Source organism: Oncorhynchus mykiss, chromosome 12 (assembly GCF_057628025.1).
Source record: "Oncorhynchus mykiss isolate SJ-2025 chromosome 12, ASM5762802v1, whole genome shotgun sequence".
Taxonomy (NCBI): domain Eukaryota; kingdom Metazoa; phylum Chordata; class Actinopteri; order Salmoniformes; family Salmonidae; genus Oncorhynchus; species Oncorhynchus mykiss.
The window spans coordinates 56,684,395-56,828,573 of NC_143033.1; the positions used below are offsets into that span (position 1 = coordinate 56,684,395).

The 144,179-nt window shown below is 43.5% G+C and overlaps 2 protein-coding genes across 2 annotated transcripts; one reads left to right on the forward strand and one right to left on the reverse strand.

The window, feature by feature from the left end:
• The first annotated feature begins 5,921 nt into the window (after window positions 1-5,921).
• LOC110537817 (cysteine-rich transmembrane module-containing protein 1) lies at window positions 5,922-16,971 on the forward strand. Its single transcript, XM_021624225.3, has 3 exons — window positions 5,922-6,147; window positions 6,821-7,172; window positions 16,370-16,971. The coding sequence occupies exons 2-3, from the start codon at window positions 6,845-6,847 to the stop codon at window positions 16,480-16,482; spliced, it is 441 nt and encodes a 146-aa protein (XP_021479900.2). The 5' UTR covers window positions 5,922-6,147; window positions 6,821-6,844; the 3' UTR covers window positions 16,483-16,971.
• A 2,092-nt stretch (window positions 16,972-19,063) lies between these two features.
• LOC110537818 (teneurin-2) lies at window positions 19,064-92,444 on the reverse strand. The gene is made up of 28 exons (XM_021624227.3): window positions 92,147-92,444; window positions 82,502-82,726; window positions 69,543-69,765; window positions 60,394-60,632; window positions 48,006-48,128; window positions 45,531-45,736; window positions 45,077-45,272; window positions 43,344-43,445; window positions 42,802-42,996; window positions 40,615-40,815; window positions 40,107-40,292; window positions 36,570-36,716; window positions 34,486-34,696; window positions 33,867-33,986; window positions 33,423-33,684; window positions 32,805-33,072; window positions 32,138-32,281; window positions 31,227-31,479; window positions 31,100-31,120; window positions 28,397-28,629; window positions 27,637-27,791; window positions 26,351-27,225; window positions 25,819-25,994; window positions 24,517-24,752; window positions 23,848-24,144; window positions 21,958-23,578; window positions 21,709-21,839; window positions 19,064-21,572 (listed from the first exon to the last, which is right to left on the reverse strand). Exons 1-28 carry the CDS (start codon window positions 92,160-92,162, stop codon window positions 20,835-20,837), a joined length of 7,800 nt encoding a protein of 2,599 aa, XP_021479902.2. The 5' UTR covers window positions 92,163-92,444; the 3' UTR covers window positions 19,064-20,834.
• Window positions 92,445-144,179: the final 51,735 nt, after the last annotated feature.

Here is a 144,179-nt window from a genome sequence, read left to right on the forward strand (position 1 = left end):
GTCATAAATAAGGGAGTAACGTTACTTTCTCTCGTAGTAGTCGATGTGTGTTTCTCTTTCAAACAATCCCCTTGTACACAGCTAATAGCTAGCTAGCTAACGTTAGCCAAAGCAAGCTAGCTAGCTACTGATAGTGCAACAGGCATAAGTAACAGTACATACGAAGTTGAAACATGATCAGGCCTACTGTAAATCTTACTGTAGAAATTAGGTTGGAGTCTAGGTTGGAACTGTTGCTGTTAAAATACAAGTAATGTTTTTTATTCTGAACTGGAATAAACCGAAGCAAGATGCTTTTTGAGGCAAACACAAAGTTATGGGTTTCTTATCTACAGCAGGAAGCAGTCTCCTGCCTGCCTGAGAAAGCACTAGATGTTCTGATCCAGTTTGTCGCCACATACACTACCAGTCAAAAGTTTTAGAACACCTACTTATTCAAGGGTTTTTCTTTATTTGTATTATGTTCTATATTGTAGAATAATAGTGGAGACATATGGAATCATGTAGTAACCAAAAAAAGTGTTAAACAAATCAAAATATAGTTTATATTTGAGATTCTTCAAATAGCCACCCTTTGCCTTGATGACAGCTTTGCACACTCTTGGCATTCTCTCAACCAGCTTCCAACCGCTGTGTCTTTGTGAGACGCGGTGTAGGTGAACGGATGATTGCCGCATGTGTATTACCGTAAAGCATGGAGGAGGAGGTGTGGGGGTGCTTTGCTGGTGACAATGTCTGATTTATTTAGAATTCAAGGCACACTTAACCAGCATGGCTACCACAACATTCTGCATCGATACGCCATCCCATCTGGGTTGGGCTTAGTGGGACTATCATTTGTTTTTCAACAGGACAATGACCCAACACACCTCCAGGTTGTGTAAGGGCTATTTGACCAAGAAGGAGAGTGATGGAGTGCTGCATCAGATGACCTGGCCTCCACAATCCCCTGACCTCAACCAAGTTGAAATGGTTTGGGATGAGTTGGACCGCAGAGTGAAGGAAAAGCAGTCAACAAGTGCTCAGAATATGTGGGAACTCTTTCAAGACTGTTGGAAAAGTATTCTAGGTGAAGCTGGTTAAGAGAATGCCAAGAGTGTTCAAAGCTGTCATTAAGGCAAAGGGTGGCTATTTAAAGAATCTCAAATATAAAATATATTTAGATTTGTTTAACACTTTTTTGGTTACTACATGATTCTAAATTTCATAGTTTTGATGTCTTCTACAATGTAGAAAATAGTAAAAATAAAGAAAAACCCTTGAATGAGTAGGTGTGTCCAAACTTTTGTCCGGTAGTGTACCTATGTGAGTTAGGGTTCTCAACAAGTATAGAAACAGACTCCATGCTGAGCATGACCTCAGGGTTGCACTGTCAAAAACTGAGCCCAGAATAGACCTGCTTGTTGAAAACTTCAACCAGTCAGTTACACACCTCTCATTAGGACTGTGTGTGTGTGTTTTGTGTGATGCCTCAAAAAGCATCTTGCTTAAATCAGTTTATTCCAGTTCCGAATTCAAATGATTTATTGTATTTTAACAGCAACTATTCCAACCTAGACAGATGTGTAAGAGGGATTTTAATGGGGAAAAATAAACATGAATAGCTATTTATATGGGTATTTAATTGAATTGTTATTTGTCTATATTGCATTTGTTTTAGGTATAAGGGCAATGAAATGTGCTGATATTTACATATAGTTGCATATTTTCATAAGCTTGGGTCCCAGGAAAACACAGAATTTATAATTTGGGTCCCAGGGTGAAAGTTTAAGAACCCCTGCTTTAATGATTACAACATGCCAAAGATTAGGCTACCATATCTCACATTCTCCCACATTTAAGGTTGGCAACACAGGAAACCCAAACATGAGCAAAAAGCGGTACTATTAATACAGAAGGTATTACCCTTTTTCACAGCAACGATTTTGTGACAGACAAACTAGGACCAACAATAGTAGCCTGCCTCTGACTATCAGAAACTATAACTATCAATATAATGCCAACCAACCTCTTTTGACCTTGCATTATACTGCATTATACTGCCATTGTACTATGGTAACTCACAATTAATAAAGATGGTACCACATGATCATTTTTAGTAGCATTTATCATAACCCTTACAAAAAATATAGCATTTTTGAAACTGCAGTAAAAGTGCACCATGGTACATTTTTGTAAGGGACCTGAGTCCAGGTTGCATAAATAGCCATTCAACCAGTTTTGAAAAGTGAAAAGAGAGCATTCTATTCCATTTAACTCCAATGTTAAGTGCAAGGCTGCCAAAATTTGACCACAACTGTACTGTAATATTACAGACCTACACATAGTAGGTTACTAGGGGGTAACAATGTCTAATTGCTGACACAAAAAAGCAATGTCTGGGAACAAAAATGGTATGTGGATGAAGGTCATGCTTAAGTGAATAAACTATAAAGGGAAATAAATGGCTACACTTTTTTTTAGTTATTTCATAAAATTTTGTTTTTATAAAAGGGGTGTTTTTTAAAAGTACCGGGGTAACTAAAAAAATATTAATTGGAATATAATATTGGAATGGAATAAAGTGCATTTGGAAAGTATTCAGACCCTTCCCTTTTTCCACATTTTGTTACGTTACAGCCTTATTCTAAAATTGATTCAATACATTGTTCCCCTCATCAATCTACACACAATACCTCATAATGACAAAGCGAAAACAGGTTTTGTAGAAATAAAAAATAGAAATACCTTTTTACACAAGTATTCAGACCTGAAATTGAGCTCAGGTGCATCCTGTTTCCATTGATCATCCTTGAGATGTGTCTACAACTTGATTGGAGTCCACCTGTGGTAAATGATTTGCAAAGGCACAAACATGTCTATATAAGGTCCCACAGTTGACAGTGTATGTCAGAGCAAAAACCAAGCCATGAGGTCGAAGGAATTGTCGTTAGAGTTCCGAGACAGGATTGTGTTGAGGCACAGATTTGAAGAAGGGTACAAAAAAAAATTCTGCAGCATTGAAGGTCCCCAAGAACACAGTCCAAGACTCTTCCTAGAGCTGGCCGTCCGGCCAAACTGAGCAATCGGGGCAGAAGGGCCTTGGTCACGGAGGTGACCAAGAACCTGTTGGTCACTCTGACAGAGTTCAAAAGTTTCGTGGTGGAGATGGGTGAACCTTCCAGAAGGACTACCATCTCTGCAACACTCCACCAATCAGGCCTTTATGGTAGAGTGGCCAGACAGAAGCCACTCTTCAGTAAAAGGCCCATGATTGCCCGCTTGGAGTTTGCCAAATGGCACCCAAAGAACTCTCAGACCATGAAAAACAAGATTCTCTGGTCTGCTGCAATCAAGATTGAACTCTTTGGCCTGAATCCCAAGCATCACGTCTGGAGGAAACCTGGCACTATCCCTACGGTGAAGTATGGTGGTGGCAGCATCATGCTGTGGGGATGTTTTTCAGCGGCAGGGACAGGAATACTAGTCAGGATCGTGGGAAAGATGAGCGGAGCAACATACAGAGAGATCCTTGATGAAAACCTGCTCCAGAGCTCTCAGGACCTCAGACTGGGACGAAGGTTCACCTTCCAACAGGACAATGACCCTAAGCACCCAGCAAAGACAACGCTGTAGTGGCTTTGGTACAAGTCTCTGAATGCCCTTGAATGGCACAGCCAGAGAGCCCGGACTTGAACCCGATCGAACATCTCTGGAGAGACCTGATAATAGCTGTTCAGTCGACACTGCCCATGCAACCTGACAGAGCTTGAGAGGATATGCAGAGGAGAATGGGAGAAATTCCCCAAATACAGGTGTGCCAAGCTTGTAGCGTCATACCCAAGATGACTCAAGGCTGTAATCGCTGCCAAAGGTGCTTCAACAAAGTACTGAGTAAAGAGGCTGAATACGAATCTAAATGTGATATTTCCATTTTTTTAAAACATGAAGCAAGAATTTCTAAAAAACTGTTTTTACCTTGTTTTACGGTGTATTGTGTGTAGATTTGATGAGTGGATTTATTTTTTATTTTTTTAATCAAGTTTAGAATAAGGCTGTAATGTAACAAAATATGGAAAAAGTCAATGGGTCTGAATATTTTATGAATGTATTGTATATCTAATAACACTAAAAAACATAGGAATATAACATTTAATAACAATAACTTAACTAATTAACTTCATATGGCAGCTCTCTTATGCTCTGCTATTGCACAATTCTAATTTGTACATAGGTCACAAATAAAGCTATCCCCAGTAAAATTGGAGCACAATAGCCCACCTCCTGCACTGCTCACACCACACCTGTGACTAAAAACATGAGAGATGCCAATTGAAAAGTTATCTCTTAGAAACGTAGCTATCTATCCAGCAATATAACATAAAATGCTGTGTAAAATAGCTAAAAGGCTATAAAGTGACATTAACTGTAAAAATATCAGTCACTAGTGGAAACAATTAAGTTACCATTTTAATGTGTTTTACCTCAGATGATCTGGTAGTAAGGTTGCTAGCAGCTTATGCTAGCCGGCAAGCATTTACTGCTAGTGAAGTTACTAGCTAGCAAGTTAGCATAAACTAGCGCTAACTGGGCTAGTCATTGTCTAAATGATAGGTAGAAACACATAACAACAAATTGGTAACTTAGCCCCCAGGGGCCAGCTACCCCTTAGTGTGGGGGCGAGTTGCCCCCAACACACTCATTCAACATATTACTGTTGACTAACCCCATTCCGTACAAATTTGCGCAACTGTGACATTCAAACAAGGCTGCAATGAAAACGAATGGGACTGTAGCGACTGTGTTGGCACGTGTGAACTACTTTTCTATTCAAGCGTTGGCACATGGTAATGGCCCAATAGTATTGGAGAAAAGTTTTAAAAAACTGACCCCTTTGACACTGTATGTTAAATTGTGATGTGTCATGACGGAACGTACAGCACACATAATGCAACTCATTCTGTGTCAGGTGTAGCACTTCTCTCACAGATTAAAAACAAGGAAGGGACAGGGTAAAGGGGGATACCTAGTCAATTGTAAAACTGAATGCATGACTCTCAGGACTCTCAAAATCCGCTACAGCCGCTGTTTACTTCTGAAGATGACTTTAGCGCCGCCCTAAAAACCCGATTCAAATTCGTCACAAACCTTCAAATAGGTATGTAATGACATATTATATAAACTCTTTATAGTGTTTTATTTATATTTTAGAGGTGATAAGTTGGACAGATCGAGTGAAAAAAACAGTTTCTCCACACGGCTTATCTCCCCCTTTCCCTATCACGCAGTAGGTTTCGCTTCTGACGTTTTTAAAAAGACCCGACGGAGATCATTGCCTTCTTCAATTATGCAGAGACGGGCAGCATGATGGCCTTGTCATTGATTTTGCTGGAAAGGGGAGAAATTGTGCTTTACAATGGTGTTCATATTACAGTTGACCTGGGAGTATTACGTTTTTTGGGTGCTAAAATAAGTTCAGTTGTACGTTACAGCGCAATGTACAAAAGAGCGTTAGTTAACTATACAACTTCACAAAAAAAGTATCTACATTTTTCTCTCTAAACAAGTGGATTATTTACTTGTATATTTTTAAAAAACAATTATAGATCTAACTTCATTGGAATATATCTACAACTTACCACAAAATCATTTTGTTGAAATATCTCCAAAAGTTGTGATGACACATTGGACATGTTTTGTTGAGCAGAGCAAATGCAGCTAGAAAAAGTGTTGGAAAAATAATTTGTTGACATCTTGTGGTCTTTATATGTATTACAGGGGGGAGGGGGTAGTTACCCCAGGGGGCTAGTTACCCCCTACTACCCTAGTAGTATTACAATGAAATGCCACCAATGTAAAGTTCAAATGTGAGTGTGATCAGCAGAGTGAAATTACTCATGGTTGTGACGTAAGGTTATAAGAGGTGGGGGGATAACGGAGTCAGATGATAGTAGGCCAAAATCGGCCGACCGGCTCAGCTGTCTCTAAGACATCAACGCACCCATCAGCTAGTTTTCCGTTGCTGCCAGTGAAAACGGAGGAGCGCGCCAGCAAGCAACACTCAATGGATTATACAACGTAATTCAAGAAAAAGGCTGTGTTGATGCCAATCCGAACCAAGAAGAGAGAAAGAAAGCACATTACAGATTACAGTTCATTCAACCCGAGGTAATACTGACATTATTCACTAAGACATACTATAGGTCGTTTTAACAAGGGAAGAGTAGAAATGGTCTGCATGATTTATTTATTCTTGAATGTCTAGAATCTGTCTAAGTAAACTAAGGAAAGATTGAATATAACATTGGTGCTGAAGCTGCCTACACTATAGTTGAACATTTTTTTAAACGTCAATAACTGTGAACAAATTACCCTAGAATAGTATTTTATGGATTGGAATAGCCAGCCACTGAATGGGCTCTTGGCCATATGATCCACATACTTCTTCTGATTAACTGTGTCTGTGGAAGTGGAAAGTATTGCCTATAATTAAATTCAGACCCTGGCTTGTTCACTCATTATCATTACACTGTTAGAATAGTTGTGCCTCCAGAGTGGAATGTCACCTCTCAGACTGAGTCAGTCTTTCACAGTCAGTCACAGGGCTGACATCACCCCACTCGATGCAGCAGCAGGGCAACAAAGCTCTCATTCACTAGGTTGGACTGTTTTCAGTTAAACTTAAGCAACATGCGCATTCTCCACTCCAATTACAAGACAAGGGATTCTGACAGTCAATTGTCGTGGCTTTCTCATTCTGTTTCTGACATTTGGTCAGAGACATTACTTGTCACATGCCATATTTATGCTTTTGTTGTTTTGTGATTTCCCACATTCCTAGGCGGATTCGTCTTGCTGTCCACAGATGAATTTTGATCAGCCGCCTCCTTATGGGGGCCCTGGCCCCTCTGCCCCAGGATACCCTGCCCCTACAGCACCTGGGTATCCAACCCCCATGGCCCCTGTGTACCAACCCCAAGGGTTCCCAGATCAGGGATACCCAGCCCAGGGATACCCTGCTCCGGGTTATCCACCCACAGATCCATCCTACTCTAACTTCCCCCCAGGACCCCCAGGTTTATACCAAGGGCAGCCAGGTTACCAGGGTTACCAGATTCCGCCTCAGCCACAGTTAGGATGGCAGGATACATCCCCTGGTGCACAAATGTATGGAGAAGCCCCTAAGAACACAGGTGAGAGCTTGGAATTATGAAGCAGCTATGGAAATTAATACATAGAATAACCCACTGACCCACTTTTGTTTGGCTGTGTATCTGAATAGATTATTGTATACAGGGGTTAAATGTGGAAGTCAGAGGTGGAGGAGCCCTATTTTTACCGGGTTAGGTTAAGCCAGGGTTGACTTTAAGACTAAGGGTTAGAGATAGATAATAGGCCAAAATTGGTGTTAGGGTTCTTTTTAGTCTTCGTAATGGATTGCCAAAGGACCTCTGAGAACTCCTTCCCCTTCACGCGATGTGATTGAGATACTTAATATCAAAGATGTTTGCAGTCACGCCACACCCTTACTGTACCAACGTGACCTGTCACTATAAAAGGCAGTGCGGTGTGACATTCTGTCTTTCTTCACTCACGTTTGTGTTTTACATTACGAGATTGCTATTAATCCCCTTCGGATTACTTCCTTACAGAATTACAATTCTTCAACAATTCGGAGGTGCTGTGAGTAGTTGATGTTAATCTAGTCAAATCAAAGAACATTTTATTTGTCACATGTGCCGAATACAACCTTACCATGAAATGCTTGACAAGCCCTTAACCAGCAATGCAGTTTGAAGAAAAATAAGAGTTAAGAAAATATTAACTAAATAAACGAAAGTAAAAAAATAAAGGAGCAACAAATAAAATAACAATAACGAGGATCTATATACAGGGGGTACCAGTACCGAGTCAATGTGCGGGGGTCCAGGTTAGTCGAGGCAATTGAGGTAATATGTACATGTAGGTAGGGGTAAAGTGACTATGCATAGATAATAAACTGCGAGTAGCAGCAGTGTAAAAAGGGGGGTGTCAATGCAAATAGTCTGGGTAGCCATTTGATTAGCTTTCCTCTAGGAGCTTATGGCTGCAGGGAAGTTCCATCTACATTGAAAGTGTGTACGGCAGCCATCTCTATGGATCATGACCAGAGTGCGGATGCATTACTACAGGCACACCCTCTAGTATCACAATTCATGAAAGTTGCTCTCAGGCTACGGCCACCCAAGGCTCCTTCAGTACCCTCATGGGAGTTAGATGTTGTCCTACGATCATTTATGACTCCACCATTTGAGCCCCTGTCTTCACTTGAGCTATGGGAGCTCTCAGTCAAGACTGCCATTCTATTGGCTATGGTTTCAGCCAAGCGAGTTAGAGAATTACAGTACATGCACTTTTCTACCCAACCTTCATGCCTCACTTTAGCTGAAGATGGATCTAAGGCAGTGCTTTGGCCAAATCCAGCATTCTTACCTAAGGTCCTTTCATCATCACATGTTAACCAGCCCTTAATCATAGCAGCATTTCACCTGCCTCCCTACTCCTCACAGGAGAGTCGTGAGTTGCATACACTTTGCCCGATTAGGGCATTGAGTGCCTATCTTGCTGCAACAAGAACTGTTAGTCAAACAGAACAGCTTTTTGTGTGTTATGGGGAAACACTCTCTCAACCCAGATACAGTAAGTGAGCATACCGTGAACCTTGTACATACCTATCAACCACCGTGAGATGGATGTTCGAAACAGAGGCCTTCCACTCTTGGTGCTTTTGCACCCAATTGAAGCCTCATGTTGTAAGTTCTAGCTTTCAGCTTGCTTGTGTATACAGTTGTATATCACAGTTGAAATGAATTTCTTATCCTGTTGGGTAATTATATTCTGTTGCATCCTGTGGTGGATACAAGGTTTAGTTTAACCCTAACCTTTAAAAATATATATTTTATTCTACATTTCTCTTTGGACGCGTAGGGTGCTGGAGCTTTTTTCTGAATCAAAATGGTGGTGGGTGTGACAGTGGGCGTGGCCAATGGCGTCACCGCCAACCAAAAATGTTTGAGGCCCTCCTTTTGGCCCCAGTGACAAAATATTGCTGTTGTAAAGCTAATTTCCTGCAATTCTATACATTTTATAATGGGGTCTGATATGTATATATATGTATATATATGTATATATATGTATGTGGACACTTCAAATTAGTGGATTCGGCTATTTCAGCCACACCCGTTGCTGACCGGTGTATAAAATCGACCACACAGCCATGCAATCTCAGTAGACAAACATTGGCAGTAGAATGGTCTTACTGAAGAGCTCAGAGACTTTTAATGTGACACCGTCATAGGATGCCACCTTTCCAACAAGTCAGTTTGTCAAATTTCTTCCCTGCTAGAGCTGCCCCGGTCAACTGTTATTGTGAAGTGAGCAACAATGACTCATCTGTGAAGTGGTAGGCCACACAAGCTCACAGAACGGGACCGGCAAGTGCTGAAGCGCTTAAAAATTGTCTGTCCTTGGTTGCAACACTCACTACCGACATCCAAACTGCCTCTGGAAGCAACGTCAGCACAAGAACAGTTTGTCAGGAGCTTCCTGAAGTGGGTTTCCATGGCCGAGCAGCTACACACAAGCCTAAGATCACCATGTGCAATGCCAAGCGTCGGCTGGAGTGGTGTAAAGGTCGCCACCATTGGACTCTGGAGCAGTTCTCTGGAGTGGTGAATCACGCTTCATCATCTGGCAGTCCGATAAACAAATCTGGGTTTGACGGATGCCAGGAAAACGCTATCTGGTCAAATGTAAATTGTAGTGGAGGAGTAACAATGGTCTGGGGCTGTTTTTCATGGTTCAGGCTCCTTAGTTCAAGTGAAGGCAAATCTTAATCACTACAGTATACAATGACATTCTAGACAATTCTGTGCTTTCAACTTTGTGGCAACAGTTTGGGGAAGGCTCTTTCCTGTTTCAGCAAGACAATGCCCCCATGCACAAAGCGAGGTCCATACAGAAATGGTTTGTCGAGATCAGTGTGGAAGAACTTGACTTGGCTGCAAAGAGACCTGACCTCAACTCCATCGAACACCTTTGGGATGATTTGGAAAGCTGACTGCGAGCTAAGCTTAATCGCTCAACATCAGTGCCCGACCTCACTAATGCTCTTGTGGCTGAATGGAAGCAAGTCCCCTCAGCAATGTTCCAATATCTAGTGGAAAGCCTTCCCAGAAGAGTGGAGGCTGTTGTAGCATCAATGGGGGGACCAACTATGTTAATGCCCATGATTTTGGAATGAGATGTTCGACGAGCAGGTGTCCACATACATTTGGTCATGTAGTGTAATTTCCTTACATTTTACACATTTTGCCATGATTTATGCTATCTGAGTGACTCAAACATGATAACAAAATCAATAAAGAGAAAGGGGATACCTCGTCAATTGCACAACTGAATGCATTCAACCAAATGTTTCTTCCGCATTTAACCCAACCCCTCTGAATCAGATTGGTGTGGGAGCTGACTTAATCGACGTCCAAGTCATCAGCTCCTGGGGCCCATACCATGACAAAAATAAGGGCCCCATACCATGACAAAAATTAACCTGAATGCATAATGTTTGGAAATGTTAGACTGTCTAGCTTTTATTTTGGTGATTGTTAGTAAATTTGGTGATTTTGGTCATAAAAAGGTAAATAGGCTCATAATCTTCTCTACATACTTTACACTGAGTGTACAAAACATTAGGAACACCTGGTCTTTCCATGACAGAGACAGACCAGGTGAATTCAGGTGAAAGCTATGCTCCCTTATTGATGTCACTTGTTAATCAGAAGGGGAGGAGCCAGGTTAAATAATTATTTTTAAGCCTTAAAAGACAATCGAGACATGGATTGTGTGTGTGTGTATGTACAGTCATGGCCAAAAGTTTTGAGAATGTTTCACAAAGTCTGCGGCCTCAGTTTGTATGATGGCAATTTGCATATACTCCAGAATGTTATGAAGAGTGATCAGATGAATTGCAATTAATTGCAAAGTCCCTCCTTGCCATGCAAATGAACTGAATCCCCAAAAAACATTTCCACTGCATTTCAGCCCTGCCACAAAAGGACCAGCTGACATCATGTCAGTGATTCTCTCGTTAACACAGGTGTGAGGAAGGCTGGAGATCAATCTGTCATGCCGATTGAGTTCGAATAACTGGAAGCTTCAAAAGGAGGGTGGTGCTTGGAATCATTGTTCTTCCTCTGTCAACCATGGTTACCTGCAAGGAAACACGTGCCGTCATCATTGCTTTGCACAAAAAGAGCTTCACAGGCAAGGATATTGCTGCCAGTAAGATTGCACCTAAATCAACCATTTATCGGATCATCAAGAACTTCAAGGAGAGCGGTTCAATTGTTGTGAAGAAGGCTTCAGGGCGCCCAAGAAAGTCCAGCAAGCGCCAAGACCATCTCCTAAAGTTGATTCAGCTGCGGGATTGGGGCACCACCAGTACATAGCTTGCTCAGGAATGGCAGCGGGCAGGTGTGAGTGCATCTGCACGCACAGTGAGGCGAAGACTTTTGGAGGATGGCCTGGTGTCAAGAAGGGCAGCAAAGAAGCCACTCCCTAAATTTGATCAGCATATCGATTGCGCAACCAGGGGTGGAAAGACCTTGGATCATTGTTACTCTAACTTCCGCGACGCATATAAGGCCCTGCCCCGCCCCCCTTTTGGAAAAGCTGACCACGACTCCATTTTGTTGATCCCTGCCTACAGACAGAAACTAAAACATGAGGCTCCCACGCTGAGGTCTGTCCAACGCTGGTCCGACCAAGCTGACTCCACACTCCAAGACTGCTTCCATCACGTGGACTGGGACATGTTTCGTATTGCGTCAGACAACAACATTGACAAATACGCTGATTCGGTGTGCGAGTTCATTAGAACGTGCGTTGAAGATGTCGTTCCCATAGCAACGATTAAAACATTCCCTAACCAGAAACCGTGGATTGATGGCAGCATTCGCGTGAAACTGAAAGCGCAAACCACTGCTTTTAATCAGGGCAAGGTGTCTGGTAACATGACCGAATACAAACAGTGCAGCTATTCCCTCCGCAAGGCTATCAAACAAGCTAAGCGTCAGTACAGAGACAAAGTAGAATCTCAATTCAACGGCTCAGACACAAGAGGCATGTGGCAGGGTCTACAGTCAATCACGGACTACAGGAAGAAATCCAGCCCAGTCACGGACCAGGATGTCCTGCTCCCAGGCAGACTAAATAACTTTTTTGCCCGCTATGAGGACAATACAGTGCCACTGACACGGCCTGCAACGAAAACATGCGGTCTCTCCTTCACTGCAGCCGAGGTGAGTAAGACATTTAAACGTGTTAACCCTCGCAAGGCTGCAGGCCCAGACGGAATCCCCAGCCGCGCCCTCAGAGCATGCGCAGACCAGCTGGCCGGTGTGTTTACGGACATATTCAATCAATCCCTATACCAGTCTGCTGTTCCCACATGCTTCAAGAGGGCCACCATTGTTCCTGTTCCCAAGAAAGCTAAGGTAACTGAGCTAAACGACTACCGCCCCGTAGCACTCACTTCCGTCATCATGAAGTGCTTTGAGAGACTAGTCAAGGACCATATCACCTCCACCCTACCTGACACCCTAGACCCACTCCAATTTGCTTACCGCCCAAATAGGTCCACAGACGATGCAATCTCAACCACACTGCACACTGCCCTAACCCATCTGGACAAGAGGAATACCTATGTGAGAATGCTGTTCATTGACTACAGCTCGGCATTCAACACCATAGTACCCTCCAAGCTCGTCATCAAGCTCGAGACCCTGGGTCTCGACCCCGCCCTGTGCAACTGGGTACTGGACTTCCTGACGGGCCGCCCCCAGGTGGTGAGGGTAGGCAACAACATCTCCTCCCCGCTGATCCTCAACACTGGGGCCCCACAAGGGTGCGTTCTGAGCCCTCTCCTGTACTCCCTGTTCACCCACGACTGCGTGGCCACGCACGCCTCCAACTCAATCATCAAGTTTGCGGACGACACAACAGTGGTAGGCTTGATTACCAACAACGACGAGACGGCCTACAGGGAGGAGGTGAGGGCCCTCGTAGTGTGGTGTCAGGAAAATAACCTCACACTCAACGTCAACAAAACTAAGGAGATGATTGTGGACTTCAGGAAACAGCAGAGGGAACACCCCCCTATCCACATCGATGGAACAGTAGTGGAGAGGGTAGCAAGTTTTAAGTTCCTCGGCATACACATCACAGACAAACTGAATTGGTCCACTCACACAGACAGCATTGTGAAGAAGGCGCAGCAGCGCCTCTTCAACCTCAGGAGGCTGAAGAAATTCGGCTTGTCACCAAAAGCACTCACAAACTTCTACAGATGCACAATCGAGAGCATCCTGGCGGGCTGTATCACCGCCTGGTACGGCAACTGCTCCGCCCTCAACCGTAAGGCTCTCCAGAGGGTAGTGAGGTCTGCACAACGCATCACCGGGGGCAAACTACCTGCCCTCCAGGACACCTACACCACCCGATGTCACAGGAAGGCCATAAAGATCATCAAGGACATCAACCACCCGAGCCGCTGCCTGTTCACCCCGCTATCATCCAGAAGGCGAGGTCAGTACAGGTGCATCAAAGCTGGGACCGAAAGACAAAAAAACAGCTTCTATCTCAAGGCCATCAGACTGTTAAACAGCCACCACTAACATTGAGTGGCTGCTGCCAACACACTGACACTGACTCAACTCCAGCCACTTTAATAATGGGAATTGATGGGAAATGATGTAAATATATCACTAGCCACTTTAAACAATGCTACCTTATATAATGTTACTTACCCTACATTATTCATCTCATATGCATATGTACATACTGTACTCTATATCATCGACTGTATCCTTATGTAATACATGTATCACTAGCCACTTTAACTATGCCACTTTGTTTACATACTCATCTCATATGTATATACTGTACTTGACACCATCTACTGTATCTTGCCTATGCTGCTCTGTACCTTCACTCATTCATATATCCTTATGTACATATTCTTTATCCCCTTACACTGTGTACAAGACAGTAGTTTTGGAATTGTTAGTTAGATTACTTGTTGGTTATTACTGCATTGTCGGAACTAGAAGCACAAGCATTTCGCTACACTCGCATTAACATCTGCTAACCATGTGTATGTGACAAATAAAATTTGATTTGATTTGATTCTCTCCAGGAAAAACATCAGGGACAGACTGATATTCTGCAAAAGGTACAGGGATTGGACTGCTGAGGACTGGGGGTAAAGTCATTTTCTCGGATGAATCCCCTTTCCGATTGTTTGGGGCATCCGGAAAAAGCTTGTCTGGAGAAGACAAGGTGAGGGCTACCATAGTCCTGTGTCATGCCAACAGTAAAGCATCCTGAGACCATTCAGCCAAGGGAGTGGGCTCACTCACAATTTTGCCTAAGAACACAGCCATGAATAAAGAATGGTACACTCACATCCTCCGAGAGCAACTTCTCCCAACCATCCAGGAACAGTTTGGTGACGGAACAATGCATTTTCCAGCATGATGGAGCACCTTGCCATAAGGCAAAAGGGATAACTAAGTGGCTCGGGGAACAAAACATCGATATTTTGGGTCCATGGCCAGGAAACTCCCCAGACCTTAATCCCATTGAGAACTTGAGGTAGGTGGACAATCAAAAACCAACTAATTCTGACAAACTCCAAGCATTGATTATGCAGGAATGGGCAGCCATCAGTGTGGCCCAGAAGGTAATTGTCAGCATGCCAGGGCGGATTGCAGAAGTCTTGATAAAGAAGCGTCAACACTGCAAATATTGACTCTTTGCATCAACTTCATGTAATTGTCAATAAAAGCCTTTGACACTTATGAAATGCTTGTAATTATACTTCAGTATTCCATAGTAACAGCTGACAAAAATATCTAAAGACACTGAAGCAGCAAACTTTGTGAAAATTAATATTTGTGTCATTCTCAAAACTTTTGCCCACGACTGTACTGTTCAGAGGATGAATTGTAAGAGCCTTTCAACATGATATGGTAGTAGGTGCCAGACGCACTGGTTTGTGCCAAGAACTGCAACGCTGCTGGGTTTTTCACTCTCAACAGTTTCCCCTGTGTATCAAGAATGGTTCACCACCCAAAGGACATGCAGCCAATTTGACACAACTGTTGGAAGCATTGGAGTCAACATGCTTTCGACACCTTGTAGAGTCCATGCCCCGATGAATTGAGCCTGTTCTGAGGGAAAAAGGGGGTGCATCTCAATATTAGGAAGGTGTTCCTAATGTTTGGTATGCTCCGTGTATATTTTTATTTTAGTTTAAGTTTACACTGAAAAGTTTTCCCATCCTGAAAAATATGAACTAATTTCTAGTCTTTTTTTGAATGTTTGGATTTTGGTGGCCCATAAAATAAATATTAGGCAGCCTGCCCAATACTTTTCCATGCAGAAAAACCCTGTCTTTAACCCAAGGTGCAGGAGCCAGGTTCTGTGAAGCTGAGGCACAACTTAACCACTGCCTGTATATACAGTATATGCATAAATCAACTATTTTACCATTTTATAGAAAGGATTCTTGATGAGTAGTTGAGGTGCAGAATTGTCAGTGATATTTGTAGAGTAGGCCAGTACAACTCAATGAACACTAATATATAATTTTCCCAGCATGGAGACAGTCTGGGCCAGGCAATCTCTGGCTCTGTGACGAGGCCAAAGTGATTAAATGGATTTGAACACTCATAGGAATGAAATTCAACTTAACCTCGCTACCCATTGAAGAGTCATGACACTAATAGCAGAACTGCTTGCTTGATCCACTTTCCTTCGGTCCCTGCTTCTGACAGTGGTCACCCCTAATCAATGGAGTTCCACTCAGTGAGAGTCTGATCAGACCCCAGGGGCATCCAATTCCAGCTCCCAGTCTAAACCCATCTTGCTCTTGCCGGAAGTGAGGTTTTGTGAATCTGCCCTCATTCCCTTAACACACATTGACATTACTAGTAAGGCGAATTAATGCCTGATAGCTAATGAGTGTCGTAACATGGAGTGGCCTAGCTCTGGCCAATTACTAGTATATGTGTCTAAATAATGGATACAAGCTTTTTGTTTTTCCAATATTATGAACATGCATGTGTGTCAGTGGAGGCTGCTGAGGGGAGGAAGGCTCATAATAATGGCTGGAATGGAATTAATGGAATGGGTTTGATGTATTTAATACCTTTCCACCGATTCCGCTCCAGTCATTACCACGAGCCCGTCCTCCCCAATTAAGGTGCCACCAACCTCCCGTGATGTGTGTAGATAAGAGGGACTGGGAATACAGCATTGAATAACTTCTCTTTGTCTTCGTCTCTATCAGTGTATGTGGTGGAGGACAGGAGTCGAGATGGCGGAGGCGGAGGGGAGCACGCCTGTCTCACGGCCTGTTGGACGGCCCTTTGCTGCTGCTGTTTGTGGGACATGATGACCTGATCCCTGAACCTGGCGAGACGAGACCTCACTGTTACCTCACCATGTCCTCCCCAGAGAAATCTTCCACGGTGTAAAACCGTCAGGAAGTTAACTGATCTTTTACTTCCTGTCTCTTTGTCTTATTTGTTGTAACTTTATTATGCTCGCTAAATTGTTGCATACGTGACTTTGTACATCATACGGCAACTAAAAACCTAGCCTGAACACTCAAAGTACTAAAGCTAACTTTAAAAATATATAAATATTGACACATCTTCGCCGAAAACAATGTTGATAATCGGTCTAAATAATTAACAGTTTATATTTAATTATATTTTTAGTTTTTTTCATATTAGAGATGTTGGAAACTTACTTTTATCTTTCATCCCCACCTTTAAATATTTGCTTTTCATGGTAAAGAAAACTAGACTGAACAAAAATATAAACGCAACATGTAAAGTTTTGGTCCCATGTTTCATGAGCTGAAATAAAATATCCCAGAAAAGCTTATTTCTCAAATTTTGTCCACAAATGTGTTTATATCCTGGCCAAGATAACACCACCTGACAGTTGTGGCATATCAAGAAGATGATTAAACAGCCTGATCATTACACAGCTGCACCTTGTGCTAGGGACAATAAAAGGCCACTCTAAAATGTACAGTTTTGTCACACAACACAATGCCACAGATGTCTCAAGTTTTGTCAACCAGAGCTGTTTAATTTCTCTACCGTAAACCGCCTCCCAACATTGTTTTAGAGAATTTGGCAGTATGTCCGACTGGCCTCACAACCACAGACCGACCACGTGTAATCACTGCAGCCCAGGACCTCCACATCTGGTTTCTTCACCTGCAGGATCATCTGAGACCAGCCACCCAGACAGCTGATGAAACTGAGTATTTCGGTCTGTAATAAAGCACTTTTGTGGGGAAAAACTCATTCTGATTGGCTGGGCCTGGATCCCCAGTGCGCCCCTGCCCAGTCATGTGACATCCATAGATTAAGGCCTAATGAATTTATTTCAATTGACTGATTTCCTTATTTGAACTGTAACTGAGTAAAATTGTTGAAATTGGTTTCCAAGTGTTTGATACCATTCCATTCATTCTTTTCCAGACATTATTAAGAGCCGTCCTCCCATCAGCAGCCTCCAATGGTTTACAGCTAGAGCTATTGACATTTAAATATGCGCATTTTAGCTGTGTGTCTTAGTCAGGTGACTATATTTGCACAACTTATTTTGGGCAGTGCTTCTCACCCCTCTGGCTTAAAGCTCTCATGTGGGTTGAGTGTGGGGCCAGGGAGGTCTCTGATTCTATTTCTGAAAGGTCAAGATTTAAGCCCTGTTTATACCTGGTGCTAACATGTGTACTGATCTTGTCCACATTCTGATCACCATCAGTTATTTTAATCATCTACACCTGTCTAAAAATGTGGGCCCAATGAAAATGTGAACAATATCAGGACACATTGCACCAGGGTATAAACAGGGTGCAGTGAGTTTGATCTGCATGTGTGAAAATAGCTGCAACTCGTTCAGAACAGTCCGGACTGCTGAGTATCTCTGCCTACCGCTGTTCTATAAAGGTAGATGATTCTACGGTCATGGACGGGGCTCAGTCCTACTGTATGTCAATGGAGATGTTAATGATTAAATCTGCTTGTTAGCTTGGAGTCCCAACCTCACACTTCACTGCAGTACTCCAGTCTTTCATATACGTTAGTGCCGGGGGTCAAAGATGCTTCTGGCAGGTGCTAATTAAAATGGTAAAAATAACCTGGGAGCCATGAGAACCGACTGCAGCTGACAGGAAGAGGTTTGCCTCCAATGATCTCAATTTGAACGATACAATACCTGCCTTTAATATACATTTACCTCAGTAGTGCAAAGGAAGCCAATTTGACCTGTCAATCAGTATTTGACAGATTAAATTGCTTTGATTTATTCACAATTTGCTAATTTTACGCTAATGACAAAAATACTGTAAGTGCTCAATGGAAGTTGAGGGTAGGTACTGCCAACACACTGACACTGACTCAACTCCAGCCACTTTAATAATGGGAATTGATGGGAAATGATGTAAATATATCACTAGCCACTTTAAACAATGCTACCTTATATAATGTTACTTACCCTACATTATTCATCTCATATGCATACGTATATACTGTACTCTATATCATCGACTGTATCCTTATGTAATACATGTATCACTAGCCACTTTAAACTATGCCACTTTGTTTACATACTCATCTCATTTGTACATACTGTACTCGATACCATCTACTGTATCTTGCCTATGCTGCTCTGTACCATCACTCATCATATATCCTTATGTACATATTCTTTATCCCCTTACACTGTGTACAAGACAGTAGTTTTGGAATTGTTAGTTAGATTACTTGTTGGTTATTACTGCATTGTCGGAACTAGAAGCACAAGCATTTCGCTACACTCGCATTAACATCTGCTAACCATGTGTATGTGACAAATAAAATTTGATTTGATTTGATTTGAAGGTAGTTAAGTCTCCCAAATTACCCTCAGGAAAGCACGTCGATCCACAGCTGCTTGCTGAAAGTGGAAAAAGAACTTCATGCAACATGAAAAAACACGTTTATTCTGATAAACCTTCCACATTATCCTCGTCTAGTGTAAAGAATGTTTCATGATACCTATTCATGTACATATTGACATCCGTACTGTGGTTCTTCACAGTGAAAAGATACTTTTTACAGATATGGTTGGTTACAGAGAAACCACTAGGTAAAAAATGAATTAAAATCTCCAGTTTAAAGGGGATGTTTGAGTTTTGGCAATCAAATCAGTCAAAGATCAGTATGTAAACCCCTTTTCTATGGATCTTCACAGAACTATAGTTAAACCACCTTTGAGAAATTTACAAATTAGACAGCTTTCAGGACATGGATCTCTGTTGCTGAATGAATGTGAATGTACACATTTAACTTGGTAATGTATAGGGAAACATGTTTCACAGTTGTAAAGACAAAAAAAAGTAAACAATATAAAAACACAACATACACCATAATTTAGGTAGACCTTTACTTGACACCCAGTGTCATAACACATTATGACACGGTCATAACAACTGACATAACTTGTCATAACCTGTCATAATATGGTCATAACACTGTCATGTGTCTTGTCCTGCTCCTGCATTCATCCCAGTCATCAGCAACAGAGCACTAGCGTAGGTGCATGTCTGACATCAACGTGTGTGCAATATATATATATATATATATATATATATATATATAACAAGCATACTGTTGACACATAGGCTATGGTGTAATGGAATGTTTTGCCTTGTGTGGTAGGTTTGGTGGGTTTTGACACTTATGTAGGTGTCATAACCAGCCATAAAATAATGCACCTTATGTCACAACAGGTCTAAATATATGTGTCATGACAGTGTTATGACCATATTATAACAGGTTATGACACGTTATGTCAGATGTTATGACATGGTTCTGACCGTGTAATAACGTGTTATGATGCTGGCTATCAAGTGTTACCATATTTTATCTGTAGCATGTCTTGGGCTGCAAATTCAAATATGTATTGAGAAAACTTTAATATATATATATATATTTTAAAAGACATGTATTTCATCCTCAATACAAATTCTTCATGATTGTCATATAGTGCAAACAAAAAGAGCAAGAAAAAAAACGACTATCCAGTGATTCCATTTGTATTTTTCTTGAAATTGTGAGAGAGTTATCCTGACTTATCTTGGATAAGTCAACAGGAGTGCCCAAGTGAATGTCTTGTTTCAAAGTCTACAGCACAGGAACATACAAATCTACATATATGTCATATCCTCAATCTCTGTTGTCGTTAAATTAAACCATATTTTACTATGTACTCTGAATGAAGAACAATTGAGCGTCCTTAAACATTGCTCATGGTTATGATGATGTTGGCAAGTGATGGCTCTATGTTCTTCAGATGGTGGCCTGAGACAGTTCAAGAGTTGTTTAGCCATTAGAAATAAAAGCCTCGACTGTGTTGTCATTGTCTGCGTTGGGTCGGATACGTCTGATATGCTGTTGGAATAGCAGTTAACCCTCACTGGCATCAATACCAATCCCTCAAAAAAGAGTGAAAAATAATTTCAATTTTTTTCCACATAAAAAAGTCTGTACAGTTCATATCATCAGTAGTTAAGGGTGCTTTTTTAATTCATAGTCTGAACTCATTCAGGCGTTGTTTTTTGCCTTCAGCAAGATATCTGTTTTGTGAGATTGTGTCCTCTCAGATGCCCCTGCAGCACTGCCAAGGGAAACCCCATGTATACTCTCCCTAGGAGATGAAGTGTCAGAGGGGCTGTGTTGTATTGTACTCTGTTACCTCTTGCCCATCTCCTTCTGTCTGAGGAACTGGATGTTGCTGCTGCTGTCTGCCAGTTCTGGGTACTGCTCCACAGGCAGCACATAGTACCCATCGTAACCTGGCACCTTCCCTGCTGCTAGGAGCTGCTGCCTCTCTCCCTCTGCCCACAGCCTCCCACCCTCTCTGCTTTCTCTCAGACACTGCTGCTCCCTCATCCAGGCCCCCGACAGGGCCCTCTGGTGGGCCTGCTCCAGCAGGCGACCCCGTTCCTTCTCCAGCACGTCAGCCGCCAGGCCGTAACGTACACTCAGGGACAACGCTACCGTGTGGATCTCCACGGTGACGCCCCGACGAGAGCGGCCGCTTACGGTCACGTTGACGCCATTCTCCAGGGCTTTCCTCCCGCTGCTCAGTCCTAGAGACAGCAGGTCGCTGTCAGCCAGGCCCAGCTTCACAAAGAAGTGGCAGTCCTTCCCGTCTACGGTGTAGTGGGTTCCCTCCAGATAGATGGCGTTGTTCAGGACTTGGGCCACCTTACGGCTGTCCTCGCTGGCCAGGCCGGACACTCCCGTCACCACATGGCCCTCCTTGATGGCTAGCATCATGCCTCGGCCCACAATGGGGATTTTGGTGCCGAACCAGTACCCAGGCTTGTCCCGTTTGGCCCGGTGCTCCTTGTTGAGCAACCTCCCCTCCAGGGCCATGAAGGCCTGGTTATAGCGCTCCGCTGCATGCTGCACCCCTGTGATCAGCTGGAGACAGAGCAGAGGGTCGGCCAGTCACTTGATTATTTTGTTTAAATTAATAAACATAAAAAACATGGAGATTTGCCTGTGTAGTCTCAGTAATCAGTAGCTCAAATATATATGTATTTGATACATAACTCACCTGAGCAGTCTCACAGTCCTGGCTTGCTAGTAGTTCATAAGGAGGCTCAACAAAATACATGGGGTGTCTGGGGAAGCCTGGTATGATGTTACTGAGCTGGAAACCGAACATCACCAGCCAGCTCTTCACATCTACAAAATAGGGCAAGAGTATTAATGAATTAGAACATGTCAAGATGTCATAACAACATACTTAGCTCACTTGATGGATCTTTTTGCATAAGAAAAAGCAAACTCAAATCATCCTCACCTGTCACATAGCTCTTGACGTCGATCATGTCACTGAGTGGGTTGTTGTTCTTGAACATGTACAGATTGAACGGGGATGGCTCCTTGCCAATCTTAGGTAGGAGTTTATGGTCTGGAGCAGTCCATCTGCCTGCCAGCACGTCGTAGTCTCTCTGGCCAAAGTGCACCAGCTTAGTGAGGGGGTCGTAGAGCCCTCCGTGGAAGCCCACCGCCATGTTGAAGTCAGGGTTGGAGTCGTGGTACACCTCCCCGTAGGCAGTGTACTGGAGCTGCTTGACCATCTGTCCGTTGCTGCTGAACACGGCGAGCGGCGTGCCCGTGTTGTCCGAGGCGATGTAATACTCCTCCCCGCCGGTCACCTCCATGGCAAACAGATGGCCCTGCAGGTCGTAGTAGAAAGAGGTGATCTCCCCTCCAGAGTGGTTGTACACGTGGGTTATCCTGCCGGGGTAGTTGAGATCTGCGTAGAAGAACTGCAGGTGCTCTCCCTCATTGGTCTTCCTGGAGATGCGGCGGCCCAGGCCATCGTAGCGGTAACGCACGCTCCACCCCCTGGGCGTACGGCTGTACGCCTGCTCCAGCAGCCCGTTGGAGTTGTAGAGGAAGACGTCAGCGCCGCGCTGGCCCAGGACGCCGTCCTCATCCACGCGGTACTGCATGTCGCCCAGGCGGGTGATGCGGTCGCGCAGGTCGTAGCGCAGCGGTAGCAGGCGCGCGCTGTTCCCAGGGTTCAGCAGGTGCAAGTTGCCGTTCAGGTCGTAGCTGTAACGCCAGGTGGACCAGTCGTTGACTTTGACCCCGACAAGCTGGCCGTCACCGTCATATTCATAGCGGTACTGTGTCGTGTTAGCATATGGCCCGATCTTCAGCTCTCTCTTGATGACCCGGCCCATGCTGTCATACTGTACCGTCATCCAGTACATGAGCGAGCGGAAGATCTCGTACTGCACCTCTTTGATGCGGCCGTGGGCGTCAAAGTGCTTGCTGAGGGTCATCACTGCCGTGGTGATTATCTGGTTGACGTCATAGTAGATAATGCCAAACTTGCCAAAGTGCTCCACCTTGCCTGAGATCTCATCGTAGCGGTAGAGGTCCACGGGCAGGGGCGTCTCGCCGATCACAGGCTTGATGCTGGCCACACGGAAGCTGTTGTCGTGGTAGGTGTAATCAAAACGGGCGTTAACCATGCCCTCCTCAGAGAAGCGGTACATCTGTTTGTCCACTAGGGGGCCAACTTTACGGTAGCGGATGGTGCAGGAGAATCCCCCACTCTGCAGGTTAACCATCTTCAACACTCCGGCTGTATCGTCGTAGCCGAACGTCACAGCTGTGCCGTCGTACAGAACCTCAGACAGCTTGGCCAGCTTGCCATACTTATAGATTACGCGTCGACCTGTGCCTAGGTAAAAGGTGGCGCGGGGTCGCCCGTCTTCGCTGAAGTCGTGGATGACTGTGGCGTTGCTCTCGGGAGGGTTGTAGATGTTGCGAATGTAGCCGATGGACACGTGGGTGGACATGGTGTGTCTGGCCATGCTGGGCATGGTGACAGAGATGATACGCCCCGAGGTGTCAAACTCAAACACATACTGCCTTTGACTCTGCTGGAGGTGCAGCACCATGGACTGGGGAAGGAAGATAGAGAAAACAAAAAAAGGTACATCCATTTGTATTCTCTACTGTACATCCACAATAACAGAGACCTTGAAAAACTTCTCACAAAAAAAAAACTCAGGGACAGGCAAGAGTAAAAACGCTGTTCCCTTGCAGCTTACAGCATGCACGCCAGGCAGACAGACAGACAGAGACAGACAGACAGGCAGGCAGACAGACAGGCAGACAGGCAGGCAGGCAGACAGACAGTCACATCCAGTAGTGTATCAGAATGACTCACCCTGTCCAGATAGCTGAAGCTCCACACCTTGCCGTCCACAAAGGTGCGTGAGAGGATGCGTCCGAAGGTGTCAAACTCGCTCCTCTGGCTCATGCTGCCTCTCTGCAGGCCCACTAGGCGTCCGGTGGGGGAGTAGGACACGTTGACCACAGCCAGGCTGCTGCTGGGAAGCCAGGTGGCTGGACGGCCCTGCTGGTCATACATGATCCTCAGTGTGAACTTACGGTGGTCGTCATAGATCTTCTCTGTGCGAGTGTTGCGGTCAAAATCAATGGAGAGGAGGTTCCTGCCATGGGCCTGTGCAGAGTGTGAGGGAGGACATTTTATTAGTCATAGGTATAGCTAGGTCAAAAATGATTGGCACCTGACTGTACATGAAACATGAGAGGAAGACATCCTAAGCCTGTATAATCATCTGCATTCTGATAAAATCAAATGTTTTTATGGGTGAAAAACTACATTTTCTCTCTTTTGCTCAGAGCTGGCTGTGTATCATATATAGTTAAACACAACATTACTCTACAAATCCTATATTGTAGCTCTATTTTCCTTCTCAGTGATAGAGAGGGACTTCAGTTTGACAGAGAGCAAGCTGCATTGATTAAAAAACCTCCAGAAATGGATTGACATTAGAGACTGAGCACTTTAAGTGCATTGTGTCCAGCTTACTCTCAGCTTCCTGCCATAGACGGTCACTTTGCTCTTGATGAGTTCCTTCCTCATCCTCCACTCGATAGAGTTCAGCCCGCTGTCAGTGGGAAGACTGATGTTGCGCTGACCAATGGTAGGGCTGACTGAGCCGGCTAGGATATGGGGCTCTGTGTGGAAGCTGAGGCCCATGCCATTGGCATACGATACTCTTAGAGTACCATTGTAACAGAACTGGTAGTTGTTCCGTACTTGGTCTGCAGGGGGAGCAACAGACACAGGCACACACACACAAACAGGCACACACACACACACAAACAGAGACACACACACAAACAGAGACACACACACACACACACACACACACAAACACACACAGGTTGGATTAGAAGTGAGAAACTGAGGGCACATTTTATTACAGAGAAGACATTACATTTGATCTGATTGAATGCTCTGCATTAGGGGAAATGCAGTCTCTGGGGCTGGATCTGTGTACTTTTCTACCAGACAATAACAAGTATCCTCTCTCATAATGACATGACCAAAGATAAGAGGGTTTTTAGTCTTTCAGCAAAATGCAGAACACGAGATTTTTATTCCATTTACATGCAGTAATGAGATCATGTACTACATTTGAGGAGGAAAGGTACCTGGAAGCAAAATAATCCATGGAGCTTAATGCGAAGGAAACTTCCCGAACACGTCTAACCAGACGAGAGTACTCAAAACCAGCTTTTAACAGCTTTCAAACTCAATTTATCTCCCTGAAACAGTAGAAGCAAACTTTGGAAGCCTTTATAGACAGATTTACTTTGTAGAGTCCATTTCAGTCAGAACTCTCGCATTAGATTGAAATAAAGTGTGCAGTTTAAGGTAGCCAAGTCGCTTTCCCTCTTTTATGAGCCCCCCAGGGCACACTTTCATATAAATCTCTTCAATTCTTATTCTCGCGGCTCCAGTAGTTTCCAGACGTACAGATGAGATTGCATTTATTTTCTGTCACACCCCCATGGGTCAGTAGGGAAATCTATACTCTCTCCTGCTCTTTCCTCCACACTGTTAAACAGCTGAAATAAGCTCTGGGATCAGGGGCCTTCTTGTTGGGCAGCAGCCACCTCCTATGGCGCCCACAGACACAGATGAAGATTTACTGTGTCCTAGGTAATGAATTTCCACCTTAATCGCATTTGTCATAGGACTGTAACAAGTGTCAGGTACCCTAGGGTGTTGGAGTTGGGGAGACAGAGAGAGCGAGCTGGGTAGGGGATTATAGTACTGTAGTTTAAATATGAGAAGGATGCTTTTAGGTGACATGTTTGCTACCTTGCACCACAGTGTAGGACGCCTCCGCAGAGGACAGGTTGGTGATGACGGTGACATCATCATCCCTGTTGGAGCTCTCCATGTCGATGTTGATTGACTGGTCTATCTCCCGGTGCAGGCTGGTCACCACTCCCGTGGGGTAGGTGACGTTAGTCAGACGCCCCTCACCGTCATACCTGCATGGGAAGAGTAGGATGGAGCTGAGTCGAGGGGCCATGGAGGAAAAATCCTACATGTGCTGGAATGTTTGTCAAACGTGAGACCAACAGATGTCATCTAGCACTCAGAGCAGTACCAGGGTCAGACACCAGACGGTGACAATGTGACATGACACATACTGTTGATTTGACTCCCGAGTGGCCTGACGGAATCCAGACTTCTTTTTCTCTCTGACTAATGCATTACTTCCACACCAATAAATGGCTATTGCTCCTTTTCTTCACCTAATATTAATACACTGCACTGTGAGCTATACCACTGAATACGTTAGGCTAATTTACAGTCACACATACACTAGTTAATTCCCACATACTCATAAAAGTTGGTCCATCCAGTCTCATCAGCCTTGGAGGACAGCAGGCCCGTGTTCGCAGCATAGCTCATCAGCGCCACCTCCTGGTTGAGGGCAGATACAGAGCGCAGGCCACCGGCAGGGTCCAACCCCAGGGTGACCACCTGGTTCTCAGGCAACAGCACCAGCCTCAGCTGGCCAGATCCGTCTCTCCTCACCCTCAGGGTGTTGTTACAGTTATCAGCAACAGCAGCCAGCTCCATGTCCGGCCCGTAGGTGAAGTTATAGAGAGGTTCCCCGGTGATCAGACTGACTGTCTGTCTGTGGAGCCCATCTCTACTGAACACATACAGCTCCTGCTCCCGGGGTGACCCCACCTCATATAGCCCCACTGGCGTGGCCACGGGCCTGTCGCGCCGCACTGCCCGCACACGGATGTTGTTGAGGTCAGCGATGAACAGCGTGCCGTCGGGAGACACGGCGAGCGAGGTGGGGGCGTTGAGCCCGGCGTCTGTGGCGTAGCCCTCGTCGCCAGAGAAGCACTGGCAGTTGACGTCGTTCTTGCAGTCGCACTCGGAGGTGGCGCCGGCCAGCAGAGAGGTCTCTCCGGAGGCGCTGACCTGCCGCACGCGGTTGATCTTCTTCTCGTCCGTCTCGGCGATGTAGAGCACACCGGTGTGGGAGATGGCGATGGCCGTGGCGCTCTCCAGGGCAGAGTGGATGGCCAGCTTGCTCAAGGAGTAGTCGATGCCCGGGACCTGGCAGTGCATGGGCCTCCCAGCGATGATGCTGACCTGGTGGTTCTCTGTGATCCGGAGGATCACGTTGTTCTCTAGCACGTACAGGGAGTTGTCTGTGGGGTTCACCGCCAGGTCTGTGGGCCACTCCAGGCGCACCTGGATGAACAGTTACACAACACATAAGTAATCACAAATCCACTGGAACTCCCCAGTGCTCTTTAGATCTCCAAGTCTTTACGCAAATTCCTCTCTTTCACACACTATTCAGAAGAGAGCACAGCTAGGATAGCTTGGATAGGTGGGTATAAATACTGTCAATTGATGACAGCAAAGAGGCAGCCCTCTTTGTTGGACAGTAGTAGATGTATCCCTTTAAAGAAAAGTCTCTCATGCTTAGTGTATTTGGCCATAAGGCAGAGGGGGGGGGGGAAATAGGACAGATGGGGATATCATTTAGACTGCAGACTCTCTTCCCACCTGGCTATTAAGAAAAACATATAGCCTCAGTACTACACAGGTTTCCTGCCCCAAAGGACAATTTTTTTGTCCCCCAGTTTTTCTCCCCACCTGACTGACGTCCATGCTGGAGTCACAGCTGAGTGGACGGACCGCTGTGAGGTCATTGGTCTTGATCACGGTAGAGATGATGCCGTTTTGGTCCACCCTACGGATCATGGTGGCGTCAACAAAGTACATTAGGCCGTTCTTATCCACCGCGATCCCTGACAGACAGAAAGATGGAGGCAGAGTTAGAAATCATAACATTCTGACATATCAAAACTAGTTCTACTTTACATCTGGGGCTGCTAACACAAACAGTCAAAACACTGTCAAAGTTGGGCTCATCAGGCATTCTGCAGCGTTGTAACCTCATCCTGACATCAGAATGTCTCTGTGTTAGAGTGTCACCTCTGCTGTGACACCAAGTGACAGTGTTAACACTCCGCCTGGCAGTTTGGTGTCAAGAAGACCCGCTGTTTCTGTTCCAGGTCACTGCTCTGAACAAACAGATTGCAAATCACTCGTTTACATACACCCTCCCTCCTGAGGACACCACTAGATAGATACTGAGTGACAGCTAAAGACCCCAAAAGAATAGCAGGTGAACATGTGTAAACTCACACAATATGAGTGTTTCCTACAAGGGGGTATAAGTGACAGACTGTAAGTAACAGTCAGATATAACTAAATAATCCTGATGGAAATGAGATGTGTGGATCTGATTTTATATGGAATGTGTGGAGCAGAGCATCCCTAAAATAAGGAAAGGCTTCAGTCACTGTCACCTTCACAGTAAGAGTTGATACACTAAGCCCCTGGAACTCACCCCTAGGGCTCATGAGTGTGGCCTCCGCGGCCTTGCCCCCGTCCCCACAGCGGGCCTCGTCGAAGGGGACACACTGCTCGCCGGTCCCAGCCACCACCTGGGCATTGTCCAACAACTGCCGCCCGCCGGTCAGTGAGCGCACGCGGTAGATCTGTCGAGAGTTGGTGTCCGAGAGAAAGACCGACCCAGACAGCGGGTCCACCGCTAGGTAGTACTTGTGTGTTGGGTTGTTCCTAGGTAGATAGGAAATTAGAGAATATTCTAGATAGATAATCCCTCAAAGGACTGAGCCAGAGAATATAGGAATACAAGAGAGATGACATACAGGTAACCATCACTTTTGCTAAAGCTGTATGTCAGGCAATGTTACCAAGCTGGAGGATGCCAAAAGTGCTTCAACAAAGTACTGAGTAAATGGTCTGAGTACTTACAGTACCAGGTTTGGACACACCTACTCATTCAAGGGTTTGTCTTTATTTTTTACTATTTTCTAGATTGTAGAATAATAGTGAAGACATCAACACTATGGATTAACACATATGGAATCATGTAGTAACCAAAAAAGTGTTAAACAAATAAAAATATATTATAGATTCTTCAAAGTAGCCACCCTTTGCCTTGATGACAGCTTTGCACATTCTTGGCATTCTCTCAACCAGCTTCATGAGGTAGTCACCTGGAATGCATTTCCAACAGTCTTGAAAAAGTTCCCACATGTGATGGTGTGGGGGTGCTTTGCTGGTGACACTTTGGTGGTGACACACATAAAAGGCACACACCCGACCTCAACCCAGTTGAGATGGTTTGGGATGAGTTGGACCGCAGAGTGAAGAAAAAGCAGCTAACAAGTGGAACAGAGCAACCAACAAGTGCTCAGCATATTATGCTGAGCACTTGTTGGCGGCTTTTTCTTCACTCTGCAGACGACGTCCGCGGCTCCAGAGTGGAAACTTTTAAAGTTCTTGAAATGTTGAAATTGTCCGGATTGACTGACCTTCATGTCTTAAAGTAATGATGGACTGTCGTTTCTCTTTGCTTATTTGAGCTGTTCTTTCCATAATATTTTATTTTACCAAATAGGGCTATCTTCTGTATACCACCCCTACCTTGTCACAACACAACTGATTGGCTCAAAAGCATCAAGAAGGAAAGAAATTCCACAAAATACCTTTTAACAAGGCACACCTGTTAATTGAAATGCATTCAAGGTGAATACCTCATGAAGATAGTTGAGAGTATGCAAAGAGTGTGCAAAGCTGTCATCAAGGCAAAGGGTGGCTACTTTGAAGAATCTCAAATATAAAATATATTTTGATTTGTTTAACACATGATTCCATATGTGTTATTTCATTGTTTTGATGTCTTCACTATTATTCTACATTGTAGAAAATAGTGAAAATAAAGAAAAACCCTGGAATGAGTAGGTGTCAACTTTTGTTGAAAAACATGTCATGTTTTTTTTTTTTACTTTGCAAAAAATGCAGCCTTATTCTAAAATTGATTAAATCGTTTTTTTTCACTCATCAATCTACACACAATACCCCATAATGACGAAGCAAAAACAGGTTGAGAAATGTTAAAAATTTAAAATTAAAAAATGAAATATCACATTTACATAAGTAAATTGGTCACCTCCCTGACCGAGGCCCTTCAATCCCAATTGCTCAGTTTGGCCAAGCAGCCAGCTCTAGGGAGAGTCTTGGTGGTTCCTAACTTCTTCCATTTAAGAATGATGGAGGCCACTGTATTTTTGGGGACCTTCAATGTTGCAGAAATTTGTTGGTAGCCTTCCCCAGTTCTGTGCCTCTACAATATTTTCTCTTGAGGTCTAAGGACAATTCCGTCGACCTCATGGCTTGGTTTTTGCTCTGACATGCATCACATTTCCAAATCATGTCCAGTCAATTGAATTCCCCACAGGTGGACTCCAATCAGGTTGTAGAAACATCTCAAGGATGATCAATGGAAACAGGATGCACCTGAGCTAAATTTTTAGACTGATGAGACTGATGTAGACTGATGTAGACTGGTGAGGAAATGTGTTTCTTCAATCAATTTTAGAATAAAGGCTGTAACGTAACTAAATGTGGAAAAGGTCAAGGGGTCTGAATACTTACCGAATTCACTGTAAAAATGTACAATATATTGATGATTTATAAAGCCAGGCACATTTAACAGTTACGCTATTGATTATAGACCTAATTAAGTTGGGGTTTCCTCTTGCCTTAGACAACTAAGTTTGTTTTCTCCTCTCCTAACTCCCCTGCTGTCTCCGCCCATTGTTCTCAACACCAATATGCTGGTTAACTTTGCTATTGTTCACATAGCAACATGGTCTAGGAAAAGGCACCAATTCAACAGCGCAGTGATGTATTTCAGAACCGCGGACAGCGACCGCTACCCAAGCCGGAGAATTGTTATAAAATAATATCATTTTTATTAGTGTTGCACCATTGTTCTTACTTAATACAACCATATATATTTTCAGCAGCACATGTCTTAGAGTGATGGACTGTGTCATCCCCGCGGCCTCCACAATAGATTAGTCCACTCAGACAGGTGTCTTGTACGACATAATTTAAAAAATGTTTGTTTGCTGCTGTTCGACTAAAGACATCTCGGTTGACCAACAGCCTTACGACCAAACAATCGACCAGTCGACTAAATGGGGTCAGCCCTAGAGGACACACAAACATAACTTACCCATGCCTCAAGTCTTTATTTCTGGAGAAAAACAAAAGAAAACAACCTTGTTAGTTTCCACCTATCATGTTACTCATCCCCTCCCCCAATGATAACCTCTGTTCATCCGTCATGCCTGCCAACCTACCTGAGCTCCAGCACGGCTGTGGTGTTCAGAGTGGGGTAGACCCGGCGGACGAAGTTGAGGTCTCCCACATACAGGCTGCCGTCCCCCCCACAGGCCAGCGCCATGGGGGCCAGCAGCTTGTTGCCTTCAGCCAGACCACTGCAGCTGGGGCAAGAGATACTGCGCCTGCGCCCGTTCCCCATGATGCTGTTGATGACTGGAGGCTGCTGCTCTGATACAAACACGTTCTCCCCACTGCCCTTATGCAGGATCCCTGAAACAGTAGAGGCATTCCGATCCAAAACAATATCCTTTTAGATCCTAAACTTTACATCTACGCCATGAAGAGAGCTAGGGAACAAAGACCCAGTGTCACTTTTTAATCAGCCTCTATCTTAATATTGACTTACTTATCATTTTAGACTTTAAATTCCCTGTGTACCTAAAAATAAAACAATAAAGTAATCCAATAATACTGTTCAAACTGTTGCTATAGAAACTGAGTGAGTGTGAAGGTGTGAGAGTCAGAGAGGTCTACTATTAGTGTTTTTCATCTTATTGACTCCCTGCTTGTCACTGCCTGGGCACAGGACTATTCCATTGGTTTTCAGTGGAAACCGGGTGCTGTCAAACATGGAGGCGAAAAACACTGTTTTAGGAGATCCACAGTGGCACTGCATTGATATACAGATGCGAGACAAGAAAAGACACGACTACTTGGATGTTGAACATTCATTCATGCATATTCCAAGACGTTGTCTGGTTTCAGTGACCATTTAATGTAGCTACACCATTATTTTTATTTTATTTTTTAAAATAAATTCTCAACACTGACAAAAGAAAACACACACGTGTAAATGATCTGTCCTGCTGTGAGTGTGAGGTTCGTTCTAAAATGTTCTAAGTGCGTTTTAAAAGGCTGTAGGTCGTACCACTGGCAATGTTGAGGGCGTGGTGTTTGTCCAAGGACCAGCCCCCCAGGTTGGACGGTAGCAGCTCGTAACCCTGCAGCACCGCTGTCCTCTTCTCCCATAGGATCAGACTGGGACACGTCTCATACTCAAACCCCACTGACACTGTAGGAAAAACAGAGAATAGAACCTTTTCCTTCCCCATCCACACTTTAGCACCACCTCAAAGTAACACAGGGCGTCATCACACTACATAGCACGTACAGTCATTTAATGAATTAAATGTACGGTACTCTCAATGACCACAGGAATCAAATGCAATACACATACGTGTGGACGAACGCAGCAGGTTTAGCCTGCTTCCACGAGAATGTTAATCAAGCGAGTGAGATTTAATGAGACGTGTGCATAGGGAGAAACGTATGCAGTGTGATCACACAGTGTTTCTGTCAATGCATGGTTCACACCTACACAGCACCACACAGTATCTTACTGTGTAGGTGTCAACTTAATTAAACGCTTGTGTTGTGGCTTTCTTTTGTCAGGAAGCCACAACAGAAGTTCTGCCAGCCTGTTGCGGTAATAGATGGCACGGTCCTGTGTCTTGACAGATAGAGCTACACAGTTACATCTAACATAACCGACAAAACATAATCCAAACACTACAGAATCTCACACTGCCACTCACCAGCAGCCTGGGTCAGCCCATAGACCCTCTGCCTGTAGGCGTCCGTCTTGTCCCAGATGTAGGAGTAGGCCAGGTTAGGAGAGGCGTGGAACCACTTCTGGAAGAGGTGTCCCTCCACGGCCACCATCAGGTGCACCTTGACCAGGGAGAGGGGCACCAGGGTCTGAGTCATGGTCACCTTCAGCAGGGCGTGGTACCCCGAAGCACGAGAGCTCAGGTAGCACAGCTTCAGACCTGTACCTGGGATCTCTAGCTGCTCATGAACCACCTAGGAGGAGGAGGGAGAGAGGGAGTTAGTGGAAGAGAGAGAGAGAAGAAAGTAACAGACAAAGACAGCTAGAGGGAGGGAGGGAGAGAGAGAGAGAGTATGCTAATATATATATATATTTTTTTTTTAAATTGTGGTTTGATACTTTATTCAGACAGTAATGACATGAGATAGGGAGACAGGCAAATACTAGAAACAGTGGCAAGGTTGGAAGCAGGGATTGATCCCTGTTCTCAGGTGGAAAGTTGTAAGCAGAGAGAGACAGAGAGAGAGAGACAGAGACAGAGAGAGGAAAGTAACAGACAAAGAGAGCCAGAGGGAGAGCTACTGAATGTATGTACAGTAAGTACCTGAGTCTCAGGGATGATGTGCCTCTCTGCAGGATGGGAGCTGAAGAAGGAGGAGAGGGGTGAGGCCACCACCACGGGGTCAGGGTGGACGTAGCCACTGAGGTCACAGGCTGGGATGGTGTTCTCCTCCGTCTTCAGTACCAGCGTGTCCATGGCATAGAACCGGTTCCAGGGCAGCCACACCGTGCGCTCTTGGCTCAAGAACGGCGCTCGCTCGAAATGCAGGGTCAGAGACGCACCCCCATTGGCCACCAGGTCAAATCTACAGAGGAACAAAGACAGGGTGTTATAAAGACATTGATCCACACGGTCCTCCATTCACTCTAAGATGTTTGTAATTCATGGGGGAACTAAGGGACATACAGTAAATCCATTAATAATAATTTTTAAAAAAGAACAAAAATGGTAGTCAGTGTCATATTCAAAACCCAAACGGTCACTTACGTGCCGTCCTGTCGAGTCAGGGTGTAACCATAGTGAGGGTACTTGACAAACGTCACGTTGACCCCTACCAGGGGAGTCCCGTCCGTGGTCAGGACCTGGCCTCTGATCAACGATGCCAGGCTGCAAGAGGAGGTGAAAGAAGATACAGTTGCTTCCTAACTGACTGCCAAGGCATGAAGATGATGTAACAGCAAGTGATCCTAAAATCTCCATGTCAAAGTCAGTGGTAATTACTTAGTGACAGAAAAATACACTTTTGGATATATTTGAAACTCTCATATATATTTAAGCAATAAGACCCGGGGGGGTGTGGTATATGGTCAATATACCATGGCTAAGGGCTGTTCTTACAGCTGTTCTTACAGCCCTTAGCCGTGGTATATTGGCCATATACCACAAACCCCCAAGGTGCCTTATTGCAATTATAAACTGGTTAAGAACGTAATTAGAGCAGTTAAAATAAATGTTTCGTCATACCCGTGGTACACGGTCTGATATACTACGGCTGTCAGCCAATTAGAATTCAGGGCTCGAACCACCCAGTTTACAAATGCTGATATCTATGGCATAGCTAGTTGATTCCATCCAAGGAAGTGAAATGGACAGATGGGTACACTACCTTGAGTTGAAGGGGTTGTTTCCAGGGATGATGTGGGTGCCATCCCTCCCCACCAGTAGCTTGACCCGGTCATAGAATGACCGGACTTTCAGGGATGGTGATTGACTTTGCTGGATGATCTGCAGTGGATCCCTTGCTCCCAGACACAGTGGATTGGTCAGGCACAAACTCTGAGTGCAGCAGTCGGGATCCATGCAGTCCGTCAGTCCGTCTGCACGGGGAAACACACAGAAATATCATCTGGACAGAGAGACGGCGCCGCAGCTAAATAAGGATTCAACGGCATTCTTCATGTCAAATTGTTCCTCTTGTAGTTGGGCAGAACAGAACAAGGTGATTGCTCACGCAGGAGCAGAGCTGATAAAACAGTGCCACGAAGAAACGACAGTCGAAATGGAATTTAACATTCAAAGACATGGCACGCATGTTTAGCATTCGGGGTGGCGTCTACACTGTGTCCATGTGAACCACAACGTGTGCATGATTCAAAATGTATAATCCCTTTCCATTCTTCTCCTGATTGTTTCATGAGACAGTTATAATTGAGCTCTTCATCTATAACGCTCTATTTTCATTAGAACGGATGTGTGGTGTGGTATTTTCTCCAGGTTCTCCTTTAGAAGTGGTGCTCTGCAGCCTGCTCCCCGGCACAGTGCCTGCATGTCCTCCTTTTAATCAAACCCAATAACACTGGCATCAAAGTCAAACGGGACATAACGCACAACCCTGTGGGGGGGTCTCCTCTTTTTCATCTCTCTTTACACGCCCGACACAAGCACGCGCGTGCACTCACCCACCTCTATTTTCCTTCCCTCCCTTTTACACCTCCCATCCGCTTCAGACCTGCCAAAACAAACACTGCCAGCTACTTTCAGAGACTTTGTACACATTTTCCGTTTGATCTTTCAGGTATTATTTGGTGAAATAAAACCCAGACAGAGACAAATAGAGAGGGAGGGAGACTGAAACACACAGACAGACATACATACACAGCGAGAGTGTTAAGGATTAAGGACGCGACTTGGAAGTATGACACAACATCTCCACGGAAGAAGGAAGACGATTGGATTAACCACATCAGCCAGCCAGTTAGGCAGCCAGGCAGCCAGCCAGTCACACATTGAAACATGCACTGAGCCAGTCTGGTAATGGAGGGCTGTTCAAGTGAGCCATGTTTAAAAACCCATTGTCCTCGGAGCCCATGACCTTATTGCTCAGACGCAGACGGGGGAGATGAAAGATTAAAGGCTTCCAGGGGCTGCATTAAGACACCTGTTCAATCACCACCCGTTTCCTTGGCGACAGGCATCCTCAATTGCATGACATGCCACAGAGAAAGCGCTCTTTAAAATTGACACAGCTCTGGCCTCTGCAAACTACTTAGCCGTTAATCAAGGAAAAATACACCTGGGTATCATTTTCATGTTAGATAACCCTGCCCTGACATGCTGACTGAGGCTGACTGGCTGACTGCTCAGAGCTGCTGCTTGCCCTGTGAAAAGCATCTATTGCCGAGGCCTCTTTGATCCTCTCACAAATGGTCACAGGAGGGGGTCACTCCATCTCCCACCAGGGAGGGAGGGAGAGGAAATAATATGGGCATCCATCTCAGCAAACTCTAGGTCACTGATCCCCACATGCTCTTAGGAGGAGGAGGAGGAGGCATTGATTCAACCAGCCTCTCCTCTCTCCCCAGCCCTCTCAGTACTCGCTCACACCGACAGAAGGATGCCATAATGGGGCCATTCAGACCTGATAGCACTAGCCCCGCAATCACACCTCTTTGATCCGCTAAAAACACTCACTGGCAGGAAACCTCTCAGAGAGACCTGGGCAGGCGTCTGGCTGTCTGGCTGACTGCTGCTCATCAGGGAGAATCAAGTAATTGTCACGCCTGAGAGACACTGCTATTATTAGGAAATAATCTGACTCAAAATCTAGACCAAATCAACAGTACAGTTGCACAAATACTGTAACTCCGCCACAGCTGGTTCAAAATCAGGGTATAATTTTTCATAGGCAAATCTACAAAGTGTCAGCCTGCCTTCCTGTGCTGCGATCCTTCACCTCTTCAACACACTCACCTCCTTCGTTGTCCTTGTTGTCAGCACAGGAGATCTCCATGGCAACGCTGCAGCCAGGTCCTCTCCAGCCAGTGTGGCATTCACAGTGCCAGTTGTTCTGTCCCAGGGTGCATTGGCCATTCCCGTTACAGAGGCCCGGGCACCCGTCTGAGAGAGAGGGAGGAGGGAAATAGAGGAGGAGTGGACAGGGACCAGAGGAGAGGACCGATCAATAATAGTGACATAGTAACTTGTGCCAGCAAAGGGAGAGCAGCACACCAACTTGATATATTTAGTCTCTGTCTACCATTGCATCACACAACAAAGGCATAAAAAAAAAAAACGATTGATTACATGGCAAGAAGATTGCATCTCATCACAACAATTCTCTTCTTGTGGATGTGGATTTCATACAGCTACAATATATACCCTAGAGGCAAAAGGGAGGGTTTTGGCATGCGGTAAATTGTTTTGTTCAATATCCATTCATAGCTAAAAGTATTCAATAAAAGAAAGTACACAAGTTCACAGCCAATTCATTTGCAGTGGTTGATTTGCCTCTGGAGGCTGGCTGGGTTGTAATGCTGCCTCATGAGAGAATTTGATTAGGCAAAACTGATGAGATTACAAGCCACCTAGACTTTGAAAACAGGGAGGGAGAACAACAGGAGAGATGCTACACATCATTGATGACTGCAGTCCCCCTCAGCAGATGTGTAATATTCTCCCAGGCTAGGTTAATGAAGAGGACATGATGAATGCTGCTGGGACATCTGTCTCAGTGGTGTAGTACAGTCTGTACAGGAGACCAGACGTATGGGACCAGGCAGTCGGAGGTATTGGACTGTAAACTCGCCGATGGTGTAACCACGAATTACCATCACCAAAAGGTCAAAAGAGCAAACCTCACTGAAAAAAAATATATATATGAAGAAGTGATAAATATGAATCCATAAACTGCATTTACAAAAATCAGACACTTTCGTCAAATTAGGAAACGTCAAGATTAGCATTAAGACCCCCCCCCCCCGAACAGACTAAAATCTCATTAAACTGTATTAACCTTTAATGTAAGCCAGCCTCCTAACAACATGTCCGCCGTCCTGTCCCGATGTGGAGCAGTACAGTCATTAGTATTCTCCCAGCAGGGATGAGCATGCAGCTTCACTGGTCCAACTCATCTATTAGTATTCTACCTACTGCTGGCAGATGCAGCTAGAAGGCCAAGGCCATTAATATTGCCATGGAGGGAGCAGACTGCTGCAGCAGAAATAGCTGCCGATCGGTCTCCATTGAGCCCACTTAACATGGAGTAGCAACGCTAACGTACACTTCCAGCTAACTGTGTGTCTACAACAAGACGTTGATAGACAGATAGACGGACTGACAGGCCAGCAGTCGCAAACGAACACAGGAGGAACACACTGACACACAATAGTCCTATGCTTAACAAAGCACAAGAGAGAAATCAAGGCAATGGATCCAAATGTTAAGTCTATGAGGAAGGGGTTCATCTGTAGTGGACAGACTAGTTAAACATATAAATGGTACCATCTGGGTTAACCAATATTAGGAAGTGGTAGAAAGGGTGCACTAGCTGAATATCCCAATATGAGGGACCAATAGGGATTGGGGATACTAGCAAATGGGAGTTTGCATCACTCTACTGGAACTCCAAAACACCAGCTACCACTAAGACATTGAGTACAAACACTACTCAACACTTCACAATACTAAAGGAACCCTCTATACATCCCTCTTCTACACAAGAGAGTGGTCTGTTTGAGGCGTGGGGAACTAACGCACACATCAGATCACCTCTTGTCCAAATACAATACCTTGTTCCAAGCTTTCCCAAAAGTCTGCAAGAAACCAAAATAGGCAGGTTTGATACGTTACTCGTGTGTGGAGGACAAAGTGGGATTCTTAACATGGCGTGGTTCATCACAGGTAAATAGGAGAGATACATCTCCTTCAAACTCAACTGTCCAACACTAAGAGAGAGACACATAATGAACAGAGAATGGGAGCTAGCACAGCTCTAACAACACAGCCCACAGTGGAGCCCCAGGGAGGTGTTTTTCTCATCAGATGGGAGGAAGATAAAGAGAGGAAAATAGGAAAATAAAGCCCTCTGGCACTCAAGAGCACTCTGGGGGAGAATGAGGGGGCAGAGTGGCTGTCCCTCTCTGTTGGCTCCCAGGGAGGCTGAGTGGGTCTTAAGGCTTCCACATGCTTCGGTTCGGCTGGCACCTAGCCGAACTAGGCTAGGCAAATCAAATGAGTGTGCTGGCATACTCCCTTAAAAGACGTTCGCTTGAAAAACAAGAAAAAAACTGCAATAGTACTGTTTGTCCATCTTGAGAAGCCGTAGCCAGTATCCACGTCCTCAAAATAGTCCGAATTAATCTAAGATATCTCAAGAAATCTGTCATTCATTTTGATGTTCTTGTTTGAACTCTTAGTCCCGGCATTTAACATCTAACTAAGATGTCTGGTGCAGTATTTCTCAAGTGAAAAAATGTGTATGAAAAATAATAAATCTATCGTAGAATGACAATAAACCCTTCATTGAAGAATCCCTACTGTTGACCAATGACCGACGAAGGGGCATAGACTTCAGCTACCAAAATTGGGCTTGCCTTGAGCCAAAAAAAAGTGTGCACGAAGCAGGAAAAACCCTTGACGAAGACCAAAAAGACCAAAAACGTCACAAAAATGCACAATCTGTTCTGAACTGTTTTGGATGGAAAGCATGCAGACGCCTTAAGGGAGCACCAAGAGGCCTGCTGCCCAGCCTTCTCCACCGGAGAGTGGGTGACTAGGCTGGAGGGGCGAGGCTGCAAATAGATGTGGCTGAGTACTTTGGTCATGGATGAAACATTTGCACTGTAGTGGAGAAACCATTCCAAATGAATGGGAGAGCTTCTTAATGACATGAAGGAGCAGAGCAGGAAAGGAGGGCACTCATCAGCATTGGTGGAAGTATCTGCTGCTGAGTGCTATGCTTCAGCAATAAGGCCAGAGGGGGGTGTGGTATACGGCCAATATACCACTGCTAAGGGCTGTTCTCAAGCACGAAACAACGTAGCATTCAGGGCTCGAACCACCCAGTTTAGAATGCTCTTTATATAGTCATAGAAAGAGACACATTGGACATGGCTACGGGAAGATGTTTTGTGTTAGGGGTGCTGTCGAGGGGGTAGGGTTTGGTGCTGAGGAGTATTTTTCTCCGCTCTGCTGACAAGTATTTTTCCCCGCTCATACAGAATTAATAAAGGCCGAGTTCACTAATAAAAAAATTATAACAGAAAAAAAGTATATATATATATGCTTTTATTTCCCGTGGCTATGGACTGCCGGTACCTCCTCATAATCCAACCAGGGTATATGGTTAAGACAGCATAAAGGATGCTTCGTTTAAACATGTGGGGGTAGTGACAGTTCCACTCCTTGGCTGAGAGTTAGTATGGTGGGAAGATAGAAGCATGATACCGCTGTGTGTGTTAGCGTGCCAGGGTGTTGGCTGATTGGCTGGCTGGCTGGCCGGATGCATACCGATGGTGCAGTGCTCTCCGTTCCAGCCCTGTTGGCACTGACACTTCCCATCCCGGCATGTCCCGTGCTTCACACACAGCGGGTTGCAGAGACGCTGGTCACACCCGGCGCCTGTCCAGCCCTCCTCACAGCGACACACACCGCCAACACACAGGCCGTGGGCGCCACAGTCCGACGAGCACACCTCTGTGGAGAAACACACATGTAGGCACATGAGCACAGTAACAGGAGAGGAAAGCAGTACAGTCGACGGACACAGGGAAATTGATGGGTTTCACAGAGGTGGTCGTCACAAAGAGATGTGGCCATGGCGTGTGTTGAGTGTCTTTCTGAGTTGTAGAGACTAGTGAGAGAAGTAGTATAATATATGCCATTTAGCAGACGTTCTATCCAAAGCAACAGACATGCATGCGTGGTCCCGGGTATTGAACCCACCATCTTGGCATTGTAAGCACCATGCGCTACCAACTGAGCTTACAGAGGGGAAGGTGTGTGTGGTATTACCTACCCATGGAGCAGTCTGGTCCCATCCAGTTTGGGTCGCAGCTACAGACGCCTGTGTCGGGTATGAAGGCACCGTGTCCGTGGCACTGGTCTGGGCACTGGGCCCTGGGATGCTCACAGAGCGGGCCGGCCCAGCCTGGCTTACAGTGGCACTGCCCACTCACACAGGTACCATGGTCAGAGCAGCCTGGGTCAAGACAGTCCACTGATACACAGATAGAGAGAAACAGAGGCATGACGTCAATGCACCTAACAAAAACGTAGTAGCAGTAGTAGTGAATAGTGAATATACTTAAAGTAGGGAATATTCTGAAAGAGAGGAGGCAAAATGGCCATTTCTGATGTATTCTCAGTCCCTCTGTATAACAAGAACTCTCTCTACTCTGCCATCACACATCTCGCTTCTCTACTTACCCTACTTTTGGCTCCAACTCCACTTCATCCCAGATGAGCAGAAAACCCATCAGAACATAAGTGAATGAATCAGCTCCAGGGCAATTATTTAAAAGCGGGATCAATGGAAGAGATTCCATTCCCGTAATAACGTTTCTGATGTACAGTGGGGGTCTGAAATGATTGACGACCGTGACAAAGTTGAGCAAAGAATGACCGTGTAAAATAAATCATTTAAATACTGAGCTATATTGTATGCAAAGGATATGATATTATTTTTTTATACGAACAGAACTGCTCAGAGAACAACTCATTTAAAAACAATTCTCAAGAAGGTAGGGGGTCAAAATGACACCCCTGTTTTCAACACTTCAGGTGGTGAGGATAAAAGAGTATTTTTCCAAAATGTTTCATGAGATTGGAGAACACACTGGGAGGGACCCATGACCGTTCCTCCATACAGAATCCTTCTAGATCACCGATATCCTTCGAACTGCCCTGTTCAATTCAAACAGCAGGTTTTTAAATGGGTTTCAAGTCCGCCAATTAACCATTTCTTTTTTTGAAGGTTTTTGGCTAAAATATCCTGGTACATGAAGTTCATGATGCCGTTGACCTTAATAAGAGCCCCCAAAGACCAGCGGCAGCAAAATAGCCCCATAACATCAAATATTATTTTCTGATCATGCGTTCTCGTTTTGACGCCAAACCCACCTCTGGTGTGCATGGCCAAAGAGCTCTATTTTCATGTCATCTAACAAATGGAAAAGCCGAACAGCATTGGCTCTTGGATTGGAACTGGAGCTTTGGTCTGATGACATGATACAAAAAGCTATTGTATTGTATTTGAACTATTTATTTTATACAGACAATACTTGCTCATCATTATCAAGGGTGTCAATCATTTCAGACCCCACAAAACATTAGGAACACCTTCCTAATCTTGAGTTCCATCCCCTTTGCACTCAGAACAGCCTCAATTTGTCAGAGCATGTACTCTACAAGGTGTCAAAAGTGTTCCACAGGGATGCTGGCCCATTTTGACCCAAATGCTTCCCACAGTTGGGTCAAGTTGGCTGGATGTCCTTTGGATGGTGGACCATTATTGATACACACAGGAAACTGTTGAGCGTGAAAAACCCAGTAGTGTTGCCGTTCTTGACACACTCAAACAGGTGCGCCAGGAACCTAGTGATACCCCGTTCAAAGGCACTTAAATATTTAGTCTTGTCCATTCACCCTCTGAATGGCACACATACACAATCCATGTCTCAATTTTTTATTTTTTTATTTTACCTTTATTTAACTAGGCAAGTGAGTTAAGAACAAATTCTTATTTTCAATGATGGCCTAGGAACAGTGGGTTAACTGCCTGTTCAGGGGCAGAACGACAGATTTGTAACTTGTCAGCTCGGGGATTTGAACTTGCAACCTTCCGGTTGCACCGCTCTAACCACTAGACTACCCTGCCACCCCAATTGTCTCAAAGCTTAAAAATCCTTCTTCAACCCGTCTCCTCCCCTTCATCTACATGGATTGAAGTGGATTTAACAAGTGACATCATTAAGGGATCATATCTTTCACCTGGATTCTCCTGGTCAGTCTATGTCACGGAATGAGCAAGTGTTCCTAATGTTTTGTCCACTCAGTGTATATCACTGCAGTCTCATACTTTTTGAAACGTAATATGACACTACATTGTGAATCTCCCTGAAGGCAGGTGTGTGTGTGTGCGTGTGTTTGTCTGAGAGTGGGCGTGAACAAGTGTGCGCGTGATCTACAGCGCTGCACACCCTACCTTCCTCGCAGGTGTCGCCGCGGTAACCTGCAGAGCACGTGCAGGAGCCCTCGGAGCAGGTGCCACGGCCGTTACAAACTGGGTCAATACACTGGCCCACTGGGACGTCACACTCTGAACCCTTCCATCCGCTGTAGCAGATACACGAGCCCTTGTCATACTGGCCATTGCCACTGCACAGGACCGGGCAGGCAGCTAGACAACGTGGGAGGAATGAGATACAGCAGGGGAGACAAGGTGAAAGACATGGGCGTTAGGTCCTATTTGAGTCATGCTCCATTTTATTTCAGTAGATAATCACTTATGTTGAGATTGGACTCAAACTAGTCATGGTGGCTCTTGTTACGAGGATCAAGGTAGGGGTAAAATATTCCACAATATACATTTGAGTGATGCTTCATTTAAATATATCAGTAGTCACTTAGGTTGAGACGATCCTATTGGACATGTCTCAAAACGATGATGATTTTCAAGATAGGGGTGAAATATACCTACAGAATACACAACTTGACAGCCGAGCGCAGTGATACCAAAGTACGTACCTTTGGCACAATCCATGCCATGGAATCCTGGAAAGCAGTGGCACACGCCCGACATGCACTCTCCGTTTCCATGGCAATTCTGCGGGCATTCTTGCACTGAATCTACGATCGAACAGAAATCATTGAAAACAGACAAGTAATTACAACCAAAATATGAGATCTGATATGATACAGGATGCGATTGTTCCCACTCCTCTCACCTCCCTCTGTTTGATCCCTCTCCTGTTTTGATTAGGCAGACCTCCTCCCTCACCACCTCTTCCCTCCTTACCGTTCATAATTAGATGCGTCTAAATAATTAACAGTCGTTAACGTTTCACCGGAGGCCGAACCTGCGACTCTTTCTACAGCTAATAGAATAGTCTGTGCCAATAAGAGTTGAATGCAGAGAACGTCACGTGTTTGATGGAAGAACTACAATGAAGCGGCAGAATGGTGTGAACACATTGACATTACTCGAAAAGGGGGGGGCAGCTCCTGGGGGGGCATGTCAACATATACTCTATACAGCTTTATGCAAAGACTACAGCTCAGTAATTAAGAGGACAGGTGAAGACCGATGAGCTTTTGCGATTCGGGTCATTTTTATTAAAAGAATTCTCTGTAAATATCCATTAGCAGATCATTCAAAAATGCCTTAGCACATTATTCAAACGATTCAGCGTACCAATACTCTTTTATAGCACACCCCAAATGTCCTCAAACAACCCCCCCCCCCCCCCCCCCCCCGCCACAAGTGAAAACCTCCCCCCATTACAACATTACTCATCCCCACTGCTCAGTTAAGTACAATTACTGTAATATAATTGCCTCAATCACTCAGTGTCCCTACGGCAGTAGGCCAGTGGCAGAGGCTACTCCACCACTGTATGTTGCTGCCACTGTTGCATGTCCTGTGTGCCTCCCCACGGAGGATTAGAGGTTCATGGAAGCATATAAGGCAAAGGAATAATGAGCAGATGTGTATTCATGTACTAAGAGAGTCTACTGTTGAAGACAAAAGCGCCACTTTGACCTTGTGCATATCAATGTAGCCAGTAGGTCAAGCCAACCCATTCGTCTCAGCTCCCGTTCCCCTCTCTTTTAGACAAGTTTAAGCCCACGCCCTGTTCTGTTGCCCTTTGTTCTCCTTTTCAGTAGCATCGTCCTTCAGACCAGTCTTCCTCATCACTGGTTATCATTTCAACTCATCTCTAAATCAAAATATGTTGTTTCATGCCTTTACTGCAGCAGAGCCTGCCTGTGTGCTGTGTAGAGATAGTGTTTTTCTTCGGGGGAGCTCCTGACAGTCATGAAAACTTCAAAACCAAAGCAAGTGCAAATATTAATGGTGTTTTTTTTCTTTTCTTGTTTTGTTCTCAGCTGTTGCAGAAATGTGTCATTCTCCCCCTGAACAAGGCAGTTAACCCACTGTTCCTTGGTAGGCCGTCATTGTAAATAAGAATTTGTTCTTAACTGACTTGATTATAGATTTTTTAAATGCAGCTTACAGACAGAGAGGACATACATCTTTTACAATTCAATCTCTCCCACTCAACCTTGCCAACACATTCAGAGTTCACTACTAATATCAGTCTAACCCAAACTGGCCAACAGGGCTGCAAACCTGGAATGGTGCATTTGTAGAACTCACTCAGAGGTGTTACTCGCTACCAGAATCCAAAAATGGTTTCCCTGCCTTTACGAAGAGAAAACAGAGATATAGAGCAGGGAAATACAATAACAGCACCCACCTAGAGCCACGGTGCTGAAGGAGACAGACTCCTTGTCCTTGCCGTCGTTGTAGAAGGCCAGATGCCAGGTGCCAGGGTCCAGGTATTGAACAAAGATGGCCTCGTTCAGAACCACCGTGTGGATGCTGCGGCGCTCCCGAGGAGACTCCACCACACTCCACTTCTCCTTCCCGTCCAGACGCTCCATGTAGTCATACTGAACAGAGAGAACAGGGTTAGTCAGGAAGGAAGGGGCACGGCAGGTAGTCAACTCTGCTTAATAAACCCGGTTTATTAAATTCAGGTGGAATTAATGTCAAGGTCTATAACATATCTGTGACATATGTAATATACTTCTATGATAGCTATATCCAGGTCTAAAACATGACCTATCCAGGTCTAAAACATGACCTATCCAGGTCTAAAACATGACCTATCTAGGTCTAAAACAATATAGACGGCCATTGCTGGGTACCTGTGCATGGGAGGGGGGCAGACCCTTGCGGATGTACACCCCAAAGAGTGCATCTTTGCCCAGGGAGATGTTGAACTTGAGGAACAGGGGCTGGCGGAGGTGTAGTAAGGAGCGCCAAAACACTCCTGGGGGGATGTCCTGGCTCACCCGCCGACCTACCTCCAGCTCACCTGTACTTATACTACTGTTCCTGTACACCCATGGTCCTGAAAGAGAGACGGAGGAGGGAATGGGGATGGGAGAGAGAGAGAGAGAGAGAGAGAAAGAGAGGGGGTGAGTGAAAGAGAGAAGAGAGAAAGAGTAGGTTAGACATACCAAATCCAAGGTAAAGGCCCCTGTGAGTTTACCTCAGATCTCTGTCGAAATAACCCCTCTGCTGTGATAAAACCCAGAGGAAAGTCAATGTCTCCAGCTCATGGAGAGGCAATGCAAATATTTGTGTTTCATTGCGGGGGAAAGAAACCAACATACAGATGCTGTTTTACTAAGGTGTGCATTTTACAACACTATTAATCATCTCACACTGTAAAAGGGTTTTAGATTCATGTTTACATTGTAGTGCTGTAGGATGCGGCATCACACAGTTCCTGTAGCTCCTTTTCCCTATGGGGACTGGTGAGGAACTAAAGGTCTGCTACCATTCTCCTCCTCCCTCTGAGGGGGATTACCGTATTCCCAGACCTGTTTATCATGCAGCTCTCATGGGACTGAGGGGGTCGACAATAGTGAGGACTTTGCTAAATCATCGTAGTCCACCATCATCTGTGGTGCAACATACTGCATCTCCCCTTAAAAACAAAAAACGCTTGAGAAATTGATGCAGGAACAGGAAGTTCCTAGTATTAACTATAACTGCAAAGGTTGCTATCCCTCTCTGGTTTTGAGCAGTTAACCCCAAATAGTTTATTTTCCTAGCTGAGAAACCTCTGGCTGTATTAATATTGGATGAGGGAGAGAGATAAAGAAAGAATGGGGTGAAGAGAGAGAGAGAGAGAGAGTGAAGAGATGAGGTCCTAGGTAGCGATCTATTCCTCACACAGTATTAAAGCAGGGGTGTTATTCCTCCTGAACACATCAGGCAGATCTGCAAATGTCCTCCTGACAGTGAGGATCACAGACACACAGCGAGAGAGTCACACTAACCACAATGCTCTGGCTCGCCTCCAGCACAGTCTCACAGCTCCCTCTCTATGTCTTTACTGCAGAGTGACCTCAACTCATCTAGACACCAGGATCCAAGCCCTGGAGGTTAGGGAGGCATCGACCGTTTAGTCTGGAGGTCTGCCTCACAACACAGTCTTATGAAAAACTATTCCCAGTCCTGCCAAACCCCGGAGAACCCAACGCGACTGCTGTATCTCTCAGTAGAGAGCCGTTTGATGCCATTCCCAACAGATGACAGATGTGCTCTCACTCATATCTTGTCCTTTCCACAACCTTCTCTAATTACATGAAGCCCAGCAAATTCAAACGCTCAATTTCAGCGTCTGGCTTAAACAAACTAGCTTGGCCCAGACATGCAGTGTGTGTGTGTGCGTTTATGTGTGTGTGTGTGTGTGTGTGCGGGTGTGTCGGCTCATCAGACAGCCCATGCTTGGCGGCTCCTCAGAGCCACTCCAGAGGCCCTCCATCAAAGCCAACGTCACGCTGTTGGAAAAACACTTCAGAGGACGAGTTCACAGCTCGAGTCTCCGAGAGCGATTTCACAGCTCCTTCCGCCCACACTACGCCTCCTCTAGTTGGATTAGATGGAATGTGTCGTTACAGTCCTCCTAAATTAAGACGTGCCTCTGACGCGGCCAGCAAATTCTACAGACCGAAGGGCGTGATATGGTGTTTTAACAGCAATCAAACAAATGTGCATTGGTATGTGTGAGGAATTACTAAATATTTATCTGAGGGCTGAAGGCTTCCTTTCTAATGTGTTACTAATTCACAAGGGAAATGAGGCATTACATGCACTATGGCGGACGGATGGTCAGCCTTGTGCCATCCTTTGATTGCACTCCGACAGCAAACTTCAAAGCGCAAGGTAAATAACCTGAGTTCTAATGCAATTGGCAACGCTCCTTTAATAGAACCTGTGTAAGCTCTGTTGATGTGATTAGTATTCTATTAGGAGTTTTGCACCAGACGGGGTAAGCTTCACTATAATTCAAACACTCCAGACAGCAGAAAAGGGAGAACTCGTTATAATTTGTTCATTAACAAATGAAAGCCAGGGACTTCTTGTTCTTCGTTCTTGCACATTAGCAGGTTGTCGATTTCCACTACATCCTTCCCTCCATTCATAAACAAATCTAGCCCAAAGCTACCAGACCTCTAGCCCAGAGCTACCAGAACAGCCAGAGCCTCACTAGCTGTTAGAACCCCCAGTACAGTCTCCAGTCATCCATGCTGCCTCAGTGTAGTGTAGTGGAGGGTTTCAGCACCATGGCCAGGGGCGGTAGCTGTGTGGACTCTGGCTGTTCTTACCTCTGCCTCCGGAGGGCACTGTTGCCACGTCGCTCCTGCCCGGCAGGCCAGTGCTCAGTCCGTTGTTGATCAGGTGACCATCGGCCGGTTTCAGCTGCCAGTTGAGCCCCAGCAGATTCAGAACTGATCGAGACACAGAGAGAGAGAGAAAGAGAGAGAGAGAGCGAGAGCGATAGAGAGCACAATACCATAGTGTGAATATTGTAGTGTATATACCACTAATACACAGAGCTGGGCTGTTGAGCTGTGCTGGGTTGGGCTGGCCTCAATGGCCAGGCAGCTTGCCCACACAGGTGGACTGGAAGCCCACAGCCCAGGAGAACAGTTTAATAAGCCTCTCACTTCACTACTTAATCACAATGGCCTTTAGGTAAATCACTTCATCCCAATACTCAAGAGAAAACTCTTGAAACAGCCATGCTAGAGTTGGCTTTGTCTCATACCTTCCTGTATATTGGATTAAATGCTGGGACATCCTAAATCTTGATTAAAAAGAGACAAATAGGCTGAATCTGAATAATAATAAAACAAAAATATATATAAAATGCTTTGAATTTAGTGACAAAAGTGGCAAAGATAACTCTTCTTCTTGAGTTAATCAGCTCGTACATTCCATCGCTAGGAAAAGACCTTGGATTAATATCTCAGCAATTTTTCATCTACTCCCCAGAACTCCAATTACTGCTGCCAATGACCTTTTGCACAGAGCGAAACCCAGAGAGTAGAACATTCAGGTATATCAAAATTCCCAAAAATGTAGCTATTAGGTTGGGACAGGGATGGCATCTGCTTGAAGCACACGTCAACCTCACTATAACAAGTCAGACAGATCAACACTCTTATTTTATAATTGTTTTAATTGTACCTTTATTTAACGAGGCAAGTCAGTTAAGAACAAATTCTTATTTACAATGACGGCCTACCAGGGAACAGTGGCTTATCTGCCTCGTTCAGGGCCAGAACGACAGATTTTTACCTTGTCAGCTCGGGGATTCGAGCCCGCAACTTGTTGGCCCAATGCTCTAACCACTAGGCTACCTGCCGCTCTCTATGATAATATAAGGAACAGTGGTTTTGTCAGTCAGAGGTCCTAAGGTCATCTACATGACAACATGCAGAGTGGTCCAATGGCTGTTCATAACAGGGGTAGAAATGAAATCTACTCTACAAACGGCTACGTGGGGAGAGGCCGAGGGGGTCTTAATATTCTACCCAGTCCCTCTTACCCTAGTCCACATGGATGCACACCAGCACACACACACTGACATGGTATGTAGAGGCACAGCAGTATGCAAACAAGCATACGCACGCAAACATATACACGCATGCACACACACACGCGCGAAGATGCAGACGTATGCAGTATCAGTGTTAATGACTCACCTTCATCTGTGCCCTACTATCCCAGCTACCCCCCACCCCCCAGGGCTGAAGCAGACAGTAGGCTGAGGAGAATGAATGGAACAGGATGGGCCCCTCGGTATAGCTCCTGTCTGAACTGTTCAGCTTGACTTGTGGGCAGGCAGGCTATGCTCCTGTGCCACTCCACTGTCAACCTCTCTACCGTCACAGAGATGGAGCAGCCTTTCTTCACTATCTCCATTTACTCTCGCTTTCTCGCTCTTCTCTCCTCTATCTGCTTATCTGCCACAATCTCTCTCCTTCAATCTACCTCCATCTCCACATCTCCTTCATTCATCTCTCTCTGCAGCCTTTTTTTTCCTCCCACAGCAGTCACTAGGCCTCTGTCCCAGATACACTTTGCTATCCAGACATTGGGCTGCTGCTGCTGATCCTGGCACAGATCAGGGACAAAGAGGTCCAGGAACGTTATCAATAATAAGCTCTCTCCGAACGCTTTGTCTAACGGGACACAATTCACTGCATTTCTGTCGATGCCGGCAAGAAACCCATGTCTTTCTACTCCGCCTGTAGAGGGCACCCTTGCTATAAACCATTGCAGAGTTCAAAGGGGAATTTTTGATAAGGTCTATGCATGGGGAGCCAAACTGCATATCGACTCGGTCTTGCAGCGAGACACACCTCTATACAGCAATGGCGCCACCTTCCGCAATTCAGGATGGTGCCAAGAGCCACAGACAATCCATTGCTAATTGTATTAGATCATTTAACAACAATCAAACGATGCCATTCTAAAAATAGCACTTCTCAATGACTATTTTCAAACCATCTCCTCACGGCGTGCACACAGTCACCCTACATTTAAACACAAGAAACAACAATCAGGCTGGCTGTGCAGCTATAGTTATGCACACTATAAATGTGCCCATGGGGAGGAGTGTAGAAAAAGGATCAGAGAAACAGGCACTTTGCATACATTAGCTCAAAGACGAGAGCTGCAGCACTGCACTGCACTGCTTACTGCGGTCTGCATGCTGCCTGTACAACTCCCAAGGTTTACCTAGATAATCATTAGCTGATTGAATAAAAAGCTTGTCAATGAGGCGAAGAGACAGTAAAAATAAACCTAAATGACAGCCCCTCAAGCTGTTGGTCATCCTCAGTTAATTCTGAACAAGAACCCAAGTTCTGCCGAGGCATTAATAAATCCTCGCCTTCGGGTTCCTCCTCCCTCTCCAGCTTCTTTCGGTACAACACACGGTCTTCTGCAGGCCTCTCTAAAGACACACATATATACGTGTAAAGCAATGTAAGCTAGGTAATCAGTGGTTCATCAGTCTGTCAATGAACCAGCATGGCAAGTGTTAAATACTCTCTGTCGCTTCAATGCACTTAAGACTGCTTAATCACATCTGGGGGAAATCTTCCACAAACTCATTTTCGGCCCTGCAATAAACATGAATAATTAACAGAAAATGTGTTAGATGAGAAATTCATGAGATGGTGCATAACAATTTATGTAATCTTTATCTATAATTCACCTCCTCAAAGTGATGTATAACATTACCTAGAGAAGTACTAATCTGAGAGATGACCTCAACTCTACCGGGAAGGCACTGTGAGTTCCCCGTCTCTGTCTCTGCTGCAGGAGCAAGACGCTCCGACTTCAGGTCACATCCATCATCAAGGAACAGCACAGAGAGATACTAATGCAGTATAATTATTTATTATTGGCTACCACTCACTTCAGTGGTTATGTATCAAAACTCAATGTGACGATCCAAAAAAAAGATAGTTGTAATACATTGGTCTGGGGAGTCTGATGAATTCTATGAATCTAACAGGTGAAGAGTCCTCAGTTTGAGGACCGAGACTGGGTGTGGTAACAACAACAAAAATTATTCCCGAATATTAAGCCTTTATTCTTGTAATACCCCCATGTGAGCTGCTCCCTCCAGGGGATTTCTCCTGCAAACGCAAACACAGCTAAGTCTAAAGGCTTTGAAGTTCAACTACAAAGTGGAGCAGACCCAGGGGCCAGGGGAGGGAGCTTGCCGGGCCGGCTGAGGAAAGGAAAGCAGGCCGTGCTGGGGATGAGGATGGGCCGTGATGTGATGTGATGGAGGAGCGTAGAGCTCAGGTCTGCTCGGTTGGTCCCCTGGCAGGACCAGCCTCTGATGAACCGGTAATGAAAACAGCCGTGGGCCTTGCTCCCTTGGTGCCACACCTCCTCTGACTGATGCAACTAAGTGGCAGTTCACAGCAATCTGAGGACAGGATTACAGGAAGTTAAAAGCAGGTGTGCAGTCTGTGCAGCACCACCACCACCACCCATCCCCCATCCCCGAGAGACAACTCAAATTATAGGTGTGTAAACACAGACGTTAGGCTCCAACTTTCACACACACACACACACACACACACACACACACACCCACACACACACACACACACACACACACCATATAAGTCACACACTTATCAACACAAACTCAAATCACCAACACTCTGCCACACACAAACACACACAAAAAAAGCGCACTGTGAAATAAAAAGCTTTTATTCCCACTGATCTCCCGGCGTGTTTCCATCTTTGAAGTCTGTTTGATTTGTCGTTCACAGCTTCTAGCAACACTGTTGTGAATACAAATGTGTGACTACGAGAAATCGACAGTGTCTCTCCTAACAATGAAAAGCCAAGCCAATAACAGCAGCCCTTTCTGGGGTCTATCCATCCCCGCAGCAGCATTCTCTCCAATCCCTCCACAGTGTGTACCTTATCCGCTGCTCTATCCTTGACCACTGAGGGACCCCAGCCTCTGAGAGATGATGCGACATGCCTGTGCTGCGGAGCCATTTTGTTGTCTGATCATCACCCTTTCTGCAGACCCATGGAATCTAAAAAGGATTACCACCCCACCAGCAACCCCCGCGACCCCCCTCTGCGAGGGCGAGATGTGGGTGTGAAGAGCAGCGTGACGAGATGGATCCAATCTATTCCACTCCGCTTGTCAAAATCCCTGAGCCCAACCATCGGTCCCCCAGACACCTTTTCTTTCTTCTATAATTACAACCTTCGTGTTATGAGTTTCTCTCTCTTACTCTTTCACCGACTCCAAATGGACCTTGTCACCATCCTGCCCATGTGCAAGTGCTGAGGAGACAATTTGTGTGACAGCGTTATATACCCCTGTCGGTCTCATGAAGGAGAGCCAGGGAGAACATCCACACATATGCCAGCAGCATACCACCCTGCATCCCACTGCTGGCTTGCCCCTGAAGCTAAGTAGGGTCGGTTCTGTCGTTCCCTGGATGGGGGATCAGATGCTGCTTGAAGTCAAGTCAATCAAATGTATTTTATAAAGCCCTTTTTACATCAGCCGATGTCACAACGTGCTGTATAGAAACCCAGCCTAAAACCCCAAACAGCAATGCAGATGTAGAAGCACGGTGGCTAGGAAAAATTCCATAGAAAGGCATGTATCTCGGAAGAAACCGAGGACAGGATTACAGTGGTTTTGGAGGGCCAGTAGGGGGCACTCTTCCCTCTGGTCTAAGGAGATCCCCATTTCAGGGCAGTGAAGGGGACATTGCCCTGCGTAGGGTTCCTTCTTGTGGAGGGAATGTTAAAACAGGTATCCTGACTCTCTATGGTTATTAAAAGTCCCATGACACTTAGCGTAAGAGTAGGGGTGTTAACCCCGGTGTCATGTCAAAATGTCCAACCTGGCCCCATTCCATCATGGCCACCTAATTATCCCCCTCATTCCTAATTGGCATATATCACTCACCTGATAGCTGATGTGTGGTGAAAAATGGCACAAAAATGGTTGCTGTGCATCACCCAGGTGGGTGCTACAGTACACATTGATGGTGGATGAGGTGAGTTTCCCCCTACTATAGGAAACGCCTTGAGTACCTCAGTTGGTAGAAAAGCGCTATATAAATCCAATCAATTATTTATTATTATTATTATTATATCTGGAGTCAGGCCACATGCTCAGCCTCCCTCTCTACAGCTGCAGCTCTTGTACAGCTCATACTATGTGCGTCTAACCGTAACCGGCCAAGTTCACCAATGGTGGCTGGCCATTCCAGCAATATTGCCAAGGTGCTCTGCTCTCTGCTGCTTTGAATCCGAAATAGACCTGAATTTACTATTACTATGCAGGCTGGCATTTGTTTATAGCGAGAGGTAAAAATATTAAATTAAGTGGAATGGAAATAAAGTTGAATTTTGATTGTCATTTCTGTACGCCAGAAGCAGAATTTAGAGTAGAATGAAGAGACGAGGACTCAGGGTTGTGGATTGTTTTTTCTCCAGTTTAAAGCGCGTGCATTGTATAGCATATCTAACACATCCATGACATGCGGCATAAGGAGAAGTTTCACTCAAAGCCTCATCTCCAAAGTAGGAAGGGAAGGAATTTCAGGTTAGGCTCTCTCCAGTGTACACCGCATTCATTCTGCACATTAAGTTTTGCCAGCATGAAGGTCAAAGTCTCCAAAGGCTTGGGGACATTGGGGGTCGTGTTTTCCAGGGCAGAGCCAGTCTGATGAGGCAGATATTTATAAAAAAAAAACAAAAAAAACTGTGACAGACTAGGCGTATTGATGGAGCACTGGTTTCAACCGGAGAGAGGAGAACCACGCAGGGCTGAGGACGTCTACCACCTGTCTCACATGTTTTACCACATGGCCTGTCACTAATGATGGACAGATGACTACAATCAGAACCCACACATAAAAGTGACAACCGCCAACCCTGCTCCATCACTGATACCGGAGGGAGAAGGGGAATAATATGAGTGGATATGTGCCTGTGCATGTCAGGTGGTGTGTTATTCTAAATACAGTGGGGGGGGGGGGGGGGGGGGGGGGGAGTATTTAGTCAGCCACCAATTGTGCAAGAAAAAAATCCAGAAAATCACATTGTAGGATTTTTAATGAATTTATTTATAAATTATGGTGGAAAATAAGTATTTGGTCACCTATAAACAAGCAAGATTTCTGGCTCCCACAGACCTGTAACTTCTTCTTTAAGATGCTCCCGTGTCCTCCACTCGTTACCTGTATTAATGGCACCTGTTTGAACTTGTTATCAGTATAAAAGACACCTGTCCACAACCTCAAACAGTCACACTCCAAACTCCACTATGGCCAAGACCATAGAGCTGTCAAAGGACACCAGAAACAAAATTGTAGACCTGCACCAGGCTGGGAAGACTGAATCTGCAATAGGTAAGCAGCTTGGTTTGAAGAAATCAACCGTGGGAGCAATTATTAGGAAATGGAAGACATACACGACCACTGATAATCTCCCTCGATCTGGGGCTCCATGGAAGACCTCACCCCGTGGGGTCAAAATGATCACAAGAACGGTGAGCAAAAATCCCAGAACCACATGGGGGGACCTAGTGAATGACCTGCAGAGAGCTGGGAACAAAGTAACAAAGCCTACCATCACTAACACACTACGCCGCCAGGGACTCAAATCCTGCAGTGCCAGACGTGTCCCCCTGCTTAAGCCAGTACATGTCCAGGCCCGTCTGAAGTTTGCTAGAGAGCATTTGGATGATCCAGAAGAAGATTAGGAGAATGTCATATGGTCAGATGAAACCAAAATATAACTTTTTGGTAAAAACTCAACTCGTCGTGTTCGGAGGACAAAGAATGCTGAGTTGCATCCAAAGAACACCATACCTACTGTGAAGCATGGGGGTGGAAACATCATGCTTTGGGGCTGTTTTTCTGCAAAGGGACCAGGACGACTTATCCGTGTAAAGGAAAGAATGAATGGGGCCATGTATCGTGAGATTTTGAGTGAAACCCTCCTTCCATCAGCAAGGGCATTGAAGATGAAACGTGGCTGGGTCTTTCAGCATGACAATGATCCCAAACACACCGCCCGGGCAATGAAGGAGTGGCTTCGTAAGAAGCATTTCAAGGTCCTGGAGTGGCCTAGCCAGTCTCCAGATCTCAACCCCATAGACAATCTTTGGAGGGAGTTGAAAGTCTGTGTTGCCCAGCAACAGACCCAAAACATCACTGCTCTAGAGGAGATCTGCATGGAGGAATGGGCCAAAATACCAGCAACAGTGTGTGAAAACCTTGTGAAGACTTTTGACCTCTGTCATTGCCAACAAAGGGTATATAACAAAGTACTGAGAAACTTTTGTTATTGACCAAATACTTATTTTCCACCATAATTTGCAAATAAATTCATTCAAAATCCTACAATGTGATTTTTTGGATTTTTTTTCTCATTTTGTCTGTCATAGTTGAAGTGTACCTATGATGAAAATTACAGGCTTCTCTCATATTTTTAAGTGGGAGAACTTGCACAATTGGTGGCTGACTAAATACTTTTTTGCCCCACTGTATGCCCATTCTAATCCTGTTTTATGAGTCATTAGGTTGATTTCAGTGTCAATGACCCATCTTTTTTGGTTTTATATCATGCCTAATAAAAGCCCCTGCTTATAGCCAGAGCAGCAGCTCCAGCATCAGTTCAGGTAACATGCAGTGCACTAGGAAAATGTTTCAGATCCTTTCACTTTTTCCACATTTTGTTACGCTACAGCTTTATCCTAAAATCGATTAAATTAATGTTTTCCCTCATTAACCTACACACAATACCGCATAATAAAGTGAAAAGAAGTTTAGACATTTTTGCAAATTTATTAAAAATACAAACAGAAATACCTTATTTACAAAAGTATTCAGCCCCTTTGAGATATTCATTTCAGGTGCATCCTGCTTCAATTGATCATCCTTGAGATGTTTCTACAACTTGAATGAACTTCACCTGTGATAAATGAATTTGATTGGACATGATTTGGAAAAGGTACACACCTGTCTATTTAAGGTTTCACAGTTGACAATGCATGTCAGAGCAAAAATTAGGCCTTTATGGTAGAGTGGCCAGATGGAAGCCACTCCTCAGTAAAAGGCACATGACAGCCCACTTGGAGTTTGCCAAAAGGCACCTGGCATCTGGAGGAAACTAGGCACCGCTCATCACCTGGCCAATACCATCCCTACGGTGAAGCATGGTGGTGGCAGCATCATGCTGTGAGGATGTTTTCAGTGGCAGGGACTGTGAGACTAGTCAGGATAGAGGGAAAGATGAACGAAGCAAAGTATGGCGAGATCCTTGATGAAAACCTTCTCCAGAGGATCATGACCTCAGACTGGCGCAAAGGTTCACCTTCAAACAGGACAACGACCCTAAGCACACAGCCAAGACAACGCAGGAGTAGCTTGGGGACAATTCTCTGAATGTCTTTGATATGCCCAGCCAGAGCCTGGACTTGAACCCAATCAAACAACTCTGGAGAGACCTGAAAATAGCTGTGCAGCAATGCTCCCCATCCAACCTGACAGAGCTTGTGAGGATCTGCAGAGAAGAATGGGAGAAAATCCCCAAATACAGGTGTACCAAGCTCGTAGCATCATACCCAAGATGACTCAAGGCTGTAATCGCTGCCAAAGGTGCTTCAACAAATAACTGAGTAAAGGGTTTGAATACTTATGTAAATGTGATATTTCAGTTTTTAATTTTGGATACATTTGCACAAAATAAAAAAAAACTGTTTTTGTTTTGTCATTATTGGGTAGTGTGTAGATTGATGAGGGATAAAAAAAATAATTAGAATAAGGCTGTAACGTAACAAAACGTGGAAAAAGATAAGGGGTCTGAATACTTTCTGAATGTACCATAACTAAGGGGATAAAAGTAGAACCAATATCAAAAAGGGGGTTTGGGAGGTGGATAGCTAAGCCTAGACATACTTGTCATTTATCTCTCCCTTTCATCATCATTCACCAATTAGTGTAAATTAGACCGGCTGTCCTTTAAGGGGGGGGGGGGGGGGGGCGACAGAGAAACGCAGGAGCAGGGCTCTCCATCGCCATTCCCCACCTAGCATGATGATGCTAGACCTGCTCGGCTTGCATCAGGCCTGCTCACCTCACCTGTGTCCTAGCAACAGTAAACCTCTCAGCCCCTTGGATGCGGTAGGTCTGTGAGCGAGTGCGTTTCACAACAAACCACAAGGAATATAAAAAGACCTTTGTGGCAAACGAGTGTCCTTAGAGGAATGGACGAGCGGAGAGATACAAGGACAACTGGTGGGTGTCAGTCTTTCATGATGTAACAACGTCCCCGTGATTGGCCCAGTAGCTCTTCACACTTGTACCCGTACACTGTTTCAAAATAGCAGATTTGGACACGCTGTGGCTGTGCAATAACATGCTACTCGTGACGTCAGAGCTCAAGGACTCATCTTCACTGTGCAGTATTGGTTTTGACTGACAGCAGTTCTGAACTTGAACACCGGGCGTGACAAGACGTCGCCCCGATCCCCAATGCTAATTGGGGAAATCGCTGTCTTTTGAAAAGACGAGACATTGGACAAACACCCGTTAGTCCAAATGTGCAGTTCACATTTCCATATCATAAAACTCATGTCATATACAGTAGTGTCAACGTTTATGATCACTATGCTATGTACAGTTCGAAAGACATTTTGGCGGGGAACACGCATCTGAATACACCAAAATGAGGGCCCGCTTCTCTGAACTGCCTTGTGAAAGCCTAACACTGTAAGATCCTATTTAGTAATTTAGCTAGCTAGCCATGTTGCCAATAGAACACACTTTCAAAATAATGCCCATCTGACCAGATCTGACCAGATTGCAATTTATAATGGACTGTTTTTGGAATGTGTAAACAACAACAGTAATTGACACGGATGCAGGGCTGTGTTCCAAAGAAAACAACTACAAGTCTACTTGCTCTAGTTCCTCAACGGCACAGCTAGGAGAGCTCAAAATAGCACCTTATAGTTGAAGACTCCTCTTTGAGACATAAAAGTGCATTCAAATTACGTAGGAACTGTGTGTGGCCACTTGGAGACACAAGTTAAACCCTCTCACTCAAAGCCGTGTCATTTTTGTCTTCTGTTGCACCTACCCCACATTTTCCAGGAATAATCTAGTCGTGTTACTGAATTTATCCAGAGTATTTACAGATGTAGTTATCAACAAATGTGGCAAATAGTACAGTGAATGTAAAATATACATAAAATCAATAATGTAATGTTTGGATTAAGTCTTGCATCAGATGAACTGTTTTCCCTTCACATTTTGTCCTCACATTTAATAATTTTCACATAATCTCCAATCTGTTCCCTTTTGATTGTTACCATGGTTATGCATACATGCTTTCCATATTTCTTCTGTAAGAAACATTTCAATTTAGCCCTGTCCCACGAGTGTATTGGGTTAAGAGGCAAGCTATGCAGACTCAAAAGGAGTCTAGCGTTCAACTCTTTCAGAGCATATTCTTTGTCTTGAGTCTCTGAGAGAAGTTCTCTTCAGACACTAATTCTGGAGTTCAAGAAGAGGACAGACATCATCATTTTTTTTAGACACTTATGAAAGAGGGAAACAGAAATAGCTCATATTTGTCTGACTGCTGTGTTTCCAGATGCATTAGTGCAGATCTCCCTGGAACGCAGGCAGAGTCTGGGCTATGGCTGTGTCTGCGGTGGAGAGCTCAGCTGCAGCCGTCCAGGTTTGATCGCTTGTAAAAATAAAAAAAAATTAAAAAGCCACGGTCACATTTATTTCTGCAGTTTGCACGCACGCACAGGGTTCGGTTCTGCTCAGAAGTCCCGGGGCCCGCTGAGTATTGGCCTGGCCCGGGGGTGCTGGATCGGAACCGCTCAGCCCATAAAGCCTCGACCCCCATCCTGGCGCTGGGGTACAGAGCGCTCTGCTTGCTGAGCTGTGGCCTTGCCTCCCTCCCTCGGTGTGCCTGAGTGCCACGCCATGCGAAACATAATCCCACAGGTAATGGGGGAGTTTCACCACGCATCACACACCAGTGCACACACACAGCCAGCTTCCACCCATGGCTGCCCAGAGACAATGAGCCAGCTCTCTCCCACTCGCTCTTTTTTTTCTACCTCTCTGTGTGTGTCTCTCCAGATTTGAATAGGACAAGCGTGTCAACGCAATCTCACAGTGAATAAATATATCCACAAACACTGCAATTCCAAACAGTGAAGTCCTGAAAGCCGGGTGAAGTTGACTTAAAACCACAATACCGCAATGGCTTGGCCACCACTACTAATGTATCTGTTTCTACCCCACATAGAGCCCGTAATACAACACATTCAGGCAACTCACAATACACCCCCCCCCCCCCCCCCACGTGATTGGCCTTAGCTGTTATTATGTGACCACAGTGAGGCTCTTGATCGGCTCATCAAAGCCCTTTGATGTGTTTACTCTCATTTTCCACCCCTCCTGTAGTGGGCTCTGCTCCCGCTCTCACTCGAGCGCTCTTACGCCTCAGTATCGACTGTGTCCACAGTCCTCTGAGGAGCAAGGCTTGGGGAGCGGCAGGCTCCCTCTCTCAGCCTGGTGTGTGGAGCTAACAGCACAGCTCACTGCACCCCGCAGTGCTGCGATGACTCACAATCACCATGTCAGATCTGAACACCGCCGGAGAGACCTCAATGCTGACTATAAATCGTTACCTCACAAAACAAAATGCTAATAGTAAATATTGTGGGATGAAACCGACCATGGCGTACGGCTAGAGTAGGCCGAGTGTTCACACGTCTTTTTCTTTCTATGTGCTTCATCCTCAGCCATTCATTTGTCATGAGCATGAATACATATTCCATTTTATAATAACCAACATAATATGCTAACAGGCACACATGGATTCATTGCGTGTCAAATGTCAAGCTAATTATGATATATAAGCAAGGTTCTAGAAATTGCTTTTCCATGTCAAGTGTCTGTGAATTTTAATATCATTAGTGCGATAGGCCTATGGTATTTCAGTCCACCATACCCTTGACAAGAATATTTTCAGTTGGAATATTTTCTAGTTCATTCCCAAAACAGGTGAAATGAGCCAAGCCAATCTGACAGCAGATGGCATATCAATATAACAAGGGGGTCTACAGTACTGTATTGTACTGTACTGTATTGTACTGTAGCCTACCTATGAAGTAGGAGAGCAGCACGGCCAGCAGGACGGCAGCAGCGATGGCCGACACGGCAGCACATTTCCAGCTGCAGTACTTGGAGGGTTTATTCAGCTTGAAGGAGCTCCTGGAGAAGGCGTTTCTGGGTAGCAGCCGCGGTGGGGGTGAGTAGACGGTCCCAGACGTCAGGGGGTACCCTGGAGACGAGCTGCTGAACAGGGGAGTGGTCCCGGACGGGGTTTTAAACAGGAAGTGCCTACAGCGAAGGAGAGAAAAGGAGAGAGAGACAAGAGGCGGACACGGAGAGTTAGAATCAGCTGCTACATGGTCTCTATTACCAATAGAATGTGCAAATTGTGTTGGAGTGAACAGTAGCTTTCAGAATATAATGAGACATCTGGAGCAATGAAGTGCCCCTCTATATTCCACCAGCAATTATTCACTGGTCATTTACATGCATTGATTTTCTTATTCACGCTACTCAAAGCGGTCTAAGGACTCTGAATTATACAGCTAAAAGCATACAGAATATACAGATTATCGCCTTCCAGACTCGTAGACCGGCATTTGATTATTATGCTCATTATCATCGTTAGCGCTTAGGCTAAGAATAAAAATCAACTGCTTCTTCGTCATCAGCAGTCTAATTTCTACCCAATGTGAAGATTAGTAAATACTGTAGCTAAGTTAGTCTGCTTCGACAGTATCTCTCGCCTAGCACCTCCTTTCCGTCCGGTGCCCAGCTTGGCTACAGGCAGACCCCAGTGCAATGCTGGCCTGTGCCAGGTGGGCGGCAGACCCTGCGGGGAGGTCTACGAGGAGGCAGATGGGATGGGGATGAAAGTGGAAGACAGTTGACCGTGCCGCTTTGATGCTGGTCGGAAGCTCTCACAAGCTGCTGCCCCACACTGAACCCAAAAACACTCTCCTCTCAGATCTTGTTCCACAGCTCCAGCCCGGACGGGGAAGGAAATCCAAAACCCCCCAGCATCAAACCTCATGGTGTCCTCTCTCGCCTTAAAAAACAAAATTTCCCTTCTATTCACTCACACACAACAAGAGGACAGTTTCTTCTCCTCTCCTCAATTGGAGAAGCAGTGACTAGATCAATGGTGCACATCTACCAATTACGCGTCTCAACTCCTGAGCTGGTGTCTGATCAATCCTAGCAGTAGAACACTGAGATCAACACTAACAGGCTCTCCACAGCCCATCTCTCAACCAACCCGAAGAATCGCTGGAGAACACCAAGGATGACTTGTAACAAAAGGTCTGGGAATTACAGTTAGAAATAAGTAGGAAATCTGTCAGAGATGTCTGTTAAATCGACTATATGTGTTGTAGAGGGAAGGAACTCTTATATGAAGTAGGTAGGGGGAAGCAGCAGAGAGAGTAACAAGTGGATTGACCGTCAAACCTCACGTCAATTCTCAATTCACCGGTTTGGTGGTCTGTGTCCAAATGAGAGCGTCAGCTCAGAAATAATCATTTCATGGGGCGAGAAAGCAACAGAATGACTTAGATATAAGTGAGAGAGAGAGAGAGAGAGAAAAAAAAACAGGTTGGACGCACAAACAAGCTGTAGGAGGCGTGCGCACATAACTCAAGGCCTTACCTCGATGCGTCTCCATCAGTCTTTACATTTGGGATCAGTCTTTACGTTTGGGCTTCACGTGCAGGCAAGGTCAAATGTGAAACCTGCTCAAGGCAACAGCCCGATTTTCATAGCCGTGATGATGGTGCGTCGGCATTTCCTCACCCTGGAATAGCGATGATAAAGTGGGCTGACTTGCCGGTCTACCCAATTACCAGTCAATATCAAACGATGGCTGGCTGATGACATCAACTAATCCCAGGGTCTGCAACATGTGACCTAATAATCCTCATTCAATTCACTCTAACAACCTCGCGTGGAGTGAAATAAACACCTCGAGGAATGGTTTGTCCGAACATAGTATATTGAATATACTGTACTGTCTATGGGCAATCAAAGGGATCACATAAAAAAAAAACATGTTTGATGTACGTATGATTGGTTGTGTTAAATATGTGTTCAGCCAGCTGGCCATTACGGGTTCATCAGAGTATCATCCTCTACACCTCCTCCTCAGTATATAATAAAAGGGATGAAGACAGTGGAAAGAGGTGTCACCGCGGCGACCTGAGAAGGTGTTACACTTGGAGAGGAGTGAACCCACCCCCAAGCAGCACCTCCTGACGGCTGTGTACGTGCACTAATGAAAACATGGCTGAGGTTAGCGCCCTGCCCCTTACTTTGGCCTGCCCTCCGACGCTGCCTGATTAATAACCTGTTCCTTGGTGACAGGCAGGCAAGCACGCAGGCGGCTGGCCACGGCCATCACATCACACCGTGTTAGTGGAGAGAATATCCTCTCAACTAGATGCATGTTAATTGCACCATAGCAGGCAGCAGGTAAATGAATCCATAAATCAATCATATTTTATCCACCAGGGCATGAGTCATATAGCCGTCGTCAGAGACAGCTTTGCAAAGCAAAACAGAGATAGCATAATGGCTTTGGCAAGCACACAACAGATGAGATGGATGATATCACAGTTGATTATGTGTGGGTATTACCACCTGAATTAAACAACGCAATATTCTCCCAACACACTGTAGAGAATGTAATACTCTCTCTCCTGACATGACAAAGAAGGCTGTTTTGTATCCAAAAATCGGTCAATAGTAAAAATAAATGTACATGCTATTCAGCAGTTATTAAAAATGCCACTCTAGCTTACAATGACATTCAGTTCACAAGCCTACTCTGACTTTAAACAAAAAAATGAAATCTATTTCAATGTGATTATAGGACAAAATGAGCATATAATATAAAGGCCTTCATACGTTAATTGCTTTAGTTACACATATCATATCAAATCCACGCTCGAGTTGCATATTTTCAAAGAGGAGAGCCAGCATCAGAGCTGCATTTGAATAAGGACACACAAAAAAACCCCGCTTTTTTTCTCCTTTCTTTCAGGTGAGCCTTTCTGTCTTTTTGTTTATTTATTTTATCCAGATGTTTGCCTTATCATCATTTTAAATAGCACTTATGGTGATAGTCTTTTCTTTCCTTCCTGCTCCGGTGTGTAAATTGGCCACAACATGCCACTCAGAGGGGTTTATCCCACACAGACAGTTTAACAAAACCACAGATGAATACAAAACCAAGCCAAACAGAACAAAAACAAAACAGCAAGACAAAACTGTGTTCATAGTCTCTCTTTCACAGTAAACACTTCTCTCATCCTGAGGGAGGGCGTGTAAAGCCAGCGCAATTAACGAGTAAATGGAGATTTTACAGATAATGAACAGGAATTCAACTGGAGTGTAGATCTATTAGTATTCTACCAGACATGCCAGGACATAATGGTAAAGCTATCAAGGGCAACAGAAATTTAGCATAAGAATTTATGTAATGAACCCTGTTTGGGATTCAAGTCACGGAGGGCTGAACTGTTGGAGGTTTCTGGCTGTTTCTCTCTCAATACCAATACCTCCAGAATATCAGGCAGGCAGGGCCAGGTCTGTCTGCAAGGTGCAACCACGACAACACATTGAGCTGGGCGCTAACACACTGAACCATACCGACGGTGCCGGAGTCAGTCAAACTAATCTAATAAAAAGCAACATCAAAAGGTTCGGGAGTTGAGTCCCCCTAGCACCATGGCTTTTTTAAGCGACCACAAAGTCATTGACTTTATTGTGTTATCCCCGACTGGTTCTTAAAATGTATGTACTGTGTGTATATGTCATTTTTTAAACTGTCAAATCAAAACCAATCAATCAACCTTTGAAGACTTCCACAACAACAAAAAACTAAATCTGACAGGACAGCAACCACAATGACGCAGTTGAACTCAGAGAAAAACATGTTATATAACTAACCCATCCATTCTCAGAGGATGTCTCTCCTAGACAGAGCTCACATAAAAAAAATTAAAAAACTGGGACTCGGTGGGGTTGAAACAGAGAAAAAAAGGCATTTGGAAATTGAACAAGCTACAAACACTACCATTTAACATGGCTGCCATTAATAGTGCATAATTAATTCCAATAAACATGCCATCACCATGCAAATACAGCTTCAGTGCGTACCATAATAATCAGCGGCTTGGTCTTCATGTTACAAGAGCCATACAATGTGGGCTTTCACGCTACGTTGTGAGCATACAGTAGTAGGGCTAATATATACTGTAATAGGGCTCATACATGCAAATTGGCTAAATACAGGCTATGCATTCTGTTGTTGAGAATATAGGAGGAACACCTACAGGCCAAAAGCACCATTGCACAGGTGGCCACTACTCGCTACACTTTGTGATTTTTTTATCTCCCCCAACCCCGTTTAATTTCAGGGCTCCTCAGCAGAAATCGACTGCTGGAGGAGGACATTCAATCTGCAGATAGAGAGAGAGAGGAAGAGAGTGAGAGAGAGAGGAATGGTCCAGCCTTCTCAAACAAGCCCATGGGGATACAGGGAGAGAGCAGACCGGGCAGCGACTCAGCTCACCTCTCAGGATAATGGATTTTTTTATTATTTCATTTCAATTCACCATTTCTGGAATGTGATGAGACTGGACCCTAGAGTATGACAGTGTTACAGTGCCTTGCAGAAATATTCAGACCCCTTGGATTTCTTCACATTTTACTGTGCTACAAAGCGGGATTCCAAACCAAAAATAATGTCAACAATGTACACAAAATACTCTGTAATGTCAAAGTGATCATATGTATATATTTTTTGAGATAAATAAAACATTCATAACTAAAATACAGTCACTGCATAAGTATTCAGACCCTTTGTTATGGCAAGCCTAAATTAGTTCAAGAGTCAAATGTGGCTTAACAAATCACAGAATAAATGACATGGACTCTGTGTGAAATAACAGGGGTTGACATGATCTTTGAATGACTAAACCTTCCTCTGTCCCCCATACACACAACCTCTGTAAAGGTCCCTCAGTCAAGTATTGAATTTCAGGCACAGATTCAACTACAAAGAGAACGGAGCTTTTCGAAAGCCTCTTAAAGATGGTCAGTGATTGGTAGATGGGTAACAATAACAAATCAGACATTGATTATCTCTTAAGCATAGTCAAGTAAATAATTATGCTGTGGATTATGTATTAAACCACCCAGACACCTCAAAATATACAGTTGTCCTTCTGAACTGAGCTGCTGAGGGCATTGGTGATTTTATAACAGCTACAGTTTAATGATTGGGATGAGAGAAAACTGAGGATGGATTAAACAACATTGTAGGGACCTAAATGACGGAGTGAAAAGAAGAATACAAATACACAGAAAGAATATGTATTCCAAAACATGCAACAAGTCACTAAAACACAGCAAAGAACTACACTTTTTGCATAAATGCAAAGCCTTATGTTTGGGCAAATCCAACTCAAAACGTCACTGAGCAACTACCTCCTTATTTTCAAGCATGATGGTGGCTGCATCATGGTATGAGTATGCTTGACATCAACAAATACTGGGGAGTTTTTCAGGATAAAACGAAACAGGATGGAGCTAAGCACAGGCAAAATCCTAAAGGAAAACCTGCTTTACACCAGAGACTGGGAGAGGAATTCACCTTTCAGCAGGACAATAACCTACAATAAATCTACACCGGATTTGCTTACCAAGAAGACAGTGAATGTTCCTTAGTAACCAAGTTCAAGTTTTTACTTAAATCTGCTTGAACATCTATGGCAAGACTTGAAAAAAGTACTGTGAGCCATGATCCCCAAACATCTTGACAGAGCTTGAATAATTTTGAAAATAATAAAATGGGTAAATATTGCACAATCCAGGTGTGGAAAGCTCTTAGAGATTTTACCCAGAAAGACTCACAGCTGTAATCACTGCCAAAGGTGTTTCTAACATATATTGACTTATGCAACAACTATATTTTAGTTATTACATATTTCTTCCACTTTGACAGAGTATTTTGTGTACATTGCTGACAAAAAATGACAATTAAATCAATTTGACTCCCACTTTGTTTCACTAAAGAAGGAGGATTCTTTATAGATAACATTGATGTCATCGCTGAATAATTTGGTAGCTCATTTATGCACTGTAGTTCCTTGGCGCATAAAGACTAGGGCAAGCATTTCGTGAGGGAATTATATAAAATAGTGCACTATGAAAGTGGTTTTCAAACTATTCTTGCCCAGGCAAACTGGCGACCCAGCATATGTTAGCAAAAAGGTGAACGATAATGGCAAGTAAAAATAAATACTTTATTTTAATGACTAGATTTGGTTGATAGCTTCATTATTTTGACATCCCCACAATTAATTGGAAGAGGAAGTGTCAACTCTAACATAGCCTATAAGCTGAAAAAGAGAGAACATTTAGCTTTTTTAAAGGTCATTTTCTGCAATTATTCCGTTTTTTTCATTGAGCTGAAAGAAAATTTTGAAGATTTGAAATTCATTTCCAGCAATTCTATACAGTTTGGCATGGAGTTGAGGGACAATTTTGCAGCTTTAAAAGCACATTTCCTGCAATTACATGCATTTTGCAATGGCTAATGCTGTATTCCTCTGCGCAAACAAAATCAATGGGCATGTGCCCTGACGTTCTAATTTCTATTCGATTGTTAGTTCTCAAACATTGTATTATGAAAAATTATATATAGTTCAATATCTTTTCTGCATGCTTTTTATCTGGTTTTGGTCGTTTAAGTTGACAATAAAACCATTTTTCCATCCCGAAAATTACCACTTAAGACAGCCCGCCTAAGAATTTTCTATACAGAAAAACCCCTGTAATTATCTCCAATGACTGTAATTTCCTCCATTTTAAAGGGATGGTTTGAGATTTTGGCAATGAAGCCATTTATCTACTTCCCCAGAGTTGGATGAACAGGAACAGCTAGCACGGTAACTGTTCCTGAAGACAGCCAGTCATTGCGCTAACGCTAGTTAGCATAGGCTCTTGAAACTACCTCTAACCTATTTCAGACTGGACGCAGAGTCATAAAAAAGTTATCCACAATGGCCTTCTGTTGTAGCTAGCTAGCGAAAATGTATTAAAGAAAATGTTGGTATGTGTCTTTCTACCGTAGTCATTTGCAATATGATAACCTTACAGTTGATTTGTTCCATTGCAAAAAAAATGGCTTTTCCAAGCCAAACCCAAGTCACTGCCTCCCTGAAAATGTGAGTGTGTGTGTGTGTGTGTGTGTGTGAGAGAGAGAGCATGTGTGTGCTAGTGTGTGTGTGTGAATGTACTGTATGAGTTATATTATCTCCAGCAGTGGTATGATGGACAGCATGTCGGGTGGTTCCAGGTCATAGGGTAAAGGGTCAGGCCCCAGATGAAATGTTGTTTTATGCCTATGAGGGAGACTCTGTAAAGACCAAGCAGTATTAATGGGTGAAACTAAGTAAAAGTGCTAGCGCTGCAAGATGCCCCAGACAGGGGCATCTGAAAGACAAAGAATTATGAACTGAAGTGTGTGAGGTCAGGCCCATATGCCCCGACAGAAGCTATATTAATCTGCCTGCTGAGAACAGGCACTGAGGGGGCAGGGAGAGAGGGAAGAGAGAAGAGGAGAGACGGAAGGGGGGAGAGGAGAAAAGGGCAAGGAGCACTAGGGGGAATTGATAGTGAGCGAATAGACGCAGGGTTCTTGTACTGTTTTGTTTTGTGTGTAGTTTGCATTTGTGTGAGTGTGTAAGTGTATATAGCTGTCTATGTAAAGTGTAGGATTAGGAAGAGGAAATTGGATTGCTGTCCACAGTAGAAAGGGAAGTCATAAAACCTAAAACTAACAAACAGTGGTGTAAAGTACTTAAGTAAAAATACTTTGAAGTACTACTTAAGTAGTTTTTGGGGGTATCTTACTTTACCATTTACATTTTTGACACCTTTTACTTAATCCCTAAAGAAAATAATGTACTTTAAAAAAAACATTTCCCCTGACACCCAAAAGTTACATTTTGAATGCTTAGCAGGACAGAAAATGGTCAAATTCACACACTTATCAACAGAACCTCCCTGGTCATTCCTAAAGCCTCTGACCTGGTGGACTCACTAAGCACAAATGCATCGTTTGTCAAATATATCTGACTGTTGGAGTGTGCCCCTGGCTATCAGTAAATTTAAAAAACAAGAACATTGTGCCGCCTGGTTTGATTAATATAAGGAATTTTCAATTATTCATACTTCTACTCTTGATACTTAAGCATATTTTAAACCAAATACTTTTAGACCTTTACTCAAGTAGTAATTTACTGGGCGACTTTCACTTTTACTTGAGTCATTTTCTATCAAGGTATATTTACTTTTACTCAAGTATGACAATTGGGTACTTTTTCCACCACTGCTAACAAACCACCATACTGGAGACTTTTGGGAAAATGCATGGCCTAAAAACCTGAAAAGCAGCAGAACACAACTCAAGCTGCTAGGACACCAGATCAGGAAATACAACCCTAACATCCTGAACACTGTCTCGTTATTCCTGCGTATCTCAGCTACCATGATGGAATTGAAAAGAACTGAGTTCTTACAGTAAAAACTGATTTCCTCACTCAGTAGGAGGCATGCTGGCTGTGACTCAGGCGCCAGGCTCCATTTTGGAAAGGAGGGAACAGGCAGGTAAAGGCACCCGGCGGTAGCAGGAGTAGCAGGAGCTCCTGGCAAATAAAACATCTGAGAGACACGCCCTGTAGTCCCGGTAACATGAATTGTGCATGCGGCGTGTTTGGAGTGTGATCTGGGAACATAGAGGAGCGACTCACAACCCAGCAGGAGCATGGCAATCACACACCAAACAAAAGGCAGAACAGAGGGGGAGAGGAGGACACCAGCTTCCATCTACCAGAACACCAGAGAGAGAGAGCAGCAGGCAGGGCCTCTGCCTGTGTGCCAGTGTGGCTGTGTGTGAAGATAGGCAACGGCAGAAGGGGATGTTGAGTTCAGAGCTCTAGCAGCTGGGCAGAGGGCACCCACAAACCTGACCAGAGCCTTTAAGTTTAAGGTAAAGACCTTTGTCACTTGGATAAATACAGCCAGCTGTACAGTACCAGAAGCTGATAGGAAGCATAAAGTGTTCCTGTCCCTCTGAACAGGGAGGGTGTCCAAACATGAATGGATAGCAAGCAGGGAGACAGTGATACTGACCTGGTCTCCAGGGGCACGCTGCTGTTCAGCGCCCAGCTTTCCTGGAGCTGGACTGACTCTGGTGTGGAGGGGCCCTCCCCGGGGGCCGCCGAGGGGGCATGGGTTTGGCCGCGGCGGCTGGCCAGGGTGTTGCGGTTCAGGGAGTTGGCCGATGACTGGTGGTGGTTGTGAGGAGGAGGGAGTGGCGGCCGCAGAGACTGACTGTGGTGGTTGTTTGGAGGACCTGAAGGAGAACACAGGAACAAATTAGGGCTTATTGTTTGACAGGAATGGTGTTCTAGCTCATAGTGTATATTTCAGTTGTTATAGCCTTGGCGGCCGCTTTATAAATGTGTACTACTTCAGCCTGAATTGACTGATTTAATGAAAGCATTATCCATTGACAGTGATGTATGTTTGGATGCTTTAGTTTCATATAGAACATTTTTCATTTCATGTGTTACAAATTGCTTTATGAGAACATGTCAGATCGAAATACAAAAACACCTCTGAAGAAATAACTAAAATTGTACAAGTAGAATATTTTACAGACTAAATCCAACCTCCTGTAGAGTGACCAATTCACCTTATCCATTCCATAACTAAAAAAAAAGGAAACATTAATGAAAATTACTTTGTGAAAGTTTAAAATGTTAATTATGATTAAAACTATCCAAATATTGGAATCAAGTGTTCTTCACTTTTAAACCTCTAATCAAATAATATGATACAAGTACTTGTATGCATTATTGTAGCAGCCCTAAATCATTCCATTTAATCATTACTTCTGATTTTGGCAAATGAGATCTAAATCTTTAAATTAAGGTATTAGAAAATATCACTAATTACTCAAGTCTAAAGAGAAATATTTGAACGATTCTAATTTCTATCTACAGATACTATATATTACAGAGAACAAATTGTGTAGCAACATGAATAAAATCTTAGTGTATCCACCTGCACAAATTCTTTACAAAGCCTGCGTGACGGACTGATCGGACAATGGCAAAACATCAATGAATCAACATATTCCTCAAAAGGGGTCAAAAGAAAAGACAATATATACTTCTTCCATGATGCAATAACAGTCTTTTTGACTAAAAGGCAACGCCTACTGTATAAAAAAAAGCACACATACACTGAGGGTACAAAATGGCATAGACAGACCTGGTGACTCCAGGTGAAATAATGATCCCTTATTGATGTCACTTGTTAAATCCACTTCAAAAATCAGTGTAGATGAAGGGTGAGGAGACAGGTTAAAGGAGGAATTTCAAGCCTTGAGACATGGATTGTGTGTGTGTGCCACTCAGAGGGTGAATGGGCAAGACAAAAGATTTAAGTGCCTTTAAAAGTGGTATGGTAGTAGGTGCCAGGCACACCGGTTTAAATGTGTCAACAATTGCAACGCTGCTGGGTTTTTCACACTCAACAGTTTCCTGTGTGTATCAAGAATGGTCCATCACCAAAAGGGACATCCATCCAACTTGACACAACTGTGGGAAGCATTAGTCAACATGGGACAGCATCCCTGTGGAACGCTTTCGACACCTTGTATAGTCTATGCCCCGATGAATTGAGGGCAAAAGGGGGTACAACTCAAGATTAGGAAGGTGTTCCTGATGTTTTGTATACTCCGTGTGTATTCTCCAACGGGTTTCTCCTTCCTTTCCTTGTACAATTAATTTCAGCTATTGAAGAGTAACATAAAAATATCAGTTACCCATACAGTATGTAATGTCAACATCGTAAAAAAACAGTGGGCCTACCTGATTATGTACACAGCACTGATAACTGAAAGAATGAGGAGTCATACCAAGACCTAAGACATGAGCTAAGAAAGGGAGAGGCCCTTTACACAAAACGTCTTGTGAAAAGAGGAGAAATGAAAAAGGGATTTGGCCGAGCTGAGATCAGTCATGGTTTGGAGGGCCAGGGTGGGTGTAATCTCCCACACCACACTGTGTAAGAACTGGAGAAAGACCCAGTGCTACAAAACCCACAGTTCACAAAAGCTGCGTTTGGACTGCAGGGACGCAGGGAACAATCTGAGCAGCACAATAGGGGCTGAGAGCAGTGGATTATAAAGTGTGACGTGTCCATCAAAGCACCACTCCACACAACAGCCCTGGCTAAACACAATGGTATTCTGGTACTAACCCTTTAATGTGCTCTGATAACCTTGGTCGGGCTCTGATCTAATGCTTCTTCCACTGTTTCCCCCTGCAAAACTGCCGTTCAAACTCAAAATCGAGCTGACAGCCATGGAGGTTGTTTACCAACCCTCAACAGGTCTGTGGGCACACAAAAGGACACACAGTCAGAGGCCTCAGTTTCTAACCTTCAGTAACGACATCCCTGTGTGAAACAGTGGAATCCCACAAACACAATGGCCGGCTCCTCATCTGTTTAAACATACTGCCGAGATCACAGTGGAGATCTGAGCAGGGGGGTTATCAAAGTCCCTTCTGTAATACGCAGATTACAGCATTCTGCAGGATGCTGGCCTTTATTAGTCTACTGTATTGTGTGTTTAATAGCTCTAATACAATGGCCTTTAAGATGGAATGAATGTCCTTTCATCCGCCTTGGGGTGGCAGGCAGCCTAGTGGTTAGAACATTGGGACAGTAACCAAAAGGTTGCTGGATCGAATCCCCGAGCTGACAAGGTAAAAATGTGTCTTTCTTCCCCAGAACAAGGCAATTAAGCCACTGTTCCCAGGTAGGCCGTCATTTTAAATAATAATTTGTTCTTTATTTATTTGCCTAGTTAAATATATCTATTTTTAATTAAGATTAAGATCACTTTATTGGTCGATAGCACAATTTGACTTCCGCTTTTAGCTCAACCCTTCCGAAATACACACATCCAGGTTTGGAGAGGTGCAGGGGGCTGCCACACAGAGTCTGGGGAGCTGGGATTTGATACCAGCAACCCTCCGGATGCCAGCTCACTTCCCGCTCTGACCCTGGATTTGAACCGGCAACCCTCCAGTTACCTGCCGGTTACCTGTCACAGCCAGTCTTTCCACAGAGGATCAGCCTTTCCACTGTGGCTCAGTACTACCATCTTCATACCTACTTAAACAACATACGCCATCGTAAAAAGACAGTTGTGCTGCATAGTAGAGGAATGGCAGGGCACCTACAGTTGAAGTCAGAAGTTTACATACACCTTGGCCAAATACATTTAAACTCAGTTTTTCACAAATCCTGAGTTAGGATCAGTAAATTAGGATCACCACTTTATTTTAAGAATGTGAAATGTCAGAATAATAGTAGAGAGAATGATTTACTTGAGCTTGTATTTCTTTCATCACGTTCCCAGTGGGTCAGAAGTTTACATACACTCAATTAGTATTTGATAGCATTGCCTTTAAATTGTTTATCTTGGGTCAAATGTTTCGGGTAGCCTTCCACAAGCTTCCCACAATAAGTAATTCTGGCCCATTCTTCCTGACAGAGCTGGGGTAACTGAGTCAGGTTTGTAGGACTCCTTGCTCACACACGCTTTTTCAGTTCTGCCCACAAATTTTCTATAGGATTGAGGTCAGGTGATGGCCACTCCAATACCTTAACTTTGTTGTCCTTAAGCTGTTTTCCACAACTTTGGAAGTATGCTTGGGGTCATTGTCCATTTGGAAGACCCATTTCCGACCAAGCTTTAACTACCTGGCTGATGTCGCTTCAATATATCCACATAATTTTCCTGCCTCATGATGCAATCTATTTTGTGAAGTGCACCAGTCCCTCCTGCAGCAAGGCACCACCACAACATGATGCTGCCACACCCGTGTTTCACGGTTGGGATGGTGTTCTTCGGCTTGCAAGCCTCCCCCTTTTTCCTCCAAACAAAACGATGGTCATTACGGCAAACAGTTCTATTTTTGTTTCATCAGTCCCCATGCAAGCCGTAGTCTGGCTTTTTTATGGCAGTTTTGGAGCAGTGGCTTCTTCCTTGCTGAGCAGCCTTTCAGGTTATGTTGATATAGGACTCGTTTTACTGTGGATATAGATACTTTTGTACCTGTTTCCTCCAGCATCTTCACAAGGTCGTTTGCTGTTGTTCTGGGATTGATGTGCACTTTTCGCACCAAAGTACGTTCATCTCTAGGAGACAGAACGCGTCTCCTTCCTGAGCGGTATGACGGCTGCATGGTCCCATGGTGTTTATATACTATTGTTTGTACAGACGAACGTGGTACCTTCAGGCGTTTGGAAATTGCTCCCAAGGATGAACCAGACTTGTGGAGATCTCCAATTTTTTTTCTGAGGTCTTGGCTGATTTCTTTTGATGTTCCCATGATGTCAAGCAAAGAGGCACTGAGTTTGAAGGTAGGCTTTGAAATACATCCACAGGTACACCTCCAATTGACTCAAATTATGTCTGTTAGCCTATCAGAAGCTTCTAAAGCCATGACATAAATTCCAGAAAATTTCCAAGCAGTTTAAAAGCTCAGTAAACTTAGTGTATGTAAACTTCTGACCCACTGGAATTGGGATACAGTGAATTATAAGTGAAATAATCTGTCTGTAAACAATTGTTGGAAAAACTACTTGTGTCATGCACAAAGTAGATGTCCTTACCGACTTGCCAAACTATAGTTTGTTAACAAGAAATTTGTGGAGTGGTTGAAAAATGAGTTTAAATGACTCCAACCTAAGTGTATGTAAACTAGCCTAGTGGTTAGAGCGTTGGACTAGTAACCGAAAGGTTGCAGGATTGAATCCCTGAACTGACAAGGTAAAAGTCTGTCGTTTTGCCCCTGAACAAGGCAGTTAACCCACTATTCCTAGACCGTTATTTAATATAAGAATTTGCCTAGTTAAATAAAAGGTAAACAAAAAAAAATGTATCTGCACTGCTGTTTTAGTAGTTGGGGGGGGGGCAGCGACTTTTTCAGAATAGATGACATGGTGACTTAACCCTGCACAATAAAGAGATGCAGCACGTTTCGGTCACAGCAGAGTGTAGGGGTGCCTAACACAGCACACACATGATCACACACATACATACATACACATGAACAGAAAGCAACAACATCAGCCAGGCAGAACAAGTGCACTCACACAACCTATCCCCGGAGAATTATGCCTTTTCTCTTTCTGCCTGGAAGACAATCATTCCAATTCCAAACAAAGTCCTATGAGGAGCAAGAGAGGCGCAAACTAGAAATTAGCAAATGAGGATACAAACTTAATAACAGGCAGCCATGTTGGTAATTACCCACTCCATGGAATGAACAAACTTCTAAAAAGGTTAATTGCTTTTCTGTCAGCAAGGCAGCTCCTCGCTACAGAGTGACAGAAATGGAAATTGAGAGCGTGTCTGTTTTCTTTATATGGAATCAGAAAAAATATATATTTATTGTAAGAAATATATATATTATTACACAACAAGAACAACAAAAAATGCTAAATGATAAAAAATTTAAAAAATGTTTTCATTAAAAACCATGATTTATGGCAAGATTTATCCAAGTAAAATTGGTATCAGCCAAGCTGCAGCAACATTCATATGAGCATGACTAAAACTTTGTTCTGTAGCTTTAGATCTCATCCTGCATCATAAGCTCCTTTAATGTAAAAACTGTTGGGAAACAGCACTGAGCTGTAGTTCCACCCATAAAATGATATTCATTTTCCCCTCTATCTTCTACCTCCTTTTGTTTTTCTAAATGTCATTTTTTTTACCCCCCCGCCATTTAAGAGAGTTGATTCACAATTGAGTTCTAATCTACTGTGCAAACCTACAGTAACGCAAAAGACAACTCAACAAAAACACAGGGACGAGAGCCCATGTCAAATAAGCTACTATATGATGGTTGTCGTTTTGGAATCATTCCCGAACAACAACAAAAAAACTGGATGACAGCTCAAGCCAATTTGCTACAAAACTCAGTTTAAACTTGAAAAATCTCAGTTTGAACTTGAGAATCTGCTCCAACTCTCTTTGAAACAGTATGGGAAAGGAGGAAAACACACAAACACATGAAATGGTCTTACATGCCTATTTGTTCCTCCAATGTTTAGGAGTCCAGGCAAAATAACAATTGCTGTAGATAATGACCCAGGTGTAGAATGTGTTTTATAGCCACCTCAGCTATCAAAGACTCATGTAGAGAAAAGAGACAGAAAGCTGAGAGGGAATAAAAAAAAAAATATCTAAAAGCAATTACAGTTCAGAGGCAACGCAGGGCGAAATGGAAGCACAGCACAACAGCTTCCCGGGTCCGCTTGTTGTTGTTGGTGGTGCATGGCGATGTTGAAATTACTGCAGCTCAGATTCGCAGGCTACGGGCTAGAATGACAAGGATTAAAATAAATTGCCCAACATGAGCGGTGGGAACCTTGGGAAAAACAATACGAGTAAAAGCATAAAATGTCAATTTGGAATGATAAAAGACACAATCTAAACAGGGCAGGAGAAGCCTCAAGACAGCGCAAGGTAATAGAAATTGTGATTTTTACTGTGACTCAGCCTGCTTAAAAATAAATGAGGTGGCATGATTGGAAAGGGGGCATTTTTCTGGTCTTCCACTCTTTTGCTAGTTCCACCTATCTATCTCTTCACACAAACCAAAGACAGGTGAAAATGTCTTAATTGAAACAGGCCCAAAGGTCAGTGTACTCATGACAGCTCTCAACGCCTCAACGAGTGGTGGACGCCTGCCAAGCTGAATGGGTTAACGTTTGGCTTCGGCTGCAAATTGGTACAAACGGTGTTATGGATATGCAAGACCCAGGATTCAGCTGAGGGTGTCCAGACTTCATTTTCTTTCACTGCTAGTACATCATATCGTAATAGAGAATGGCAGGATTAGCAGAAGCAGTTGAATTAGTTTTTTTCCAGGGACTTCTGTTCAGTGAATAAACTTCTGTTGGGCGTTTCCAGAGCGATAGGATGGGTGGCAAAACAGAACCGCAGCAACACCACACCGAGTCAGATCAGTGAGCGGCCGTGCTTGAGAAGCCGTGGATCATACCCCTACTCTTCTAAAGAGCGGAGGATCTGGAACTGCCGAAGGACAGCTCAGTTTCGGAGTGCACTACTTAGCCCTGTCCCCTTGATCTTTTTCTTTCTTGGGGATTTAATTAAAAAGCAAGATTGCAGTACGTTAGTGCAAATGAAATACAGAGACATACTGATGGAGAGAAGAGGGGGGAGATGAGACGGAGGTTGTTTTGAAATATTCAGAGCACACTATTTCTCTGCCTCGGTCACTCATCTCCACTAATTAGACAATAATAACTGTCCAGCAGCAACAGACAAGGAGAAGAGACTACTGCACATTCAACTTGAAACCCCTCCAAATCAAATACCCCAATGCTATGAAATTACATTCATCACCAGAGAGATCTGTGGCATACAATTTATTAACACAAAATTAACACAAAATTTAAGACCAGACAAATGAACTTTCCTTTGGTAACAAAGTGGCATAGAGAATGGAGTGATCAAACATTCAAAACACCACATAAACCTCTAGTGATTTCCCTGCTGGAATGTTTTTCTACTTCCAAAACGCATAGACACCGGAAATACACCACAAGAGGGAAAAAAAAAACAACTGATGAATAATGCATTGGTAGCATTAGTGCGCTAAGAGCCTGGGCCGTTCCAGGAGTAGCTACTGCGTCTGCCACTGCTCACATCCAGTTCTGGCTAAACCTTCCCAGAGAGTGTGTGGAGAGACAGGCCCCAGCAGGCACACTTACAGTGCTGATGCCATCGACACCTCACTTCTCCCCCATGACACCTGAGAATGTGACGGCCTCAGGAAGGGAGATGGAGCATACACAAGGTGCTAATGCTGTAGCATGGGTTAGCGCAAAAATTAGCAGGAGACTAACAATGCATACCAATTACGCACAGCCGGCACTAGGGATCAGCCACAAGCAAGGCTGAGAGTGGAGGCTTCAGGGGCAGACTATACGTTTGAAGGCCATGTTTAGCATTTGTTTGGAGAGATGCAACACTGCCACAATATGGAAGGCATATTATGCATCCAAATATGATCATGGGAATGAAAAAGTCGTTACAATAATATAAATGTAGAATTTAGGAGCAGGAAATGCAAAAATCAACAGTCAGCCAACTTCAACACGCAGTGATTTAAACTGCATATTTTGTTATCCCAATGAGGCTAGAGGAGTAGAGGGGACTGATGACCGAGTTGTCATAATAATAAGGGAATCAGTCGATAACTGAACAAGGCACACGGGCAGGAAAGCCAACTGAAATGTAACCTTGGAGAATACAAAGCATTGCAATATGAAGGGGGAAGAAATGGTTCATTATCTGTTTCATCATTCGGCTTCTTGGGGGTTGTTCTGTTGGTGAAAATGTTTCCCTTTGAGAGGCGATTGTACTAGAAAAAGTACAGATGAGCATGAAACGACAAGGTGTGCAGGCGTTCCAAAACAGCGCATCAGAATGCTTTGTAGAGAACCATGGTATCCGATTACAGAATACAGTATGTGAACTGTGTGTGCTCCACATGCAGGAACCTCAATCAAAAACGATATCAGGATTCATTATCAGAAACAGGGAAAGAGATGCCAGAGTGGAAAACAACAGGCAATTAAAATATGACTTATTCTATCCAGCTACCTAAACAATGGAGGGGGAAAAAAGGAAAAGCACACTTGACAAAGGAGGAGATGACAAGGAAATCTAAAAAGCGCTTTAGATCTGTGATACCTCTTAGAGCTAAAAATACTCCTACGTTCCTTCCATGGAGAACATGAGGGCACAATGTCGACAGTGTTGATACATGTGCCTACCTGTCTAACAATCTGGGTTAATTGTGTTTAGTCAAAAAAATAATATCACTTCTGTTATGACTCCAAACAGGACGAGGTGAGAAGCAGAGAGTCATATCAAAGAATTTTATACAGCAGCACCAGGCCATCGACTTCCAGAAGGATGATATGCTTGGTGATATTTCATGTCGTAGACATACCACGTCATCATACCTACAAGTATTGACACTTCCGTGGAAAAATCATTCTATGGGTCTTTTAACCGCCTGACTGACTTTGATAGATTTGATTTGATTTCTTGCAAAGATGGTTCATTAACTGCATGCAAGTGATGAGTAAAAGCTGGTATGACATATTTTCCTAACAATGTGCATATATATATATATATATATAAAATACGTATTCACTTGTTTAGGTCAGAAACATATTGATTCGCGTATTATAAAATCAATAACAGGAGATAGTTTATCTTTTTGCAATTTTTGCATATGCACTTTGGATGTTAAAGGGCCAATCGACAGCTGAAACAATAACAAAGGCATCCACACCACCGCTGTTTTGGTAAAAAGCTGAGGGACGGGGCTGGAGAGATGTAACCACTAAAATTCATAAACAGACCTATGGATACAAGGACTGACCATCCATGATATCCAAATGATAGTTTTAACCATGTTTTGAGGTTATACAATGTTTGTTTACATGTGTTGTTTATAAACAATCGAGTAAAGCAAGCTTATATTTTGGGATCTGATGGGGTACAACAGTTTAACTAAGCTCATGAGGCATTTCTACATGTTATATTCATGATGAATCACTGGGTATATATCATTCATTTAGAAGTCTGAATATGAATGAAGTAACTGCGGACTGCCCCTTTAAGGTGCCATGGTCTAATCAATAAAATAGAGAAACATTTGCATTATTTTTATCTCTAAACACATATTTTAACTTTAAAACATAATACATAACATTTGTGACTACTTCTATGAAATAACTTGTCCTTCCTTAACTATGTCTAGTTTTGTATTCATTGTTTTTATAATGCAAACCATATTGATTACGGTATGTACACCAAATACAACAGTGATGCACTTTTCTAAATAAATTAAAATCAGTGAAAATCAAATTGAAAAATTAATCATAACAAGTACTGTGTAAAAACAAAAAGTTTAAATCCTAGTACATAGGGTGACTTTTCTTTTTCAAAGTATTCTTAGTTACTCCCTGTTGATGTGGTACATGATAGGTGAACAGTGAGGAGATGCAATACTCGGTAATATGCAGTACAGCATATTTTAAGAGTAACGCACACGTTGCACTAGAATACTGCCAGAGCAACATCTCGGCACTTAAGCAGCATGAGCACTGAAAAATGGCACATACAGTATTTTCACCAAATTGCTAGCAACCTCTAGCTGCTGCATTTGACTGTTTACTAAACTACTCTGTCTTTCTGTGCTGATTCTTTTCCCCATTTAGGCCTAACGCAAACGCAGCATGGAGAAATGTTACACTAAGACTCAAATCTTCAGAAACACTGCCTCTGGAAGAGCAGAAGGCCATGCAGAAATACATTATCGAACACAATAATTCATAGGAATATCATAGACATAGTAGTATCTGTTGAAAACAAGACCTATAAGCTACCATAATGAAAATCCAATTGTGGATTCCCCAATCAATAAGAACCATATCTGTCTTAAGAGGACTAAACTTTTCACTAACCTATTTGATAAGGGTGCTTCGCCATGATTGATGTGGCTCCTTTGAAAAGTAAACCAATTTCAGCCCTGATGCAAAGTTGATTGAAATTGGCTATAATCACGTTACTCTCTAATTCTGAACCCCCCTCCCCCCCATGGTTTTAATAAAGATTTATGGCTGATTAAAAGACAGACTAATCGAATTAAGACTAGACCTTGTTCCAGCAAAAAAATGGTTCCAACTGATTTTGCAAAATCCGATTTTCGTTTATGATATTGATATAACACTTACTGATTTAGATCCATAGAAGAGGAAGGAGGTCTTCTTTTACAGATTTATTCCCCTATTTCCCCATCATGCGTCAGTATGTTGACTTGATTCTATGATTATTTGGGTTATTGGCAGGTATTGCTCAGAGGGAATGGACTTCACGTGGAGCATTGGGGGTTCAGAAAGAGCCAGAATGACCAAGCGCAAAGAAAATATATTTTTCTCTCTGTGTTAGTGAGGTGTCACCTCAGTCTATTCACAGCAGAAAACACATGACCCCAACAATGGGAGTCAGTGGCCTTTCAACTCAAAGGCAATGGGATGATGTGGATCAGAAGACAACTTAGGAAAAGGACAGACCCATTTCAAGGAGCAGGTCTATATATAGCCTGTCGCTACAGTGACTATGAACTTTGGACACAAAAGTGATCTGTTACCTACTAATCGGCACCATAAATCAGGAACATTTGGTTAATGTAATATTCTTACTTGTATTAGACCATAATATACTATTACTTTGTGGTACACAGACGCAGGGGTTTGGAAATATATATGTAAAGCCAACGTGACCAATGAGCTATACAATGCGTATTCTTTTTAGGATCTGTGCTGGAATTCAAACGTAGGCTACAACGTCACACTGAGTGCATTTCAAAAATGTCATATTTCCGTGTAGGCCGAGCAGTTTCGCAACACTAAAAATATAAACAATACCATGTAAAAATGTGCTATTTTTGGGCCATTCATTAACTACAAACAAGTGCACTGGCAAGAAAAATACATAGCCTACAGTACACAATTTCATCAAGGGAAAATGTAACAGAACTATTCGACATGAAACCACAAAAGCCAAAAGCTGTGCTTCCTAGCCACATTTTAGAAGACATAAATATACAAGTATTATATCTTTAGTGTCGAACGTACAGTCAAAAAAACATAAAAGAATGAGAGAAACCATCGGAAACCCAGACAAAGCCCCCTCTGTATCTCCGGCTACAAGCAGGGTCTCTGTTTGACATCGCAGTAATCGTCTCAAATCCTTTCCTTCCACCATTCTCACCCACTGAGGAGAATTCAGTCACCTAGGAACTCTCATTCTGAATACTGACGTGATTAGAAAGTAACAGCTGCATTCACGGTGTTTGGAACAAAAGCACACTCAAAGACGCACAATTTTCTTGCTTGTTCATGCTAGCGCAGAAAAAGGCAAAGCAATTACGGGCAGAAAATACAAAAATGAATTAAGTGGGCCTATTTCTACACCATTCCTAATGACTAATGCTTTTTAATATTGTTTTTTGATAGACATTCACAGTGGGGGGGGGCAGTTTCACAGATTGAACTCATTGAAATGAATTTAAACTCCACAAATTCCCTCAATTCAACATCTTTCAAGCATATTTTTGCATTTCAGACTCAATTCAATAATTCTATGTAATACTACTTCAATTTAATAATACTTTATTAAACCACAATTTATCCATTGTGATATTTATCCATTTCCAAAGCATTGATAAATTCACCAGTTTGCTTTTTTTGAACTGAAAATTAACACATAACTTCCATTTTATAAAAAATATATTCTTAGCCAATTAAAATGTATGTATTTTCTTTAAATACTAATGTACACTAACAAACTTTCCTCATTTTATCCAATAAACCACAGAGAAGAGTGGAAATATAAACCCTAAGTGTGTTCCTCATTGCATATGCAACCAGTCTCACAAGCACAGGTAGAAACTGAGTGAATGATAAGGGATTCATAATTTACTATGGAATGGTAGTTATTAATATGGAAATAATATGCTCTGATTCAAAGGAGCTGCTTTCAAAACTCTTTCCTATTTTTATGACTTTGGGTGGCATGAGAGCAAATAATTGTAAATTCATCATGACTACTTTCTTTGCTGTGTGAAAAATTATTTGGAATTGCAGTATATCAATGAATTCAATCTTAGCATATACATTTGATTTTCTACCTGAAGCGAGTGAGTCATTTCTTAAAGAAGGACTGAGGTTCATTATGATTTTAACATTACAAATGATCGTTGTAGAATGTCCTTCACCTTCAACGATATGGCATAATCGTTTACTATGCGCTTACTTTTGGCTTTTAAAACTAAATCTAAACTATTCAGAGATCTGTATCTATCCTTTAACCACAGTGAATAAAGACAGAGAGACATGCCATGGTAGATGGCATTTTAATGATACTTTACATTGGCTGGGGATGGTCTTACCCGCAGAGGGGGGCTGGGGTGGAGGTGCGCAGGCCCGGAGTAGGTAAGAATTGGGGGAGAATTCATCGTCAGGAGGGGGGTCCAGCATGACGTGGGGGGAGCCGCTGTCCAGCAGGGGCACTTGGCACTCCCTGATGGCTGGGGGGGCAGGATGGGGAGGGCCAGTGGGTGGAGGTGGGGCAGGGGGTAGCAGGCTGGACGAAGGTGTGGGAGGTAGGGGACGACCTGGGGAGCACACACACACACACACACACAGAGAAGATGGAGGGCACGTGTTACTATGCACACTGGCATTGTAAATTACAGGAGGACAATAGGTGGTGTCCTCTTTGAACATGAAAAAGTTAGAAATTACACAACCTTGTCTCCATGTCAATACAATGCTCTTTTAGACACACTGTCAATCTCTACCAGTATTGTCAATCTCTACCAGTATTGTCAATCTCTACCAGTATTGTCAATCGCTACCCGTATTCATGTGTTCAAGCGGAGACTGTCAATTCCATTCACAGCTGAGCGATAAAATAACGATAATGAAAGACGAGAGAAACAATTGAGAAAGAAAGAGATATAGAAAATGGAGAAGTATTGCAGGGCTTTCCATTCCTTCAATCGCTCTGATAACCTTGCTCTTTAATAGCAGCACACTGAAAGGAGGTCAACTTTGATGTCCTATACAGGCTTTTAAATGAACCATCATGTACGGTATTTTATTTGCCTTGAAATAAGAACTCCAGCGTTTGACTTTGACCTTGAGAAATAAAGAGTGAAAGCCTATGAGTTTTCGTTAGGATTCTTTGTGCCATCAATGGTGCAGAATTGTCTTAATTTTGCCATAGTCATGGGGGATCTACCTCTTTTTTATCTATTTTGCAACCAAACCAGATGGCACTGAGAAAATAACATTGATTTGCATGATTAAGCCTGCAGTAACACTAGAGTTCAACATTTGGTTAAAGCAGAATGGTTGACCCCAACAGAAAATCCAAGGGGTAGCCTTATGTTTATTTATTTTTTCCATCCTAAACCCTTTTCTCACATCCTATTTTAGGCCATCAAATATTTGGTTTGTAAAAGGAACTATGTCCACGATCCACGAGTATTTAACTTGTGAAATGGGACATAAATGTGCTTATTAGGACATTTCAAGAAGATAACAAAGGAGATTATATTAATAAATGTGTTTTGAGAATGATCAAAAATGTATGATCAATTGTGGCCTAGAAATTCCAGAAAATACTAATTATTCAATAAAGACAATTTGTAAGCAAAGTACATTTATTCAAAGTACATTTCTCAAAATAATTATTGCTCCATTTTCTGATTTCAGTCAATTACAGCATTTTATTTAACATATTTAATATATTCTGTTTTCCTACTTATGTCCAACACAGCAATGGAGAAATGAAGGCCGATTCCCTCCCACACATCCATGGTGTCCTTTTAGATTAGCATGTTTTGATGCAGCTCATCAAGATCACAGACACATATATCAACCCTACACCTTGTTGTGGTGTGATGGAATGGTGTCACCAAGGCCCTGCAACTGTCAGTACAAGGCAAAGCACTCCCAGCTCGTGTGAATACTCTCACTAATAACATGAGCACCACCACCCACTTTGCCTCTGAGCAAGTCGGCAGATCCAACATCCACGGCTGCTTTGGCAAACGTGTCCTTGTATAGAGGCCGGGTGATTTTGACTTCATGTCAGTTCTTGTCATGCGTGGTTAAAAAAAATAAAAAAATAAAAAAAAGTGGCCTGCTTTTGCTGAATAATATATGCCTGCTTCAAAGTCCCGGAGTGGAAGATAAGCTAGTGATGCAATGGTTGCTGCCACACAGCACTCTTCAAAGCAAATAGGCTAGCAGAACATTGGAATGGGCAGTGGAGGGGACGAGCACATATAGTACAGTATAGTACAGTACTGAGAAGCCAGAGAGTAGAGTGGCTGGACGGCGATAGAGGGCAAATCTCTCTCTAATGATGAGGATTCATCCTCCTCTCCTGTCGACAACAGGCATTCAGAACATCAACATAAAATAGGAAGGTTTTCTGAATGGAAGATTGGAGGATGACATCGGTTCCTGCCACAGAGTATCAGAACAGCCCCCCATTTCCTATTCCAGTGTGGATGTTTGGCACAGGCCTCCATTGTGGCTCATTTGGAGCCGTTATCGCTGTTTCAAGCCTTATCCTCTGCTGTTAGCGTCCCTGTCCTCTGAGTCACATAATGTGTTGGGAGGCAAACACACACGCCCCCCCCCCCCCCCCCCCCCTCCTCGCTGACTCCTGCTGAGGCTGTCTACACACAGCAGGTCTAGCTGTGACATTTGCAGAGATGTATCATATCAGTGTCCTCCTACATCACACAGCAAAACAAAACTAGAGGACCAAAAGAAACCAGAGCTCCTCGCCTCTGTCCTCTTTGTCACGTTTAACACGGCTCCAAACGCTGACATCAAGGGGCAAGAAAGAGAGAGGGAGAGAAAGTGAGCACAAGCCAGCTCTAATGTGACAAGTCGACAAAGATTACTTCACAAAATGTCACTTGAAGAGACATCACACTATCTAACGCGCCTGGCATTACATTATGAGCATCTGATTATGTTGCTATTTTGATTGCTGAGGGCTTTGATGTGCACCATAAATAGTTTAATATGCACCTCAAATGTAAATTAATGCTAAGCTTTTTATAAAGTATTTTTGTACCAAGTAGTACAGTACTTTTTCCTTTCTATTGCCTGATATGTTTACATTTTTTATTTAACCTTTATTTAACTAGGCAAGTCAGTTAAGAACAAATTCTTATTTACAATGACAGCTTACCCCGGCCAAACTCGGACGACACTGGGCCAATTGTATGCCGCACTATGGGACTCCAATCATGGCTGGATGTGATACAGCCTGGAATCGAACCAGGGACTGTAGTGACGCCTCTTGCACTGACATGCAGTACCTTAGACCTATGTGCCACTCGAAGCCCCTGTTAGGTATAGCATCCAGATGTGGGGGCTCCATAAAAGCTCATTTCTATCCCTCACTGCCCCCTCTCTCTCCTGGACCAGGGCCTTTTCAAGCAACAACATTCAGCGTGGTCTGAAAATAACTGTCTCCAATCGGCCTGACTCCATTTTGTCACGGGCCTCTTTGTGTCATCACTCCCCGTGACTGGGATGGCTCCGTGCTGCATCCTCAGCACATTCACGGCCCCAGTAGCCTCATGCCCAGGCACCATTGTTCACATGAAACCACACTTTACTTCTCAAATAATTTTCCACACACTCATGGTGGGATTCTGCACCATTTACAAGGTAAAATAAATGGCCCCCAACCACCAAATTATTTTTGTCCCACAACTTCCCATTGCCTCCATCTCATGCACTTATTAATCTCTGTGTGGCTCTTCTCTATAACTGTCTAAACCAACATGGCCTCGGATTGCTGTTGATTTGATCCTATTGTTTCCTCCACAGGCACCACCAGGCCACTATTATACACATTGCACCGGCCAGTCATCACCACATGCACCAACAGGCCACTATTATACACACAGCACCGGCCAGTCATCTCTTCAGACTGCCTGTCCCTGTGATCTCACAACCACAAACAGTTTCACAAACACTCAGGAGTATGTGGTCCCTTAACAACAGGCAGTAGTGGCATCTCCATGTCCAAATTGAAATGGAAATCCAACTTTGTTCTCATCAGCCATGGAGACAACTCTATTGTGTGATTTCAATATCGGCGCAGTTGTTCAATTTCATTCGAGCAAATGGGTGAAATGATCCACCACAATGTGATATGGTGATATATGTGTGCTACGATATACGAGATGACATGACACCGGCGTCACAACAAGTTAACCTCACCCGTCAACCCCCTCCCTCCCTCATTAACCTAGCTACCCCTCCTCAACCCAACAGAAACACAGATGGTTTTGGAGTGTTTGCTAAATCCTGCAGCACAAACAACACAGCAGCAAACCCACATCCCTCCTACTGTCATGTGTGTGTCTCGCTGCTGATGTACAGATTAGCCCAGAACATGGCAATGTGGAACAGCAGGAGGGAGGCAAGAACCAAGACTTAGGCTCAGCTGCAAAGCACATCGGAAAACCAGACTTGAGCAATAATATCACTATCATCTCCCTTTCTATCCTTGTATGTTTCATTACAAAGACAGCTGGGAAACGGGTTAAGATGTGCTGACTCGGCTCTCCATCACACAGAACAAAGCTCCACTTAAAGATCCACTTCTGCCATCAGCTGTAGCCTTTTAATATATGTACGGTATAAATTACTTATTACATCGCTGCCTTTGAAGTAGGATGCTTCCATTCTGGCACTATTTTTATCCGGTGTCGCAAAAGTAACAAAAAAAAAAAGACTTACTTTTCTATAACGCCGACTCATCCTCGAGCCTCCCCCCCCCCCCCCATCTGTAGTCCTAAGAACTCTTTGCCCTCACACAGGATCAAAGCAGTGAGAAATTAGATTCCACTCCAAACCAATGAGAGCAGCCTCTCCCCCCTAACAACACGTTCCGCATAAAATCACAGCTTTTTTGTTTGTTTGTTTTCCTAGAACCTGAAAATCTGCAAGCCTCAATTCTTCTCTCTCTCTCTCTCTCTCCGCCACTTTCTCACTCTCTCTCTCTGATTTTAGGTGTCTTGTGATCGTTCACTTGGAGAAAGTATTTTTCCTATGCCACCAACCCGAAAGCACTCATAATCCCAAAATAAGGTAATTACTCAAATGAACTGATGCCTTTGAAGTGGGGAGAGAGATTTTGTCAAAGACACACCATATTGCTTTGAGTTTTATTTGAAGTAGGTCTCAACGGTAATGAGTTTGAGTCACTGGCCTCAGAGAATGCTCTTTTATCACAAAGGCGCCACCATCTTCATTAATTTACTCAAATCAACATATTGCACTGTAAACATGTAATTTGAACCAAATGAAAGACAACTAAAAGGCTTGTTAACAGACCAACCTGGTCTCAGAGCATTTCGTATTATTCTGAACGGAAATCCTAGACACTCCATTTAGTATGATGTTACATTACTTATGGTATGTATTCATTTGTGGATGTCCATCACCCATTTTGTATACGTTACGAATTTCAATTCAATTTACGAAATAGCAAAACGTACAATATGTTACCAATATAAATTCTAGCTAGGTGGCTAACGTTAGCTACCTCGCTAACGTTAGCTAGGCTAGGGGTTCGGGGTTATGGTTACGTTTCAGAGTTAGGTTAAAGGGTTAAGGTTAGGGTTAGCTAACTTGCTAAGTAGCAAGTAGTTCAAAAGTTGCTAATTAGCTCAAATGCTAAAATTGTGCGTGATGATTCAAACTCGCAATCTTTGGCAACCATGTCACGCCCTGACCTTGGAGATCCTTTTTATGTCTCTATTTTGGTTTCTTGGTTGGCCGGGTATGGTTCTCAATCAGGGACAGCTGTCTATCGTTGTCTCTGATTGGGAACCATACTTAGGTACCCTTTTTCCCACCTGTGTTTGTGGGAGGCTGGCTTTGTTTAGAGCACTTTGATGGTGAGCTTCACGGTTTGTTTTTGTAGTGCTTATTGTTTTGTTTGGCGTCATTTGGATTAATAAAGGAAATGTACGCTCACCACGCTGCACCTTGGTCCGCTCCTTCCAACAGCCGTGACAAACCACCCCGATCCAACCACCCTCATTTTGTTTTTTCCTTAAGTGACTATCCGTCTTATGTAACTATACCAAACTGAGTGTCATGGATTTATGTACAGAATAATACAAAATGCTCTGAGGCCAGGTATGTAGGCATGCATGCTTGGGTTGGGCGGTATCCACATTTTCCTACCATCAAAGTTTCTGTTCCATCCCAGGGTATACGGTATTATCGGAAATGCACACAAGGGGGAAATTTCAATGTATTATTTTTACGCACAAAAATATTTAGGCAACGGGGATCTTCATCCAGGAGGAAACTGAATGTCTCTAGTCTGGGTACCAGTCTTTTAGCTAACATTCCACTCCTTGCCACACCATGTCATTGCAAGAGACTGGCCTTTCGGCAATCTCAACGTTCAATATGCAGTTGGATTTAAGGCAGAGTTGGTTGTTGAAAATAACATTAATATTTTCCATGACAACATGTTGAGCCTCAAATATAATTATGATGTCAAAAACAAGCTGCTGTTAGCTAGACAAGTTGTTGTATTTTGAGGCTTAAAATCAAAGCAAATAGGTTATGTGGTTTGCAGTATGTATTTAGAGAATTTAGAGCTAGAATCTTTTGACAGACTGGTTTAGTCTGGATAAACAAACAAATGGATACCAATGTGTTCTGTGGAGAGAAAAAAGTGATTGAATGCCAATATTTGGGTAATTGTTGTTATTGGATGATCGCTGTGAGGGTTATCGAATCAGGATCAACTCCTCTGTTCCCCTTGAGTTCATTAATGATAGAATGTTCATGTTTGAATATGGCAGAAAGGTCAAGCTCTTTGGCAATGACAAGGAGTGGCAAGGAGTTGTTAGCTAAAGCAACTGGTACTCAGGCTGGAATGTCTCTGCTGTAAACCAAGAAGTTTAGTCTTGACATCTAGCCACTTAGCTAGCTTGCAAGATAGCAAACAACATTTATTTGACACATCTTAGATTTCTTATAGTTATACATATATTTATAAACAGTGGTCGGTATTGAAAATCATACTGTAGGTATTTCAGAATACCCCAGTATTCGGTATAAAACAGTATATCGCACAAGCCTAGAGCTCGCACAAATTACTCACACGCGCATGCAGACACACACACACACACACACACACACACACACACACACACACACACCCCTCCTAAACCTTTATAGTGCCTTATAAAATAAATGTCAGAATGTTTTAGCTGAATCCCAGAGGCAAATGCCAGTCACATATTAGCCATCTGACAACTGGTAACATAAGTGTCCAGGGGACCCGAAGTCTGGTCCTGGGGACAGCAGCAGGACACAGGTCATTAGTGACCAGCAGCCCACTGGGCACTGTGACTGCACCAGGCTGCAAGGTGACAGGGCCATCGCTGTGACATGCAGCGCTAGGCCAGCCAGTAGTAGGACCAGCCCCACTACTCCAGGCTCTGGGATCAGCACACACAGCACACTGAGGCAAACGCTGCTCCTCTTTGCATCATCTGACCCCGAGGAGCAGGTTGGCTGATGTTGTTCTGCACAGCTCCCCATACAGAGCCCCACAGTGGATGCGGCAATACCCTGCAGCACTGACGCACACCACAAACAAACATACATGTGCTAGGCATTGTCGGTCTTTCCCTCTCATACACCCCCCACGTACATACGTATGATGCACATTTACTTGGCTGTACTGTACGTAATGTCCAAATCAGACATGAGCATGTACTCACTTCACTTAACACAGAAAAAAACACTGCCTTGAAAAACCGAAGTGTGCTCCTTCCTTGGACAGTTCAAGGATAGTCAGTGATACACACACTCCAGTATTCATGAAGAGCAGGTATATCGAGCCTCTCCAACCAAAGGAAGTCATGCATTTTTCTTCACTTATGAACTATGTTTTCTTTTCTAGTTGTAAATGAGATCCTTAGTGTTTAAATCATTAGTGTTTTTCCTACATTGCTAATACATGTATTACAAGTGTCATCAACCCAGCACTAACTATTCCCCTTTCGGCTAACCCATACACTGATAACAGTGAATGTCTTGGTAGGGTATTGCTCATTTTGACTTATTAAGTGAGAAATGGTTCAAACGCCTATGCCCCACATATAGGCTGTCTAAGAATATAGCTTTAGAGTATTATAATCACCAAGTTAACCATATTTACACCTCTGAGAGGTTTATAGTTTGGCGCCCACATAGTACCCTACATTTCCAACAATAAGCTAGCCTTATGTATAACCTTAACTCTCCAAGCAGCTCTCTCTCGCTACCTCTCTCTCCAGCTAGAACTTGGCAGATGCTTTGAGAAGGGATGCCTCCGTGTGGTGAGGGCACATATCAGAATATATCAGGGCTGGGAATTGCCAGGGACCTCACGATATGATATTATCATGATACTTAGGTGCCAATACAATATGTACTGCAATTCTCACAATTCTATATGTATTGCGATTCGATATTGAGATGTTGATTTTGATTGGCCATGAAAATAAAAGTGATGAAAACATGTTGGTTCACTATTTAAAAAGAAGATGGAGAACAAGCTATAGGATGACAAATCACGTTTTTTGGTGTATCAATTTGTACAAATTGATACTTGGAGTCAAATATTGATATAATATCGTCCAAAACAAATATTGTGATATGTAACTCTATCAATCCCCCCCAATAACTAAAATATATTAGAGTAATGCACTATGAATTGGACCGTCCAACATGTCAATTAGTAATAACATTATCAGCTTTTGAGACATGGGCACTGAGTTGACCTGAAAAGAGGCAGAGAAGGAAAAAGCAGCTCTGCTAAGTAAGAATATTGCCTAGTGACACAAAACACAGACAGTGATGAATACACTACTACGTAGATAGTAGTTATGAGAAAAAATAGGCACGACTGTTGCAGCCCTGTAAAGATGGAACATGCTAATGAGTATGTGTCTAAAGTATTTTTTTCAGATATATCAAGCTCACTGAAAGCATTTATGTAAACACTTTATGTAGGCCAAACAAGAGCTGTGGAAATCCACTGTAAAAAAAAACATTATCAGCCAAAATCCAGAACATATAAAAAGTATATATATCTTCAAATTCAAAACCCATCACAGGGCATGTCCTAAAATAGATATAGAAGATGGTGCAATACATGTTGATGATTAGTAAATCAGATTCTCAGTGGGAGATGAATATATGGTTACATATACATTTTCCTGAGACTGACAATTACCCGAAGAATGCTAAAACACAAATATTTAATAACAGGTGGACTACATCGGAAAATGCTGATTATTTGAGGAAGAATGTAGAATAACTTAGCATTTTAAGCTGCCAACCACTCCCCCTTACTTTGATTGCAATCAGTTGTTCTGGGAGTGTCCCTAGACTCCATTAAAACGTCACGATTATTCTAACAACAAAATCAAACAACGTTCATCAACCTAATTAAATGCACACACACATTTAAAATGCCCTTAAGAGTGTAGATGATGCACAATTTCGAACACATATCAAAACGAAGTTCATTAATTGTATATAGATTACATAAAACGCTATGATAAATGGGATAAAAGGGGGATACATTGTTTATGTTGTTTATGTGATGTAAAATAAAACAATTATAGGAAATGCAACCAGGTGTTGCTAGATGAAGCCCTAATACAGAATAGATTGCCTACAGCTCGAATCCTACACGACATCCTAAAAAGCAGATGTTGGAATGATTTATTCCAAAAGACGCTGACATTATCATGGGATGGGAGTCAGAATTCAGAACCAAAATTCCGTTCCAAAAGACTCAACGGGCTGAAATAGGAGATCTCACGACAGATGCACCCCCATATGTCAACCAACTTTAAAACCACATTCAGAGGGAACACACAAACCGCCTAATATTATTTTAACAGCATCTAGGCATAGTTGAATGAGCCACACACAGCAAGAAAGATAGGTCGATTTATTCGGCTTACCTTTGCTTTTCACCATGCTGCGAACTCGGTTTCTTCTCTACTCATGCAAGGGAGGTATACATTTTTCCAGCATCAGCAAAGAGCGCCGTGTTCCGTGTCGGCTACACAGACGTGCACCAAGAGAAGACAGTGAAAGGCGCGAAACTGAGGTTGTTAGCATCCGCGGCAGTAGCTTTGTCTGGTTGCTGATGTGTTTGCATCGAAACGAACAGACAGACATCCAACTTAAATCTTCAGCGCTACAGTGCACTAACGTTACCATGAATTACGCGTAGGCAAACTGACAAAGAGCCATGCAGTTAGTGTCCAGTACAAATGTTGCAGAGGGGCGGGCTGGTGCGTAAAGGTGAGCTCATGGTGTCATTATAGGGTGTGGATTTGTCTGTACCTCCTGTATGGTCAACTAGGCAACTCCTATCTCTCTCTTTGTTATGCTGCCTTTGCAGCAAGTGTCTCAGGTATACATTTAGTGCCATTATGCTCTCGCTATGGGGTCAGTCAAATTGTGTTTAGATCATCATGCCATGCACCATAGGGCTTTTACGGATCCGTCTCCAGCTCTTCACTCCTACAGTCTACACACACACGGTTATGAGCCTTTAGAATACCCTCCAGTGTGCGGTATTGTACAAGCTGACATGGCAGTGTCCCTCTAGTATGGGTGAATTCTCCATGGCATGCTGCAGTTGCCTAGACAGACTGGGGAAAAGGGTGGTTTTCATGTTGAGAGTCTGGGGGTGCCACCCATATAGATTGCCATCACAGATAGGCTATCATCTCCCCGATTCCTTTACATTTTATATAACAACCTTCTTGCCTGTGTGTTTACCTATATATTAATGTACAATATATTGCTGAATATTACAAACCATGTCCATGAAACCAAATGGATCAATAGTCCAGAAGTAGATTCATCTGTGTCTGTTAAACCAGTTCCAAACCACTGTCTCTGTAGTCCAGAAACACAGTATTCTAAGGCTAATCAGTGATAAAATTGTAGTTCTTGATGTATGCTATAAAACCAGATTCAAGCCTAGTTCTGGAAACATATAATAGCCTATCTGTTGTTCATTCAGTGTGTGTGTGTGTGTGTGTGTGTGTGTGTGTCTAAAGTGAGATTGAGATGATAAAATCTGTACAATGTCCATTGTTCTATCTTTAGACCACAAGAGATTAACAAAAAGGAAACTTACACCAAGGACCCACTTACAAGCACAGTGCCGCTTTGCTTCGGTTTCAACAGCTTTGTGCTATGAGGTGAGGAAATATCATTGTCAACTACACTTTCCTCCCTTTTAATATTTTTGGTGTGACACTAAGCATAGAGCATCAACCCACAGTTAAGTGAGAATAAGAAGTGAGAATAAGTAGTAATCTAATTAGTGCTAATTCAGAAACTGTCTTTGCTAAACCGGCATTTCTGGGCAGCTCTGTTTACTGTGTGGCAATACTTTGACTGCTTCCAGGAGCCTCCCTTTTGTACAGCGACACTACAAAGCGCCAGCGCTTCCCACGCATGGGCATCCGTCCTCATTAACCACGGCAGTTCTCGACTGCCAGAGCTCACAAAGAGCGCCATGGCGCAGAAACTCGGCTGTGCCACAGAAACACGCCGGCAGTGGAGAGTTGGGGTTGAAACAGAACAATAGTAGAGGCAGAGAGAAAGAGGGAGAGAGACAGAGAGAAGGAGAGAGGGGGAAATAGAGGGAGAGCGAGAGAGAGAGAGAGAGAGGGAGAGAGAGGGAGAAATAGAGGGAGAGAGGGGAGAGCGAGGGAGAAATAGAGGGAGATAAGATGTGGAGGCTGTGTTCTGCCCTTTGTTGTTTCCCTGACAGGAAAAAACACATGGAAATTGGGTAAGAAAATTGATGAAAATGCTTCCGTATCCCTGAGGCCCCAAACCCTGGACCCAGCTGCACTCACACTCACACTCCACAGCCTTACAGAGCTAAAACAATGGAGGCAGACCTTTGTTTAGCTCACAGCATTCAAAGCTGCAGGCATGCAGATTGTACAGTACGTCACCCAATAACAAAGGCAAAACGCATACATGTGCACATACTACACACAAGCACACACACAAAAACGTACACACAGTGACACCTAAGACACTCTGGGCTCCCTCCTGAGGTTGTGTAGCCCTGCTAAAACATGCTGTCACTCGCAATTCTCCCCAGTGCCCCTTAGAGGTGAGAGCTGGCCTTTCCCCTCTCACAGCATACTTAAATGAGAGAAAATGAAAGAGCCCAGCCCAACTCTATGGGGTTTCTTCACACTAAGCTATCAAGGCTCGCTCCATGAACACATCAACAAACAGTTTAACCTTAGCCTAAAAATAACAGGGCAAAAACACAGCTCACACACATATATGCATGCACGAACACACGCACGTGCACGCACACACACACACACACACACACACACACACACACACACACGCACACAGGCAAGCATACGCACGGACACACACAGAAACACATACACCCAAGAGGGCCATTTATCAAAAAATGACATAAAATCCATTTAAATTCTATTAGAATCTGCTGCAGTATGATACTGTATATACACACCAGTATAATTTCACCCAGCAATCCCTGCTGACTCCACCTATTGCCAGCATGAACCTCTCCATGCCTCCACTCTGTGTTTTCATCCTTCCCCCAAATACACCGAACAAAAATATAAATGCAACATGTAAAGTGTTGGTCCCATGTTCCAGCCACTTCGCACAGCCATTGAAGAGTGGGACAACATTCCACAGTCCACAATCAACAGCCTGATGAAGTCTATGTGAAGGAGATGTGTTGAACTCCATGAGACATATGGTGGTCACACCAGATACTGACCGGTTTTCTGACCCACACACCTACCTTTTCTTTAAGGTACTGTATCTGTGACCAACAGATGCATATCTGTATTCCCAGTCATGTGAAATCCATAGATTAGGGCCTAATTTATTTCAGTTGACTGATTTCTTTATATGAACTGTAACTCAGTATAATCTTTGAAATGATTGCATGTTGCGTTTATATATATTTTTCAGTATAGTAGAAAACATACTCCAAATTGTGTCTGAACAGATAATATAATATTTTAACTATCCTCTATGGCCACCTTAACACACATATCAATAGTTTAAAAATGCAGAAAACTATTCACTGCTTCACCCAAAGCTGAGAATTGATTTGCACCACAAACAATAACAGACGTTTTCCAATTTGTTGATGCAAACGATTTCAGAAAGCAATTAGGCATTTTTCCCTGAAACATATTCAAATGAGTTATTTTCTCCTCTCGTAAGGATGTTTAATCATGAGCACTTTTAATCAGGTGGGCTGGCAGATAGGTCTCGATCACCATCATGTATAAACTGGAAATAAAGACAAAGGCCCGCATTTGTTTCAATCAGAGTGGAACAAAGCCCTGTATATCACTTCCAAATTGACTTAGGGGTGCTCAGCATTTCAATGGGAGAAAGTTTGTCCCACATTATGTAAAAATGAATTTCTTGACGTGAGTTTGTGCCCCCAGGGGGAGTGGGCTGTTTGCGGAGGAGCAGTGACTGGAACCAGAACATTATCCACACTAATGAACCTCTCAGGTGTTCACAGGATCCAGGGATGGGAAGGGGAAGGATGGGAAATAAATACAGGGTAAACACAGCAGGAACATTTGAGCAAAAGCAGTGCAGTTACACTATGGCCCTGTAAATCCAGTCAGTTCAGAAAGCTATGCATTCCTATGAACACGTCTCATGTCCAATTCAAAAAGGAATGGACAATACCCTCCTGTACAGACAGCTGTAGTGCTGGTTCTGGACTCTCCTCTATCTGTCCTTGTCGCTCCAGAATACACACACACATACACATGAAACCATCACTTACCTTTGCTGCATATGGACTCAACCCGTTGGAAATGAATGTTACACTGTTACAATGCCACAACTACTACTGCTTAATTGCTATAACAAATTAAGAAGGGGATTACATTTTAATCCTAAAAATAATATTTCAAGGGCAATGGATCCTGACCTGTGATTTTAATTGTTCACTGTAGATTTTTTTCACAAAGCCATTGGAAAGCTGGCAATGTTGATAAAAAAAAAAACATATCTGTAATGTAATGTTAATTTCAGAGATATGAAACAGAACAGTTGCGTCTATCTGTCCTCTACAGCGTCTGGCTCTCCTTGCCGGAGTCTGTTTTTTAATACAGGTGGGCTCTCAGTCATGCTCTGCATTCTCTTTTATGCCCCTAACTCTGCAACACACTCTCATTCTAGGGTGTGTGTCTGTCAAAACAGCACCGCTGGGTATTATCCACAGAGAGAGCCTTTGAAAGTGCACCAGATCCATCCTCCCTATTACTTCTCTCAGTAGGAAGTGGAGGAGACGGAAGAACGTTGGTGCAGTGTCAGCAAGCGGATTGTTCGCATTTCCCCCAAAAACCTATCCCCACAGGTGTGTCAGTCTGTGTTTAAATTCTCGTTATCTGCCTCGCTCTACCTTTTGTTCTATGTGGCGCGCCGTAACAGTTACTTTTGGTGGGATTGGTTTGTTTACATTTCACGTGTGTGGAGTAAATTCCTCTTTTCAAGCCCCTTACCATGCAAAATGTCCTTGCTGTGAACCGCTCCCCAATCAAATGTCACAGGAAAGACTCCCTCTCTTTCTTTTAAATTGAATATTTACATCAGATAACCTGACCTAATTTGGTTTCTAGCTGGTCGCCCCCCAATGAAGTCTAAATGCAGTTATCAGCAAATGTTTCAGTAAACAGCAGCAACGGTCTGATAGCACACAACAGTCAAGTAAAAACATGGACATTTGCATGTATTCAGGCTGCATTAGCTGTTGTCATACAGAACTGAATTACGTAACTTACATCCACAGGCCACGGAGACCAGACCACCACTGAATACCTAATATTGTTGCCACCCAATAGTTGAAGCTTGTGAGGAATAGAGAAGGACAATTTATGCAGTTTATGACTATACTCAGTACTATGAGTTCCCCTGTACCAGGGGAGTACGGCTCCAGTCCTGCAGGTCTGCTGCATCGTTTCACATTTCAATCAGCAAAATGATAAGGCATGGGAAACCAGGTTTGATTACCATCCAATCAATGCCTGCCACTGATCAATTATGTGCTGAGGCTAAACAAAAACCAGCAGACATTGCAGTCCTACAGGAGTGGAGTTGTATATTCCTATTCTATGTCATTGCCAATACTTGTCCTATAGACATCTGAGGCGGTAGGAGGGAGGGTCGGTAGCAGGAGGAGAGGCAAGGCAGCAGTAAGCCAATGTACGGTTTTACTTGCTTGCTTTCCCAATATCCTCGTATTCATGCTCAGAGAGCCCCGATTTCTCCCTCAAAGTATCTGTCCCTGTTCATTAAATTTCACTTAGCAGCTAAGGACCATCAGAGGTGGAGCCACTGAATCATGGCCCTCTATCTGGAATTGGCGAGAAAAGCGAAGCAGCGGGAGGGTTCCCCCAGTCACTCAGGCGGATGGCCAGTCCCTGAGCTTATTAGGGAGAGGAAAAGGGAGGGAGGCTGAATGGAGAAATGGAGGTGCAGGCTGACAGAAAGCTCCAGAGACAGGGAAGGGCACAGGGAGGAAGGGTGTGTGTGTGTGTGTGCTACACTGAATTAACCACTGTGAATGTGTGAGTTCTTGCTGCCAAGTGCCGTATGGAGGTAGCAGAGCAGCCAGGAGGTCGTTGCAGAGGTAACGGGACGACTTACGCTGCCGGAGGCACGCTAAGGTGTAGGTGTCATTTTTCCAGCTATGATGTAAAGAGATGGCTATGCAAATGAGCGAACGAGAGAGAAATCAACGGGGGAAAGTGTTGAACGTTCTTTGTTTGTGATGGAACTGTTAAAAATGTTTATTTTGTTTTCTCGATGATTATTTTTCACATAAATGATATTCCATTTCCACTGTATGCTGTCCTCGAACCTAGGGTTCCACTCAGTTTTCCGAACCCAAAAGCATAGTCGGTGAACAGCGGCATTGTATCCGTTGTGTAAAAGCCCCGCAATGAATTTTGACCGTGCAACTTTAAAGTCAGAAGAAAGTCAAGTCATTGACAGTTTGCACAGGGCAATATATCAGATGAATTGAATTCAGCTATTCTAGCCAGTCCGGACAGAGAGGTGTGTGTGTGTGTGTGTGTGATTAACCTTGCTGTTGTCCAATGAGCCTGTGTGCATGGTACACACACCATCCTCCCACCCATCCCAGTGTCATTAAAAGGAGTGAGTCACCAAGCTCACCTGCGCTACACTGCTGCTGCCAGCTGTTAATAAAGTGCTTATTGGATTACCTTCCCTCTAATGAAGTAATTTAATCAGGGGACACAAAGCACGAGTAAAGCCCGGTTCCTCCAGGACAACTAATGTCCACCTCTGGTCTAAAGCTCAATATCTGGAGCAAGACAGATAGATTTTATTGAGTACTCTTACTTAGAAAAGCAGTCATGTCCGTGCTGCCATTTTGGGTGCAGGATCAGTGACCGGAGCCAGGAAAAGGAATATGCCAGGGTAGACTGATACCGGCATGGTCAGTCTGGACACACATGCTCTCTGGCATTGGATATTCGGCCCGACAAACGCTTCAACAGTTTTTCTAATCTCAGCCACTTCCCCTGCAACAAAGGCTTAAGGACTGTAGGCCGATACAAACAGCATATGGAAATACCTCTGTGTTATGTAAAAATATGCAGATACCGTGTGAGCCACTGCTCCACATCAACAGGCAAATGTCAAACAAATCAGAGCTAAACCCACACATATGTCTCCACACCCTGTTAAGAAGACATCAAATCACCTTAAAGGCTTTTCAAATAATGCAATACACATTATTACAATACAATTAAAGTAATGTGTTTACTCCTTCAATATTTATTTGGAAATGCCTCCTGTTTCCTAACAAAGACTGCCAGAGCACCAGAGCTGCTGCCATCTAGGTCTAGCCGGCAGCTTTGAAACGTTGCAGGACCGTGTCCTAAGTTCCCATGCTGCCCCGTCCACCCAGGGAGGGGAAGTGAACCCGAAGATCTGAGACAGGATCAGGAGAAGCAGCGAGACACACTGTAGAGAATCAGATTACTGGCACTGCTCTGCCAGAGTCCTGCCCCTGTTTTATCCCATTACAGCAATATGTCTGAGTACTGGATCCTCTTTCTGCAGCAATTACAAAACCTTTGGAGAGATAAAATGCCCAGTTCCTCATGGCAAACGCCATCCATCAAACATTTAGCCTCCTGAATGTGAAAGACTTTTTGTGGTTCCCTGCTCACATTTGTAAACTGCGTGGTTTCTCCACAGCGAGGACTTCCATTCACTGTCACATTATCTTCCTAATGGATGTTTACATAGATCTTGTTGCTTTCTATCAACACATGCATATACAAGCAACACAATACACAACAATGCAAACCCTACTAAAAATAACATCATAAACATATGAACGCATTCCAGGTTTAATGGCTTACACAGCACAACAGATCAACATGTCTAAAAACCCTACAGTTTCCTACACATATTTTCAGTGGCGCATGATTTGTAATAAATCTCGACTGGATGGAAAGGAGTGGAGTGTCAGGATACAAAGTGGCTTGCCCTAGGCGTCGATAGGAGAAGGGGAGAGAGGGAGGGAGGGATGGATTGCGGTGGGGGAGGGGAGTAGATGGAGTGAGGGGGCTGTAACACAGCCAGGTTGGTTGAGAGAGTGACACTGAGGGGAGCCAGGCGGCAGGGCTGATGAGATAGGATATGATGTGCCCTTGCCAGCTGTGAGAGTTTAATTAAAACCTGGAGTCACACCACCACACACAGAGAGAAAGGGAGGGAGAGACAGAGAGAGAAGAGAGCGAGGGGCGGTGAGACAAAGAGAGACTGGGGGGGGACAGACAGACAGAGGGAGATGAGAGAGAGACAGACAGAAAAGGGGAGAGGGAGAGCAAGACGGCATGCCAGAGAGAGACAGATGAAGGGAGAGAGAGGAGGACACTCCAAAACAAATGGGTAAATTAGAAAGGGAGCGTAGTGGGGCTGGGGTGCTAGGTTGTTAGCGACATTGGGACGTCAGAGAAAGTGCAGCACATTGCACATTAAGGACAGTGATTCACTCCGCTGGTATCTCGCTGCTGACTCCAGGATGTTAATAAGGGCCTGTGATGGGGCTTGTTAGTGGCTAACGAGCCATGGCACTGATGTCACCCCACGGACCAAAAACAGGGAGAATACAGTCTCCCACACCTTTGGAGCCAGAGATAGATGGGCTTCTTGACGGGTAGTCCTGTCACACACGGATTCAAAGTGGTCTGTCTGTACCCATGCAAGCGTTAGCTGATTCTCGGGAAAGAGAATCAAGATCCAAAGACTGGTGTTGAGACTAGTTTGTGAAATCAAAGACGTGACAGATACAACTGCCATTTACCTATGAGTATACTGTACACCTATGTACTATAGGTGTACCTGGGAAACAGGACACTGCTCTCGGGAAGTGTTAGTGAGACAAATCTATCCATCAACAACCTGTTCCAACATGTAACAGTCATCTTGTCATCTTACAGTCCTAACACAGCCTTCCAGCTGAGGGAGTGATGGAGAGAGAGAGAGAGAGAGACAGAGGAAGAGAGAGATAGAGAAAGAGAGAGAAACAGAGGAAGAGAGAGAGAGAGACAGAGGAAGAGAGGAAGAGAGAGAGATAGAGGAAGAAATGACAGGGCAAAGGGCAGGATTACAAGAGACAGACTGAGGAGAGAAAATAGGACAGAATCTAAAGGGTACAAGAATAGGCAAGATCTATCTAGTGACGCACTGACCCTGAGGCCAGAATGGAGGATAGAGGGTGAGAGAAAGTGGGGGATGAGGGAGACAGGCGAGAGAGAGAGAGAGAGAGAGAGAGATATGAAGGCGAGAGTGGGAGTGAGAGGAGAACGGAAAAGGAAGAATTTGAGGAATACGTTTGAGGGTCTAATAAGAGAGGTGACCTATCGATCATGTGGAGGGAGAAGTGGGAGGAAGGCATGGTGGAGTGGAGCTGGCTGCATGATAGGGGTTTTGCAAGAGAAGAGCTAGAGGAGGATAAAAGGAGGGGGGGGGGGGGGTTACTGTAGAACAACAGCAAAGGCCTAATGCCGTCCAAATGAGCCGAATCAGGAATAGCCTCACAAAAAGGGAAAGTGATTTATTATCTGACAATATCCGTCTGTAATGCTTCCCTCGCTTCTTTCAACCCTGTCCGTTTTTAAACCACCGTTGCCAGATGCGGATAAGCGACCCCGACATTGACGACTCATTGTGTGGCAAACGCCCACCACTCACTGGGACACCAGCGGTAATGACAAGGACCTGGGACCGTCTAGTGTAGAGGCGAGAAGATATCAGTCAACCAATGATTAACCACACTTGTCGTCACTGTCATTACAACTGCTTTCTACGACTGAATGTCATTGGCTACTGTTCAAAGACCACAACTGTCATTGTTTTGACAGATGTAAACAGTACATTTCAGGTGGACAATGAATCGATTTAGTTATGCTGGACAAGTCACTTGGGTGCCTCTGATAGCCTGTTGGTCATATGCATGTTTACAGACTGCGATTCAAAACGTCCTTCTCTATTCTTTCATGGAGGGTGATTGTGGCAATCCGCTCTCTCTCAACCTCGCCATCTCCTTTCAGTCTCTTTTTGAACACATCCTAATAATAAATGAGCACAGCATTCACTCCACACTGAACGTAGCAGATCCGACTAAAGCTCACAACTAATACTTTGTGTTTTCTCACTGAATTTCCCCATTATCGTATCTGAAAGATTGCGTTCTGGACCGGCACGGAGCAAGGGGGGGTTGGTGCATGTATACTGTATGTACAGTATTTATAGTGCAAAAGGAGCATCATTCGTTCCGTTAGGATCACACAGTCTTTGGACCACCGTAGACCATCACATGTAAACCCCCCCCCCCTCCCTAATTGGTCTTTTGAACAATCAGATCGTCTGCCAATAATTGGGCTGCCTGTGTAAACGCACCCAGTGAAGTTCAGGGATGTTACCTTGCCACCCAGATAGAACTCCTGCAGCGTCACATACACAACGAGAGAACAGTAGGCCAGGTGACACACACACAAAACACAGCAGAGCTATTTCTGCCCCACGATTTATGGACTGTCAATATGAGCACTGTGCTGGGGGGAGAGAATCCAATTACCTTATTTGGGTGGGGTGTGCTGTGTGAGGGTAAACAGCTCAGCTAAAACAGTGGCAGGCACATCAAACCGCACATCAACAGCAACCCACTTTCCCTGCTTCCAAGGAGGTATAGAGAGGGATATCGCTCGACTGTTTGATTGGACAGCTCTGGGCCTCCAGTGAATTGAATGGCATTGGCTTTTGCTTTTTAAAAGCAGATCAATTATGAAACGCAACATTAACGGCAACAAAATGGACGGGGGGAAAACTTCACCTGGGAGGATCTAGAGAGAAATAAATATAACTCCGACACTGCCCCCCCCCCCCCCCCATCTCTCTCGCTCTATCTCTCTTTCCCTCTGAAAAGAGGAGTGAGTGATGGCAAAATTCTGCAGTCAAACAACATTACAGTGAATAAATTATGCAAAGAGAGGCATAAATTACTGGGTACATCTCCAGGCATAGAATCCTGCATCAGATAAACATAAGTCTTAATTTAGAAACTGGAACACATGACATGGTATTGTTTATGGGCATCGCAAATCATCTAGTTGCTGACTTGTTGCACCACCGAGCAAAACAAAATCCATAGTGGACATCTTGTAACCACTGTCTGTCTCAATCCTACGTTTGTTTAAAATACTTTTTTTCTTCATTTCTTTTAATTTCTTCAAAGAAACCCTCCGATGCAGAATGGCTGAAGTCCCAGGGGATGACAAATTATATGGGAGAAAACCAAGGGCTAAAAATACTCAGCTGGCTTCATTATTGAAAAGGTAGCCATCCTCTGTCTTAGCCTACCTGTGGTGAACCACACAAGACAGAACTCAACTCAGGCCCTGGTTCATTACACTCTCCTCCCTCCGTCAGACTTAAGTCAGGGCCGGAAGGAAGCTGTGGGAGATGAACTCTAATTCCCAATATTTGAGCTGCCTGACAGGGGTGATGAAAGTTGCCTTAATTAGCAGAAATAAAGTTAGCTGAACTGAACTTTAATATATATATTTTTTATTTTTATTTAACCTTTACTTAACTAATGGGGGACAGAAAAAGAAGGAGCCTCCTCTGGTCTCTGTTCACTCTGGCCCTGGTAGCTCCTCCAGTCCTGACAGCTAAAACTGTCTCTATCAGGTGCACTACGCTCTGACAAAATCATCAGCCAATTGCTTTGCCCTCCCCATCGGCCATCAGAGGGGCGATTTAGAAGACGTGCCTTGCAATTAAAGCCTTCCTGGCACCTGCTGCCTTAATGAGATTTGTGAGCAACACTCTCCCTTCGTTTCCAGCCCTGCACACCAAGCATATCTGCGAGGAGGCATTCCCCACACATGGGTCACCCAGGACTGACTCTCTCTCTCTCTCTGCCCTTGACTTTGTGGGCTCTAACAGGCAACATGGCAGGCAGCTCCAGACTGGAGGGAAAGACAGAGAGAGGCTAGCAGGGCTCTTCACATCAGATAGCCCCTCCAGGTCCTGTGTTGTGTTCTCTTCTCTTAGAGAGAGAGAGAGAGAGAGAGAGAGAGAGAGAGAGAGAGAGAGAGAGAGAGAGAGAGAGAGAGAACGAGAGAAAGATAAATACATGTAAAAAAAGAGAGGAGAAAGAGAGAGGGAAAGAGAGAAAGAGAGAGAGAGAGAAAGGAGGGGAGAGAGAGAGGAGGGATAAAGAGCGATGGAGGAGAGAAAGAGCTGGACCTGGATGCCAGACAGGTACAGCAGGCTCATTAGTGCTTCCTTAACAACAGCAGGTTCTGTTCTCACACTATGCCCACACACACATTTTCATCTTTTAAATTAATTTAATTGATTATTCAACTTAATTTTTAAGCCCAATTTGTATCTTCATTATTTATAAAAAGATCTGTCAGCTGTATTTTGCAGAGGGGGCAAACTGAATGGTCCAGGCAATTCTCCCTATTCTCCCTAGTAAGTGATTCCTTCCAAGGTGCAATACAGAGCAGAAACATGCTAGGCAGGACGCTAGATACTCTAAGTGCCCTCAAACTCAACTCTGGACCTTGAAGCCAGTTTCACTGCATTTTTCATTGTTCTCCTCTAATCAGGGACTGATTTAGACCTGGGACACCAGGTGGGTGCAATTAATTATCAGGTAGAACAGAAAACCAGCAGGCTCCAGACCTCGTAGGGTAAGAGTTGAATACCCCTGCTCTAGTGCGTGCAGACAGCATCGTCAGTGGAGGAGGAGATAGAGTGTCGAGTGACAGGCACAGAGTTTGATTTGATTTTAGCTGCCGGTGATGGGCAGGACTCCCAGGAGGTATGTTTGTAAATTAATTTGATCACGCTATGTAGCCTATTGATTCCTTCTTGATGAATAAATACAACAAAAATGCTGTTGTTTCTCTGTAATTCTACCCACCTAGCAATTTTATTCTGGTGTATGTGACAATTAATCTATTATTTTAAAACATTTTTAACTATCCAGATAGATAATCTCCCAACCTCATAACTAGCTACCAAGCCAATTCAGGCTATCAATCAAGTTAAGAGTTAGCTAGCTTGTCTAACTATCTTAGGTGGCATTCCTGCTGGCAAGATTGCTAGACTTCATAAAATGCAGAAATTGCTTTGATTCTTGGGTTATGATACTATATACCAGTGTGGCAGTTGTACTAAACTCCTAAAGGCATAAAAGTTCTTAAAGGGTGACTGGACTTCTTCTTATCTAGCCTCGTTTTATATTTGGTTTGTTTTAGATTTGGTTCATTAAAGCCACCATAATTATATTTTTAAATATATTTGTCTAATAAATCACTGTGCGTTTTTTTTTTAATGTAACTACAAAATATAGTTTTTCTATTTTATTTCCCTGAGCCTCCGTTTCATTTTCTTATATACTGTTATACTGTTATTAACTATGAAGTTGCTTAGCATTATCCTTTGAAAATAGATAGATTATAAAGTAAACACTCTTGAATTACACATTTTGGAATGTTTTCTGTTGTTGAAAGTAAATAAAGAAACCAGACTGCAATTAAAGGTTGTTGTCATTATTCATCGTAAACAGTGTTATAATGAAAGTCAAAATCAAAGCATGTAAGTATGTTTCCAAGTGAATGTTTTCCAACTCAAGCTTTGGAAGGTATAACTCACAGTAAAAGGCATTTCTATTCTGATCCTTAAAAAATAAGGAACACCTGTTTTAGTGAGCTTTCCTAAATCATATGATCTATCACAGGGTTATTCAACTCTTGCTCTATGAGGTCTGGAGCCTGTTGGTTTTCTGTTCTACCTGATAATTGATTGCACCCACCTGGTGTCCCAGGTCTAAATCAGTCCCTGATTAGAGGGGAACAATGGAAAAATGCAGTGGAACTGCCTTCGAGGTCCATATACATTCATTCTTGCATTCAAAAGCCAGAAAGCGTACACATTTTTTCGCAATCATATCACAGATAAACATGAGATATGTAGCTAGCTAATCATAATATACCCTCTCTTTTTCTTCTGGCTGGCTGGCTAGTCTACTAATCTAATCAAAAAACAGTTAATTTGAGCTCTAATACCTAATGACAAATAATCTTGAAATTGTCAATTTGTGCATTTTATTTTGGACAGTCATGAAGGAAAACATTAGCATCAAAAAGACAAGACACGAGCTAAACCAAGTAGGCTACCTTGGTCTGTTTTGGGTGACTGACTGACTGCAGCTTGAACAACAGTCAACAGGCTACCTAGCTAGCTAGCATTAGTTAGCTCACAGACTTTGGTAGCTAGCAATCTAGCTAACATTATTTTTTTTAACTAACCCAAGATAGACCAGAGCCTGTCGTTTCCAATGGGAGCAAATTAATCATAGTGGGGAGAACAAGCAAGGAGTTGGGCAGAGCCAAGCACGATCTAGTGAGATCCTATTGGCACGTTCTAGCATTTTTTGCATATTTCCATTAGGGAGTGCCTACTCTGTGAAGTGCACGTGTGCAATAACTCAATTCGCCTTTGAACTCCTGAAAGAAATCGAAGCTGAAAGGCTGACATGTCTGACATTTGTTTTAAACAGCTCTTACACAAAGAGGGCATTATCATAATTTTCATAATTTCAGTGTTAATTTAACCTTATAGTGGAAAAATCATTAAAGAAAAGTAAGGAGAGGCATTCTACCTCCTAGAGATGAACGTACTTTGGTGCGAAAAGTGCAAAACAATCCCAGAACAACAGCAAAGGACCTTGTAAAGATGTTGAAGGAAACGGGTACAAAAGTATCTATATCCACAGTAAAACGAGTCCGATATCAACATAACCTGAAAGGCCGCTCAGCAAGGAAGATGCCACTGCTCCAAAACCGCCATAAAAAAGCCAGACTACGGTTTGAAACTGCACATGGGGACAAAGATCGTACTTTTTTGAGAAATGTCCTCTGTTCTGATGAAACCAAATAGAACTGTTGGCCATAATGACCATCATTATCATTGGAGGAAAAAGGGTGAGGCTTGCAAGCCGAAGAACACCATCCTACCTGTGCAGAACGGGGGTGGCAACATCATGTTGTGGGGGTGCTTTGCTGCAGGAGGGACTGGTGCACTTCACAAAATTGATGGCATCATGAGGTATATATGTGGATACATTGAAGCAACATATCAAGACATCAGTTAAAGTTAAAGCTTGGTTACAAATGGGTCTTCCAAATGGACAATGACCCCAAGCATACTTCCAAAGTTGTGGCAAAATGGCTTAAGGACAACAAAGTCAAGGTATTGGAGTGGCCATCACAAAGCCCTAACCTCAATCTTATAGACAATTTGTGGGCAGAACTGAAAAAGTGTATGCGAGCAAGGAGGCCTACAAACCTGACTCAGTTACCCCAGCTCTGTCAGGAGGAATGGGCCAAAATTCACCCAACTTATTATGGGAAGCTTGTGGACGGCTACCCGAAATATTTGACCCAAGTTAAACAATTTAAAGGCAATGCTACCAATGACTAATTGAGTGTATGTACACTTCTGACCCACTGGGAATGTGATGAAAGAAATCAAATCTGAAATAAATCATTCTCTCCGCTATTATTCTGACATTTCACATTCATAAAATAAAGTGGTGATCCTAACTGACCTAAGACAGGGAATTTTTACGAGGCTTAAATGTCAGAAATGTTGAAAAACTGAGTTTAAATGTATTTGGCTAAGGTATATGTAAACTTCAGACTTCAACTGTATATCTCACTAGGTCAGGGTTTTTAAGCCTCCATATATCCACTAATTCCAATATATCCATGACTTTCATGATTTCCTTAAGTGCCTGAGGGTGATAGTTTGTAGTGTGATTTCTTTTACGGTCCATAGAGGTGTTTAAAACCGCATTCAAATATCCCACTATAATAATACTGTTGCTTGTAGAGTTAATACATTCTTATATATATTTTCAAAGATGCTTGGTCATCATTATTTGGACCATATAGGTTAATAACCCATATCTGTTTATGGTTCAATAACGTATTTAAAATAATCCATCTAACTTGAGGATCTGTTTGAACAATTTGCACATTTGGATCAAAATTACTGTTAATTAACATCCTCACCCCTTTTGAATTTCTTTCCCATGGGAGAAATATATTTTGTCCCACCAGTCCTTTTTTCACAAAACTTTATCTAAACAATAGATAATATATTCCTTCTCTTTTAGCCAGGTAAATACTGATCGTCTTTTCTTATCTGCTAAACCATTACAATTATAACTGGCTATACTTATTTCACCACTTACCATAATGAGACACAAGTTTCAATTATATTTATCATAATATACAGTAGCAAGAAAAAGTATGTGAACCCTTTGGAATTTCAAATTCCTGGATTTCTGCATAAATTTGTCATAAAATTTGATCTGGCCTTCATCTTAGTCACAACAACAGACAAACACGGTGTGCTTAAACTAATGACACACACATTATTGTATTTTTTTGTCCATATTGAATACACCATTTAAAACTCACAGTGTACTGTAGGTTGGACAAAGTATGTGAACCACTAGGCAAAATACTTTTCCAAAGGCTAATTGGAGTCAGGAGTCAGCTAACCTGGAGTCCAATCATTGAGATGAGATTGGAGATGTTGGTTAGAGCTGCCCTGCCCTATAAAAAACACTCACAAAATTTGAGTTTGCTATTCACAAGAAGCATTGCCTGATGTGAGCCATAACTCGAACAAAAGAGATCTCAGAAGACCTAAGATTAAGAATTGTTGACTTGCATAAAGCTGGAAAGAATTTTAAAAAGTATTTCTAAAAGCCTTGATGTTCATCAGTTCACGGTAAGACAAATTGTCTATAAATGGAGAAAGTTCAGCACTGTTGCTACTCTCCCTAGGAGTGGCCGTCCTGCAAAGATGACTGCAAGAGCACAGTGCAGTATGCTCAATGAGGTTAATAAGAATCCTAGAGTGTCAGCTAAAGACTTACAGAAATCTCTGGAACATGCTAACATCTCTGTTGACGAGTCCACAATACGTAAAACACTAAACAAGAATGGTGTTCATGGGAGGACACCACAGAAGACGTCACTGCAGTCCAAAAAAACATTGCTGCACGTCTGAAGTTCACAAAAGAGGACCTGGATGTTCCACAGCGCTACTGGCAAAATATTCTCTGGACAGATGAAACTAAAGTTGAGATGTTTGGAAGGAACACACAACACTATGTGTGGAGAAATAAAGGCACAGCACACCAACATCAAAACCTCATCCCAACTATAAAGTATGGTGAAGGAAGCATCATGGTTTGGAGCTGCTTTGCTTGCCTCAGTGCCTGGACAGCTTGCTATCATCAACGGAAAAATGAATTTCCAAGTTTATCAAGACATTTTGCAGGAGAATGTAAGGCTATGTGTCAACCAATTGAAGCTCAACAGAAGTTGGGTGATGCAACAGGACAACGATCCAAAACACAGAAGCAAAAGAAGAAAATACGCCTTCTTATCCTAAGAATATTGCTGAACTGAAACAGTTTTGTAAAGATGAATGGTCCAACATTCCTCCTGACCGTTGTGCAGGTCTGATCCACAACTACAGAAAACGTTTGGTTGAGCTTATTGCTGCCAAAGGAGGGTCAACCAGTTATTAAATCCAAGGCTTCAAATACTTTTTCCCACCCTACACTGTGAATGTTTACCCAAACATACAGTGGCAAGAAAAAGTAAACTTACCATTAAAAGGTAACATGATGATTGAGTGTCTATATACTGTAGCTGTACCATGATATTTGCATTGCTACTAAGTAAACCTCCAATTGGTCCCCACTATTCCACCCGCTGAAACCCCTCCTCATCCCGAGTTGTCATCCCAATGCCCGGCAGACCACCCTCGACCCTCTGGATTCCATGGCCCTGGAGAGACCGGGACCCATCCTTTGAAAAGAGCACACAGTGCCACCCACAGAACAGAAGCAGATCAACTGCCAAATGCATTTCCATCGCCCTCATCTCGATTTGTATTATATATAGCCATTAAAAAATATAGAGTATATATATATATATATATATATATATATATAAAAAATTCAGTTTATCTTATTTTCTATAAATAGCTATTAATATTTATAGTAATGTAGCATATTTTAGTTGTCTCATTAAATTCTTTCAATATTTGTGTTTGAATTTCTACAATTTCTAGTTGGTTTGAGGTTTTTAAGTCATTGACATTTGGAGCTATTGACATTTAAAAATATTGTCCCATGTACATTGTGTAATTTACTTATGGTCCCTAACTAGCCCCATAGGGATATCAAATGTCAAACCAAATTGACCATGACCACTATGATTGGGTCCCTTGCAACTGTGCTCCTAATTGATGATTACTTGGGTACTGCCAGCCGTGGGCATGTTGGTAGGATTAAAATAAACCCAACCTACGGAAAAGTGTTACGGTACCCTTCATTTTTTTTACATTTTTTTTTTTTTTTTTACATAGAATTAGGCGTAACGATTATGGCTCTAGATTGCAGGAACAAGCAGTTTCAGGTGTTTGAAAAATGCTAAATTCTCATGTACTTCATGCCCCCTCTAAAATAATGGATGCGAGACGCCCCTGCACACAAAGACACACAGCTCAGAAAAAGAGAGGCTAACAGAGAGAGGCTTTCACTACAAAATATGTAAGGTTGAAGCCCCAGGGAATTCAGACTGGAAAATGTATTGATAGTTGTTTTCCTGTGAGATTTTTTTAATGCACACTAATTATCTTCCCTGGAAAAAAATGTGTGGGAAAAATGTACACACACTGTGGTGTGACTATTGATAAGGAAAACATTCAGAATGGACATCTGTTTGTTTGATGGGGCTGTTGATAAGGTGTGATAGTGATAAAGCTTGTGTCTGTCTCTTCCCCAACTGGCAGCCTATGCCAGCCAAGCCTGTTGATCGGAATGCTGGATGAACAATGTGCTTCAGCCAATGGAAGCACCTTAGAGGAGGAAGGGGAGGACCATCCTCCTCAGGGATTTTCATAAAAATAAAAATATTGAAGCATTTAAAAGGTTATACTTTTTAGAAAAAACTATTCCAAATATATTCACGTCACCAAATAATTGATTAAAACACATGGTTTTGCAATGAGGGTCTACAGTAGCCTCAGGTAGCCTGAGGACAGCTAGATTCTGTCCTCCTCTGGGTACACTGACTTCAATACAAAACCTAGGAGGCTCTTGGTTCTCACCCTCTTCCTTAGACATACACAGTAATTTTGACAACTTCTGGAGGACGTCCTCCAACCTATCAGAGCTCTTGCAGTATGAACTGACATGTTGTCCACCCAATCAAAGGATCAGAGAATATAGTACTGAAAGCATAAGCTACAGCTAGCTAGGACTACAGTGCATAAAATGTGGTGAGTAGTTCACTCAAAGAGAGAGAAAGATAATAGTTAAACAGTTTTGAACAAATTAATTTCTTCCAGAATTAAGGAGAAGCAAGAAAGAGAGAGATTTGGTTGTATTTTTTCAAAACTTAATGCAGCTAGCTAGTTCAGCCTACTCAAACACCCGGCTCAAACAGAGAGGGATGCTATGTTATCTAGCTGGCTATGGCTATCCAACACTGGAACTCTTCCAAGTTAAGGTAAGCTTTTGGTTTTATTAATTTATTGCCACCGGGGCCTGCCGGTGTAAATGCTAAACTGAGTTCTGACTGTACACTGTACTGCATGATTGTAGCGGATTTACTAACACGTTAGTTCCAGTCTCAATGTTGACTATGAGGTGACAACAGTGTAGGCTGTGCGTGGCAGTTAGCAGTCATGATATGTTTTGGCTCTGAAAGGTTTTTTCGCTTGGTCATAGATAGCTGATGTGTTGTGCACTGAAGTCCCCAAGCGAAGGAAAAAGGTGAGAGAAGGAGAGCGGGTAGCAGTTGCGAGAAGGAATTATGTATACAATGAGCAAAGTGATCATGGGGTTTTAATATGGCTGCTATGAAAGTGAATTGTGTTCAGCGTGCGATCAGGGGTTTATTCATTCTGCCGATTCTGTTGAAAAACATTTCTTAAACTGAAGCAAACGGAACAAAACAGGGATAAACATACCTGAATTCCTCCAATGGAAACTGTCGTTTGCAACTTTTGGATTAATGAATACCCCCTAGCTAGATCAGCTAGATGCAGGCAAGAGTTTGCAAGGTGGTATTGAATGTGAATGATTACTCAATTCTCTCGACCTTTCCACCTACTTGTAAACTTTCATTCATAGGCTAGGTTGTAGCAACCTCATGATGGGTACAGGGAAAATGTGAGTATCATGCAGTAGCCTAAACCTATCAATGTTACATTGAGCTGGGAATGGAATATGGAATATGAATGACAGTCTTCCAATATGCTGTAATAGAAATAAGGCCACAAAAAAATCCTCCCTCATCTTAAACGTCACCGACAGCCACTGGCTTCAGTGACACGGTATTTTAACTTCAAATGCAGATAGCAGCAGATCTTTGCAAGCAAACATTCATATTCCAAACACACATTTTGTCTTTCATGTTTTAATGAAGCCCATTTTGTTACCATCGGACATGATTATGAGGCTGATATGTTTGAATGTAAAGCAGCTGTGTGGGTGAAATGCTGTAGATGTAGCAGATATCAGGCCTAGTGGGCCAATACCTTTCAAATGATACAAGGACGATCTTGTCTTTTTTAATGGAAATGTAGTAGGCTTACTCTCTCTCTCTCTCTCTCTCTCTCTCTCTCTCTCTCTCTCTCTCTCTCTCTCTCTCTCTCTCTCTCTCTCTCTCTCTCTCTCTCTCTCTCTTTCTCTTTCTCTCTCTCTCTCTCTCTCAGTGGGTGCAGTGGGTGTCTGGCTGCGGGTAGAGCTGGCTAGAGATCTCGCCAGGGAGCATCCCTTTGACATTACGCATTCTCCTCTCTGCTTCACGCGTCAGGAGGATGCAATACATGAATTCCGTCGTGTATCTAGAGGCCCACTTGCGTTATCTGACAAAACAGCTTTCTTCAAAGGGGAAGTAGATGGTGGGAATGTGCAGCCGGGGGAAGACTGCAGGCCTGGGCTCCGGGCCTGGGGCCCACTGCTGAAGCTAGCTCTCTCTCTCTGTCCCCAGATAGCATTAATTTGAGGGCCTTACTTAATACATCAGACAGGCCAGGCAACACACGCATCATTAAGGCCTCATGATGGAACCGCTTACGGCTCGAGCTCATTAGGATTAACATTATTACAGAGAAAATGGGTGTCACTTATTCTGAGTCAAGAAAAGCAAATGAGGCCACCGAGCAGTAAAAGATTGAAATTCCTCCTTGTTTATTAAATCAAACCTTTTCAAAGTGCTCTAATTGAGGAGTATTAGCGCTGTGGCGGGCGGGCAAGCATTGTAGACTGGCTTAACACATGCAAAACAACCTGTCGTTGGCAGCAGTTACCATGCAAAACTTAGCATGCAAATCCAGAAGGTCAATGAGCCGACAAACAAGCACATTAGCAGCGCCTCCACTCTAAACAAACCCATTTGCCCCACTTTGTATGCACTCTTTCTGCATTCTGTATGCGTGCTCCCTGAACCAAACACAAGCACGTAACCTTATTCCAACCCTGCACACCTCCATGTCATGTGTAAAGTGAACCATTTAACTAAGGCATGTTTAACACACAAAAAATTCTGACTGAAAATGAGCTTGAACTGTTGGAAGGATAAAACAACAGGAAAACGAGAGGCAGGTTCCATTCTGATTGACTGACTGGGGTCTGGCCTATCTGAAACATAATTTGCGCCTCATCTGTGATTCCACCCAGGTGGAGAGAGGGTTAAAGTAAACACTTCCAAATGACACTATCGCCTTTCATATTTTCATATTTCAAACCATCACCTTGGCTACGAGGTGGATATTTTGCATTTCACACCATCACAACAGAAGCATTCTGAGTCACTCCATATTCTCCCTTTACAGATTCACACAGACACAAAGACAGGGAAAGGCTCTGTCTACGCTGGCGTCATTAAGTTGAAACTTTTGTGGAAAATTGTGGAGTTGGTTTGGAAGAGTTTCCTTCCCTCCCCTGGGCCCGGTGCTCTAATTGAGATTCCTGCAGAGGACCTGATCCCTCTGATCCTGTCACATTCATTTCCTGCTCCCGCTTCACACCAGAATTCCAATTACACCTGTCTGCCTTCTCCCTGCCAGGCCTTCACGCAGGCAGCCACACACACGCCTCTGTTTGTGATGAGGCTGTGTTTACCAGCAAAAAAAAAACAACAAGAGTTTTAATTAACAGGGAGATGTTAAATTAAGTTACTGATTCAGATGGGAAGGGAGACAGATAGTTGAGGAGCAACTCATCAATGAAATGCTCATCAGGTTGAGATATTGGCCACATTGAATACTGGTCACTGATCAGTTTTTACACACTGTTTTAGGACTTTATATTTATTCCGGACTCTGACATTGCTAATTCTGATATTTTTAGGGGATTTTAGATTTTTGTACGCGTATTGTTATTTTTATTGTTAGATATTACCGCACTGTTGAGGCTAGAAACATAAGCATTTCGCTGCACCTGTGATAACATCTGTAGAATATGTGTACGTGACCAATGATTTGAACTAGATTTGAACTAGAAAACACTGTTCCTAGTTCAGACCCAAGGCCTCTGCAGACCACTTCAACTAACGGCGTTCTGCCAGCATGCATAGCCTACTCTATTCTACCTGGCCTTGTGTAATTTCACTGTGTGTTTTACTCATCCTGCCAACTGAAATCCCATTTCAACAGCACTCGAGACATTTCAACATTTCATCTCGGCTAGCAGCTGATGTTGATGTGTTCATCCTGACTATAACAGTGTGAAGATTTACAACAACAACAGTTCTAGTCTATAGCCATGCTTCTGACCTATCACAGCTCGGCGTGGACCTGCCAATGGAGCTCGGGGCCCAGACGGATGTCCTCCTGGAAGTGTCAGCAGCGGAGGGATTCCTGGCACATAATTGGTCTGTGAATGGAGCTGCTCCACCCCCTGTCTCATTGTCATGCATGGCTGTCTGTGAGATTTCTGCCTGCGTGCCGAGTGCTGAGGCAAGGGCGTCAGACTGTGAAACGACCCTCCGCCACTCAAACTGGGAGCTAATTGGGTGTGGCTGAAACAATATGGCTCCCCATGGCTCAATGGAAACGAATAGTCTCTCTCATCAAAATACCTGCTGCCGCACTTCGCTTCTTTATCGCACCTGATCAACAGAGTCGAACACAGAACAACAATAAACCGGGCTAGATGTTCACCAGATATACTTTTAAATGGGGAAAAGACTGGAGAATGCTCCCCACCACCTATGATCATTATAATCAGAGAGGGATCACATTGCTTTGCAGCCTCACAGGTAGCTGTGAGAGATGATCTTTGGGCCTGACAGTAATGGAGACCCAGGAATGATGATAAGGCACTGCACACTGGAGTGTCACTCATGCCTGCTATAAATGTCACTCAGGGCTCCACGTTATCGAGTGAACGGGCTAGATACTCCTGCTATGAAGTAAAACAGAAAAAAACCCACTGATCTTGCAGTGAGTTCAGAATGTGCAGGCTACGACTTCCAGTTAAGAGCCGAGCACGGTTTTTCATTAGATCATCTAATACAGCAATTAGCAGCAACCATTTAGCTGTAGAGAATGGTGCTTTATTCAGGAGAACGTACTGTATGCCTGCTACACATTATCAATGAATATGAAAATAGCACATTGCCTGTAATTGCCTATTGATTTATCCAATTCTACTAGCATGCCATCAACAACTTAATCCATGCTCTACTGAGAAGAAAGAAACATTCCTCATGAACCACGGTTGATGTGAAATGGATGACAGAAATAATGTAATAGTTTCAGCTACCTCAGGTGTGGTAAACCTGCTGTTCTGATACTCCCAGTCCCACAAGTAGCCAAGTGATGCTGATATAGCCTGCAGCTATACCACCCTGCCTGCTTCGCTCTGCTGTTCGATGCTGAAGCTAAGCAGCTTCGATCCTGATCAGAGGGAAACTGCCATGTTGGGTGCTGGTGGAAGGGAGAGCTACATCCATGCAGCGCTAAGCATTGAGTTAGACAGAAATACAGTTAAACCATCCACTCAGGCCTATCCAGTCCATAACACACACTCTTAAGAAAAAAAGGTGCTATCGAGAACCTAAAAGGGTTCTTCAGCTGTCCCCATAGGATAACCCTTTGAAGAACCCTTTTTGGTTCCAGGTAGAACCCTTTTAGATTCCAGGTAGAACCCTTTCCACAGAGGGTTCTACATGGAACCCAAAAAGGTTCTACCTGGAACCAAAAAGGGTTCTCCTATGGGGACAGCCGAACAACCTTTTTATAACCCTTTTTTCTAAGAATGTACCAGATGCAAGCAATTAGTATCCCCTCCACACATGCACGCACACGCACACAGACACACACACTCTTTTGAGAGTGGTTAGGAGCAGAGCAGTACACGATGAGGTTCAGGTAATTAAACCCTATTCATGTTGCCATGGAGGATCAATACCTTCTCTCTCCCTTACTCTCTCTCTCCATCTCTCCCTTCCTTTCTAGCTCTCTCTCTCAAGCTCTCATCTCTTCCTTCCTCTCTTTCTTTATCTCTCCCTTCTCCCTTCTCTCAACAGAGTCCAAAGTCCAACTGTTATCTGCTAAGTGAGGCCAGAGAGGAGCATAAAAATATGAAAAAACAATATATTTAAAAAAACACTCCTCTAGCCTTTTGCACAAAGCAGAAGGGGCCCACCACTGACAGGGCGGTGCTCCACCCGGGAAAGACCCCAGACAATTAGTGTCTGTGTGGGAAATCAAACACACCCTTGCCTTCATGTAAAATGTAGATTATGGCAATTGTGTCATCCAGCCCTCCAGGGATAGAAGCTTTAACTGCACTTCAGAGGCAGAAGAAAGAGGAGCACGGACCCTGGGCAGGGGGCAGGATTGGCTGTGTTTTGGCAGCTGCAGGGTTCCCTAGGAAAGAGTCTCTAAAAGGCCCAGCCACTGGGCTTAAAGAACACAGCATGTCTAATGCTTGTAAAATATCCAGTTCTCGCTCTGTGTGTGAATTACCCTTGAGACCTAACACATCAAGACCCTTGCAACCCCATGGCCTGCGGACCAACGTTCTCTACTGTACATACATCTCTCCATCCATGCTAACACCTCACACACAGGAAGCACAGGCACACACACGTGTAAAAAAAAATATATAGGGAGCCGATCCGAGACGAGAGTTCAATTGTAATTAAAACAAGCCCATAACATCTCGGTTAATGGGAGCTGGAGGCCCATTGGCATGGAAACATAACAGCATGTGCTGCCCCCCCACCAGACGGAAATTGGCAGACAAATCAAGCCATACATCACCGGGCCGATATGAGAGCATCACTCTGAATAATGGGCAGTGGAGAAGCAGCGCTGCCTTATCAGAGGCATCCCACAGCAGCACACAAACACTGTTATTAGGGGCCTCCATTACACTACTCACACAGTCATACAGATAGAGCTAATGAAGATGTGTGTTTTATGTCAGGCACCCTGCATCAGTTTAGAAAGCTACAACGGAAAAAAAGAGTGTAGGAGGTGACGTCAAACGAGAAGATTTGCTCAGGCTCAGTCCCTTAACAAGGGAACACCGGCCTACTTGAGTGAGTGCTGCTGCTGACGTTACATAAAGCCCTTCTGAAAATGTCAGCAGCATTGTTTTTGTAGGTTGCCTGTCAAAACACAGGCTCAAACCCCACTCACACCTGATGTAGATAGATGGATAAATAGACAGCTACCAAAAACATTGATGACTGCACTGGAGCACAATAAGGTGGGCGGTAGTGACTCATTCACACTGTTTACAAGCTGATCAATGGCCAACTGGAGGAACCTGCTGCAATGCTCCGTTTCTCTAGAAGTCTGACAGACAAACTCGGGGGCTGATGAAGATGAAGTTTAGGCATTTGTTGAAGAGGCCACAATTTCAGAGACATGTTATTGAAAGCGGGCCTCCCAACCCCGCCCCCAGCGAGACACTTTCTTCGTGATATTCCAGATGAGAATTATGTTTGTGGGCATTTACTCACAAATGGCAGTTGTTGTTTTTTTTTATCACCCAGAGACTGGCAAAGAGATCCAAATGAAATGAAACATATCCTGCAACACCAATGTCATTTATTTAATCAGGTGTCCATGCGGATGAGCATATGTGGGAAAGACACACATAGCGCTTAAAACAAGAATCACAGAACACAGGAGTTGCATAAGAAACAATGATATCAAATGTCCCCTTGCTGTGCGCTTTTCCCAGGCAACGCACAACTTGTCCTCTCTCTCTGCTACTTGGGAATTGAACATGTGAAAACGTCATGTGGAGAGGGCGATACATTTCCTCAACACTCTATTTACAAGAGGTCTAAACGGGGAACTAGATATAAAACCGTTTCTATAATGTGTTCAGCTCACAGGGGGTTGCTTTTTGCCATTTCCCCTATATAATATTGTATACAAAATGATTGTCACGCTTGTCTCACCCGTTTTTATCTATCGCACACCTACTGTGTATTACTTGACGTGGATCAACAAACCTAAATGTATTCATGTTTTTACATATATTTCTGCTGTGTAATAATTATTGTGATGTTAGCATATTATATGTATTCAATTGACTGGATGTACATGCCTCTAGAGGTTTTTAAGTAGGTGTGTTTCACAGTGGTGTGTGACCTGATGAAGATCCAACTCTGATCGAAAACGTTGTCTTTTTTGCGCGTCTGGTTAACGGGAGCATACCACAGAGCATACCAGATTTTTATTTCTTTGATACATTATTCTGTTCTGTTGGATGTGCATATTTTCTCTTTTTAACAAAGATACAGATACATTTAAAAAATAGTCATGGACGATGGGTACTTTGAGTTAGTTCATGTTATGTCTTCCGCCTGCCCTTGCTGTTGTCCAGAGAGGAAAACTGACAGACAGAAAACTGACAGTGGGACATGGGACAATAGCTCAGCCAGGTTAGCCGTGATACAAGTCAGTATTTGTCGTCCATTCATGTCTGAGGAAATCGGGACCACCGGCCACTAGGGGCACCAGAGAGCGCTGTTAACTTCAAACAGGTTTCGGTTTTGGTACAACAATCCGGATGTGGATGGGTGTAAGCATCTGCCTCTGATTCCAAAGGTTGCAATTTCAAATCCAGTGATAGAAAGTTGTTTTTATATTTTGGTTTTAACCCTATCCCAAACCATAACCCTTTAACCATTCAGAATTATTGTCTAACCTTAAGAAATTGGAGTTAATGCCTGAACTTAACACTAACCTTAAACATTTGGAGTTGATGCCTAAACTTAACCTTAAACACGTCAAAATTTGACGTTTGGAGCAACTTCGAAATTGTATGTTTGAGAAACATGAATGAACGTCTAATTCTGATGTGAGACTGTGAGAGCTGGTTGCGATAGCTAACATGCACACCTAATTAGAGGGACCATCAGATCCTCACAGCTCTTCTCTCTCTCCATTGATCTGTTTTAAACCGAACCCTGTCTGATGAACCAACTTCCAACTCCAGGCCAGCGGTCAGCCTTAACACCTATTTCTAAGGGGAAAACCACACCTAAATACAGAACAATGAATACACCTCCCTTTAACCTTGTTGTTCCACCTTCCACTCCCCCACTGTGGGGCTCCTTGGTGGGTCTGTAAACCAGCCATAAAGCCCTGACTTACACCATAAAGCAGAGGGGGTGTGGTCGCTGGGATGACACAGGTACACGGTCTAGTGAGGACAAGTCCCAGGATAACAAACAGTCAGAGCCCCTCCATCCCTCTCTAAGCTAGGTGGGGACCTGGATGAGCTAACTAATGACTTCATTTTGGAGTGTGTCGAGAGCTTTATTGGTAGTAGAAGGAAAGGGGCCGGCTGATTCTCCATCCATTGATTCCCTTTCCAGGCACATTGTGGATATTGATGGTGGTTTTTGCCAAGAGCTGTTCTCCGACGCACGCTAATCAAACAGTTCCTCTGATGTAGAACGTGAAATGGGGTTGGAGACTTTATTCATAATATCGATGCAAAAAAAACCACAGCACACATTTGTATGAGCACGGACATTTTAAATCTCAGCCACTTGTGGAATTTGAAAGCTGAAATTCTCTTGTGGAATTTGAAAGCTGAAATTCTCTTGTGGAATTTGAAAGTTGAAATTCTCTTGTGGAATTTGAAAGTTGAAATTCTCTTGTGGAATTTGAAAGCTGAAAAGATGCACAGGACTAAATGTAAGCCTTCTATTAGCTTGCAGTTTGAAGGTCACAACTCCACCGGTGGTATTTGAGAGTGAGTAACAGATTACCAGTGGCCAGCAGTGAGGCTAGGGGGGGTAAGGCGAGCAGGGCGAGGTGACAGACGCTTAGCATCTCGCTCCAGCCTGGCAGGCAGGCAGTACGGTGTGTGTCTGTGTGCTGAGGAATGGCCTCTGTGGGCTGCCTGACGCTGAGCCCTATTGATGGATGGCGATGCTACGGCGCCCCCCCCCCCCCCCCAGTTTACCGCTGGTTATTTGTCACGTCTGTCACCGCAATGATCCTCTCACAAGGAGGCTGGCTCCCACTACATCACTGTCTCCAAAACAAGGTGATACAGCAACCTCCTCCTCATCCAGCCACTGCCTCACTTCCTGCACCTCTTATGTGCGTGGAGCGGTGTGTTTGGGCTATATTCAGCCAGGATGACTCAAAGGCAAATGTCAGAAAGCAGCAGTGATCTAGGCTTTGCTTTCAGCCGCATTCACATTTACTATGTCTCACCTTCTAAAAAAACATTGCAATTTCATCGAAAAGGATTTGATACAACCCCTGCAGTCCCACACCCAAGGACACAATTCTAGTGCTATTTATGAAAACACAAGTAAAGGTTGTGACAACAGGGTGCACAAACTGTATGATGATAAACTGTAGACCACACTCTCTACCTAGAGAGTTTTCACCTGTATTTTTCGTAGCTGTCTACATACCACCACAGACCAATACTGGCACTAAGACCGCACTCAATGAGCTGTATTCCGCCATAAGCAAACAGGAAAACGCTCATCCAGAGGCGGCGCTCCTAGTGGCCGGGGACTTTAATGCAGGGAAACTTAAATCCGTTTTACCTCATCTAAACCAGCATGTTAAATGTGCAACCAGAAGGAAAAAAAACTCTGGACCACCTTTACTCCACATACAGAGATGCATACAAAGCTCTCCCTCGCCCTCCATTTAGCAAATCTGACCATGATTATATCCCCCTTATTCCTGTTTACAAGCAAAAAATGCAAGCAGGAAGCACCAGTGACATGGTCAATAAAAAAGTGGTCAGAGATGAAGCAGATGCTAAGCTACAGGACTATTTTGCTAGCACAGATTGGAATACGTTCCGGGATTCTTCTGGTGGCAGTGAGGAGTACATCACATCAGTCACTGGCTTCATCAATAAGTGCATCGATGACGTCGTCCCCACAGTGACCGTAAGTACATACCCCAACAAGAAGCCAGGGATTACAGGCAACATCCGTACTGACCTAAAGGGTAGAGCTGCTGCTTTCAAGGAACGGGACTCTAACCTAGAAGCTTATAAGAAATCCCGCTATGCTCTCCAACAAACCATCAAACAGGCAAAGCGTCAATACAGGACTAAGATCGAATCGTATCACACCGGCTGGTCATGGCTCACATCAACACCATTATCCCAGAAACCCTAGACCCACTACGATTTGCATACCACCACAAACAGATCCACAGATGATGCAATCTCTATTGCCCTCCACACTGCCCTTTCACACCTGGACAAAAAGGAACACCTACAGTGGCTTTTGAAAGTATTCACCCCCTGTGCTATCCCGGGGGGTGGTAATAGAGGGGAGGTACGTGCTGCGACGTTCGTGCTGCGACGTTGGCTCCCTATGCTGGGAGTACACGAGCTGGGCACCCCAACACGGATGGCTCCAAGTGGAGGTAATTAGGGGAAAGTGCCAACCAGCCGTGGAGGACACATAAAAGGAGCACTGTGGCACACCGCGGGAGAGAACCGGGAGAGACCAACACAGAGTCAAAGCTGAGAAGAAGGACCAAGCCAAACCTACGTGATTTTTCTTTGTTATGTTTATTTTATGGCCTAGTAAAGTTGTGTTTGCTGACTAAAACGGTCTTTGTGTCCCAGTCTCTGTGTTAATCTCTGCACGCTCAACCCAACACCCCACGGGTTACCACACCCCCCTTGGCATTTTTCCTATTTTGTTGCCTTGCAACCTGGAATTAAAATAGATTTTTTGGGGGGTTGTGTCATTTGATTTACACAACATGCCTACCACTTTGAAGATGAAAATATTTTTGGGGTGAAACAAACAAGAAATAAGACAAAAAAACTGAAAACTTGAGCGTGCATAACTATTCACCCCTGCAAAGTCAATACTTTGTAGAGCCACCTTTTGCAGCAATTACAGCTGCAAGTCTCTTGGGGTATGTCTCTATAAGCTTGGCACATCTAGCCACTGGGATTTTTGCCCATTCAAGGCAAAACTGCTCCAGTTTCTTTAAGTTGGATGGGTTCCGCTGATGTACAGCAATCTTCAAGTCATACCACAGATTCTCAATTGGATTGAGGTCTTGGCTTTGACTAGGCCATTCCAAGACATTTAAATGTTTCCACTCAAGTGTTGCTTTAGCAGTATGCTTAGGGACATTGTCCTGCTGGAAGGTGAACCTCCATCCCAGTCTCAAATCTCTGGAAGACTGAAACAGGTTTCCCTCAAGAATTTCCCTGTATTTAGCGCCATCCAACATTCTTTCAATTCTGACCAGTTTCCCAGTCCCTGCCGATGAAAAACATCCCCACAGATTGATGCTGCCACAACCATGCTTCACTGTGGGGATGGTGTTCTCAGGGTGTTGAGAGGTGTTTGGTTTGAGCCAGACATAGTGTTTTCCTTGATGGCCAAAAAGCCCAGTTTTAGTCTCATCTGACCAGAGTACCTTCTTCCAACCCTGATCTGTATGTCTCCACAACTTTGGTAAGCTCCTTGGTCTTCATGGTGCCACTTGCTTGGTGGTGCCCCTTGCTTAGTGGTATTACAGACTCTGGGGCCTTTCAGAACAGGTGTATATATACTGAGATGATTTGACACTTAGATTGCACACAGGTGGACTTTATTTAACTAATTATGTGACTTCTGAAGGTAATTGTTTGTACCAGATCTTATTTAGGGGCTTCATTTTTCTGCACCACTTTTACGTTTTTTTGTTTGTTATTTGTTATTTTTTAAATTTCACTTCACCAATTTGGACTATTTTGTGTATGTCCATTACATGAAATCCAAATAAAAATCTATATAAATTACAGGTTGTATTGCAACAAAATAGGAAAAATCCAAAGGGGGATGAATACTTTTGCAAGGCACTGTATGTGAGAATGCTATTCATTGACTACAGTTCAGGGTTCAACACCATAGTGCCCTCATCACTAAGCTAAGGACCCTGGGTCTAAACACCTCCCTCTGAAACTGGATCCTGGACTTCCTGACGGGCCACTCCCAGGTCGTAAGGGTAGGCAACAACACATCTGCCACTCTGATCCAGATTCCCTCTGTCTACCCAAGGACGCCAGAGGACAAAAATCAGTTAACCACCTAACTGAGGAACTCAATTTAACCTTGCGCAATACCCTAGATGCAGTTGCACCCCTAAAAACTAAAAACATTTCTCATAAGAAACTAGCTCCCTGGTACACAGAAAATACCCGAGCTCTGAAGCAAGCTTCCAGAAAATTGGAACGGAAATGGCGCCACACCAAACTGGAAGTCTTCCGACTAGCTTGGAAAGACAGTACTGTGCAGTACCGAAGAGCCCTTACTGCTGCTCGATCATCCTATTTTTCTAACTTAATTGAGGAAAATAAGAACAATCCGAAATTCCGTTTTGATACTGTCGCAAAGCTAACTAAAAAGCAGCATTCCCCAAGAGAGGATGACTTTCACTTTAGCAGTGATAAATTCATGAACTTATTTGAGGAAAAGATTATGATTATTAGAAAGCAAATTACGGACTCCTCCTTAAATCTGCGTATTCCTTCAAAGCTCAGTTGTCCTGAGTCTGCACAACTCTGCCAGGACCTAGGATCAAGAGAGACGCTCAAGTGTTTTAGTACTATATCTCTTGACACAATGATGAAAATAATCATGGCCTCTAAACCTTCAAGCTGCATACTGGACCCTATTCCAACTAAACTACTGAAAGAGCTGCTTCCTGTGCTTGGCCCTCCTATGTTGAACATAATAAACGGCTCTCTATCCACCGGATGTGTACCAAACTCACTAAAAGTGGCAGTAATAAAGCCTCTCTTGAAAAAGCCAAACCTTGACCCAGAAAATATAAAAAACTATCGGCCTATATCGAATCTTCCATTCCTCTCAAAAATTTTAGAAAAGGCAACAACTCACTGCCTTCCTGAAGACAAACAATGTATACGAAATGCTTCAGTCTGGTTTTAGACCCCATCATAGCACTGAGACGGCACTTGTGAAGGTGGTAAATTACATTTTAATGGCATCGGACCCAGGCTCTGCATCTGTCCTCGTGCTCCTAGACCTTAGTGCTGCTTTGGATACCATCGATCACCACATTCTTTTGGAGAGATTGGAAACCCAAATTGGTCTACACGGACAAGTTCTGGCCTGGTTTAGATCTTATCTGTCGGAAAGATATCTGTTTGTCTCTGTGAATGGTTTGTCCTCTGACAAATCAACTGTAAATTTCGGTGTTCCTCAAGGTTCCGTTTTAGGACTACTATTGTTTTCACTATATATTTTACCTCTTGGGGATGTTATTCGAAAACATAATGTTAACTTTCACTGCTATGCGGATGACACACAGCTGTACATTTCAATGAAACATGGTGAAGCCCCAAAATTGCCCTTGCTAGAAGCATGTGTTTCAGACATAAGGAAGTGGATGGCTGCAAACTTTCTACTTTTAAACTCAGACAAAACAGAGATGCTTGTTCTAGGTCCCAAGAAACAAAGAGATCTTCTGTTGAATCTGACAATTAATCTTAATGGTTGTACAGTCGTCTCAAATAAAACTGTGAAGGACCTCGGCGTTACTCTGGACCCTGATCTCTCTTTTGAAGAACACATCAAGACCATTTCAAGGACAGCTTTTTTCCATCTACGTAACATTGCAAAAATCAGAAACTTTCTGTCCAAAAATGATGCAGAAAAATTAATTCATGCTTTTGTCACTTCTAGGTTAGACTACTGCAATTCTCTACTTTCCGGCTACCCGGATAAAGCACTAAATAAACTTCAGTTAGTGCTAAATACGGCTGCTAGAATCCTGACTAGAACCAAAAAAATTGATCATATTACTCCAGTGCTAGCCTCTCTACACTGGCTTCCTGTCAAAGCAAGGGCTGATTTCAAGGTTTTACTGCTAACCTACAAAGCATTACATGGGCTTGCTCCTACCTATCTCTCTGATTTGGTCCTGCCGTACATACCTACACGTACGCTACGGTCACAAGACGCAGGCCTCCTAATTGTCCCTAGAATTTCTAAGCAAACAGCTGGAGGCAGGGCTTTCTCCTATAGAGCTCCATTTCTATGGAACGGTCTGCCTACCCATGTCAGAGACGCAAACTCGGTCTCAACCTTCAAGTCTCTACTTAAGACTCATCTCTTCAGTGGGTCATATGATTGAGTGTAGTCTGGCCCAGGAGTGGGAAGGTGAACGGAAAGGCTCTGGAGCAACAAGCCTTGTCTCAGGATGGTAAGTTGGTGGTTGAAGATATCCCTCTAGTGGTGTGGGGGCTGTGCTTTGACAAAGTGGGTGGGGTTATATCCTTCCTGTTTGGCCCTGTCCGGGGGTGTCCTCGGATGGGGCCACAGTGTCTCCTGACCCATCCTGTCTCAGCCTCCAGTATTTATGCTGCAGTAGTTTGTGTCGGGGGGCTAGGGTCAGTTTGTTATATCTGGAGTACTTCTCCTGTCCTATTCGGTGTCCTGTGTGAATCTAAGTGTGCGTTCTCTAATTCTCTCCTTCTCTCTTTCTTTCTCTCTCTCGGAGGACCTGAGCCCTAGGACCATGCCCCAGGACTACCTGACATGATGACTCCTTGCTGTCCCCAGTCCACCTGGCCGTGCTGCTGCTCCAGTTTCAACTGTTCTGCCTTATTATTATTCGACCATGCTGGTCATTTATGAACATTTGAACATCTTGGCCATGTTCTGTTATAATCTCCACCCGGCACAGCCAGAAGAGGACTGGCCATCCCACATATGCTCTCTCTAATTCTCTCTTTCTTTCTCTCTCTCGGAGGACCTGAGCCCTAGGACCATGCCCCAGGAATACCTGACATGATGACTCCTTGCTGTCCCCAGTCCACCTGACTGTGCTGCTGCTCCAGTTTCAACTGTTCTGCCTTATTATTATTCGACCATGCTGGTCATTTATGAACATTTGAACATCTTGGCCATGTTCTGTTATAATCTCCACCCGGCACAGCCAGAAGAGGACTGGCCACCCCACATAGCCTGGTTCCTCTCTAGGTTTCTTCCTAGGTTTTGGCCTTTCTAGGGAGTTTTTCCTAGCCACCGTGCTTCTACACCTGCATTGCTTGCTGTTTGGGGTTTTAGGCTGGGTTTCTGTACAGCACTTTGAGATATCAGCTGATGTACGAAGGGCTATATAAAAAAAATATTTAAAAAAATTATTTGATTTGATTTGATCTTCAACACAGGGGCCCCTCAGTGGTGCCTGCCCAGTCCCCTCCTGTACTCCCTGTTCACTCATAACTGCACGGCCAGGCACGACTCAAACACCATCCATTAAGTTGTGCCGATGACACAACAGTTGTAGGCCTGATGACCAACAACAACGAGACAGAGTATAGGGAGGTCATAGACCTGGCAGTGTGGTGCCAGGACAACAACCTCTCCCTCAACGTGATCAAGACTAAGGAGATGATTGTGTCCTACAAGAAAAGGAGGACCGAGCACGCCCCCATTCTCATTGATGGAGCAGGTTGAGAGCTTCAAGTTCCTTGGTGTCCACATCACCAACAAAGTAACATGGTCCGAGCACACCAAGACAGTTGTGATGAGGGCACGAGAAAACCTATTCCCCTCAGGAGACTGAAAAGATTTGGCAAAAGGTTCTACAGCTGCACCATCGAGAGCATGGTTGCATCCCTGCCTGGTATGGCAATTGCTTGGCCTCCGACCGCAAGGCACAGAGGGTATGGTAGACTGTTCTCACTGCCACCGCATGGCAAGCTGTACCGGAGCACAAAGTCTAGGTCCAAGAGGCTTCTAAATAGCTTCTACCCCCAAGCCATAAGACTATTGAACATCTAATCAAATGGCTACTCAGACTATTTGTATTTCCTCCCCACCCTATTTTACGCTGCTGCTACTCTCTGTTATTATCTATGCATAAGTCACTTTAGTAACTCTACCCACATGTATATATTACCTCAATTACCTCGATTAATCAGTGCCCCCGCACACTCTGTACCGGTACCCCCTGTGTATAGCCTCGCTATTGTTATTTTACTGCTGCTCTTTAATTATTTGTTACTTTTACTTCTTATTTTTTTAGGTATTTTTCTTAAAACTGCATTGTTGGTTAAGGGTTAAGGGCTTGTAAGTAAGCATTTCACTGTAAGGGCTACCCTTGTTGTATTCGGCGCATGTGACAAATACATTTTGATTTGATTTGACACAATTTCATCCAGTTCAATCAGCGGAAACAAACAACCCACCCACTTCGAATAAAAACAGGTTATGTTTATCATGAAATCATTTACACCTGGGTTCTTACCTGAGAAAAGAAAGGAAAAGATAGAGAGAGAAAAAGAGGGTAAAAAGAAAGAAAGATAGAAATTCAGGAGAGAAAGCGAGAGAGAGAGAACATGAGGAAGGGAAGGAGGTAGGGAGGGAGGGATGGAGAGAGGGGGAAACGTAGAGGGAGGAAGATAGAGAGTGGTGGGGTAATGGATCAGAGGGTTTCTGATGAGGGAGACGGAGAGCACATGGAAATGCCACATGCAAATGAGTCGCTAGAAAAGAGCACTGGGTGAAGTGAGCCGCAAACTTAGGCCTGGATGAGAGCCTGCCACTGCCAGTCTCCAACTGACCACTGAGACACCCAGGAGCCCTGGCCAGCCAACCATACAGTTACATCTACAGGCAACTGCCAAAATAAAGGAAACGCCAACATAACGTGTCTTAATAGAACAGCTTCAATGCACCATGGCATAGATTCTACAGGTGTCTGGAACTCTACTGGAGGAATTCCATCATTTGGTGTTTTGTTTTTATGGTGGTGGAAAATGCTGGGTCTCTCTCCCGTAAGCGTTCAATTGGGTTGAGATCTGGTGACACACATACACACACACACACACACACACACACACACACACACACACACACACACACACACACACACACACACACACACACACACACACACACACACACACACTTTATAAATACTTTATTTGAATCCACCAATCAAATTTACAAATAAAGGATCCAAACCCTTCAGAGGTCCCTGTATGCATGACACTAAAGGGTACAGAAAGCACCTCCTTCTCCAAATAGCTAGGCTGCCCACAACAGCTGAAACAGAGCAGTACTTAGCCAATTGCTTTGCCCTAATTCAGGCCCGCAATCTGGAGGCCATGCACTGCAAGCCTGTGTACATGGCTGAGACTGTCGAATATCATCGCCACCAGCTTGCACCTCCACCCGAGGCTGTCCAAGCGTGCCACGAGTGGCTGGTACTTAAGCAGCTTCTCAGCAAAGGCCTGCTCCATGTAGTCGTCAATTGAGCAGCCACTTCCAAAATGAACACCTCCCCTGGCCTCTGGTGATTGACACACACACACAGACCATATAAAACCTCTATGCTCCTTTGAGACCCCCCTTTCAAAGTCACTGAGATCTCTTCTAGCCATAATAATGGGCAATTTTTATACATGACCCTAAGTATTATGTGGATGTTAATTGCTTAATTAACTCAGGAAGCACACCTGTGTTGAAGCACCTGCTTTCAATATATGTTGTATCCCTCATTTACTTATGTGTTTCCTTTATTTTGGAGTTTTGCAGTTACCTGTACATACACAAGCGCGCGTGCGCGCACACACACACACACACACACACACACACACACACACACACACACACCACGTCAGCTGACATTTCAGTGGGCTTTATCTTGCTTTTGTCAATATACATGGAGGTTATAGCATAATAGTTTGTTACAATGACTCACACACAAACACACAGAATAATGTAAGTGTGGGGAAAGGATCATGAGGGGCAGCCTGGAACCCGATTCCATGTGACTTTGCAGCTGTGACCTTGAGCTGGATAGTCCCTAAAGAGCAGTAGCCGTGTCAAAGTCCCCTGCACCTCCATCTGAGCCCACATACAGCCAGGCAGCCTCCCAGGAGCAGAGGAGGTACAGCCGAGGAGAGGAGAGAGAAAACAACACACATACAAGCCATCACAGCCATAGAGTTAGATAGGGGACTCTAGATGGATATAACCTATTTTGGCATTGACAGTGCCATTGAGGGCTTCCACCATTTTAAAGTATTCAACTGAGTGAGACTTCTTATGGGTTAAGGAAGCTGACCGTGTGCTCACAGATGCCATAATACAACTGATACAATAATGTACTCTTTCATTCTCTATGATCAGAGCAGGAATAATACCACCTCCCTCTCCCTCTCTTTCTCTATCTTGGGAAGACTGACCTCCAAGGTCTCACATTTAAAGATAGGGAGCAAAGGGACCTGTGGCATCTGCTCTGGACATTTGCTCTTAAACAATGTAGTTAGTTTGTTAGCATGCAGGCCAGCAGTTAGGCAGTTTGATAGTATGCAGGGAAAACAGACTGTAAATAGCTCTTTTAGGCCAAATACTCTGTTCTCCTTTTCCATCTCTCGTTCTCTTTTTCTACCATATCTACGATTCAAATGTCAAAGCGGATTCTGTGCTATACGTGCATGACAATTTCTGTTTGGTTCACAGCAACAGACAGCAACAGGAGACACAAGCTGATCGAATCTCTGTCTCACTGCTCCCTCTTGGGGGCCACTCAATCAAAACAAATCGCCCAAGGCCGACATAGCGCTATGAGAAGATGTTTTTTTATTATTTTTTTATTTTATTTTTTTAACCTCATATCAGTGATAGCCAAAGCAGAATCAACTTGTATCATTCTCCACTGGCTAGGACATGGGATGCTGCTGAGGTGACAGAGAGCACAATCCTAGATAAGACTCTATATGAAATAATAACCAACAGGATTTATACCTTAGTATGTATCAATGTCCATGTCTGAATACCCATACTTGCGTTCTAAATTGTAGGCATTTTGGGTATGCTGAAAAAATTATGTTTTATCGCATGTGAAATTTTAAAAATCTAGTATGCTTTAAATGCCAGGATATCATACTCATTAATAGAATTCGCTGCACACTATTGAGGAAAATAATCGTCTTTCAAGACACAAGTGTGTCTGACAACAGCTGATAATCAGCTGAGGGGACGCATGCGCTCTACCAAAATGAACGAATGAAGGGAATCAATGCAATTGAGCATTAGATGATCCATTCTCATCCTACTGATCCATTCTCAGTAGGATGAGCCGAGCATGCTGATATTTGTGGCTTACTGTTTTCATTTTTACTAAACAGTACTTTCTAAATAGTATGTACAGTATTCATACCCCTTGACTTATTCCACATTTTGTTATGTTACAGCCCGAATTGAAAAGGTATTAAATTGCTTTTGTTTCTCACCCATCTACACACAATAACCCATGATGACAAAAGGGAAACATCTTTTTAGACATTTTTACAAATGTATTGTAAATTAAATACAGAAATATCTAATTTACATACTGTATGTAGGCCTATTCACACCCCTGATTCAATACTTTGTAGAAGCATAGCATAGTCATTAGTAGAATTTGCTGCGCACTATTGAGGATAATAATCGTCTTTTGAGACCCAAGTGTGTCTGACCACAGCTGATAATCAGCTGAGGGGACGCGCTCTACCAAAATGAACGAATGGAGGGAATCAATGCAATTTCTCATTAGATGATCCATTCTCAGTCGGATGAGCCGAGCATGCTGATATTTGTTGCTTACTGTATTCAGTTTTACTAAACAGTACGTTCTAAACATACTGAACTAAAATATAAACGCAACATGCAAACCTTTCTAAGATTTACTGAGTTACAGTTACAGCACCAGTCAAACGTTTGGACACACCTACTCATTCAAGGGTTTGTCTTCATCTTTACTATTTTCTGCATTGTAGAATAATAGTGAAGACATCAAAACTATGAAATACCACACATATGGAATCATGTAACAACCAAAAAAGTGTTAAACAAATTAGATTTGAGAATCTTCAAAGTAGCCACCCTTTGCCTTGATGACAGATTTGCACACTCTTGGCATTCTCTCAACCATCTTCACCTGAAATGCTTTTCTTCAACAGTCTTGAAGGAGTTCCCACATATGCTGAGCACTTGTTGGATGCTTTTCCTTCCCTCTGAAGTCCAACTTATCCCAAACCATCTCAATTGGGTTGAAGTTGGGTGATTGTGGAGGCCAGGTCATCTGATGGATCCCTCCATCATTCTCCTTCTTGGTCAAATAGCCCTTACACAGCCTGGAGGTGTGTTGAGTCATTGTCCTGTTGAAAAACAAATGATAGTCCCACTAAGCACATGCCAGATGGGATGGCGTATCGCTGCAGAATGCTGTGCTAGCCATGCTGGTTAAGTGTGTCTTCAATTCTAAATAAATCACGGACAGTGTCACCAGCAAAGCACCCCCACACCATCACACCTTGCCCTCCATGGAGATCATCCGTTAACCTAATCTGTGTCTCACAAAGACACAGTGGTTGGAACCAAAATCTCTACATTTTGATTTCTTTGCAGCAATTCGACCATGAAGGCCTGATTCATGCAGTCTCCTCTGAACAGTTGATATTGAGATGTGTCTGTTACTTGAACTCTGTGAAGCATTTGTTTGGGCTATAATTTCTGAGGCTGGTAACTCTAATGAACTTATCCTCTTTAGCAGAGGTAACTCTGGGTCTTCCTTTCCTGTTGCGGTCCTCATGAGAGCTTGATGGTTTTTGCGACTGAAACTTTCAAAGTTATTTACATTATCCGAATTGACTGATCTTCATGTCTTAAAGTAATAATGGACTGTCGTTTCTCTTTGCTTTTTTGATCTGTTCTTGCCATAATATGGACTTGATCTTTTACCAAATAAGGCTATCTTCTGTATACCAACCCAACCTTGTCACAACACAACTGATTGGCTCAAACGCATCAAGGAAATAAATTCCACAAATTAACTTTTAACAAGCCACACCTGATAATTGAAATGACTACCTCATGAAGCTGGTTGAGAGAATGCCAAGAGTGTGCAAAGCTGTCATCAAGGGAAAGGTTGGGTACTTTGAAGAATCTCAAATTTAAAACATATTTTGATTTGTTTAACACTCGTTTGGTTACTACATTATTTCATATGTGTTATTTCATGGATTTTGATGTCTTCATTAATATTCTACAATGTAGAAGATAGTAAAGATAAAGAAAAACCCTTGCATGACTAGGTGTGCCCAAACGTTTGACTGGTACTGTAAGGAAATCAGTCAATTGAAATGAATTCATTAGGCCATCATTTATGGATTTCACATGACTGGACAGGGGTGCAGCAATAAGTGGGTCTGGGAGGGCATAGGTCCACCCACTTGGCAGCCAGGCCTACCTACTGGAGAGCCAGGCCCAGCCAATCAGAATGAGTTTTTCCCCAGAAAGGGCTTTATTACAGACAGAAATACCCCTCAGCACCCCCCTCAGACAATCCTGCAGGCGAAGAAGCCCGGATGTGGAGGTCTAGGGCTGACGTGGCTACACGTGGTTGTGATGCCGGTTGGACATACTGGCAAATTCTCTAACACGACGTTGGAACCTTATGGTAGAGAAATGAATATTAATATCTGGCAACAGCTCTGGTGGACATTCCTGCAGTCAGCATGCCAATTGTACACTGTGTGGCATTGTGTTGTGTAACAAAGCTGCACATTTTAAAGTGGCCTTTTATTGTCCCCAGCACAAGGTGCCCCTGTGTAATGATCATGTCAGGTGGATGGATTATCTTGGCTAAGGAAAAATGCTCACCAATAGGGATATACAGTGGGGCAAAAAAGTATTTAGTCAGCCACCAATTGTGCAAATTCTCCCACTTAAAAAGATGAGAGAGGCCTGTAATTTTCATCATAAGTACACTTCAACTATGACAGACAAAATGAGACAAAAAATATCCAGAAAATCACATTGTAGGATTTTTAATGAATTTATTTGCAAATTATGGTGGAAAATAATTATTTGGTCAATAACAAAAGTTTATCTTAATACTTTGTTATATACCCTTTGTTGGCAATGACAGAGGTCAAACGTTTTCTGTAAGTCTTCACAAGGTTTTCACACACTGTTGCTGGTATTTGGCCCATTTCTCCATGCAGATCTCCTCTAGAGCAGTGATGTTTTGGGGCTGTTGCTGGGCAACACGGACTTTCAACTCCCTCCAAAGATTTTCTATGGGGTTGAGATCTGGAGACTGGCTAGGCCACTCCAGGACCTTGAAATGCTTCTTATGAAGCCACTCCTTCGTTGCCCGGGCGGTATGTTTGGGATCATTGTCATGCTGAAAGACCCAGCCACGTTTCATCTTCAATGCCCTTGCTGATGGAAGGAGGTTTTCACTCAAAATCTCATGATACATGGCCCCATTCATTCTTTCCTTTACACGGATCAGTCGTCCTGGTCCCTTTGCAGAAAAACAGCCCCAAAGCATGATGTTTCCACCCCCATGATTCATAGTAGGTATGGTGTTCTTTGGATGCAACTCAGCATTCTTTGTCCTCCAAACACGACGAGTTGAGTTTTTAACAAAAAGTTATATTTCGGTTTCATCTGACCATATGACATTCTCCCAATCTCCTTCTGGATCATCCAAATGCTCTCTAGCAAACTTCAGACGGGCCTGGACATGTACTGGCTTAAGCAGGGGGACACGTCTGGCACTGCAGGATTTGAGTCCCTGGCGGCGTAGTGTGTTACTGTTGGTAGGCTTTGTTACTTTGGTCCCAGCTCTCTGCAGGTCATTCACTAGGTCCCCCCGTGTGGTTCTGGGATTTTTGCTCACCGTTCTTGTGATCATTTTGACCCCATGGGGTGAGATCTTGCGTGGAGCCCCAGATCGAGGGAGATTATCAGTGGTCTTGCATGTCTTCCATTTCCTAATAATTGCTCCCACAGTTGATTTCTTCAAACCAAGCTGCTTACCTATTGCAGATTCAGTCTTCCCAGCCTGGTGCAGGTCTATAATTTTGTTTCTGGTGTCCTTTGACAGCTCTTTGGTCTTGGCCATAGTGGAGTTTGGAGTGTGACTGTTTGAGGTTGTGGACAGGTGTCTTTTATACTGATAACAAGTTCAAACAGGTGCCATTAATATAGGTAACGTGGAGGACAGAGGAGCCTCTTAAAGAAGAAGTTACAGGTCTGTGAGAGCCAGAAATCTTGCTTTTTTGTAGGTGACCAAATACTTATTTTCCACCATAATTTGCAAATAAATTCATTAAAAATCCTAGTCATAGGTCTAGTCACATCATAGTTGACATCATAGTTGATGTGTACCTATGATGAAAATTACAGGCCTCTCTCATCTTTTTAAGTGGGAGAACTTGCACAATTGGTGGCTGACTAAATACTTTTTTGCCCCACTGTAAACACATTTGTGCACAAAATTTGAGAGAAATAAGCTTCTTTAATTTTTTAATTTCATCTTATGAAACATGAGACCAACACTTTACATATTGCATTAATCTTTTTGTTCAGTGTAGCATGTACAGTACCTTCAGAAAGTATTCATACACTTTGAACTTTTCCACATTTAGTTGTGTTACAGGCCGAATTCAAAATGTATTAAACATATATTTTTCTCTCACCCATCTACACACAATACCCCATAATGACAAAGTGAAAACATGTTTTTTTACAAGTGTGCAAATGTATTGAAAATGAAATAGAGAAATATCTCATTTACGTAAGTAGGCCTATTCCCACCACTGAGTCAATACTTTGTAGAACCACCTTCAGCAGCGATTACAGCTGTGAGTCTCTAAGAGCTTTCCACACCTAGATGTGAAACATTTGCCCATTATCATTTTCAAAATTCATCAAACTCTGTCAAATTGGTTGTTGATTATTGATAGACAACCATTTTCAGACGTTGCCATAGATTTTTAAGTAGATTTAAGTCAAAACTGTAATTCGATCACTCAGGAACATTCACTGTCTCCTTGGTAAGCAACTCCAATGACATTGTGTTTTAGGTTATTGTCCTGCTGAAAGGTGAATTTATGTCCCAGTGTCTGGTGGAAAATAGACTAAACCAGGTTTTCCTCTAGGATTTTGCCTGTGCTTAGCTCTATTCCATTTTTAAATGTTTTTTTATAATACTTTAACCCCCTAATTTTGTGGTATCCAATTGGTAGTTACAGTCTTGTCTCATCGCTGCAACTCCCAAACGAACTCGGGAGAGGCGAAGGTCTTAGAGCCGTGCGTCCCCCGAAACACAACCCTGCTTCTTGACAACAAAAAAACGGAAGCCAGCTGCACCATTTTGTCGGAGGAAACACTATACACCTGGCGACCGTGTCAGCGTGCATTGCGCCCGGCCCGTCACAGGAGTTGCTTGAGTTCAATGGGACAAGAACATCCCTGCCGGCTAAACCCTCCCCTAACCCGGACGACACTGGGCCGATTGTGCGCTGCCCCATGAGTCTCCCGGTATACATATACATATGAGATGAGTAATGTAGGGTATGTAAACATTATATGAAGTAATATTGTTTAAAGTGGCTAGTGATATATTTTTACATCAATTTCCATTATTAAGGTGGCTGGAGTTGAGACAGTGTGTTGGCAGCAGCCACTCAATGTTACTGGTGGCTGTTTAACAGTTTGATGGCCTTGAGATAGAAGCTGTTTTTCAGTCTCTCGGTCCCTGCTTTGATGCACCTGTACTGACCTCGCCTTCTGGATGATAGCGGGGTGAACAGGCAGTGGCTCGGGTGGTTGTTGTCCTTGATGATCTTTATGTCGTACCTGTGACATCGGGTGATGTAGGTGTCCTGGAGGGCAGTTAGTTTGCCCCCGGTGATGCGTTGTGCAGACCTCACTACCCTCTGGAGAGCCTTACGGTTGTGGGCGGAGCAGTTGCCGTACCAGGCGGTGATACAGCCCGACAGGATGCTCTCGATTGAGCATCTGTAGAAGTTTGTGAGTGCTTTTGGTGACAAGCTGAATTTCTTCAGCCTCCTGAGGTTGAAGAGGCGCTGCTGCGCCGTCTTTACGACGCTGTCTGTGTGGGTGGACCCAGTTTGTCCGTGATGTGTACGCCGAGGAACTTAAAACTTACTACCCTCTCCACTACTGTCCCGTCTGCTGTTTCCTGAAGTCCACAATCATCTCCTTTGTTTTGTTCACGTTGAGTGTGAGGTTATTTTCCTGACACCACACTCTGAGGGCCATCACCTCCTCTCTGTAGGCCATCTCGTCGTTGTTGGTAATCAAGTCTACCACTGTTGTGTCGTCCGCAAACTTGATGATTGAGTTGGAGGCGTGCATGGCCACGCAGTCGTGGGTGAACAGGGAGTACAGGAGAGGGCTCAGAACGCACCCTTGTGGGGCCCCAGTGTTGAGGATCAGTGGGGTGGAGATGTTGTTACCTACCCTCACCACCTGGGGGCGGCCCGTCAGGAAGTACAGAACCCAGTTGCACAGGGCGGGGTCGAGAACCAGGGTCTCGAGCTTGATGACGAGTTTGGAGGGTACTATGGTGTTAAATGCTGAGCTGTAGTCGATGAACAGCATTCTCACATAGGTATTCCTCTTGTCCAGATGGGTTAGGGCAGTGTGCAGTGTGGTTGCGATTGCGTCGTCTGTGGACCTATTTGGGCCGTAAGCAAATTGGAGTGGGTCTAGGGTGTCAGGTAGGGTGGAGGTGATATGGTCCCTGACGAGTCACTCAAAGCACTTCATGATGACGGAAGTGAGTGCTACGGGGCGGTAGTCGTTTAGCTCAGTTACCTTAGCTTTCTTGGGAACAGGGACAATGGTGGCCCTCTTGAAGCATGTGGGAACAGCAGACTGGGATAAGGATTGATTGAATATGTCCATAAACACACCAGCCAGCTGGTCTGCGAATGCTCTGAGGACGTGGCTGGGGATGCCGTCTGGACCTGCAGCCTTGCGAACACATTTAAATGTTTTACTCACGTTGGCTGCAGTGAAGGAGAGTCTGCAGGTTTTGGTTGCGGGCCGTGTCAGTGGCACTGTGTTGTCCTCAAAGCGGGCAAAAAAGTGATTTAGTCTGTCTGGGAGCAAGACATCCTGGTCCGCGACGGAGCTGGTTTCTTTTTAAAATCCGTGATTGACTGTAGACCCTGATACATACCTCTTGTGTCTGAGCCGTTGAATTGCGACTCAGTGGTTTGCGCTTTCAGTTTCACGCGAATGCTGCCATCAATCCACAGTTTCTGGTTTGGGAATGTTTTAATCGTTGCTATGGGTACGACATTGTCAATGCACTTTCTAATGAACTCGCTCACCGAATCAGCGTATTCGTCAATGTTGTTTTTGGACGCAATGCGGAACATATCCCAATCCGCGTGATCGAGGCAGTCTTGAAGCGTGGAATCAGATTCGTCAGACCAGCGTTGAACAGACCTGAGAGCGGGAGCTTCTTGTTTTAGTTTCTGTCTGTAGGCTGGGAGCAACAAAATGGAGTTGTGGTCAGCTTTCCCGAAAAGAGGGTGGGGGAGGGCCTTATATGCGTCGCGGAAGTTAGAATAACAATGATCCAGGTTTTTACCAGCCCTGGTTGCGCAATCGATATGCTGATACAATTTAGGGAGTCTTGATTAGCCTTGTTAAAATCCCCAGCTACAGTGAATGCAGCCTCCGGATATGTGGTTTCCACTTTGCACAGAGTCAAATAAAGTTTGTTCAGGGCCATCGATGTGTCTGCTTGGTGGTCAATATATACGGCTGTGATTACAATCAAAGAGAATTCCATTGGTAGATAATGCGGTCGACATTTGATTGTGAGGAATTCTAAGTCAGGTGAACAGAAGGACAGTTCCTGTATGTTGTTATGATCACACCACGTCTCGTTAATCATAAGGCATACCCCCCCGCCCCTCTTCTTACCAGAAAGATGGTTGTTTCTGTCGGCGCGATGTGTGAAGAAACCAGCTGGCTGCACCGACTCCGATAGCGTCTCTCGAGTGAGCCATGTTTCCGTGAAGCAAAGAACGTTACAGTCTCTGATGTCTCTCTGGAATGCTACCCTTGCTCGGATTTCATCAACCTTGTTGTCAAGAGACTGGACATTGGCGAGTAGTATGCTAGGGAGCGGTGCGCGATGTGCCCGTCTCCGGAGCCTGACCAGAAGACCGCTTCGTTTGCCTCTTTTACGACGTCGTTGTTTTGGGTCGCTGGCTGGGATCCGATCCATTGTCCTGGGTGGAAGGCAGAACACAGTATCCGCTCTGGGAAAGTCATATTCCTGGTCGTACTGATGGTGAGTTGACGTTGCTCTTATATTCAGTAGTTCCTCCCGACTGTATGTAATGAAACCTAAGATTACCTGGGGTACCAATGTAAGAAATAACAAGTAAAAAATCTAAATACTGCATAGTTTCCTAGGAACGCGAAGCGAGGCGGCCATCTCTGTTGGCGCCGGAAGTCAATATGTTATGTTTATGATTGTATTTCAACTACATTGTTGAAGCTATTCATATGTTTGTATATACAGTAGGTTTGTGACACCACCCTGAGATGGTGCTTAAACTCAAGATTAATCTGAGTTTGACCTCCCAGCAATCTCAATGCAACAGAAGCCCCTGTGGCTGAGTACCAGTAGAGACCATCAAGCGGGGCTACTGCCACGTGCACGCTACTACACTACACTACACTCCACTCCACTACACTACACTACACACGGAAGAAGACACCATTACTCTGTTGTTGCCATTGACACCAACAAAGATCAACAGCAGGTCCAAGCTGGCCTTGAGCAAGAGAATGGCATTATCTATCAAGAAGTTTCAGACCTGCAAACCATTACAACAACACGTTGATGTGTTCATGTGTCAGTATTTGAGTATGCATAATATTTTTGTGTGCCTCTATGCATGTGTGTGTGTGGGTGCACGAGCATGTGTGTGTATCCCAACAGTCTCCTGTTTATCAGGGCCCTCCACACCTCTAAGCCGCTTCCATCATGCACATCCCATTAAGATGCTCTTGATGAAACAGTCCGTTTACACTTCAGACACAGCAAATTAACAAATTGTCAGCTTATAAAACAATAATAGAATTGTATGCGTTCCCCAATTCCCCTCACTGCTAATGTGATGCTGGAGTGGCCCTTTGCCTGCAAGGTTAATGGAATCCATATTTTCAATTCAAACCTTCCTTCTCTTTTTTTTGCCAGAAAAGATGCACAAGTGGGTGTAATTAGTCTGTACTGTAACAAAGGAGCAATGGACCAATGGAAACAGACCTGTATTCCACTATCATTTATCCTATCCCTCTCTCCCTCTCCAAGCTGCAGAAAAACAGCATGAAATTTTGCTCTTGTTTCACAGTGGCGTGTGATCAGGGTGGATGAGAAATTGCGCCTTCTACAAACACTGTTCACATAGCAGTGTGGTACATAGAGACGGACAGAGGTGAGGATTGGTGTGCAGAATCCCCCCTCCTGAACCAAGAGCAGTCAGGATTGATATGGACAAGCTGCTGAAAGATGCCTCTCTGCTGCTCCTCATAATGCATGCTGTACCGGAGTCTGGGAAGCTTTTCAATCACACGCCCTCTCCCGCTGTCTGTCATAAGGTTTATGGGTCCTAGGCTGAGGTAAATTGCTTCTTGCCGGTCAAATTTGAAGAGCCTCGTAAAAACCTGGACGTGCCTCAGTCATCCCCAGCCTCCTCTGCACCCCACGCTGCACAGATGTGACATATGTAAAGGTGAAACCTCCACAACACACCCACACACACCTTGACTGGGCAGAAAATTGTTTTATTTCCATCTCCTCTCCCTCTTTCATGTCCTCTCCCTCTCTTCTCCTGTCCTCTTAACTGTGCCCATGTTTTCAGCAGGAGGATTTGATGCTGAGAGAGCCAAGACTTCCTCTAATTTCAGATATAGAGAATGAAATGGAAATCTGTCCCACTGCTTCGAATGTCAAATGAAGCAAAGGGTATGTCTTGCAGACAACCAATGCTAATCCCGCAATGATGTGGAGAAGGAATAAACACTAAACACATTTTTAGAATATTTAGAATATTGATGAGATATATAACTATTTTCCTGAAATCATGGTTGGGGTTCTCCCAAGGAGGTTGGGCCCCCCCAGATAGCATATGAACATGTCATAAATTAAAAAATATATATATTACAGGAAATTAGCTTTAAAACTGCAACATGTTCTCTCTGCCTCATGGCAAAATGTGTAAAATAGCATGAGATTAGCTATAAAACCACATATTTAAGAATTTGAATAATAGAATGGACATGAGCCGCGTTTTGATGGCCTAAATGTCAGCCATTTTGGTCAGGGAGTTTGCAAACCACAGTTTGCCAGTGTTGTGATAAGATAGCGTAAAATAATGCGTTTTAAGAAAGTATCTGCACTGTAGGCCTACTATGTTTGTTAGCTAGCTAGCCAGATAGTTTTAGATGAATAATTCCATAAATTTTTCTAAATGCCAATATTCCATTCAAACAATGCAGTCAATCTACAGCCATACATTGGCCGAAATCAGTTGATGATAGGACTTGCAATGCAACAGGTACTGATATAGTATCATATCACAGCTTTCAAAGAAAATGAAGACATTTATGGTCTGTTTACATATATGTATAGGCTATTTATACACAACATTTGTATAAAACCTGTATAAACTGTATTTATATTTATAAGACAATATTTTAGGTTGACGGTAATTCGATTACACAATTTCTGATATATCACATGCCTTGCTTTTTCATTCCTGCATAAGAAAAATCTGGATTATGCCTCTACTGCCAATAATTCCAATTAGACTGGTTTGGATTTTTCACTGACCAATATGGATGCCATTTTCACTCCATTCTGGAACGTTGAAGGTTAATGACATAGCCTCTCAAAATATAATAGGATCTCTATGCATAAAACAGCACATTTATCTCTCTGCCCCAGTTTTTCGGCCTGCGAAACTGTGCGATGCCACTGCATGGTCTGGTTCGTTTACAACTGTTTGGTTCATATGTAAAGTGCCTTCAGAAAGTATTTTTCCACATTTTGGTGTGTTACAGCCTGAATTTAAAATGAATTAAATAGAGATTTTGTTTTCAATATACCTTAATGTCAAAGTGGAATTATGTTTTTAGAAATGTTTACAAATGGCATCATGTTATGGGTATGCTTGTAATCATTAAGGACTGGGGAGTTTTTCACAATCAAAACATTTATGGAATGGAGCTGAGCACCGGCAAAATTCTACAGGAAATCCTGGTTCAGTCTGCTTTCCACCAGACACTGGGTGATGAATTCACCTTTCAGCAGGACAATAACCTAAAACACAAGGCCAAATATACACTGGTGTTGCTTACCAAGAAGATAGTGAATTTTCAGTTTTGACTTAGAGACTTACCCAGAAAGCTGTAATTGCTGCCAAAGGTGCTTCTACTAAGTATTAGCTCAGGGGTGTATAGGGCTAGGGCTACTTACAGTATATAAATGAGATATTTCTCTATTTGATTTTCAATACATTTCCTAGAATTTATTAAAATATTTTCACTTTGTCATTATGGGGTATTGTGTGTAGAGAAAAAAATCTATTTAATCCATTTTGAATTCAGGCTAACAACTAAATGTGGAAAGAGTCAAGGGGTATGAATACTTTCTGAAAAGACTGTACATACTACACTGAACAAAAATATAAATGCAATATGTAAAGTGTTGGTCCCATGTTTCATGAGCTGAAACAAAAAAAATCTGTTATATTTTCCACACGCACAAAAAGTTTATTTCTCTAAAATCTTGTGCACAAATGTGTTTTCTCTCTATTGATGAGCATTTCTCATTTGCCAAGATAATCCATCCACCTGACAGATGTGGCATATCAAGAAGCTGATTAAACGACATGATCATTACACAGGTGCACCTTGTGCCGGGGACATTTTTTGTCCCGGCAATAAGAATGTGCAGTTTTGTCAGACAACACAATGCCACAGATGTCTCAAGTTTTGAGGGAGCATGCTATTGGCATGCTGACTGCAGGAATGTCCAGCAGAGCTGTTGCCAGAGAATTTAATATTAATTTCTCTACCAAAAGCCACCTCCAATGTAATTTTAGATAATGTGGCAGTTTGCCCAACCGGCCTTAAACCACGTGTAACCAGACCACATGTAACCAGTAATAAGTTAAGGAGTACGAATAATTTCTGAAGGCACTGTATGTGTAGGAGTGGGAGTGTGTGAGGTGTGTGTGTGTGCTATGAATTGGTGATGCTCCATTCAAGTCAGTTTTATTACATCTAAATTGCATCTCTCCCTTTCAACCAATAATAAAACAGACCAAAAATCACCAGTGAGAAATTAGTTGTACTGTAATAAATCTAATTAAATCTCAGTATTATGGTGAATACCACATAGGCCTATAACAGTGTAGAAGACTATTTTTTTAAAGTGTTTATTCAAAGTTAATATCTGACATTTGATATTATATTCAACCTCCCCAAGAAATTATGTTACAACATTTGAAGTTACTTTGAGGATTTTCAGGCATGCTATTTGGAGGATGCTAACAGGGGTCCTGTCACTCACATTGTTTTGCTCTGATAATGCTAATGCAATAATGTTGCTATGTAAACAATCAGCTCAATCTTGGGTTGCTAAATCTCGAGGTAGAGTAGGCTATTTTCCCCAATGTAAAAAAAATATGTGTAATTTAGGTGAATTATACATTTAATAACACGACAATACACATATTACAACCATTAATGGTATCTCAAAAACCAATATAATGATGCCAAAACACTTCAACATGTAGTCATAGGCCTACTGCTTTTTATAGGAATTATAATCACATGCTTACAAATAATGTATTAAAATGAGTTTACCATCAACAGAATAAGATATTTCCTTTATATATGCATTCGGCATGGGTGCAACTAATCACAACACATAAAGAGGCACAGGTCTTCCTCAAGCGTTCCGTCTGTCATTCGATTATGTGAAGATGATGCACATCTCCGTTGATATTTCAGACAGATAAAAATAGGAGCAACTCATAATAGACTAATGAGATTAACGGTTCTGTAGCAAACATACAGAGAGATTTTGATGCATATTATAGCAAATTATTGTCCAGGTTAATCTCTAATTTCTCAATTGCTCCATCTCAAATAACAACCCTTACAAGTTGAACAGTTCTGTTGTCTGTTGTCAATCTAACAGGTACACTCACGGAGTGACCGCACGCACTTCCTGCCTATGAAAGAAAGCGTGCGAGTTAAAAGGGTATCCTTACCTGGCTCTTGTAACAGCCCTTTCGTTCTGTGCAAGCCAGACTGGTGCGTCGCTCCCCGCATATCTCCGCACAAACGCGGCCACTCTCTCCGCGCTTTGAACTCAATTCTGCAGCAAAGTCTCAAAGCAGCGCGGGTCCGCAATGTTCAATAATACTTCTAAATCAAAAGGTGTTGGCACTAGGCGCGGACAATTTCAGTTTGTGGTAAAGTTTATTGGAATATTGTGTTGCATCTCACTCACCCTTACACAACATGTAGTACGAGTTTGCGAAGTAAATGAGTGGAGAAAAATATATCTGGGAGTGAGAGGAATAGAACGGGAAAAAGGGTTGGGCGCTTTTCAAAGAAAGAGCTGCTCTGAAGTGAGGGAGCATGGAGCTTGCTGCCTCATCGCTGTTCTGCACAAAGAAGAAGCTACCAGCAGAGAACAGAGGGGGGTGGAATGTGGTAATTAATGCATGTTCTCTAGGAATAAGGAGATGTGGAGAGTGAGAGGGAGCGGGGAAGAGAGAAAGCAGGAGAGAGAGGACAATTTGATTTTGAAGATTGTGGGTCAGAAAATGTATTACAAACAACATAGAGGAGATTGTAATGATGGTCTCTACCTCCAACATAGATCAGTAATTGGGGAGTAATTCAAGACAGTAAA

Coding starts and splice junctions, on each gene's coding strand:
- LOC110537817 (XM_021624225.3), top strand. CDS start 6,845: ATGAATTTTGATCAGCCGCCTCCTTATGGGGGCCCTGGCCCCTCTGCC. Junction 7,173..16,369: donor AGAAGCCCCTAAGAACACAG/GTGAGAGCTTGG, acceptor CGTCTCTATCAG/TGTATGTGGTGGAGGACAGG.
- LOC110537818 (XM_021624227.3), bottom strand. Junction 48,129..60,393: donor GCTGCTCTCCTACTTCATAG/GTAGGCTACAGT, acceptor TGTCTCGATCAG/TTCTGAATCTGCTGGGGCTC. Junction 34,697..36,569: donor CAACAAGGACAACGAAGGAG/GTGAGTGTGTTG, acceptor TTCCCCGTGCAG/ACGGACTGACGGACTGCATG.